The sequence below is a fragment of the Strigops habroptila genome, chromosome 2 (genome assembly GCF_004027225.2).
Source record: "Strigops habroptila isolate Jane chromosome 2, bStrHab1.2.pri, whole genome shotgun sequence".
Lineage (NCBI taxonomy): Eukaryota > Metazoa > Chordata > Aves > Psittaciformes > Psittacidae > Strigops > Strigops habroptila.
In genome coordinates, this window is record NC_044278.2 from 3,334,113 (window position 1) to 3,462,654 (window position 128,542).

The 128,542-nt window shown below is 46.2% G+C and overlaps 2 protein-coding genes across 4 annotated transcripts; both read left to right on the plus strand.

The window, feature by feature from the left end:
* Positions 1-13,103: 13,103 nt before the first annotated feature.
* PTGFRN (prostaglandin F2 receptor inhibitor) lies at positions 13,104-79,193 on the plus strand. 3 transcript variants are annotated; one of them, XM_030471855.1, is made up of 9 exons: positions 13,104-13,324; positions 41,234-41,599; positions 42,439-42,858; positions 45,906-46,289; positions 50,628-51,053; positions 57,162-57,581; positions 67,015-67,122; positions 74,015-74,320; positions 75,577-79,193. In XM_030471855.1, exons 1-9 carry the CDS (start codon positions 13,264-13,266, stop codon positions 75,741-75,743), a joined length of 2,658 nt encoding a protein of 885 aa, XP_030327715.1. In that variant the 5' UTR covers positions 13,104-13,263; the 3' UTR covers positions 75,744-79,193. The 3 variants fall into 3 exon arrangements, with proteins under 3 accessions (XP_030327715.1, XP_032775660.1, XP_030327716.1); XM_032919769.1 differs by having other exon boundaries at positions 45,912-46,289; XM_030471856.1 differs by lacking the exon at positions 13,104-13,324 and adding an exon at positions 13,479-13,865.
* Positions 79,194-90,957: 11,764 nt separating this feature from the next.
* CD101 (CD101 molecule) lies at positions 90,958-106,481 on the plus strand. Its single transcript, XM_030471926.1, has 9 exons — positions 90,958-91,009; positions 92,108-92,488; positions 93,534-93,950; positions 96,673-97,056; positions 97,755-98,138; positions 99,016-99,408; positions 102,886-103,293; positions 104,138-104,533; positions 106,080-106,481. Exons 1-9 carry the CDS (start codon positions 90,958-90,960, stop codon positions 106,274-106,276), a joined length of 3,012 nt encoding a protein of 1,003 aa, XP_030327786.1. The 3' UTR covers positions 106,277-106,481.
* Positions 106,482-128,542: the final 22,061 nt, after the last annotated feature.

Here is a 128,542-nt window from a genome sequence, read left to right on the forward strand (position 1 = left end):
GGATGTTTCTGTTACTGGTATTATTACCATCAACAGCACTACTAACCAAGTGATGACAGAAAAACGTGTCATCCAATGAGCAGTGTCCACCTATTTCTGCACAATATGGCTTTAATTGCACTCAAAGGCTCTAATAACAAATTAGGGCTTAGTCAGTGTCCTTTGAAGTCAACAAAAAGATTCCTGTTGACTTGAGTGGGTGTTTGCTGAGGACCACAAGCTGCAGGAATAAGTCTGAATTGCTGTGGTACCATACAGGACTCTACTAAGGGATGGCTTTGCCTCCATGAGAAGCCGTTGGTGTCAGAACCAGCAGAATTGAGACCCCACATGACTGCCAAAATCAGGAGTGTGGATTTATCAAAACACCCGTGCTCTAGTGTTCCCATTCACTTATGATCTGTAGATGAATTGCATGCCGGTCCATAACTCTCACCACTTACCCACACGTCATTTTGTCCCATTCCTAGGGAGTCACCCTTCTAGGACTACTATTTTCCTAGTTGTAAAATGGGACCAGGTCATCACCTCAGGTACCAGCTCAGAATCTCGCCTCTTTTTGTTCCGCTTCATCCAGAAGAAATGGCAATCCACACTAATTTTTAAAACTGGCAGAGCTACCAAATTAGATTCAATTAGGTTCTTCCCACCCCTTGCACATGCCTGAAATAAAGCTTCTGTTATTGGAGTTTAGCTGACGAAGCTTTTGTGCGAGAAAGGAAAGGCTCCAGCTAGATTTTCTGTAACTGAAGCCATATGGACTTGAAACTTGTTGAATCAATAACGAAACATGTCTGTGTCACAAAGCAGTTCTGATTCCAAGACATACAATGGACTGTTTGCAAAGTCATGTTGCTGGTTAAAACTACTTTAGTTTTTTTTGTTTTAATTTGACAAATAATTTAGGGACTCAGCTGCTTGGGAGGATATGGTCTAGCTGACTGCCTGAGAAAGCATTAAAAAATCCCCAAACCAGCCTGAGGTTCCCTGTTGACTCATTTTCATAATATATTTAACTATACTGTGGCAAATGCTTGCCAGCCATTAGGTTAGTTGCTTAAGACATGCCAAGGTACATGAAGAGTAAAAATGATTTCAACCTCCTAATATCCCATCCATCCTTCCCAACACATGCACGGTAGCTGCACTAAGAAGCAGGTGAGTTGCTAATGCAGATTAAGTTGTCCTTTGAGGAGCTACAGCAATTAATCCACCCAGGAACCCCTGAACGAAGAAATATTTCTGTGACACATCAGTGTTTCCAGATTTGGAAAGGACTTGACAAATGCCTAACTGAACTTGCAAGTGAACTGTGGTGGAGAAGAGAGTGTGCAGCCTCTGGAAGAGAGCATGGAACGGCTGAGGGTGCTACTTGATCAATGGTACCATTTATTTTGTTTATTTAGGTGCTTGAAGTGAAGGAGGAGTTTGGAGGACACCAGAAGCGCTTCAGCAAAGCTTGCCAGTGTCAAGAAGGTTCTTCACTTTCACATAGCATGCTCGTAGCCACCTGAAGTCCATCTACACAATATGAGGTATTCCCCCTCATTTTGGTTCTTGGCCTCAGTGTCACACGGCTTTGTAATATGGATGTAAAGCAGCATTTTGTGGAATTCAAAAAGCTTTGGTAATTCTTTTCAAAAAGCTGAGCTTTTCTGTATTTCCTTTCTCATAGGCCCTGAGAATATTGCGTTTCGTAACCTCTTGGTTCCTACTGGCCTTCAAACAAGCATAAGACCCTCATGCTTTGAGAGCAGGAGGAGCGCTGTGTTGTGTGGTGGTGGAGCCTGGGCTGGCAACTCGGGTTTCCTCCTCAGGGACTGTGGGAGCAGATGCCTTGGAGCTCGGTTTTCCCTGGGTTTTGTTTCTTTCCATTCTGATTCTGTGTTGGGTAATTAAGGACTGAAAGGTTGCCTTAAGTGCAGCCTTGGGAATTGTATTTTACTGCAGACAGTGTTCCCTGTTATCAGTTATTGTATTATAACAAGGCCTAAAAAACCAGTGCATACATGATTCTTTCTCAGAAAGGTTTAGTATTGAAAAACATTAACCATGGAGGCAGATAAGAAGATACCTGCAATTATGGTGCACTGTGGCACTGTAAATGAAGGTAACTGAAGCCAGTGCCTGTTGGAAAGAGGCAGGTGCTGCTGGCAAATTGCTCAAATCCCAGTTGGGTGCCTCCAGCACAAAATTGGAGTCCTGGAGCAAGGGAATGGAAACGCCACAGGGGACAAAATCGTTACTAACCAAAATAGCTGACATCATCTGTGCTTGTATGGGAACCTGCCTGTCAGTAGGGATATATCTCAATTTCCTGGTGTGAATTTTCCATAGTAATTTATCACTCTGGCAAAAATAAAAACCCCAACAAAACCCAAACAAATGAAGTGAAAAAACAAAAGAGTGCGATGTCTCATAATAAGCTCTCTCTGTTGTGGCAGCAGCTGCAGTTTCTCCTCTCAGATTTCGTTTCTGCTATTACTCAGAAAGAATCAGCAGCTGCTTAGGAAATATTCCAGAAAGATTCATTGAGAAGTTCCTGGTTGTTTTTCACATACTAATCTGACAGAAGTAACGTCTTCAAGGAAGGCACTGGTTCTCCTGGTTTTTGTCTGCTCCTCATAAATTAGTGGCTTCTGATAACATGGTTATCTAAAAGGAAACAACAGCAGGAAGAATGCAGGTCCAGGTGATGGGAGACGAGTACCTTTTTTATGTTACAGAGGGGGTGTGGGAATTTCTTAGGTTATTTTAATGATCGAGTTTGCATCTTTTCAAACACTTTTGCTCAACCAAACTGCTTTCCAAGTGGGTGTATCTGGAGGCAACACCCATAAGAGGGATCATTTGGAACAGACGCAACACAGGCTCCTCTAAAAGTAGCATACCTTCAGGACATACTAACTCTGGAGTTATTTTGGTACTGTCATCGTGCTCTGTGCTTTGGGGCTCGAGCGTGATGCCATCAGAGTCTGTCCAGAGAAGCTGTTGGGGTGGAGCTCAGTGGGATGGTCCAGATCAGTGCCTCTGAACAGGCACTCCTATTGATGAGCTTTGCTGTTCTTTCTTGTGCGTCGCCTTTTAGCTGGGATGCCTGCTTGACAAGAGCATTTCGCCCCGTAATGAGGATGCCTCACAAGAGTCAGAGCTGATGCCTGACCCCAGTCAGGGAGCTGGAAACCAGTGGTTGTTAAACAGGTCAGGGAGCAGAGGTGAGCAACAGTGTCAAGGCTCAGAGTTCCCCCAAACTGTGGCTGGAAGCTGTCACCCTGAGCCTTTCCCCTGCCGTTGGCCCCTGGTTGTAAAATGAATCACATTCCTATTTCCAGGTCTCTGGTGCATGAGGGCACAATTCAAATGTCATCTTTTGAATGATGTTTGCCCATCATTCAAAATCAAAGCCTGTTTGCCCTTCCCCTGTCCTTCTGTGTCTCAGGCAGCCCTGCCTCTGTGCGCACTCCAGGCAGAATCCGAAGCTCTCATTGGCATCCAGAAGTGGAGACATGAGTCTTCACAGAGCCAGTATGGAGCCTCCAAAGCTCTCAAGACCATGAATCTTGCTGCGTGGAGAATTAAATGTAAAAGTTGCTGCTTCCTCTTCTGCTGTCGCTAGCAGTTAGAGGAAAAAAATGCAAACAAACAAAAAACCAAAACCCTGGGTAAAAGCAGTTTGGATCTGTGATGTCCAGTGCTGCAAAACACTGTCCACTGAACTATACAAACTCTCAGGAATGTGGAAAACATAACTGGGGCTTAATAGAGCTTTTACTGCTGGCTGCCTGGCCAATTATTTCTATGGAAAAATCCTGTCTCTTTCCCTTTATTGGAGTGAGTTCATGATCATCTGTATAAAAGAAAGCTGCATTCTGAGAACACACACGAATTTGCATACGGATGGTGTTCTCTTGAAAATTATTTGAATAAAAATAAAAGAAGAATGAAAACAGGAGTTTTCACTCAAGGGAAAAGTTAATGAACTCACTTCTCTTTCTTTCACTCCCTGATTAAATATTATGTTACCATTTTATCTTTGTGCATGAAGAGTAAAGCCCTATTCTGTATTTTGCCAGCTTCATTCATGAAGCTTTGTATTATTTTTACTGCAATAAAAAATTAAAAATGACTGTCTCCACATGAGAGCAGAACGGAGAAGAGCAGTAATTCCCTGCAGTATGGAGGAAGGAGAAAGTGAAAGACAAGATAGCCTCTTTTGTTTGTTTGAATAGGCATGAGATGTGCTCTAACATGTGCTGATGGAAGCAGTTGGAGAAGACTGGCTACGGAAGCTCAACAAGAAATGCAAAAGGCATTACCTGCTATGTGAGACCTTTCTTTCTGAAGAGTGTTTTTTTCTTTAATGCTCATTATTTCAGCGAGCCCGTGGGCTCAGTAGCAGGTTGTAGGGATGTTTTAAAGTTGACTGCTTGGTCATTCTAACTCAGATCCTGTGGATTTTCAGTGTTGGTAACTAGTGGATCTTCAGTTGGACCAGCTAAGCGCCACTGGACTGCTGGTTCTGCAGTGGTCAGGTAGCTCAGCTGAGCTGGTATTACTCACATGGGGCACCACCTTCTTTTAGGTGGCAGCAGGAGCACTGGCAACATTCAGATAAGTAAGTCCAGAAGAACTTTGCATGCCCAAAGATTATTGGACATTTTCCAGTGACTTTATATGCAGACACCGCTTTCTCACAGAGAACCAAAATTTGTCCTCTTCTGAAGTCTCGGGGGTCTAAATTAGCGAGACTTTTATATATTGTGATTTGAATCTGAATGTGTTTCCTTGCTTGCAGTCCCCATGGTTGGAGAGTAGGCAAGGAGACTTTGTGCTGTAGTTTACTTTGTGGGTTTTTTTGGCTATCCTGGCGAGCCACATTCCCTGTGTTGCCAATAGAGCAGCACCTTCTAAAAGTGAACATCTTCAAGGATGCAAGATTTGCAAAGGCACAGATGTATGGAGCATTGTCCTCGAAGGTAACAGGAGCCCCCAGCTGATGGCTCATCTGAAGGTCTGGGGTGAGATATAGCTTCTCTGAGAAGTTAGCATCTGAGTTGCTTCACTGACCACTATCCAAGAGTCACAGAAGTGCTTGATGAGCTTATGAGCCTTTTGTACTGCAGATACCCTCAATATGCTGCAGGGTCAACAGCAAAGTGCCAAACCAGAATCAACGAGGCCTTAGTAGACACTCAAGAATAACAAGCCAACCAGTGGATTTGCAGGCAGACTGTAACAGCTTGTTATCTGTTGTCCCCTGGGTACAAACACTGAGACATCTGCAGGTTTTGACCTGTTTTTTTCTCTGCTGGCTCAATAGCTAGTTAGCTGGTCATCCAATGTGAAAACAAAACAGAGGGAATAAGACAGCATATTGCAATAGGCAGGAGATGCTGGACTATTAGGGTGCCAAAAGGACTGGAAATAAAATGCACAGGTTGCTTTGCTCTCCTTTATTATTTGTGTATCAAGATCTCAGAAGTTTGTTTCTGGAACTCTGTTAAAAGCAGAGGTTTCAGTTTGCCAGTTGTCATTGAATTTTTATGTTGGTTTTATTGTGCATGTATTTTGCATCTCTAGTCTCTTTGCTTGGCACAGCAAGTTAGAAATGAACCTGAAAAACACACATTTAGACTTCACTGGCTTTCACTGATTTTTGTCTGGGAACACAAAGCTCTTTTCATATCATCTCCTCCAGTCCCATCAGGAGGAGGAAAGACCTCCCCAGAAGACTGGCTTTTGGATAGTCCTTTGGACTGAGATCTCTGTTCCTTGGGATGCAGTGACTGCACTAGCTTGTATCATGGCTCTTTCCTGTTTCTAGGCTTTCGTCAATAAAGTGCGTGCCCAGATTGTCAGACAGGGTCAGGATCAGCAGCCCCAGCCTAATCTCTTAATTAACCCCTGTTAATGTAGATGAACCCAAAAAGATTCTTTTAGCCTCAGTGTTCAGAAAATTAGAAGTCCTCTCTTGAAAAGACAGCATGTTTCTTCTTTCATGGTTAGGTATAGCAACAACACTGTCTTGCTGTAGAGAAGGATTTGCCACATCCTATGGTGCTCACTTCTCATCCCTGGATTATAGATTATTTTAAATCAACTCAGGATAATAAGTGACAGTTCAGTGTACATTACATGTAGCATTTCAGTTTTGTGTAGGCAGATACCTCCTGGCTTTTTGTTTCTGTAATTTCCATGTCTCAGAATAGCCTGAAGATTGGGTTATTTGCCTTGTGTAGTAGAAGGTAACAGTATGTGAGGTTCTGGGACCTGCCAGAGATATGCACTGTTACTGTTTCTGTTTTAATCTGATTTATCCTCATCACATGTATGTCCTACTCATCGCAATGAAGGTCAGAAAAGGATTTGAGCCTGTTTCTGATGTGGGAAGACAGCAGTCCTACAGGTAAAAAACACAAAGAAGAGCTAAGCTCAGATTGACCTTAGTGAATAAAGCAAACTCCCAAAATGGAGCATAACTGGACTGTATCAAGAGAGTGAATTTGAAGCATGGCAAGAACTGTACCTGCTCATGTTAAAAGCAGACTCTTCTCTCCCTCGTGACTTCAATTTTGCCTAGGAGAATCTGTATAAAAACAAACAAATGCCAACAGAAATGTTTCTATTGTTTTCCTCCTCTGTTTCTAATGAAAACTGTTCCTTTAAAACAGAGCAATATCCTCCCCTAAGATTTTTGCAGTCACAACGCAGAAAGAGAGAAAACCTGAAAGGAAAATTGACTCCTTTTGATTTTTCCTAGTTCAAGAGAGGAAACATGCCAGTGGGAAAGAGAACAAAAATCACGTCGAGTAAATCTGGATTTTAAACTGCCTCTAATGATCAACAGCAATCATACAAATATTTATTTCTGGTTTTACAGTTTATTTATGTTTAAGCTGACAGCTGATCTTTAATTTGATGTTCCATTTCCTTTACATAAAAATATATGTTTTAGATTGGTTCTTTAATTATTCACTTCTGTAGGCATTCAGACAGCAACTTGTTGGGGAATGATTTTGTCATATACTGCCTTAGCATGTACTTTCTGTTCACTAGTTCTTGTGAACTAGTTGATACTCAATTTGGTACTCACGACCAAATACTGTTTGCAGTGAAGTTAACAGGAAAATGTCCAATAGTTTCAACAGGGTGTTGATTTTATCCTTACTGTTCATGCCATAGTGGGAGCTGCCATTAACATCTAAAACAAAATCTTTAATATCTATCTAGTGCTTTGAAGTGCAGCTCCTCACATTGGATAGTAAGCATTCAGAGTTTCAACCAAAAAGCCATGGAGGGACTGCAGCCCTGCTGCTGTAAGTGCAAAACAGAGGCATGAAGTAGGAGGATGCCTCATTTATGGCATAACAGGTTGGATAACTTTTTTGTGTGGTTTGCTCATGTGGCATCAGTAACAGGGATGTGCAACCCACAGCCACAGACAGGTCTCTGCAACCTGTCTCTTCCCTAGTTATTATGGCTCCAACCTGTAGACCATCTAGACCATCTTGCTGCAGGCAAGCAGCTAGAGATACCCTGCTAAATCTGTATGTATGCAAGGAAATATCATGATACATGGGTTTTTCTACTTGTGTGTTTAGTGCTGAAAAATTCCATCAAATTCAACAAGAGCTCAGCATGTAGTATAAAGCAACTGCTTATGAGTCCTGAAGTAGTTAGGAACCAAACTTCAGGCAGCCAGATTTGAAAAATGTATGCAGTCTTTAAAAGATGTGCTCTATTGAAAGGAAGCTAGCCTAAAACTGCCCATGAGGTCTGAGAGTTTATGATGTAAAGAAACCTGTAGCTTGTGGTGTGTGCTTCCTACTTTTCCTGTATTTCTTTATGCCTTCCTGCCTGACAGAACAGCTGTAACATTAAACCCATTGAAATTTGTAAAGTGCTTAGAGACCCACTGAAGGGAGGCAGTAGAGGAGTAAAAGGTACTCAATTTTCATTGCTATTCTATCAGGCAAGATAGTTTCCAGAGTGTCTTCATAATAAGTAAGAATAAATAACTGCAAATGTAGAATCTGTTTTTTGCTCATTAATGGGTATCTTCGGGGCTGTGGTTGAGGAGAATCTCCTTTAAGGAGAAGGTGAGTATAGTTTTGAAGATTTGAATTCATATTTCAATACCTTTCATAGGGCCATGGCTTGAAGTGGTGTGCTTTACTAGTGCATGAACACTATCCAGATCTACCGGCATTTGAATAATAGTGGCAAATTGTTTGACCATTTTATCCTGTCAAATTTCAACTAGGTTTTCCAATAAATCACTGACTAATACTTTTTCTTCATTATTTGGTTAGCTCAATAGCCAGCTGAACAATATTCACCAAACAAATTACTTTTCCTCCATCAATCTGCAAATAATTTATTCACAAATACTTTTTACATGAGGCCGCCAGCTCTAGCCAGGACAAATCAAGGTAATTTCCTACTCTTTTGATCAAATGCCAGTAGGACTTTATCTTGGACAGCTCAATAGAGACAGGTTTTAGTGCATAACACATAATGGGTAAGCTGAGGTTTTCACAGTTCTTTGTGAGCTCTCTGCTATTACCCATATTTCTCTGTAGTTCAACTGAGAGAGGAATGACAGGGGGACATATATTTTCCATTAGGTATGCTCAGAAGCATTTCACAAAGCCAACTCTACAGCTTTGAGGGTGTAGGGCTCACATCAGTCACGACCATGATGGGGCAGCCCCTTGGCTGGAACATGCAAGCTGTTTAACAGAGCAGGAGTTGAGGAGAGGAAATGAAGATGAGTATTGTGCGCGCTCTGGAACACAAAATAAACCTAGAGGCAGAATGAAATCAAGCAATGTGGAATTTGGCCAGCATGCTGGGGATAATGTCTCTAGCTCTTGAGAAAAGAGTCTTTAATGAGTAGCCAAGACACAAGACGGCACATCCCCATGTAGATGTCTCCAGGACAACGCTTGTGCTGTGGTTCCTTTTCCCCAGAGTTCTCATGCAAGCATTTTGGAAGCTGCTGACAGCCCCTTCCTGCCCTTCGTGGCTGTCATATTGCTGACAGAGCTGTTGAGCATGGCCTTATCTGCCTGTATGACTACCCCTCTCTTTTGTTGTGGAGAGCTTATGGCTGCCACACACCAGCAGCAAGGGGCCTCACGTAGACAGGGCAATGGGACCAAAAGATTTCTCCCCTGCTTAAGGTTTGCAGCCAGCAATCTGCACGGCACGTTAGCAGTGCTTTTACAGCCTCTGCCCCTGAACAGCGTGCTGGATCCTCCTCAGGGTGGCTCCTTCTGCTGTTGGTTGGAGATGTGTGGGACTTCTGAATGCTGTTTACCTTTGCACTCCATGCTGCATGTGGGCCTGCTACACAGTCGTCTCACCTTTGTCTTCTGCTGTTCAGGCAACAAAGTGGGGAGAACAAGAGTCGTTTATCCATGTTTGTAAAAGAGTGAAACTTTGCAACAGCAAGCAAATATATATTGGACGAGTGGCAGAAAAAGGGAGTGGTTGCATGTGGGTTTCTGTAAGATCAGTGTGTGTTCATGTTCATGCACATATGTGCATGTATAATAATGGGTTTAATATAACACTTCAGTCTTGATCCTTCCTTGAGATTCTGTTGGTTAATCTAGTTACTCTGAAATGAGAGATGCCTTCGTCCTATGCATTACGCAGAAATCTAGGTATGATGAAATGTAGGCAAACATTTCTGCAGCATCATCAATAAATGGATTATATGTGGTATCTACTCAAAACAACAACATGTTAAACACTGAAAGTCAAATGGGATGCCTTTCTGAGAAACAAACAACTGACCACATATTTACTCTGCATCTCATGAATAAACATGGTGAAAGCACAAAAACAGAGGAAAATATTTATCCTGACTTTATACTTGGAGAAAGCTTTTGACTCAGTCTGGCTCTCATAGCTGAGCTATACAAAATGGAATTGGCAAGGGGAAAAAATGACATAATCACATACATGTAACAATCCACTGAAAGTAGGACACACAAAAAAGAAGAAAACAGGCTTTGAAGGAGAAGGTAGACTAACACAGCGGTCAGCTTCAGGCCTGCTCTTTCTGTCATATATGCTGGTGATTTATCAGCCTCAGAGAAACAGTTCTCAAACTGAATGAGCGATCTCAAGCACCTGCTTAAATTGTCACAATACTACGAAACGTATTTTAACACACCCTGCTGCAAGGCCATGTAGTGAGGAAGGAAGAACATCGGTGATGAATGGCAGGGTAAAGATGCTCTCTTAGAAAACACAGATGCAGAAAGAGAGTTGAGGATTCAACATGGGTAATAGACTCCACAAGCTTTTTGTGCAGTGTAGGCAGTTAATGGTCTAATTCCATTTTTAGCGATGTGAGAGGGGGAAACCAAACAACGACTGAGAGATGATTTTTACTCTGTGCACAGCATGTGCGTATAGAACACAATGACACTGTATCCAGGGTGGGTGCCTGTGAGTCAAAAAGCGCTTAGAAACATTGGAGAGTGAAAAATGCTGCAGTGGCTGAAACTGAATCTTACAGTGCGAGGCTTCAAAGGAAACAATCTATTCAGTTTAACAAGGAGAAGTGGTAGGGGCACCATGTATAGTTACCCACGAAAATGGGGGAGTTACAGTTTTTAGGCAAAGGCATGACAAGTTCTGATGTCTTGAAGCTGGACAAATTCAGCTTTAAAAGAACCATTTTCCTGGCAGCAAGAATAATTACGTTGGAATAAATTAGTAAGTAGAGTAAGGCATTTGCCATTACTTGGAGTCTAAGACAAGATGTATTGTCTTTCAAACTCACTTTGATACAGCTGCTGGGAAAAAAAATCTATGGCTTGTGTGTATGGGTCAGATTAATGGGTTATAGTGGTCCCTTCTGGCGCTTGTTGAGTATACCGCACACCATAGCTCAGAATACCAGGGATTTACCTATTCTTTTCACCAGTGTAACTAACTGCGGAGCAGCGGTGAAGTCGATACTGGTATCTAGCAGTTACAGCAAGAGCAATAGGGTGTTCAAAATGTGACAATTGTGAGAAAAATCTTTCCAAGGACATAACGAAAATCATCAGGTCACTGCTGTAACTTTTCAGCATTATAATTCAGGTTCTGGATCAGCGATCCTCAACTAGCAACAGATCACAGGAAATAAGAAGCACAGAGCAAATGTGGACTAGGGGCCTGTAAAATCAGTGGCCTTGTGCATACAGTAAACTTTGCATCCGTGACTGCATCCATGTGTATGTATCAGGATGACTGCTGCCAGGCTTAAGAGGCACAAGGTGATGTATTTTCAGCACGAGAGTTTGATGATGGTGCAGCAGTTTAACCAGCATGACGGAAGGTGACCAGTAAGCCTGAGAGATGTTCTAACCTGTTTTCTGAATTTGGCGTAAGGGACATGTCTTGGTTTACAGAAGTGATGTTTTTCAGTGAAGGAAAGATGTATTTGAATGCTGGCCAAAGGAGGAGGTAGAGCAGAAAGATTGGAAACAGGCAGCAAGAACAAACAGGCACAGGAGGGTATTGTAAACATAGGTGAAGACAGTCTCGTTTTGTTTGGGCAGCCCCTTCTCAGTCACGCTTGTGGATTCAGCCTCATTTGCAGTTTGGGAGCTCAGAGAACTTCAGTGTGGACAGGACTAAGTGGTCCCCCAGGCACCTTGCAGCTGCAGCTCTGTAAAGAGATCTACTGCGTACAGGAACTTGTGTAATTGTGGTTGGAGGGTGAAAGTTCTCCTCATCAGTTTTAGGAGGGTCTTTTTTAATTCCTACCAGGCAACACCCTCTCTACATTAAAGCATTATAGAATGAGTAACAAAGTCCAACCTAAAATCCAGTCCGATAATCATGCTCAGTTACGAACACAGCACATACTTCCTGCTAGTGGGAGCAAACAACCTCGCCCAAGACAAGGCATGCTCAAGACCAAGGTGCGCTGGAGACACTAGAATAAAGCCTAAACCAGCCATTTTGTGTGGGAGCAACAGCCCAAAATTGCATAGGCTCTGGAGAGTCCCCACTCAGAGAAATGGTGTAACACAGATGCAGCTCCACCACCAACAGAAAACCAGGTAGCCTTAAGGGAGCCTGGGCAGCAAACTGCACAATGCACACGAGGAGAGCACTGATTTACAGTTAAGTGGGCTGAAGCAGCAGATAACTGGCCGAGTTACTAGAGAGCAGGCCAGTGCCTCAGTTCTTTGTTTTTACAAACAGGAAATTAAATCCCCGAGCAAACAAAAATCTCTGTGAGCAGGCCGGGAAGAAAGGCAGTGGAGTGGTGGCAAGAAAACCGTGTGGCAGCAGCCCTTTGCTGAGTTACATGGGGAAGGCAAGCGGGGGAAAAGAAACCTCATCCCCAGACAGGGCAGCGCTGCTTGCAGGGAAGAGCAGCCTTACCCTCTGCCTGGGGCAGAGGACACTCATGCTGCCCCTGTGCTCCCTGTCCTAACCCGGGCTGTGAAGGGCAGGGACACGAGTGGGCCCATCCAGAGGTGGGTTTTGAGTCTATGCGTGCATGGATGAGGACACGAGTGGACGCCGCAGTTATGGCTGCGAGACCAGGTGTAGGGAACCTCCGTGCGGGGAGCAGCAGGCAGCCCCCGGCCAGGGTGTGCGTGGAGACAGAGGTGTGGGTAACCCCTCACGCCTGTGTCGTGCTCCGCCACTGCGCTGCGGATGTGTCCGTAAGGAAAGGGGCCCTCAGCCTGTCCCCACGCCGGGGATACCCGCTTGGGGTGGGGGGCACAGCGGACACGAGGAGACCTCACCCCACAGCGGTGGGGCCGGGGAAAGGGTGTGCGTGGGGAACACCGCAGCCGGGGCAGGAGGGCGCCATGGCGGCCCCGCGCACCCGCAGGGGCCAACGGCCGTTCCCGGGCGCCGGCAGGGGGGGCGCCCAGCGCCGGGACCGCTCCCTTCCCCCGCGCCCGGGCACCGGGGCTGTCCCAGGCCACGTGTCCGCGGTGTCCGCGGGAGGCCGGGAGCGGCGGTCCCGCTCGGTGAGGGGCTCTGCTCCCCTCCCAGCGGGTGTGGGGCGGGCCGGGCCGGACCCCCGCGCCTCCCCCGCTACCTGCGGGCAGGGGCGGGCGCTGGGGAAAGTTTGTCTCTGTGGTTGGCTGCGCCGCGCGGCGCGGCCGGTCGGGGCGGGCGGGCGGCTCCGTGTGCTCGCAGGGCAGCGGGAAGCGAGCGGCTGGCCGGGGAGCGCGCTGCCGGCGATCCCGCTCGCGTAGGGAGAAGCACCCGCGTAGCCCTGCCAGCATGGGGCACCGCGGGCTCGGGGCGCGCTGCCTGCCGCTCGTCTTTCTCCTGCTGCTGCTCGGTGAGCCCGGGGGGCTGCGCGACGGGGGCAGCGGGGAGGGCGGGCGGGGGGGGGCCGGGTTGTGCTCGGGCACCTTGCCCTCAGGTAGCGGAGGAGGGCCGGGCCCGCGGGCACGGGTCCCTCGGCGCGGAGGGGGAGCCGCCCGCCCTGCCGTGCCCGCCGGAGGCGCGGCGGAGCGCAGCCAGGCGCTGCACGCCGAGGGGCGGCGGGGCCGGGCTGAGCCGTGCCGTGCCCCGCTCCGCCGGCCGGGCCGCCGCCTTCGCCCTTCCCCGGCGCGCCCGCGGGCATTAACGGCCGGCACAGCCCTAAGGGCTCCGCATTCCCTCGGCTCCTGGTGCTCCCTCCAAGGGCCGGGGCGCGGATTGCTGCCGCGTATCTCCCCGGAACTTTAAGGGCCCCTCTCAGAGCGGGGATGGGGCGCGGGGTGTGCTGCTTGCCGCGGTTCCCCGGTGAAAGGGGTTTCCACGGGTGACGGTGACGGTGACGGTGCGGCCGTAGCTGCTCTTACGCGACCCGGTGCATGGGCTGTGGTCGCTGCAAGGTAAGGGCAGTGAAATCTCACCTCGCAGGGCGTGAAGTGACTCATTTCAGGGCCGAGTGGGTGATCTTTCTCCTGTCTTCCTCCCGGTCTCGAGGGAAGCTGCAGGATGGGCCCCCACAGCTGGCAGCAGGAGCCCGCGTTCTTGGGGCACCCCGGTGTGAGGGGGGGAAGCGATACTTGTGCACCCTCCCCTCCTGGCTCTTGGGGTTTGCCGTGAAGTTCTGCTAACAGATAACGAGTAATCGTGTAGGTGATGTTTTATGGCGTGTTCCCATAATTGTGTAGCTGTCGTTAGTTTAACATGTGGCATTGTTCCTTACGGGTGTCAATGCCAGGCAGGCAGCGTGCAGAAATAAAGACGCTGTAGCAAGAACTACACAAAAGGGTGAGTGGTGGGTTTTGGTTTTTTGCTCTCCCCTTTACCCCTTCCCCCTGCCCCCCCCTTCTTTTTTCCCAACATTGGACTTGTAGCATTGTTGTTAACAGTGTTACTGAAGTAGCAGTAAGTTTAACTAGAGAACCAGAAGGTTGTTCAGGTAAGATAGTTATGTGTAGTACTTAAGTGGTTCTGTGTGGTCAGGAGTACTTCAGGTGCTGGTGAGCAAGCATGCCCCCCAAATTACTACATGCAGTTCTTGATTCAGAACACTTGCAGGTAGTAAGTGGGAGCCTTTTCCAGATTTAGGGTGGAAGGAGTAACAGTGTCCCAACCCCATGCTGCAATGCTCTTCAAACAAAACTGTATTTGCTGACTTAGTTTCTGCCTGTACTTCTGACATCGCTATGACTAATTTTTGTTGTAAAGTCTGCCAGAGCACTTTCCTAATGGTTTGGCTGTTGAGTCTTTCATAGCCAGGTCTGCAAAGCAGATAGTTACAGTCGAAAAGTCCTAAACCCAGCTCATCCTAGCCTGTTTGCTGAGGCTGCTTGCAGGCACTGAAGCAATTGGGGCAGAGGAGTGTCTGTCTACAAGTCAAGATCCTACCACACAAAGGTGTCCACTGTGCTTTCTTTCTTGCTAACTTGCAGCCGAGGTTAGTAATCTCATTTATCTGTACGATACAGGCGTTCTGCCAGCTGGGGAAACAGTGAAGAACTGGAGAGAGCACCTTTAGTGTTTTTGTTTAGAAACAGAAAGGGAATAAATTTTTTCAAGAGAATGGTTTAGTAGGACAAGCGGAAAATCAGGACTCTCAGGTGCTCAAGGTCATGCAGCAAAAAGTAAAAACCATTAAAGGATGATGTGCAACAGGAAAGTTGTTGCCTTCTTAATTCCAGGTGAAATAATTAGAAGAACTTAAACTTTGTATGCACAGATACCTGGACACTGTTCGTGATACGGTTTGTCTGGACGTTCTGAGTTGCCTTTTGGGGATATATAAAACCTGTGCTGTTGAAATTGAAAGTGCTTTTGTGTGCAGGAGAAAAGAAAAACAGCTTAAACTTTTCAGTCTTACTTGTGGTGTGCATTGTGGTGTGGATATCTTTATGATACCATTACTTGGAAGTTTCTGTGAGGTATTCATGATGTTAAGAGGTTGGGAAGGTAATGTTCCTCTCAGTCTGGATGGGAAAAGTATGCTTCTGTGAACATGTGTTTTCTAGGAGCTCTTTAATAGAGAGACATGTTGGAGCTTTTTCTTAACTAATGTGCTGCAAGTGTTGAATTTTTGTGTAAAGGGAGGTGGAGGGAAGGAGTTGAAGCATAGAAGAGTTAGTCCCTTGTGTATACTTAGACTTGATTGTTTTGTTCAGATCTCTACGAAATAACCCAGCAAAAGGATGCAAATGGCTGAAGTATTTGGCTGTGACAAATAAGAATATTTTCTCATCCTTTTTCCTGGATCCAGTATAGTTATAATCTGCTTGGTAAGGAGATTGTGGATCCTGAGATTAAGTCTTGATCTAGTCTCTCTCTTTTCTTCCCTCCTCTGGTGTGGTTAGATCCTGAGAAGAGAGGGCAGCATGAGGGCATTTTGTACTGCCATTGCCTGGTTTTTATGCGATTTCATCTGCGTTACCCTGTGAAATGCTCTGGAAACCAAAACATCCCTTCTAGGGCAAAACATCCGAAAACCAAAGCAGGTATCTGGTGGTTACCAGGGCTCAGACTCTAAAGTAAGCAGTAAGCCCTAGAGCTCCTGGATTATCCCCTACCTCCCTGCCAGGTTCTTGTTTGAGATTCAAGGTAAGAATTTCAGTGTACCTGAAAAAAGCTTTTTTTATTTAAGTGCTGTGGGGCTTGAGGAGAGCAGGCACTCAGTAGATCCTGGGGGAAAACCATTGAAGATGAGTTTCCCAGAGATGGCCTTTTTCTTACTTCTGTTTAGACCTGTGTGACACTTGCTGTCCGCTGTGATGAAAGTCAGTTCCAGCATGCCAGATCCCCAGGAGTCTTGTGTTTACATGAATAGAGTTGTTTCCTACAGCTTGTATCTGAAATTCTTTACTGTTTTTGTGTTTTCTCTTTTTTTCTTGTCCCCAGAAGCTACAACAATTAGGCCTTTGAATCAAGGTTTAATTCAAGCTCTGCAATAGAAAGCTTTTGGTAATTAGTATAAGTTATTGTGATCAGGAACTTCAAGGAAAAGTGTGCTTTAGTCTTTCCCTGCTTTTGCAGCTGAAGTGAAAGTATTAGAAAATGGGAGAACCTCAAGGTTTAGGGCAAGGAGCTGGTAGCCCAAGGTGTGTTAGAGTGGAATCTGCTTCCTGTTCCCTTGCTGGTGCTTGCTCACTTGCCTGTGAACCCAGGACTGATGCTGGTGGCCTTTGCCTTCTGTTGGAGGAAGGCAGGCTCAGATCCTCACTGGTACTCAGAGGAGAAGCTGACAGCTAGGCCTGCCTATCTGCTGTAGCTTTAAAAGTGGTTAAAAAGGCTCCCAAAGGGGAAATACCAGCAAGCCTGTCCTGGTCTTAGCAGCTGTGGACTGCTAAGGCACTAGAAGCACGTAGCGAGTGTTGGAACTGGGTTGATGAGGCATTGAAGGGCAGGTGGTGGTGCTGAGGAGGAAGCACTTTCCATGTGGTTTTGCTATACTGATGTATTTTCTTAGTGTGTTGTCTGTGGGAAGATGTGGGAGTCAAAGGGAGAGCAATGTCACGACTTTTTCCTTACATCCTGTGTTCCTGGGTTGGCAAATGACAGCTTAGTCACCTTTTCTGGCTCTCTTGCGTGTTTGTAGGTTCCTCTTCAGGGCTCCTTTCTAGGGAGTCTGAGTGCTTTTCCTGAAATCCTTCGACCTTTTCTCCAGGTTTCTCTATTCTTACGTTTCAGCATAGCAACAGCTTGCTCTCTTTAGGTAGCCTCTGTTGTATTTGGCTCTAATCCCTGAACTGTGGTATAAACCTGCCTGAACAAGATTTCAAGTAAGCAGTAGGGGTCATTTAAAAATGCAGCCACATGCTTGATTAGAGGGGAATGTACTTAAGAACTAATATATATCCATCCACCTAGCTATATAAACAAACATTCAGAGACATTTGAGATTTCAGCTTTCACAACTCATGAGTTGATTTGGTTTTGTGTGGTTGTTTTATTTGTTGTTGGGTTGTTTTTTCCAGTCTTCATAATCCTCGTCAAACACTTCCCTGCAAAACAGACCTGCATATTTAATAGGGAAAAGGTTACATATCTCAAGAAGATACTTTTAGAATGTGAACATTTAAATTGTCTGGTTTTAGATGCCTTTCACTGATATATATTTGTGTGTGTGTGCAGATCTGTGTTTTAGAAGTAAGGGAAATGGACACATTATCTACAAATGGGAATTCTTTCTGATTATGTATAGAAATCAGTCATTTGAAAGTTAAGTTGGAAAGAACTTCAGGAAAACATTACTGACACGAGCTGGGTCAGAGCAGGGATTATGCCAGTGTCTATCTAGGTTTCTAGTAGTTTCAAAAGAAAGATACTAGGTGGAGTATAAAGTAAGAATCTATATCATAATGCAAAGAAAAATATATTTTTAATACTTTGCTTTTTACTTTTATTGGAGATGTTAAATTACTTCCCAGGCCCCTGCTCAACATCCTGCTTTCTTAGAAGTTCTGCAGCAGTAAGTAATAAAGTGTTTTTTTAGAGACCCATAAGGTGAAATTTTTCAGGGATACTGAAGTTTCAGTATCTGTCCAAGAATAATAATATGTTTCCTGCATGACCCTAGTTCCTAACCTGAACAAGGTACCCCAAAACTGGGTTGAATAAGACAGAGAGACACTGTCACATAAGCAGGTTTTGTCTGGGTTGTCAGTATCTCCTGTCCTAAAGAAGGAATGAACTCATATCAATGAGATATCGAGTTCTCCAACTGTCCTTTTTTTTGTCAGTTGATTCTTTAGAAAATTTCAAATTGTAGCTTTCTTCCAGGGCTTGAATAACTGCTGAAAAGGGCTTTAAAAATAGTGAGATAAACTTTTAATACACCTTACGCATTAGGTTTTGTAAAGGGCAAAGGTATAAAATCAGTTTCAGGCCAAACTGCTTTTGGGATAGAATGATCTGAAAAATAGCTGCTCAAATGCCATAAGACTTGAATAATGTCTTTCCAGATCATTGGCATTTCTGAAACAAGAAGCAAGACAGAAGGTATGGAACTTTAAAAAGTTTCTTCATATTTTGAGTTTCATATCAGAAACTGGCTTATTCATTTGCATACAAGTTTTCATAATTCTAAAGCATAACTGATTTCTTCTAACTGAAGTCTGAGACAGACAAATGAATGGTCCTTTTTTTTTCCTTTGGAGTTGGAATTTCAAAGCTGGGTTTCCAGTGGAAATCGTTATCAACTTAAACTTAGTCAGAATGTTCAGTTAAAAGTAAGCCGGATAGAAGGTAGAACCAGCATTGCTAAATACCTTTGCTCTGTCTCGTGAAGTTATAAAGGACTATGGTAATGCCAGTAGATTTGAGTCAATATAATTGACATGGGGACTGCTTGAAACTTGTAGAGTGTTGCAGTTGGTGCTCCTTGTCATTGCGCTATATGAGGCAAGTGGCAGGAAAAGTCTTATGCGACATCGCCTGAAGGAGCAGCCTGAAGAGTAGTATATTTTATATGAAGCAATGGCAAAATACTGCTGCAGAAATATGGAGAATAGCTGAAGCAAGCTGAAGAAGTTGACTAGTGATAATCTCTGTGGGCAGCTGGAATTTGCAGGGGTGCTCTAAAGGATCTGAACTGTTAGCTGAGCTATAGGAAGAATAGGTAAGTGAGTAAGACGCTGAGTCCTGGGCAGGATTTCCTTTAAAAAAAGGATCTGAGGATGGTTTTTGGCATTAATTGACTTATGAACTTCAGGAATGAGAACTAATTAAAGATTGGAGCTGCCAGGCAGGCTGTCACAGCTGCTGGTAGGCAGGGCTGCCAGCAATGCCTGGAGTCTATCTGCTTGATACTTTCTGTTACGAGGGACATCTCTTGAATTGTTTGTTATTCAGCAAGACTTTAGGCATTCATGCTGAGATTTTCCAGGCTGCATGTCTACCACAGGTTGACTTATTTTTTTTCTAGGAAATACCCTCTGCCCTGAATAGCTCCTGTATTTCCAACTATTACACTTAGGAAGGGAGCAGGGAGATTTCTTTTTTTTTCTTCTTCTTTTTAATTATCACATGTTCTGGCCAATTCTCCGTCCTCCCTCTTGAACAAATAATCATCTCAGCTGCCAAGCTGCGAAGGTCTAGCACCTCCATGCTTTAGAGCAAGAGCTGGAAATTTGGCTGGAGTTAACTGTGCATCAAGAATGTGGCTTTTGCTGTTCTTATGAAGAATGTCCAAATTTGGCCACATTGCAAGACTTGGAAAAGCATCAGTTTGTAAGTGCTTAGTAGGGAATTAGTCTCGGGTGCCTAGAGGAAGCACTCTGTTGTTGCTTTTAAGGTGTCAAAGGATTACAGCTGCAATGGGGGGCGGAGAAGTGGAAGCCTCCTTTTTAGTCCAGTTTCAGATTTCTGTAAATGTGTTCCCCCCCCCTTCTTTTTTTTTATCCTCTCTCCTCCTTCTACCAAATTGGCCAATAGTGGAGTAACGTGGTGGTCTGTGTAGGCCACTGATCATGTGCTGTGGGAGGCTGCTGCTCGTAGCACACAAAGTATATATATCATCTTTCTTATATGTGGCTTTAAAAAAAAAAAATCAATGTAAGCTTTTTGTGCGGTTTTTAACTTGTTCTCTGGCTTCAGCTCTTCTCTGAGGCTTTTTCCCAGGTGCCCCCCATTGTCCTTTTCTTCATGCTGGCTGTAAAACTACTCCTGTTGCTACAGTTGTTGCTCACTCTCTCTCAAAAAAGAGAACTTATGCCACTCTTTCTGTTTAACAGGCTTGATTAGTCTGTACTTGCCTTTCTGCCGGCTTTCTTAAAGATGTGGTTTAGCTATGCTGCTTAGTGCTGGCTTCATGACTGCAATTTGCATGCTTTCATGCTTTTTGAGTCACCCTTTTCTTGCCATATCAGTAGCCATTATAAAGAGTTTGGTGGAACCATTACTGGGGGTCATGTTGGTCAGCCAGGGTCCAGTTCTGGTAAAAGCTAGCTCTGCTTAGGTTTGCCAGTCTTAAAAAGAATAATTACCAATGTAAAGGACTTTGTTTCCATGCATGTTCCACTGTTAGCTCCAACTGCAGAGATTTAGCATCGTGTTTCAGCCGGTCTTTGATGCAATGTGGCTGTGGGGAATCTTTGAGAAGGCTGTAACGGCATTGTTCTCCTACAGGCATTAAAATGATTGTTGCAAGAGAGGCATCCACGGGGACCTCTGCCAGCTTCTTATTGATGTGTTCAGTTTCATCTATTGACACACTACCCTTCATTATTACACACTGAATCCAGTGGCAGTGGAATTTGCTATTAAATCTGCCGGGCAAAAGAGAATTGGCAGGAGCTGCTTTAAAAGCAGTATGACCCCTGCGTTTGCAAAGAATAGCTTCTAAATATGAAACAGATGCTGAGCTAATAGAGGACGATTCCCAAATTTTCAGGGCACCAAACATAATAATTTTGAGAAAAAAATCATAATTCACTAAATTTGTGGATAATCATTTAAGTTTTAATGCCCTTTTCCCCAGAAACATATGTATGTCTAATCAGTACATGTATCTATTTGTGCTTGAATACACCAAGTAACACTGAGGTGAAGACAGGCAATCATTTGTTAATGGATACTGTTAGAATAAGCAGCAAGGTGTTAGCCTTTCCATCTGTGTTCTAGTCCTCTTCTGAGTGCTAGAGGGTGGGAGAGGTGATGCATCTTCCTTTGCTTTTTGATACTGCCGCAGAATATTTTGTGCTTTCAGAACTCCACCTATGATATTTACCCAGATGTTACAACCTCCACCGTCTCCCAAAAGAAGCGTTATGTTCTTTAGAAGCCCAGTGACATACTGTGCATTGGGAGGTGATGTCAGTGGGTAGAATTTATGTCTGTGCAAAGAGCTTTTATGTTGTATGTAGAGTGTGCTTGTTCATATTCAGTTCATATGGAGATTTAAATTAATGCAGAGTAATAAGTCTATTGCATCAGCCTTGTTCCCTTTGATCTCTGGGTTTGGTTCTAGACAGGGCATGCTGTACCTTTTGGCTTAGAAAGCTTAAGTGCTTGGAGCAGGCTTCATCAGCGAGAAAATAAAAGAGCATGACAGAATCACTCTGTGCTTGTCTGGGGGTGGGAGGTAGGTAGCAAGGTAAGCCTGGGTCTTCCATGTCTATCACAAAGCAGGGTTGAATGGACACTAAAGCTATTGACTAAGCCCTGATTGCTGGCAACTGTATTGATAGGCAGCTGTCAATAGCTGTAAAGCTGCTGACATCCATAGGTTTGTGGCTTTGTTTATTAAAAACAAAAAAAATTGAGAAAATAGCATATATAGCCAGGGCTCAATGAGCACAGAAGTGTGGCTGTTGCTAGAAATTAGAGGTGGGGGAAGGAGGAGGGTGAAGAGAGAGCACTGGAGCAGGACACTCTTCCCAGAGAGAAAGGGAAGTGGGGGAATAGCTTGTTTCAAATGGAAAAATGAGTGCCTGCATGAGATGGTGGTGTTGGGGCAGTTACCACCACAAATCAGCTTTGGTAAAAACCACAAGTTGCTCAAAGCTCTGCAAGCAAATCTTGAAATACCCTGCTTTTCTATGCAGAGTTTTCTGCTAACCACTGGCAGGTAAATGGAATATCTAATTGTAGATTCCTGCAAGAGTTTAAAGCAAGGGCTGAAATGAACATATGTCTGCTGGCCTCAGCAAAACAGCAGCAGGTACTGGCTGGCACCCTAGTCAACAAGGTTGCTGTCTGATCAAGGCTGAGTGACTTTGGTACCCAGTTTCCCATACAAAACAGCCAGATGTGTGTTGGTTGTGGCTGGCACATGCATGTGGAGGCTGTTGAAGGGACAGCCCTGTTTGCTCACCCACTCAAGAACTTTGGCCTTCAAAGTTATTTGAGTACTTCTCAGTACTACTTAACATCACCAGGTCCCCATCGATTGCTGTTTTTACACACGTTATAAATTTGAAAGGCTCGTGAATTGATGATTGCTTTCAATACATACAAGGAGATTTTTAACTTGGAATTAATGCTCTACCTTTAAACCTAGGACTACAGGGCCTTATGCTACCAGATTATGATAGGAAATATCCTGGTGATTGTTCCTGTCTGTTTAGTAAGACTCCTAAATTCCTCAATTTGCAATTGCAAATAGGCAATTGCATGTACCCACTCTCTTGTAATTTGGTCTAAAATTTGCTCCTGATTGTTACATTTACCTTGTTCAAAACAGTTCTCTAGTACTTCCTCAGAGGCAGTAATGTGTATGGCTAAGTCATGCTGGGTTTGAGCACTTACTCTCTAAAGATGTGTGAAATGGAGCAAGTGTGGCTACCTGTGCTCTTGCTCTGCTGTGGCATTCTTGGGGATGGCAGGTTCATACACTGAGTGTAGCTTGGGCAGTTCGTGGGAGCTTGCAGGGATTTGTGGCTCTGCTTCAGCAGCCTCTGCGGCAGGAGCCTGAGACTGTCTCCCAGCTAATCTGCCTGTACTGAGGTGGCTTTCTTAAAGGGCAGTGAATACCTGCTGGGAAATTTGAAAAGCACTCATTGAGACAGAATTCTGCCTATCTGGTGGTATATATTGTTGGCGTTTCTAGGAGAGTGGAATCTCTCTTGCCCTCTTTCAGAACATCTGTTTCTGTGCAGGTAGTTGTCTTTTGCGTGTCTTTTCATCCATTTGAATCCAGTTCTACCTAAACAGTCTTCTCTGCAGCATCAGAAGTATGAATGCTAGCAAGGGTTTTGTCAGGTCATCTTGAGTGTTTTGTTCTGCAGGGAAATCACTATAGGTAGGAGCACGGGAGTGCATACTTCTCATAGAGCAGAACTGTGAGAGGCCGTGGGACTTGAGCTCAGCTGAATGTGAGTTCATTGATGCAGAATGATAGCAAAGGTATAACTGTGCATGTAAAACTTTACAGAGCTTCCTCACTGCATCTATTTCAGAAGAAGAACCCGTATGCCATCTCTTCTGCCTATCAGCTGGTCTAATGAAAGATCTCTTAAGAATATTGCCTTAGATCACTGTGGTTACATAAATACAGCTGTGAGATTATACAGTTAGTCTGTGACTTGAAGTTGTAATTCTTATAATGATTTCTGCCACATGCATGCTGAATTATGCATTGCATGGAAGCTCCTGTCACAAGTCCCAAGTAATAATAAAACTGGAATTTAAAACCAACTGAGTCTAAAAATGAAAGGGTTGGCAGAACATCCTTTGAATTTATGGTGATAGTCAAACAGAAATTCCACTGTCCGTTTCTGGATCCCCTCTCACCATCATCTAACTCTCAGATTGTTATACAAGGTTTTATCTTTTTTATGTTGAGAGAGAAACTAACTGAAATGAGTTAGTATTTTCTTTCTCTGCCCTTTGACGTTTCTGGCATTTAAGGAGGAAATAGAGACAAACATTTAACGGAGTGACATCCAGGCCTAGCAGGAGCTTGTGAAATGAAGCTGAGGAAGTCTGTCGTTTTTAATTCCCTTTTACAGGCAGAAGTTAAGGAGCTTCATTTTGAAATTTTTCTGCAGCATGTTTCTTCTAACTCCAGTGCTGTCTCATGGTCTTAGTCTGGCTTTGAGGACTGCAATTCAACGTTCAACTGTTGTGCATTTCCACAAAAATATATAAATGCTGAAACAGTCCACAATAGTGATGTTAAATACGTTGACATCCAAGGACACAGCTTTTACTTCTGTTGTTTCAGGCTCTCCGCAGATGATTTATAGCTTGGCTTGCAGTATATCTGGGTGGGTTCCACTCCAAGTTTGGGCTAAACAGTGTATATAAATATGTATCCTTCCTGTGGAAAATAGGGTTCTCTCTGGTTATGATCTCAGTTGAGTTCTGCTTAGCAGATGGTCATTTCAGATGAGTGGTTGACTGACCATGCCTGTAACTTTTTCCTAGCAGTCAGCTATGTAACATACCCTCTCTTCAAGTGTTTATCAGCCAGGAATAAGAAGTGCTTTTGATTACAGCATCATGCCCGAGAGCTTTCTTTTTCCAGAGATTTTGTAATCTGAATAATGTGATGTGAGTACAGCTTTATTAGAATTGTAAACTCCCATAATAATTAGAAGGGAAGAATACACCCGCCAGGTGGGTTAATGAAGATGGTTCTTTTCATCAGTAGAGAGATGTTTTTCCATACGATCCCAGAGAATTCTGGGAGATCTCACTGATTGTACTGAGCAACTGTAGGTGATGGACAGATAGGGACTTTCTGACATTGAACTGCTAGTAGATGGAAGTGCAGTAGTGTGAATGGGGCAGGCAAAAATACAAATACCTTAAAACTGCCCAGGGAAGATATTTACTCAAGTGTTAAACTGGTGTTTTTTTTGTTTTGTTTTTTTTTAAACACCAGTTCTTTCTGGCAATGAGGTTCTCCTTTTACAATAAATGCAAAGAGTGCTTCTTTTCAATCTAGGGACAGGCTGGACTTCTGTGCTTTAAGACTTCCTAGCAATCCCTTGTCCAATGCTTGCTTATTCCTTGTGAAGGGGACAAGGATCTTAAAGTAATCTCTGTTTTCCTGGGGAAAGGTAAAATCTGATCTAGTTGTGCGCTTTGTACCTTGCATTTGGAGTCTTAGTAGGTTTAGGCTATAAAACTACAAACAGTGGAGGCACTTGTAGGCTGCTCTTGCATTGCATTACAGTGGGTGCTCTTCTGCTTGAATTGTTTGAAATGTCTTAATTCGATGCTTGGATTTTAACTGGTTTAAGTTCCTGGGAAATGCACCTCACAACATTCATCTCTAAAAAACTGTTCTTATTTCTGAAAAATGAATGGGGAGGCAGGGGGTGAGGTGAGAGAAAAGGTGTGTGGTTATGTAGAGTTCTGTAAATGCTGTTTCTACCACCTTCTCTTTAGGTCTTTGCTAGCAGCAGGAGTGCCTTCTAGGTACTTTGTTTCTTTCTCACAACACTAGTAATACTGATTACACCCTACTAAACTTGTTACAGGATAGTGGTGTTACCATGATTTGACTGCCATGCCAACAAGTTAACTAAGCCCAGGGAATTTAGTGATGTAAAATAAAAAGTGAATAGGGAGTTTAAACAGTACTTTGAAGCTTCAAAGTATGAACTTACAAACAATGAAGAAATTAAAAGAAGAGCGAAGAGTTTTGGTGTATTTATGTATGAAGGGCTTGTCAGTCTTTTTGTTATGGTTCTTAAATTCTAGTGTATTGCTGACACTGGACATGGCTGCATGCAGAGCTGGGAGGAGGATCCTTTATATTTAATCCATCCATTGACAATTCTGATTGTGTGCATACTACGTCTCTTTCTGAGTATTAATGAGGGCATGACTCCTTTTCTTTTGCCCGCTGGAGCTTAGATATAACACTGACTTTTTCAAGCAATTCTGTCCTTTCAGATATTATCATGACACATAAGAGCAAGGGGAATTTCCTGATATTGCACAGCATTCAGTGCCTTTCTTGCTTATCACTTTTTGTGTTAATGTCTGTGAGATCAGGCTTTCAGTTCAGTTTTTTTGCAGCCCGAGATCGAGGCCTAAGTGCCAAATGAGCATCTCTTGGGTATAGGTTGGTGTGGTCCAAGTCTATTTCACATTTCTGTTGTTTTTTCTTGTTTTCTTATGTATGGGTCTGTGTTTCATGTCTGCATTCTGAAGGATATGTCAGTTCGTATCATCTCTGGTGCTAAGGCTGGGTGAACAGGACACAGCTTCCAGGATATTTTCTGGTAAAGGAATTGGGGCTTGCTCTGCACATTTGACAGCAGTGTTTAGGCCCAGAAAGCTGGACCATGAATCAGAAGTACCTCTGGGGAATATTGACTCTCCCTGTGCATTGAGTACGTTGCCTTTGTAACCCAAGGGTTGTTTACCCTCAAGTGAAGGGGGCAGTTCAGAGAGACACCTGTTAGCTGGAAATTCTTAAAGGTGCTTAAAATGTACTAGTAAGAATCTTCTCTCATAGTTTAAAAGTGTGGACTGCTAATTCTAGTGTCTGTGGCCAAGTCCATCTATGGCTTTCCAGGTGAATTTTGACACCCTTGACTTTCTAAATTGGTGGCGTATTTTCCGCTTCTATTCTTATGCTGCTTTATATTGTTATGCTGTTAGCTGCTGTCTTTGCAGCCAGGCATAATTTATTTTCAGTTGATGTGAAAATTGTTTCTTTGTGTTAATGCAGTGACTCGTAGAGACTTCTGAGACTTGGCCTGCAGTGCACTATTGCCATTGCAGTATTTGGAAATTGCAATGTTGTCTTTACTTCTTATGTTATATGCATGTACCAGTTCAGGATCCAGAAAATGGCTCGCATGCTCTCTGTTGGGATGAAGTTCGGCTGTAGAAGTCTTTGTTCTATTGAACAATGTACTATGGGACATAACTGTTCTTCCCAGCATAGCGAATGTGAGGATGCCTAGGGTAAATGCAGTCTGCTGTCTGTCTCAATGGAAGTTGATTATAAGTGATAGTTACTGAATAATTTCAGGATATTTCAAGATTCACCCAAATATTACAGCTACTTATTTTGTACGTAGGTTGTCTTACTAAATAGTGTAACCTAGAACAGCTCTGCAAGGAGACAAGCAGAAAAGAAGCAATTAAGCATTTTCCCTCTGGGTGTCTTTCAAAACCAGTATTCTCCTCCTCCTGCTATTTTAATGTCATGTTGGTTCTCTACCCACCTTTCTCTTGTTTCATGCTCAAAAGGATTCCCTCTCTTCTGATTTTTTAAGAGTTACTTGAAAATTCTGTGTTCTTTTATTCCTTTTTTTGTCTCTGTTCTGACTGCTGGGCACCGCATGGTCACCAGCCCCGGTGCCGCTGAGGAGCAGCTGTAGTAAAAGGGTATTTCTTCCAAGCTCCTACTTCCTAAAGATGTAGAAAGAGAGGGAAGGCTGACACCAAAGATCCATTCAGCCTCACGTTTTGCCTCTGACAGTGGCCCAGAGCAGATGCCTAGGGAAGAGTGAGCACACCCCATTACTATCCCAGTGTTTTGTCTCATGATCATCTGTAGCTTGGAGACTTCCAAAGTTAGTGATAGTATCCTCATGTTTAGCCTTGGATACTTCCTCCAAGAATTAGCTGGCTCATGGGTGTTGCGTTTGGCTACCTCTGAAGCTTCATCTTCTGAAACGTGCAGGGCGATGATGCATATTAGGTGATCTCCATGTGTTAACTTTCCCTTTTTCTTTTATCAGCTGTGGTCTTGACCTTCCTATGCACAGCATGCCAGTGACAGCAGCAAAGTAAATACATGAGAGATATATTTCTCAAGAGTGGGAATAACAGGAAACATTTGAAGATGTGTATGTAGGCGTGCTTATCTGAAAATTAGCAGCTAATGGCTGAATGCCAAGCTCTACTTGACTCCAAGCAGTAATATGATGGGATACAGTCTCTTATTACATGGCTACGAGTGGGTTTTCTCATATCTAATAGCATGAATTTCTCCCTGGAGCTTAAATGTGTGTCACATTCTGTAGCGCCGTGTGTTACTGTGTATACCAGGGGAGGCTATTCAGTATTGGCTGTAGGAGTAGGTACTGCTGCAAGTGTGACTTAATCAAAACAGGTAACAATGAAAACTTGCTGGCATGTAATCTAAAGGGAGAAAAGACTTTCAATTTGTGATGAGAACGTAAGAAAACTAATGGACTTCCACAGTCAGGTACTGAATTGATGAACCTTGCTATTCTGCTACTGGAGATAACAAAATACCTGCATTGAATACAGGGCAAGGTTTTCAGAGGTGATGGAAAGGCTTGGGGCTGTGAGCCTGAAACATTACAAAGAGACTTGCTTCCCCAGAAGGTTAACCCCTGAAGGTTAAACCCCAGGGTTTTTTGAATGTAGAACCTCTTCATTTCTTGATCTAGCCAACTTTGGTTACAAGAGGGGAGTATTTCTTTCTTCTGCTTGCTCTTGCAGGTGTAAGTACAGAGGAGTTAGTTTCTCTTCCAGGACTGGAGTAATTGGGAGTGGAATTGTACCAGGCGTATGTCTTGCATGAGGTAGTTCAGTGCTCTGCTGGTTTATGAATCTCCTGTGTGTTGCCCACATGCACATACCTGCCCTCCTATTCCAGAAAGACTCTTCCTTTTGCCCAGTAAAATTAATCTTCTAGTAAATTAAACAGCAGCCGCATGCAACACCACTTATTTTCATGTGTAAGAACTGCTTTCCAGAGATAGAATTTAGGGGCACGGACAGCTAATTACACAGCTAATTTGCCTTTAAGCTCCTGGAGGCAGGGAATGCCAGCAAATTTTTGTCTCTTGCATGTTTTTACATTTTGGCTCTTAAATTCGTTGATCAGGGATAAGCAACACTGCGAAGTGTGGGTGGATTTCATATACCGGCCATACACTTGTTCACAGCTCAGCTTACGTTTGTGATTTAGAGAAGAGTTCCCATTTCCACACTGAAGTTAAAGTTAAATGAGATCAGCCCTTTAAGTATCCTTTAGGAGCATGCAGGTTGGATTTTCATTACCATTTTAGTTGGGGTGAGGATTGAATTTCTGAGATGAATCTCCTCAGTGTCCCACTTTCTGCACATTGCTGTTTACTGGAGAGCAATCTGAGTGTGTAATTAGGATTTCTTTGGATGTAAATGAACCAGACGTGTCACTCTAGGAGTGTGTCTTCTATACTTCAGGTGCCCTTGGGTCTTTAGCCTGTGGAACCAGACCTAGCCCAATGCAAACCCCCAAACATGTGTAGTGTGATTCTAGAGGCCTCAGCACCAACTGCCCCCTACAGCCTTTTCTCCTTTTGGACTGTGCCAGCTGCTAAAGTAGACAGTTGTGCTAGTCTTAAATTTCTATGTGATGGGGGTTAACCTTTTTTGCTTTTAAAACATTAGTGAAGTAAATAAGCAAGCCTTCCTGAGTTCCATCTACTGAGCTAATACCTTATTCTCATTTTTCAGGAGTCTTAACGCAATCAACCAGATGGATTTGAATGTTGTTTGTGAAGCTTTTTCCTGTGTTTCCAGAACTGTCTATGCTGGTATTTGTCTCTTTTAAATAACGGAGGGGACTGTGGCATGCTTGTTTTTAAATCCAGCTGTTTTGCAGACCCATTTTGGTGTAATTTTATTTAATTGTCTGTGTGTGGGTTACACTCTTTGTACCTTCTAGATGGTATTTAACTTCCATGACCTCTCATCTTTTTCTTACCTGGACCTCTTTCCTCCTCTTGCCCCTCCGAACTGCTGATCCTCCCCTTTGCAAGAGGGAAACAAAAATGTAATGAAAAATGTCCTTTCCTGAAACAGGAGTAATTTCACATGCCTGCTTTTTTTAATGCCAGAGACCAGGCTCGCTGCCTTTTCTAGGGCAAGAGAGCTTCTCATCATTCAGCGCCATAGCAAATAATAAAAGCTCAGCAGCAACAAGTACTGTAAATACCTTGCAGTCCTGTTCTCAATTACAGAATTAGTTATGTAAATCTTGCATTAAATGAGGAAGAGCCCTGATGTCTCCTAGATCATATTCTGTGTGTGCACGCATGCGTACAGTTCCTTCTTGTTTAGGAGGAAAATATCTGTGCTCCTAATGTGCAGGCTACGTAGAGATCAGCATACTAAACAGTATTGCTCTGCATGACCTGAAATTGGCTTTTGAGTGCTAATTGGATCTATGGGCTTTGAGAGCAGGGGTTGGAAAACTTTGGCCTCTGGTTTTCCAGGTTGCAGGTAGCAGTATGAATATAGTGGTGGTGCAGGTGCCCTGGTGAAATCCTTGGGGGGGCTCCTGAGCTACAGGGGTACCAGTTGATAGGGCTCAAGCTGTCTGCTTTGCATTTGCTGATGCCATTTTCCTAGCTGTACGTATCTTTCTGTTTTCGTCTTTATATAAAGAAACAGTGTGATACAGTGAAATGAGCACTAAGCCTGAGAACAGGAATGCCTGTGGTGTGTTCCTAATTGCTCTTGTTCCTACTGCATGAGTTTGGTCTAGTTGGTTAATCTATCCAAGTACGTCTTCTGCAGCAAAAGAGCTGGCAATAGCTGTGCTACTGCATTTAACCTGTGTGTGCTGATGAGGCACAGGCAGTCATTCTCATGCTGTAACACCCATTCTGTGTTCATCTGTTGTTGGCATTTTTAATGTAGCTGCTTGCTTGGAGATTATTTATGGTGAAGATGGGACCGTTAGATAATTAAATTACAGACGAAAAGGATTACTCTATAAACACTGAGATCCATCCCTCCACTGGCTCCTATGGCTGCAAATCAATTGTCAAGCATGGAGCCAAGGTGGGCCAGTGCCATATGCTGCCTTGTTCAGCAGTTCCAGCAGCCTTGCTGCCCAGCCACTTCCTTCCATAATCTCTCACCACAGCAGACGCAGACAGAGTGAAGCTGCCTTTCAGGATCCAAATCAGAAAGTCTGAGAGCCTAATATGTGTGTTGGGTTGTTCAGCATTGTGGCTGCTGACGTTTGTAATCAGGCTTTCCTCTGTTGCTATTTTTGCTGAACCCTACATGATGCCTTCACTCATCCGCTGGAATGATGCTGGGGATCTAGTGTCTGTGTGCTGAAATTTGAAATGATCCCCACAAACAATTTTTGGGGAGGTGAAGGTTAAGGTTTTAATAATATCTGGATTATGAAAGCATATGTCTTTTTTTTTTTTTAATCTCATCTTCTGATCCCCTTTAGATTTAACTTGGCTTTAGACAGGACTTTGTCTGGTACGAATGGTGTGTTAAGTTAAATTGCAGTGGATGAGTGCTAGCAAATTTAAGCAGGTAAAAAAAAAACCCAAAACCAGCAACACCAGGAAAAGAAGCAAACACTCCCGCAACCAAAACTCCCACAAAAAAATAAAATCCCAAAAAACAACCCATCAAAACCCCCTGCACCTCCCAAAAAAACACCCCAACCAAAAAAACCCCCACCAAAACTCAAAGCAAAACGATGACCCCACAAAAACATCACACAAAACCCCCGCTTGGTGTTTTTGGTTGGTTTGCTTTTTGGTTTTAGTATAATTGCCAATAAAAAGTAAGAGACTTCATATTGGATTCAGCACTTCCTACATTTGAAAGCATTTTGAGCAAAGAAAATGGTTGGTCTCTGCCCAGAGGAAATGGCATTTTAGAGTGAATGGATTTGAACAGCTCTGTGCAGTTCCAACTGCTTTGGGAAAGATTTAAGATAACAGATAAGTGCAAGTTAATGATGTTGCAGAACAGCACTTTTAATTCCATATATTCCAGTTTGAGGACTTTTTTTTTAAATGGGTAAATGTATGCAGTCCTCTGAGTTGGAATTAGTATTACAGCTTTTAAACTGTGTCCTTCCTCCCCACTAAAGAGAACGTGAAGATACTTTAGATACAGCATTTCTGCAAATATTTACAGCTTTCAACTGTGCTAGCTCTTCAGCTTTGAGTTGTCGTCCTTACTGCTTTGTCAACTGTTTTCCTGAGAATATAACATATTGAACGTCTCCTCTGGCAACACAAATTACTTCTGAGGCAGAACAACCGAAAATCACCTGTCTTGCATGGCAGTCTAAATACCACTTCTAGAGTCCCTGGACTTTTTGGGTCAGATGTCACCAGGTAACCTAAATAGGCTTCTCTGGCAGAGTAGGGTAAAAATGGAATTTTGTGAGACTATTTGGAGGGAAGTAAATGAAAGTTGTTAGTAGGGACAGGTATTCCAGGTGAGGCCCAGGAAGAAGCAGCATGTTGACTCTTGCATTTCATTGGGTTTTTTTTTAATTCTCCTTCCCTTTTTATTCTCAGCTATTTTTGGGGCTTATCAAAAGTAGTTCTTTTGATCCAGCCTTTTATCTTTAACTGTCAGTCAGTGGTAGGGAAAGGAAATAGAGATCATATGTGATGGAGTTGTTTGACACTCAGAGGAATCTAAAACATGATCTTTAGTGTTATCTCTCTGCCTGTTAGATGTTTGTTCTGTTTGGACCAGTGGTGCCACAGGTCTGTGCCTGCCAAGGGCTGCTCTGTTTGACAAACTAACCTTCTGCTTTGCACAACTGGGAAAGGTTTATATGGCTTGTCCTTTCCCTTCTGCCTGCCTCTATGCCTCACTCTGCCTTCCAGTAGCATACCTGTCCCCATGACTGGGAAGCAGTGGTGCACAGTGGGACCTGTGCTGTCAGCAGCTGGCAGTTGTGTTTTAAATTCTAATTAGTGCTGCATAGGGAACGTGGTTGCTGCCATACAAGCTCCCACTGTAGTTTACTGGTCTCTTCTTGTATTGTAGCAGGAATAACCCCCAGAAGCGCTTACAGTAAATTCCTATGGCTCATTTTGGCAGAGAATTGAAATGGCTTGTGTGCTTTGGTGGAAGAGGTCTTCAAAAGGGTGGAGCTGTACAGTGCTTTATTCCTAATAGCCCAAGAGATGGCAAGAGAGGCAATTCTACCTCTTGCAATTGCCTTAGCAGAGAGACATGGCAAAGGAAGAAGGCTTTCCTTCTTGTGAGGCAGTTCAGTGAAGTTTTTCCAAAACAGGTCTCTGGGCAGTGATCAGATGATCTGCTGAGTATCTGCAGTGATACAGTGTTTTATGTGGTGAAGTACTGTTCTCTTACTGTGCTTGTCTTTTTAGGTAAGGCTTTCTGACTGCTGTTTTCAGATCTGAGCTAGCCAATTACTATGTAGTTATCCAAAGTAACATCGTCCAAACACTTCCGTTGGGCAGAACGGATCAAGTCTGACTCTATAGGTGTTAATCTGGCCGATTTTGCTGGTGTGTTTTGTGTATTTAGGGTAGGAGTGATGGTGGGATTTTTGTTGGTGGGTTGTTTTTGTGGTGCTTTTTTTTAAAGAGTAGGGGAGAAGCATGGAAAATCTATTTAGTTTTAATGCTGAGCTCAGGTGGTTGTCTCCCTAGGTTTCAACTATAATCAGCAGTGGGAGAGAGGTTTTTTCAGAGAGCTTTTGTCCATTGGTGACAGATAGAGCCATATAAAGTAGCAAACATCTAACAGTTGTGTGGAAGAACTCCTGGAAATGGAAAGATGCACCATAGCATAGCTGAACTGCTTGGCTAATCTGGTGGCCTTCTAGGATGAAGTGACTGCATTGGTGAATAGGGAAAGAGCAACTGATGTCGTCTACCTTGACTCCTGTAAGGCTTTTGGCACAGTCCCGCACAACATCCTTGTCACTAAGTTGGAGAGAGAAGGATTTGATGGATGGACTACTTGAAGGATAAGGAATTGGATGCATCTGAAGAGTTGCCCTCAATGGCTCAGTGTCCAAATGGAGATGAGAAAAAGTGATGTCCCTGAGGGGTCTGTATTAAGACTGATACTGTTCAGTGTCATCATTAATGACACAGACAGTGGGGATGAATGCACTGTCAGTAAGTTTGTGGGCAACACCAACCTGAATGGTGCAGTTGATTTGCTAAAGTGAAGGGATGCCATCCAGAGAGACCCATTGAGGAGTGGGCCCATGTGAATCTCATGAGGTTCAACAAGGCCAAGTCCTGCACCTGGATCGGGGCAATCCCCTATACCAGTGCAGTCTGGGGGATGAAGGGATTGAGAGGAGCCCCATGGAGAAGGACTGATGATACTGCTGAATATAAAAATGGACTTGAGCTGGCAGTGTGTGCTCACAACTCAGAAAGCCAGCCGTATGCTGGGCTGCATCAAAAGAAGCGTGACCAGGTCAAGGGAGGTGATTCTGCCCCTCTGCTCTGGTGAGAACCCACCTGCAGTACTGCATCCAGCTCTGGGGCCCCCAGCACAAGAAAGACATGGATCTGTCAGAGAGGGTCCAGAGGAGGGCTGGAACATCTCTCCTATGAGGAACGGCTGAGAGAGTTGGTGGTTTTTCAGCCTGGAGAAGGCTGAGGAGACCATATTGCAGCCTTTTGATACTTAAATGGAGCTTACAAGAAAGACGAAGACTTTTACCAAGGCTGGTAGTGACAAGACAAGAGACAACAGTTTTAAACTGAAAGAGGGTAGGTTTAGACTGAACATAAGGAAGAAACTCTTTACTGTGAGGGTGGTGAGACACTGGCACAGGGTGCCCAGAGAAGCTGTGGCTGCCCCATCCCTGGCAGTGTTCAAGGCCAGGCTGGACAGGGCTTGGAGCAACCTGCTCTAGTGGAAGGTGTCCCTGCCTGTGGCAGGGGCTTGGAACTTGATGAGCTTTAGGGTCCTTTCAAACCCAAACCATTCTGTGGTTCTCTGATAACTAAGAACTGTGTCCTTGTGAAAGGCTTGTGGTTTGCTTAGGGGCATTTGAAATCCCTTTTGTTGGGGATAGTGGGTGAGGGGTGAATGGGGAAGACAGCAGGTTATTACTGTGCTGCAAAATACGTTGTTTTAACCTTTTCATGTGAATCTTTATCCACATGGTATAGATGGAGTCCAACTGGGAAGGTATCTGCTTTTTCACCCAGTGCTGGAGATACGACTTTTCTGAGATACCTCAGATGGTTTGGAGATTAGAGCAATCCAGCAGCCTTGCAGTTTGATAGCATTTCTGAGGCTTCACTTAAGATGCAGGATGCGTTTCTTCATCCTGATAGAGATAATGGGTTTTAAGCAATTACACCCAGGCTAATTCCTTTTGATAAGAGCTCTACATTATCTAAAAAAAGAATCCTAACCGCCTGGGAAAGAACAATGTAAATGTCTCTCTCATGGACTCTTTCATTCGCTCTTCTCTGATACCTTCAGATGATATGCTGCAGATCTTTCAAGCCTTAAAAATCTATCAGTCTTTTCTTAGGCAGGGAGTGTTGCAGTCAGGGAGGTGTAACAGTACTGTTGGCTTGCAAGGTATGGAGGGAGCCCTGCTGCTTCAGGTGATTCTGGGCTACTATGGGGATTACAGCTTCAACATAAGGAATCAAATTTGGTCTCTCTTAAAGGAGCCCTTGCTCCCTCCCTGTGCAGGCTGTCTGGTTGTAGGGTGCAAGTTGATTCTGCTCATTAGGGAGATGTAATTTTGTAATTTGGAAAGAGTAGCAAGAGCCTACCATTTTATTTGGCACGGATCCCACCCCCTACTATGTGTTTGCACTGGAAAGAATATGTTGTTGTTGTTGTTGTTGTGTGTTAACCAGAAATTTTAAGAGTTCTCATTTATTTAGATTTTATTTTTCCTTTTCTTTTTGAGACCAGTAAAGAAATCTCAAGTCAGCTGCATTTCCGGTACTTACATTTCTTTTATTCTGCTTAATCTCTCTGATTTTTCCTCTCCTACATATACAGTGTAGGATAGATTAATTGATTGTATTTAAAAAGAGGAGGAAATCGCAAAGCAACATGCTGTTTGTGTAAATGTGCCACTTCTAGGAAAATCATGGTTTTTATATATATATTAAAAAAAAGTGTTAACAGTGTTGAAAGGCTTTCAGACATTGTAGGCATATTCGTTATAACTTGCTCTTTCTCTCCTAGATAGTCGTAGATGGCACTCTTGATGTGTAGCTGCCTGATGACATTTGGAGCTGGGAGGAGAGGCAAGGGGAAGAGGGGAAGATTGGAGATAAGGGTTATAATCTCCTGTGCTGATATGCTTTGGTTCTCCTTCTCCAGAGAAGGGGCTGTGAATGTGTGGCATGCGTCTGTCCCTTCACCTGCTTGCTCACTAGGGAAAGCCCCTTCCAGGTGGAACCTGATCAGTTCTTTTTCACAAGAGGATTTGTGTGGATGTGCGTCTGGTGGGACAGAAAAAGACGCAAAACCAAAATATATTTCCCCCCCCTCCATTTGCAAAGTGGCTTCACGTGTCTCAAACCATGTAGTTAAGCAGTGCAGGACAGGAGTGAGAGATCTGGGATTTTGCTGGAAATAGGAGGCAGAGTGCACAGCTTTAATGGTGGGGAATCCATTGCTTATTCTCCGGTGTGGCACTAGAAGGGTTGTCCCTTCTCAACCCCCTCATTTACACAGTGCTGCAGCAAAGTGGTGCCTAGATTGAAAATAAATGGAGGGGTTCGGGGGGGGAAAAGTCATTACCACCACTTGCAAAGTTGGCTGTAGTATCTTTTTCCTGTCATAAACTGTTGTGAATTTGAAAGGGCTGCTGTATTTCCTTCCCAGATATGGTGAAGTTTAGTCGGCAAATGAAACAACCTTTTGTTCAGAACGCTCTTTCGAGATGAAAGGCATCAGCAAAGTTGTTGCTGTGTCTCCTGTGACTGCTTTGGTTGAGGAGCTGGACTGTGCATTCTAAGTCTTACTGATGCGGAAGCTCGGGTGCTTAGTCTGAGCCAATTTACTCATTCTTCAGCTCTTACTTTTTTGGCTTTAATTGGCTTCCTACTGCATGTCACATTGCATTCTCCTTTGGCTGGCGGATGGAGAGAGCCAGCCTCCCTCTCTGGGCTGCTAAAAGAACATGTTTGCTTATTAGATAGAGCTGTCTAGTGCAGGCTGGAGGAAGCACCTTGTGTAAGAGAGTGTTGAAGCAGAAGCATGTTCTTTGCAATGATAATATCTTCTCAGCCTTGCGAGTGACTCCACAGATACTTCTCATTTTGTTCTTTCATGAATGATACATAGATGCGTAACCTGTGTGAAGACGAAGCTCCTAAAAGACTTTTCTCATCTATAGCAATGCCCCTAATGCAAGAGCAAATCCTCAGCAGCCCTTTCCTTGAGGAGCTGTGTCGCTTGTTGAGAGTTTAAACAGATCACTTGTTCTGTAGATCCTGCAGAATTTTGCTGGCTTGTTTTCTTGGTTATCCTAAAAATGACAGGTTGCTATTTAATGTACTCGGATTGACTTCACAACCTATCTATTCAGTCATCTGCTTTCCTTGTTCTCCTCTTTGAAAGGATTTCATTTAATGACAGCAATGAGATGGTGCATCTAGGTGATGAGATAAATTAATTTAAGTACTTCATGGACCATTGCTAGGGAACAAACACTAGCTCCAAACTGCCTAGGTTATGTCTTGACTTTCTTGCCACTGTATTATTAATATGGCAGGTCTCAGTTTATTATGTTGAGGCACACTTCGCTTGTGTTCCCGGTGGAGTATTTCATGCATTCCCTTGGGAGAATCCTCTAATTGAGTGCTTGATAAACAGCCATGAAAGCTCTGCAGTTGCTCTACTTTTTGGGTGTTTCTGGCCCAGCCCTTCAAAAGGACCGATGTTGCCTGGTAGTCCTGTCACCTAATGAGCCCAAGGAACAAGTCCTATCCCTTGTGTTTGTGTGCTGGCATCCTTACAGGAGCTCCATTATCTTTTGTTTTGGAAAACAGTTCCTTGCAATTTCATCTGGTGGTCTGGTAAAGTTTTATATTTGGGCTATTAATCTTGTGCTCAGGCAGGTTTGTTGTGCAGTATTGCAGTTTATGATACAGGGCCAGTTAAGGAGTTCCTGCTAAATATACATCTTTGGTGGTCTCAGTGGTATTGAAAAATACTGAATTGTCAAAGTTCTGTTGTTTTCTGTCACTAGTGTATACACTGCTCTGTCCTGCTCCATCTGTTTCTACAGTTAAATGGGATTCAAATGAAATCATTAAGAACATGTCACCTTATATTAACAGTGAAATATATTAGGTGTCATGGAAAATAAATGTTTCCAACAAATTTACAGCGTTTGCAGCCCTCGCATCATGAATGCTGAACTTGGATCGCTCTGGGAGGATGGAGAGAGTGTGTGTGAGTAACACGGAGCACTGCAAGAATAAAATATTTGTAAAAGCTCCTCATTATTTGCCAGAGTAATATGGAGCTCACCTTTTGCCAAGATCAGTGTCTGTAGCTCTGTGCCTTCTGCTGCAGTTACATGAAATGTTAATCCCTAATGCACAGCAAAGAACATAACACCCTGTTCAGCAGCTAGGGATGCTCTTGCTGTTGACTGCTGCAGCACAAAAGGCAGAACCCTGAATTCAGGCTTGCTAGACACTGAGTGTCCTGGGTCACCCAGAAATACAGCTCACCCTTTAGAGTGTCTGCCCTGCACATGTTCCTCCTTACCTGTGGGCACGGCACAGCACGTGCTCTGCGCTAGGTTCTCCTTCTCTTACCTGGTGATGCTGACTCTGTGCTCCTGCCTTAGAAGAATCCTGATTAATCTTAGTAGTAACAAATCTTACTGTTTGCAAAGAAGAAAAGTGTAACTGCTGCAGGCTGTCCCTCTTCTCTTCACCCTGTTCCACTGCCCTCCTTCCAACTTTGTGTTAAACTGGAATTGCTTGTGGGACTGTGCTGTGAGAAGGGGGCTTGTCATTGCTTCACAGCAATAGGCTACGGACTCTGAACAGATCCATAGAGGAATCCCTGCACCCCTATCTTTCCCTTTAGCCTGCCTTCTTTTATGAAGGTGCTAATCACCCCCTACTTCCATTTACTGTCAAAGGGTCTTTAGTGACCTAGGAAGAAGAGAAACCGAGCTGTCAGTGCAAATCTCAAACACAAATGCGCAGCCCTTGCCACATTAGTCATGCCTTTGTCACCTCTAGATTGGATTAGTGCAGTGGTGGTAGGTAGGTGGTAGGCGGTATGTGGGTATACAGCTGAAGATACATGCAGAACAGTGTTGTCTGCTTGTTTTAGTGTCACAGGAGAGTATTTTCTAGGGAGATGTCAGTATTTGAGGAGTGCCCTGAGTCAGGATCCTGAGCTGACTTCTCACAGGGGTCTGCTGGAAGCTGGTTCGGCTGTCAGGCAGTGCTTTAAAGCTTACCTGCTGCTCTAAGAGGATAAGTTGAAAGATTGAATGGGGCTGCAACTTAAGACCTAGTAAGGAAATACAGGAAATAAAGAGCCTTGCAGCTTTATTTTTTGTTGGTTATTTTTGTGTACCAATGATTTTACTATATGGTGCTTGTATTTAGAGATGGCCTTAAAGACATCCGGTTGTGGAACATTACATAGGCAGTGGAGGTTTTCTGCTCTGATCTACATGTGAACGGTGCAGAGAAGCCCAGCTTCCTTATCAGGACTAGTCAATCACTTGATCAGGTACCTAATAACCATCTTCTGGGAAGGATATAAGGGGTAAGAGATTAACCCCAGTCTGCATTACAAGTAACTTTAATGAAGTACTAATGTTGAATACAGAAGGTCATGGCAATGAGGAAATTGGACTGTTATGACTGAGCCTGTACATGTGAACAGCCTGCAAAGCAAAGAGCTAGGAGTTAGGAACCGGGGAGGTAAAGACAGTGGCAGCCCTTGGTTCAACTGTTTGCTGAGCAGTAACAAGGGATAAAAATACACTTTTTTTCCCCTCGTAGTTATGCTATGTAGTTGTGTGTACAGCTGCTTGTGTAGTTTTTTTAATGCCCACAGAAATCTTTATTCTTTAGCACATTGTTCTGCACACTGCTCTGGAGGGGATGAGCTGCACTTTGTAATAGGTTCCCCTGTTGTGAAGTGGTTTCTGTCCATGAGACTTCTTTGCCTACACCTGGATGCCTATTGGCATGATGGTCCTAAGCCTGTGAGTGGGGTCTTAATCTAAGGCAAGAAGACATACAGAGTGATAGGAGGTGAAAGGCTCAGCAAGTATATTGGTGTTCATGTCACTAACTGGTGGCTTTCCCAATGTAGCTGGAGAATTAGAGCAGTTGTGGGTTTCTGGACTTTGTGTGTTGGGTGTTTTGTTTGTTTAAATTTGGCTTTGCCTCTGTGGTATCAGCTCAGCCTTTTGGTCCAACTGCTTTTGATGTTGTTAGGGCCACTGTCTTGCTTTTAGCAAGATCTGTCCTTCAGTGTTCTGGCTTCTCCTGTTCTACCTGGCTGCTGAAATATTTTGCTATGGATATGGAGCTGGTGGGATGCAGTAGGCTGTTCATGTTTGGAGACTGAGTTTAGGTGGTACCCCTCTTGGTCTGAAAAGATTTCTCTGGTTGGAACTATGAGTCAAATTGGTTTGCTCTTTTGGAAAGTAAGAACCTGCTAAAATCCATGTGCACCTGCTGCAGTTATACTTTGGGCTGCAGAGCCAAATCAGCCAGAGAAGTCTCCTGCTGCATCTTTGCCAGGTCCTCTGGCTACTTGGAGTGGTTCACACTTTTGTGTGGAGCGTAACATGCTGTTCTGCCAGCCTTCTGCAGAGAACTGCTCTTGTCCTTCTATCCTTGTAGGAAGACAAGGTCCATCCTGACAAGGTTCAGGCATGGTCTGAACACTGTGTGTTCTTCTGATCTGGAGGGAGCCTGCTCATGCTGCCGTGTTCTGGGACATCCATCAGAGAGGAAATGTGTGCTAGAAACAGATGTGGTTACAGAAATCTGTTCAAGCAAACTGTGTCTGTTGAAATCAGTTCTTACAAATCAATTAGGAAAGTGAGGAAGCTCACCTGTGGCAGAGAAGCCACGACTCTTCAGGGCAGAAATGACTATGCTCATTTTTGGAGGAAGTCGACTTACTGTGTTTATGGCCCTCAAGCTAGGGAAGAGTTAGTTTCCTACTTTGAACCCTCTACTCGTGTCAGGAGAAGTCTTATAAAAATGCCTGGCTAGGTTATGCCCTCACTTTAGTGACGAAAACCACTTATTAGTAGTGTTTAAGCATCTTACATAGCACTTGTAAGGCTTGTAGTAGAGAAACTGGTACACATTGGATCTATGGCTGCTGCTCTCATTTTTTTTTATTTGTTTTTTTCTTCCTTCTCCTTACGGTTTTCTCTCTCTCAGTATTTTGTTACTTAATGTGTTATTAAGTAATGAAACAAAGATTGCAGACACTAAAAAGGGTGTGTTTAGGGGCTCCTGCTCCAGTGAGATTAAAAGTTACTGGGAAATACTGTTTTTACTAATTCTAACTTTCTGCAGTGAGATGCCCAACCTTATTCTATTCTGTCCTGGCAATTCCTTTGTTAACTGTGTGTTCTCTCTATCCTCCTGCCTAGCTGTCTGCAGAGGGCGTGTTGTGAGGGTGCCCAAAGGTCCTCTTATTCGAGTCGTGGGCACGGAGGTGGAGATCCCTTGCAGCGTTAGTGACTACGATGGACCCAGTGAACAGAACTTTGACTGGGAATTCTCCCGGGAGACTGACTTCGTACGGATAGTGAGTACCTGGGATTCTACCTTCACCTCTGAGGAGTACCAAAAACGCGTAGGCTACGGGGATATCAAACTGAGACGGAGCAGCAACGATGCTGTGGAACTTGTGATTAGAAACATCCAGCCAACTGACCAAGGGAGATACAAATGCTCCACGCCCAGCACTGATGCCACCGTTCAGGGAAATTATGATGCAGAGGTCCAAGTGAAAGGTATTTCTGAAGAGTGAGGTGTGCTCTAAATTTGTTTCTGATATTGATTATAGATGTGCTCTTAAGAATGTTGAACTTCTGTTGCTTATGAGCATTGTGATTATTTTTTTTCCCTCCTCCTTCTTATTCCTGTTTAATTCTTCTAAATCCAACATCAAAAATTGGGAAGTGTGATAGCAAAGGCAAGTGAGGTGAAGAAACAGAGGCCGTTTACTATAAATACCACTTTTTTCTGTCTAGTAAATATGTAAATAAAAATGGGAAAACTAAGCAGAGGGATTTCTGAAGGTGCCTGCAAATATTTAATGTCCCTAAGCCTCTGGGTAGAGAGGCTAACTTCAGGTAAAAACCAGCCTGTCTTCTCTCTCGTTTATTGTGTCATTTAGGGATCCTTCTGAATGAAAGAGGTAATCTTCCTTTTCCTCTTTAGCATGATGATGCTGCAGTCATGCTGTAGCTTTGCTCTCTCATTTAGGGTTCTTCAGTAATAACTTGGGAGACTATTTTTTTCAAGTGTCTTATCTTTTACTCCCATAAAATCAAGATGGTTCTGGATGGGAATAGTCAAAAATATGATATTTGGATGAGAAACTAAAGCAAGGGGAAAGATAAATGAATTTGAATGCTTGTCTTGGCTTGTTTAAAATGGAGCACTTCCTTTAATGGATTTTCAGCTGAATTTCCTTGTTGCTTGAATATATTTATGTGTGGAAGAAGGAATGATTGGCCAAGTGTTGCTCTGTGGTAGTTTTACTGCCTTATACCTGGACAGGTCATTGTGAGTGTTCTCTTCTTGATTCTGTTTCATGATGCTTGTGTCTTTGGTCTTTTTTTAATAGTGATTTCCGATGGCTTATCGGTGAGTGGTTCAAAAGCACGTTCCTCAATGTCTCTCAGGCTGTCTGAGGGTGACTCCTTCAAGCTGCGCTGCTCAGCAATTACCACCTCACCAGAGCACACTCACCTGCATATGACTTGGCAGATCAAAAATGGATCGACTTGGCACGACATCCTGTCTTTGACTCATGAGGGCAAATTCCAGCCGGGCCCTGGCTACGAAGAGCGCTACCGTAATGGAGATATTCGCTTGGACACGGGAGCAAATGACACGTATCGCTTATCTGTGTCCCAGGCCTCGGCGGTGGATGAGGGTGCCTACAGGTGTCTTGTGAGTGAGTGGGTAAGAGGGGCAGATAGCTCATGGCAGAAGATTCAGGAGAAGAGCGTGGAGATAGCAAGCGTGGCAATCCAGCGCACTGGTGAGTGTTACTGATGGGCTGGGGTCACACCTTTGTAGCTACAGCAGTGCTGTGTCCAGACTGTGATGCTTTGAGAGCAGAAATTGGGTGAGCCGAACTAAATGAGGATGTGTTCCAGGAGAACCTAGAGTGCTGTTTGGATAGCTGGCCTGCTTACATCTGAGCTGATAGAAAATGCTTGGCGTATTTTTTTTCTAGCTTCTATTTTGGGGAGAAGGGAGATGATGGCATGGAAGCATTGGCTGGAATCTCTTAGACGCCTAGACTGAGATTTTATCTTATGCTTAGTTCACTTCAGATTTTTTCTGTTTTTTTATATTTCTCATTGTATTTAACCCCTGAGCACCCCAAACCTTCCCTCTGCTCTCTCATTGCACAGGGTTGTCCCATGGCACTAAACAGCTGCAGTTCCCCTGTAAAAGTGGCTTGTGATTCAGTGACAGATATGAAGCTTTTCTGTATGTTGTTTATTAAAATAGCATAAAAAGATCAAGAGAAAGGAGATAAGCAGTGATAATTTAGCATGACAAATTATCCACTGATTTTTATCACCAGCACTGGATCACTGGTCTGATTGCTCCATTGTGTTGGCAGGGGTCTAGGACAATAATGGTTCTGTTAAACACATCATTGCATGCTTGACTGAGGAGACAAAAATATATATAGTGCTGTGCGAAGGATATCTAGATATCCCTGCCCATACAGATGTCAGCAGTAGATGCACCTAAGCACTTAATTGTATTAGCACTACCACTGCTAGTTGGAGGAGGGAAAGTGAGGGGTGATGCATCTTGTCACTCGAGAGGTGGAAAAACAGGCAGTGATGGTCCCTCAGAAATGTGAGATTATGACGCTATTTTAGAAGTGTTCAGACAGTAAGGCTATCTTTTCAGTTTTGTAATCCTTTAATCACTATAGGGAGAACTCAGAACTGCTGGGATTTTTTTGGCTAGCTCATCTGGATGTAGTTTTAGTATCCTGGTGGTACTTAGCCTGTGAAATCTGACAGGATCAATCTGCATCCTCTTTTTCGGGGTGCCTGTTACGCAGTAAAGCTTGCAGGTGCTCTCTGCTGAGGCAGGGCTTGCTTAATCAAGAGCTGTAATTCTCCATTTGTCACACTTTTGAAGAGCTTGGTTTAAGTAGATGGGGTTTAATCAATGGCTAAAACCAGGGTGAAGATGGCCAGGACCAGTAGTAGTGCAGTTTTTTTAGTGTGGTTTGGGTGTGTGGTTTTCTTTGTGGTTGTTTTTTGTTTGTTTGTGGGTTTTTTGTTTGCCTTCATTTTTAGTTCAGCCACTGGCAGTGCTGGTACTTTGTTGGGGCATGAAGGCTTTTTTTAAAGTTATGCTAAATGGGATAGGTTATGCTCCAGCAAAATGTTGTGGGAATTTTTACCCACACATCCTGTAGTAGGACTTGAAGTTGTAAATGCAACTTGGAGTTTTAAATGCAACAACCAGCTGTGCTCAGTAGTTTTGCTCCCCTCCATTCTCACGTGCTGTAACCTGTGGGGTTAAACAAAACTAAACCTGTAGGAAACCTATAGAAACAAACCAAAAGTTGAATTAACATATCTAACAAAGTCATGCACAGGTTACTTGTGTAACTGTGTAGTAGGTTGGTTTTTTTCTGTTGCTCTTCTATCTACTTGCTCATAATTTCCATCTCCTAAAATCCTGATGTCTTTGGGCCCAACTTTGTTCTCATATGTCTTTTTTTAATAGTGCCTTGAGCAAGAGGTGTGTAACTGAGGCCTTTAGACATGTCTGTAGCAACAACAAAAAAAGCATTGAGAATATATGTATGGGTAAACTCTCTTTTTAGAGTTCCTTTGTATGCATGCATTGCCAGATTCTGAATGCCTGTCACTGTCTCATGAAGACAGAAGTGTCCCTTGGAGAAATGCTACTCTTAACCTTGCAGATGAGTCTTATTTTGTAGTCTGGCATTTATTTTGTATTCTGCCACATAGGTTTTCCTACCGATTCCCATCCCATGATAAGACAGTGAGGGAAGTCCTAATGAGATACTCATCAGACAGTGGACTTTGCTTTACCACTTGGGTGGGTCTTGCTACCTTCTGCTCAGTTTGGCTGCTCTGTGCTGTCAGGTGGTGAGCGGTGAGATGAGCATTGCTTGGCTTTGTTGGCAATAGTTGTGGCTGCTCAGTTTGGCTGTGGCCTTTATATGTTGTCTCTCCTTCCTGATGATAATCTTAGAAAGCTTTTACAGATGGATACCTATTATATAGTAGAACATGGTTTTATGTAGAAGTCACTAGTCTGCACCAAAGTCATGGCTGCCTGTTTAAGGCAGCAATCTGTAGTCTTGCTTGTGGTCTTCGTCGTAGATCTGCTAGGAAGAGCCACTGCTGTAGCAGCCCTGTCTACTGGCCTCAGTTGAGACTTTAAGAGCAGCTGTATTACAAACTGTAGGAATGGTGCTGTACTGAGATCCAAATCTAATCTTTAGGCAATGTAGAATGAAGGAATGAGCAAGTGAAGACGTGGTGACCAGGTAACTTGGTGAATGATTTGCATCGAGGTTTACAAACAACACGTACAGCACCCCTGGTTCACCTCTAACCAGTAACTAAGGCCAGCTTTTCTACTCCTGGTCTTGAAACTTTCATTCCATGGGTTTCTTTTAACAAAGCTAGCCTGGTAACCTACAGGATGCAGAAGGTTCCATTTGAATGCTGGTTATGACCATATGTGCTGGCCATAAAAATACTGGCCAGTGGAGGAGTTTAAACGTGTTTTAAGTGGCATTGCTTTAAAGTCTACAGTCAGTGTTGGTCAGAACAGTAAGTGGAGGAGTTGGCAGTATAAAGAGTTATTGCTGCCTTCTGTTTGCTTTTGTTTCATGTCTCTGCAACACACCTGAGATCGTGCAGCTCAATATCCAACAGACATTTGAAGGTAGGGCTACTGAGCAGTTTCAGAAGCTTCTGTAATAGAATGTGAAGTCCTGAATAAGTTACAGTGGACTTTAAAACAAAATAATTTTTTTTTTGTTTGAATTTTTATCTCTTTATTTCTAAGCTCTAGATGTGGTCATCTCAACAAGCAATGTGTCTGTGACTGAAAGAGACTCCCTGGATCTTACATGCAACATCACAACAGACCGGAGTGGTATTTTCCAAGCGGAGGTGATGTGGTATTTTTCTGCATCACCTGATGATACCTTGTCAGATGCTCAGGTTTTGCTGAGCATGGACCATGATTCTGTTGTCAGTGATTCAACTCTCATCAGCCTGAGCCATGTCGATAGGAACTCCTATCGCCTCTTGGTGCGTGATGTGGATGTGGGAGACTCTGGCTACTACTTCTGCCAAGCAGCTGTCTGGGTGCCACTGCATAACGGGAGTTGGCATAAGGTAGTGGAGAGAACATCTGCACCAGTCAATGTGGTGGTGACAGCATTAGGTGAGTGATTCTGCTTTCGGAGTTCATGGGTAATGTATTGCTCATTCCTTGGTCCCATCAGAAAAGGGAGAGGACCTTGCAGAAACTCTTTAGTGCAAGTTTCTCTCTTGTTTACATCTATTATCTATATGTAAAGTATCTCTCTCGCGTATAAAAATACTGATGCTGTGGGGTTTTGGGTTTGTACATTATAGGTCTTACGGCATGTTCCACTTACACGCTTTCTGGTGTCAACAGTCTGCAATTGGAAAATAGAACTTAAAAGCCTGCCTTGTTTTCCAGGGCCTGAAGCTGCCCCTGTTGTCGTATTGTCCCCTTCCACTTCCCTCATACCATTAGCAGGGCTCTGATCCAGCAACAGACATTCTTTCTGAGCTCTGAACACAGTGATATCAGATGCTTTCTCTGATTTTTTACAAGCCATATACCATAAAACTATTTGTAATGGAAACTTGATAATGAACTCTAAGAGCTTTCAAAGTTGCCAGGGTTTTGTTTTGTTGTTTTAATTGCTAGAGAGACACCACATCCTATTGATGGATTTAGAATGGAACATGACTTTATGCTGTTTTATTCTCCTCCCTTGATAAACAAGTCAATTTTACGAGACCATGTCCCAAAGCTGCTGAGCAGTGTGGCTGAGTGAGAGAGACCTGGCTGGTGGCTGACTTAATGCTAGTGGTATTGATTAGCATAGTGGCCATTAAAACAGATTTTCCTGTGGTATTTAATGTCCTACTCAGTGTGGTACATTTTTCATCTTTTAGTCCTAGAGGTGAGTGGATTTTTAGCCTTTTGGACAAGAAAAGGATTATCTGTGCACTTGAAGTTATGGGTTCCATACATTACTTCAGCATTTCTGCAGCAAGTTCTTATAATTCACCAGTGGGGTGGGGAAGCTACTTAAACGTAAACTTGATGATCTCTTTTATTTTCTCTTTCCTTTATCTCCCAGTTGTTCTCAGCAGTTTTCATTTCTTACAGCTCTAATACTGTCAATGTCCACATTTTTTTGCAAGGCGCTGGTTAGAAGCAGCCGTGTTTAACAGTCATCCATTTAAGACTTGTTGACTAGATGAGGAACAGAAGCTGTAAGAGAGATTCAACAGGCTTAGCTGATCTACCTGGCCTACAAGAGCAGCCTGACAGTATCTTTTCCTATACCCCTTTCCCAAGACAAATCTGTTTTGGAGCTCCACTGTTTCATATGCATACTGCATATTGTAAAGCAAAAGCTTTGTATTATCCCAGCTGAACTCTCTTTGTGCAAATATCCTTAGAAGGAAAATTACTTGGGAGAAATACTAAAAATTAAACTCCAGCAAAATATCTAAAAAGCCTGTCGTTTTAGGGATAGGTCTAGATGTGTCAGCCTGCCCATTCTGTCTCCTAGTTTAATCTTGGGGAAAGAATAGCTTCAATTTAGAAGCAGTGAAACTCAGGATTACGTTGCAGGAGGCTGCAGGTAAGGTTTCTGCACCTGCTAAAATTGACAAACTATTGGTTGTGTTGGAAACATGACTGAGCCTAGATGGGAGTTGGGGGGAACTGGCAGAGCTGTAGTGCTTGGTGCTTGTTCCCAGCTTTGGCTGGATGCAAGTATCCAGGCCTAAACCCTCTCAATGTACCTGTTCAGAGCTTCTTGTCACCAGAAACTGGTGGTGCTGTCCGGTTACAAAGGCAGAGTTCCTCCAACATAAACGTACTGAATGAGCCCGGTATATAGAGAGTCTGCTCTGAAGCCTGGTTTTCAGAAGTAAATAGCTGTGTCAAAAGGTTAAATCCCAGCGACAACGACTTTGAATTTTGCATTTTACCATTGTACAGAGCAGTTGAGCCTGCTCTGTACTGTTTCAGTGGCTGTTTCCAAGTATACTTGTAATGTGTGCAATGTGTGCTAGAGGTGTGCAAGTGATGAATGTCTTCTCTTCCTGTCCTCCTTTAGCCATTCAAATTGCATATTAAATTTGTGAGTGTTCCCTCCTTCCCCCATTTGCATGCATGCTCATGCATGCACACGTGTTCATGTATGCACAGGTGCACTGCATGCACCTGTAGAGTATGTACACTCTTGTAGTGCCTGTACCTCTAGGACTATTCCTTATACTCTCCATTCCAATTCAGCATTATTTGGAACAGGAGAGAATAAAATCTGCTTGGTTGGTAGGGCAAAGGAAAGTAGAATAAATTTTCAGCATTTGAGGTTTTCAACTGCATACAGAATTCACCAACTCCGCCTTAATGGAAGTTAAGAGCTGCTGGAGTATTAAGTCATTGAACTATCAGTGAGGCTGTTCTTTGACAGCTGACAGAGTGGAGGAATGAGGTTTATCTAGCCAGCCTTTTATTCTTTCTAAATCCTCTGGTTGAGTGTCTGTCAGGGTGAAGTGCCTAGCTGGAGTGGTGCTGTCAAAGCCAAAACTCTCTTCTTAGTGGTCCTTCCCCTGCCTGCAAATAAAACAAACCTGAAGTGATTTTCTGAGAACATGAGTTTCTTGCAGCTTTTTCCTTGTGTTCCTGTCTAGAGAAGAGTTTCTGCTTTCATAGTGTTTGTTGCTCTGAAAATATTAATTGGTCTTGAATGCCCCCTTTTTGGGGGGGAAGGGAAGGTGAGGGGGAGTGATAAGAAAATTGCAGAACATGAGCAATATATCATGAGGCCGTGGAGAAGAGCAGTGTTTTTTGAATGAGACAGGAAGAGTAGTGTAGCTGTAGGATCTACGGGGGCTTAAAAGTGGGTTTTGGTCACCATTAATAATCTGTGCCTTGGTTGCATAGATTTTTATTTTGCCTTCCTTACACTGAAAATGTGCAGAAATCAGCACTATTTTCACTGGTAATACATACTACAGACTTCTATAAACAGTAATTTTATGTTTTTAACACTGCAGAAACTCAGCAACTCTTGTGTCTGGTGTGTATTAATGCCCTTGCTCTTGCTAGATGCAAGGACGCTGCATGCAGAACATTTAATGGTGAGAGATCTTTTCTGCAAGCTGACATAGCAGCTTGCTTGATACACTTGTTTTTATCCTTTGCATCCGAAGTCCAAAAGTGCATGTGCACACACAGTTTGCGCAGCAGTTCTGTTAAGATGCTTTATTATCTTGGCTCATTGGTGGGCTAAGCCTAAGTTTTATCCTTGGATTGCAGTCTCTGTCCCAATTATAGCTTCAGTTAATTGTTTCTAGGAGGGCAAAATGCCAAGTAAAACATAAAGCAAGAAATAAATATAGAGCACTGAACACACAATGTAAAAGCCATGTGATGAGTGTTGGCCGAACAGTTGGAAAGCTAGTCTTTTTTTCTGAATTATAGTAGACAGCAAGGCAGAAAAATATTCTCACACTAGTAAATAAATATGTATTTCCTTTGTGGTGTGAGGTTGTTGCTGTAATCTTTTTCCTTTACTATCTCTGTAGTCTGAGAGAAAATAGTCATGTGGCTGCCTTATCGCTTTGAGGCTTTGGACAGCCAGCTATTTTAGATTTAAATACAACCACCTCGTTCTTAACCCATGAATTTCAGGCACTCCTTTTCAAGCTTGAGGTATTCCAGCCTCACAGCTGCACAGCATGTACTTCTCTTCAGACTGTGAAGCTTTTCTGATTTTTGACTCTGCACCTACTTAGTATTTATTATGCTGCCTGCTGACATGTGCTGTGCACCACTCTTGGTGCTTCGTGTGGCCAGTGCCAATGGTAGTACCCATGTCCCCTGGTTTTGGTGTCTGGGTGGGCAAGGTGTTTGTTTTTTGGGTTGTTTTTTGACATTCTTAGACTGTATCGTAGAGACATAATGGGATGGTTAAGTATGGAAAAGAGGCACTTCAGGATGGGAAATGGCCTCTTATCCTAGAGAGGGATTGGGGAAATTGGATGTCTTTAGTTAATCCAAAGGTAGAGAGTAAGGCCCCTGTTGCTGCAGGCTGCCCTCAGGCATTTGAATAGGTGCAGAGGGTGACTGCCTGAGCTGAAACTGAACCCACATGGTGAGTTCTTGGGGCCAGGCCTAAAGAAGGGGATGATGTTGCTCAACAAGATGTTAGTCCTGATTTTTCTGAAATGGTGTGACTAGACATATGAAATGGAAGCTCTTATTCATAAATGCAGGCCTTGGGGTACTTGTGTCAGACTGGTGCAAGTGTGAGAGCTGGAGTCCAAGTTCCCAGTCCCCAGGTCTTGTAAGAAAAATTCATATTCTGGTATTTGGCTTCTAGCTCAGGTGCTTTCACAGAATGGGTGTTAAAAGTTAGAAGTATCTCTTAATAAGCTCTGGCACTTTTCCCCTTCTGCTTGTAGCTTCTAACCTCTTTTTTCTGGGTTTCCTCTCCTGCAGAGCCAGACTATGAGGTGTTTCTGAATGCCTCTAAAACACCCAAGTTTTCAGATGACCCCACAGAGCTCAACTGCAGGATCACAAATGCACAGGACACTGGAGCAAACATCCGCTTCACGGTGTCCTGGTACTACAGGCAGCGCCTGCGCAGTGATGATGTGGTGACAGTGGAACTGCTGGCCACCATGGATGCAGACTGGACTCTGCAGCTTGGGGACAGGAGCAGAGAGCGGGCTCAGAACGGGGAAATCATCTTCTCTAAAAAGGCTGTTGACACCTTCAGTTTCCGAATCCAGTGGACTTCAGAAAGCGACAGAGGGGATTATTTCTGTGTCATCTCTGCGTGGAGCAGGCACCGAAACAACAGCTGGGTAAAGAGTAAAGATGTGACTTCTGCATCTGTCAGCGTTTTCTGGGCAACACAAGGTAGGAATCTTGCACCTGTTTGCTGAAAGCTTGCTAATGAGCTTTGGAAATGGGTTCTGTGTTATGAAGAGGAAAAAAAGTATCCCGTAGTGTAAAGGCCTCTTTATTTGAGGAGGGAAGTAACTACTTAACAGCACTCCCCAGTTTTATGCAACAGTTTGGAGTGGAAGTGCAAAGGAGAGATATGTCAGTCAAACTGTGCTGAGACTTCCAGGAGCCAGGCTGTCATTGTGGCAGGGGTGGCATCACTGTGCTGGGGTCATCGCACCCTTTCATTACTCAGAGTATTTTGGTCTCTATAGGATGCATCTTTCTGCTAGCAACAGGGGTTGTCTTGAGGTGAAAAGAGGAATGTCACTCACTTTCAGTCTTCTCTGTCTGATGGTTTGAGGTGGTTTTTTTCTCTTTCCTATAAGCCCATGTTTAGAACACACTTCCAAGGAAGTTCATGAGCACAGTAGTACCAGAGAGAGCATCAAAAAGTAACTGGGTGGCAGAGCAAAGTAATTCAGTGATTTGCATGGATCAGAGCCTTTTTTTAGGCTGAAGTGAGTTACCTCTGGTCAGTATTTGAGAAAATAAATATGTGCTTAGCTAAGCTGCATTTATCGTGATAGATTTGTTTAACAGTGTAGCTTAGGCATCCACAGGCAGAGAACTTTATTTCAGAGACAAGTATTTTGAAATCAGTTTGACGTTGTTTAGGGGTAATCCCTAATCAGCAAACTGGAGAGCTGCTGCTGTGATTCTGCTTTAGTGGAAGGAGAAACAGTGAGCTGCTTGCTCAGTACGCCCTTCATCCACAGGCCAAGCATGGTCCACAAAAGTCTTTTCCAACCTAGTTGGTTCTATGTTGGTTTTTTTTTTCCTCTGAAGGTGACTTCTCCAGCAGAAATGAGATCTCTCATGAATGCTGAATGCTGGTCACCATTCAGTTGTTATGCCACAACACGGAGTGTGTGTGTGTGTATGTGCATGCGTGTGTAATGGATCATTGCCTTTGGAACAGCTAGGCAGACCAGCTGGAGTTGAAAAGTCTCAGCCTGTGTTGACATTTCTGAGGGAAAACAAACCGTGACAGGTGTGAACATTCCCTTGTTTCTGGTTTTATTCCAAAAACGCTGCTAATTTCGCAACACAAATGTAAATGTTATAGTCCCCATGCTGAAAAATACATTTTGTTGGCAAAACTCAGAGTTGGGAGATTTATGATGTGAAAGTGAGCTCTCCTACAAGCACTTTCTCCTCCTGAAAAAGCATGTTATATGTATATAAGGAGGGGAGGAAAGTGATATGAGGGTTTGAATCCCCCTGCTGCTTTTCCACTACTCATGCACATCCTCCCTCTCCCCCCAGCTTTCAGCAGTTGCCCTTCTCTGCATGCCCTGTCCCTTACCATATCCTATTCATGTGAGCTCCGGAGTTGGCTGTGAGCCCAGTGCTGTAGCCAGCAAGTATGAAGGAGTTAATCTGCTGCTGCCTCTGCTCTCTGACTGTTGTTTTGACAAGCATCTCTGGTGATTTGAGTCCCTAACTGCTCCCAGCACTTGTAAAAGCGAGCAGTCAGGCTCCCACGAGCTTGCCTAAGGAGACAACAGAAACTTGCCTGTTCCTTGGATAGCTTGTGCCTACGTGGAGGCTTTTCTTCCCAACTATTTTATTACTTGCGTTCTCTGTGTTAACTTCAGAGCAGTGCTCCGAGGACTTTAGAGAAATTTCACTTTGAAAAAGGTTGTTTTTGATAAAGGAGCAATGGTTTTATGTTGTGTTGGTGGGTCAGTCAGCACAGAGGGCATTCAGGATAAGGACGCCTTTGCTTGAAATGTAAACACCATGTGAAGATGTCAGTCCTCAGTCCTTTTTGTGTGTTGTATAAGAAGTTGTGTATTTGCCAGTTTTGAACTTGAAGGATTTTTTTATCTTCTATTTTGTTCCATTGGGACCAATAATGCTCGCGTCTTTTTGCTTACTCAGCTTTACAAATGCAGCCAATTGCTATTGTAGATCAGCATTGATTTTAACATGGTCTGCCTGACTTCTTTCTTCCCTTTCCCCTCTTTCTTTTACTCTCTGCCCTGCCAAGGTGATGAAGAAAGCATCTTTATATCACCTCAAAAATGAAAAGCATCAATTATTGTTGATGTTTTTTGCTTAGAGTACAAATTCCAATCAGTAAAAAGGGGCAAAGGAAGGGAGGAAAACTTTTTTGACTGGCTCTGTAGATGAATTTCAACCCAGAAAAGAGTTCAATAGTTTAAAAGATAATTTTACTTACTGTGAGCATTGCCTGCATTTAAAACACAGTTGCTATTTGCAGTGGAATGCAGAATTGGTGCTTTTTTCCTAAACCAGTGTTTTCAACTTTGGTTCTGCATGGAATTCTTTGCAAAAAAGAACATTATGTTTTAATTGAAATTCCAAATCCCAAAGGTACCATTATTTGGGGTTTTGTTAATACTTCTGTCTTTAATTTACAGAGTAATTGTATTTAACATAATGTTACTTGTGCTAAATGCTTGCCTACGCCTTCCCATCACATTTAATTGGGAGCAAGGGCATCTTGATCGTTCAGAAAGCCCTGCAAATAGAAAACAGGTGATATGCCTGCACCCACTTGGCTTAACCATTGCTGGTGTATAACACACTGCATAGTACAGACAGGAAGCTCCTCCTGAGCAAAAAATTCCCATACCCATGGCATCAAGCTGCCAGGAGTATGTGCCAGTTTGGGTGCAGGAACAAGGAAGTGCATTAAGGTATGTGTCCAAGCCCCAGTCAGGGGTGGCTGGGCTCCTTACGCGCATGGCTGCATGAAGGTGAAGTGTTCATGCTCTTTGCTTGGCAGGGGAGCAGGCCAGTGAGGGTGGTCTAGTTGTGTGTGTAGCAGCTGGGAGAGCCATTGCATTGTATATACACATGTCATCAGGCTGTGGTGCAGGCCTTGGTGTGCCTGCTGTATTTTCAGAGCTCTTGGTATCAGAGCTGCTGGGGCTACAATTGTACCTTAAGGTGTTGTATAGCTGCCTTCTCCTACAAAAGCAAAGCTGTCATTACCTTAATGACTGTTACACTCCCTGTACTTGCAATCTAGTTAGTGCACTGGGGGATGAAGAAGCCTTTATGAATATTGAGATGGTGCTACCAGAGGCTGCTGACAAGACGTTAGGATCTGAGGTTACTGTTAGTCATGGACATCGTGCTGCTTTTCTGACTTGAATCAGTGGAGTGCAGGGAACATGTTTGCTGTTTCCTGAAGTCTTCTTGCCCTCGTAGCTGTTAGGTTTCTCTAGCAATTTGAGTGGGTTAGATTAGGTGAAAACTCTTTTTGGTCACTACCCAGGAAGTGCTCTTGAAGCTGAGCATGCACTTTGTGGTAGAGAGCAACAGGAGAATTATAGGGTGGCTTAACTACTTGGACTGGCCAGTGATGGAAGGCAGAGGCATGCATTGCCAGGCTCCAGAGTACAGCTTATTACTCACATTTTATCTGAGTCATTTGGCTAGGATTTCTTCTGCTGCTAGCCCTCTATTTTGGAGTAGCGCCCAAACTGGTTATAAGCTTTGGGTATGGTTTACTTAGGATTTCTTACCCTACCACTTTCCAACATAAACTCTGCAGATTGCAGCCTCCTCTATATGACCAACTAGGGTGTGTTTGATCATGCTTTTCATTCATGGAGTTTTACAAGAAGGAGATGAGACTCTGTGTGGGATTGCAGTTGTGTGCAGAGGGGGGCAAGTGTGCAGAGCAGCAATGAAGACAGACATTGCTTTCTTGGCAATTCTTAGAGTAGAATTGAGATCTTAAGCTGTAGTTCTTGGAAGAAAATGTTCTTTGATCTCTTTGGCCCCTCTTATGTTATAAAATCTGATGAGTAGTTTCTGTTGATATAGGAAACAGGAAGAAACTTTCCCACTTAACTTTCCTTTCCCACTTAACTTTCCTTGCATATTACTGTTATTTCTGAGCTGAGTGCCAAATCTTTGGTCTCTCCTCTTTGTCATAATGTGCAGAGACAGCTACATGCTTTTCTAGGTGGGGCTGATGGAATGCTAATTATATTTCATCTGCTGCTACTGAAGGAGAACAGTTTTGGCGAGTTGTCTCTTCTGAGCTACATTGGTACTGCTGTGATAATCTGAAAGTATTTGTCTTAAGCACATGTATGAGAGACCAAATGCAAGATTTCTTTTTGGTGTCTAGGACCCAGTGCTCCAACATGAAAATTGACAGCACAAAGAATGTTTACATCAGGAGGAATGTTTGCCCAGAGCCTCCTCATAAGGCCTAAAAAGCAGCAATATGTGGCAGGAAAGTACAGCTAGCTGTTTGTGCTTCTGCTTTTGGAGCAAAATATAATTGTCTATTATATTCCTAAAATACGTGGTAGGCTCATCTGTGCTGGGCTCCTGAATGCTGCAACCTTATGAAGAAGGTGATATCAGAATCTCATGGACACAGAATGAGGAAAAAATGGGTTTGAAATCTAGCATCAGATGCATGATGAGCTCTCTCACAAAGGAGTGGAGGATGACTCTGTGTGTGCAACTTCAATTGTGATTGTACCCTGAGTGCTTAAATGCGCCATTCTTGTATTCCCACTTAGTGGGTAGAAGTGTGATGGGGCTTTGGTGTGGAGTATCAAGTAATTCTGTGCTCAGCTAGACCACTAGAAGCAGCTCAGCCTTCACCACTCCTGCTGTTTCTTTATATAGCTTTGTACTGTGATCTGCTTTATACAGTACTGATTTAAAGTTGTCATACCGGGTTTCTCATCTTGTGGGCTGTGTTTACTCATTGTGAAAACTGCTGCTTGAAGGCAAACACTGCGAAATGTAATCTTGACAACTTATCTTGTTGCTCTTGTGGGGAGGGCATAAATATTACTGCATTTACTTCAGTTTGGGGGAATGTGTTACAATCTCACCATTGCTTATTTCCCTTTTCCTGAGAAGTTCCACCTTGCATAAAAGTGATCTGTGTAGTTTTTTGTTTAACATGTCTACACTTGTTTTTTATAAAGGGGGGAAGGGAGAATATGATGCAGCAAAGTAAGTCCAGAAAGTCAGACTGGCTGTATTTTTGCAATAGTGCTACTTTGGGAAGTGACTGTAAGCTATGCATTATGCCTCAGCCCTCCCTCCCTTGGGAAGAACCTGGGTATGCAGGGTGCCTCTTCATCACAGTGCCAGGAAACTAGCAACTCCCTTTCTTTTATCTGGTTGTGATTTCAGTCACTCCTCATATTCTCAATTTCTCCCTATGAGCTTATATTTTTTGTGTCTTGAGGCTGTGCTCCTAGATGTGTAATTTTCTCAAACCCTGTAATTAAGGGATTCTTGGGGTTGAGGAGCTGGCAGACTTTGGAGAATGCTGAAGAAAGGGAAGGAAATGAAACAGTGTTGCTGGCATTCTTTATGCCAAATGGGCTGTTGGGAAACATCAAGGCTTCTGGTAGGCTTGTACTCAGGTGAATACATGAGAAGCAAGGGAAAAGAACACATGTGGAGGTGGAGGTTTACTGAACCTTTCTCTTTCAACACAGAGGCGTGTGTATGTGGAGGTGCTGGGGATGGAGACTTCTCCTGTTACCACCAACTTCTTTATCATTCAATTTCAACTAATCTTGGGAGTTCAGCTGAATGTGTCTCTGTATTGCTGTTAGGGTGGATTTGCAAGGGAAATAAAAGAAGCTACACCAAGTGTTGCTGTTCAGTTAGTGGCAGCTTTTGTCACTAGTCATGAATACTTCAGCAGTGTCCTCATCCAGTGTAAAACTAGGACTCTGAATCTTATCTGGCTAATATCTTTACTCCTGAATCAAAAAACCCTGGAGGTCCTGTCATGCTGTGACCTGTGTATTGCATTAGTTGGTCAGTATTTGGTGTTTGTTTGTTTGAAATCTTGCATCTTGACCCAGATCGGCGTGTACTGATGTGCATGTGCTGTTGAGCAGCATTCTGAGATGTCCGTATGCGTTAAGATAAATGTGCTGGGATTTGTCTGTACTTTGCTTCTTTGTAATGTTCTGGATTGAAAGGTGCTGCAGAAATATCTGCACCTATTTATTAACCCCTCTCTTGCGGCTTATTTCCTTCCCTCTTCAGATTACACGCTTACAGTGGAGGCGGTGAAATTGAAGCCATTCTTTGTAGCAGGCCACACCTTTGAGATGACGTGCAAAGTGTCTTCAAAGAACATCAAGACACCGCGCTATTCCGTCCTCATTACAGCTGAGAAGCCACTAGCAGATCAGTCAAATCCCAACGGAACTACTCGCATCATCTCCTTGAACCAGGATTCAGTAGTGCGGCTGGAAGACTGGACAGACCAGACGCGTGTGGATGGCGTGGTGCTGGAGAAAGTCCAGGAGAATGAGTTCCGCTACAGGATGTATCAGACCCAGATTTCTGATGCTGGGCTCTATCGCTGTGTGGTGACTGCCTGGTCTCCAGGTGGTGGTGGCATGTGGCGTGAAGCAGTGAATGGCTTATCCAACCCTATCCAGATAGACTTCCAGATGTCAGGTTGGTATAGAATCTGGCAGCGGTGTGTCTGAGCCAGAAAGTCTGTCTCTGGGAAATCCTTACCCTTTGGAACATGGAAGGGTTCTCCAAATGGTATGAAGGCTGAGAGCTATGCCTGTCTCTTTTGGTGGTGCTTGTGTCCTTTGTGCTATTGATTGTTTACAGAAAGATGTTTAATGACTTGGCTGTAATCATAACCCCTGGGTTTTTCTTTACTAATGCAGCATTTATGGGCCCGCAGGTTCGGAGCTGGTTCTCAGTATGGAATAACTGCTGCCACATTTGCCAGCTTTATCGCTAGATTGCTGTTAGGTAGTGGCTGCTTTGGAAGAACACTAATACGAACTGGATTTCCGTTCCAAAACAGACTTGATGAGGATAGCAGTAGATCGCCTAAGCACACCTTCCTGTTGATGTAATTGCAGAAAATGGGCAGGTCAAGACAACAGTAACACTTCAGTAACATCTCGGCAAGTGTATCTTGACACTGGAAGCCTTTAGAGGCCCCTTGTGGCTGGATTACAAAACTCCACAAATTGGGATGAATGTCAGTCCCCAGAGCTGAAACCCTCACCTTCAGCTGTAACAAAGCCTACCTGTTGAGATTTTTCTAGGCAAGTGTGCCAGTCCTGGTGTATTTTTGCGGGGAGGTAGAGAGGGACAGCATTGGTTTAGATCATTGGAGATGCATGTTAACACTGACTTCATATCATGTGGGAGGGAGTGCCTTGGGAGTTGTTTTTATAATGGTGGTGCACTTATGAGTGAAGAGATCATCTAAGCTGCTGACTTCTTGAGCCCTTTTGAAGAGCTCTCAGCGTAGCCCAAAGGTGCATCCTACGTTGGAGCTCTCTAGTTAGCTGCTTTGTCTCAAACCTTCTGCACTCACCCATTGCTATTCACAAACACAGCTTGGGAGAAGGTCTCTCCTCGCAACCCTTGTTCTTCATGTGAGTTATTCCACTTCTTATAACAGCACTGAAGAGTTTTTAGAAGACGTGTCTATGACTAGGCAAGAACAGCCTGACTTACGGTTGCATCCATAACTAAGGCAATTGTTCTCTATGAGGTGACTTCTTTATACTAGGCACAGTGGGAAAAGGACAAGAGGTGAGTGTAGGGCGACAGCCTTGCAGTGAGGACATCACTGTGTAGTTTTAGCCTTTAGCCTAACCTGAGTCAGACACAGTGGGAGAGCAGCATTTGCAAAGGGGTGATGCAAGAAACCAGCAAGAATGAAATCTGTCTCAATACCCTCCCAACTCTTACATGGAGGCTTTCCTGCACAAAAATGGTGTCTCTCCCAACATTGCTTGTGTTATGTCGCTTTGAACTCCCATCCAAAAAGTTTGGTGGGATGCTATTAATACCCGTGGTTCAGAGAGAAACCTGGGAGCTATGCAAGGAAGGGGAATGTGCATGTTGCAGTCTTGACTTCTTTTTGCTGTCACGATCTACTCTCAGCCTCTTTGCCCAGATAGGATTTCTGGAGCGTGGATTGAAGAAAGGGAGGCAGCCCGTAGAACTGCCCTGGGAATGTGTGAATTCCAGTAGTAGGGCTGGAGCAGGGGGAGGGATGGTCCTGAAGCCCTTGAAGCCTTTCATTCTTTACAAAAGAACGAAGGGAGAAATGAGATCCCAAGCACAATTTACTGGAGAGCTATTTCCCAAAATAATCTGGGCATGTAGCAAAATGTGGCTTGGAATACCTTCCTTTCTTCAATTGATGGATGAACTTCGTGTCCTTCAGTTGTTACTCAGATATCCCTGCTGGGCATTCATCTGTGGGCATGATGAGGTCACGTGCTGAGCACAGAATGGAATCACTGTGGAATTATTATTTGGAAAATTGTTTGGAATCAGGTATACAAGACAGAAGATGTTTTGTGGGTGTGTTACTTTGGTTTTGTTTGCTGAGGTGTACTGTCTCTGATGCAAAATGAGACTGAGTCAGGGAGCTGGAGGTAAATGGCAAAGTAGTGGAGCAGCTATAAAAGCCCAGCTCAGATATCACGCCCTTGTCTTGCATCCTGTGGTACAGGCAGCTGTCAGACTTGTTCTTCCGAAAAAGAAGCTGGTGCCAGATTTTTCCGAATGGGAATGGAGAAAGGCGGAACTGCTGAGGTAGCTGGTGGTTTCTGGGGAGAACGAGAGGGTGCCCAAAATTGGAGGGAAAATACTAACAGGAAAAGGTCAAAAAAAGCAGTGGCATGCAGCTCTCCATGCAACTAAAAGCTGGGGAGCACTGCTCTGCTAAATCCTGAGTTAAAGGGAGGGTAATGAGTAGCTTAAGAGTGTGTTTATCCTTAATAGGGAAACTATGAAGTCAATTGCACTGACTTTTGGGGTTCTCTAAGTGTAACAGAAAGATATTTTAACTGTGGCTGCCGGAGGGGATGTAACAAGGCAGTATAATTTCAAAAAACAGAAGATATTCCAGTCCCCTCCATACGTTGAAGGCCTGGACTGAGATAGCATTTTCAGCTTGTGCCATGGGAGGTAAAGTGGGGAGGTGATCAGTGCAGAAGCAACATTTTCAGCAGAAGGAAGCCCTTAAAAGGTTTTACATAAAGCTTTTAGTGGTAGGAGGAATTTCTTTCTCAGTTGTGTTTATTGCTTCCCCTTTGACAGGGGATGGGGAGACTTGTTAGGGTTGGAAATCCTTCCCTCCAGCTTGACTGCCTCCCAGATCTCAGAGTGATGTTTCAAGGAGTGGTTTTCAGTGTGGATATGCATTGTGCAATGTGATCTATCTGAATGGCAGGAGGCCTGTAAGCTTTTTATATACGAGCTGGGGACTGCACACATGAAACTTCAGTGTTTCCTGCCACAATAGGCTTGAAATGTGGCAGTGCTCTGAAATGTTTTTCCATGAACATCTGTGGAAAATGTCTTGCTCAGATTCTTTCCATTCAAGGCAGAACTTGCTGGCTGCAAGCAGAGACCTCCTCTCTTCTTTCTCCACTTGCTGTTGCAGAGGGACATATTTATTCCTTTGGTTAACGATCTGAAATGTTAATGTAAAGGCATTTGTTTGAAACTTCCTGAACTAAAAAATGAGATGTGGATTTTGTCCACTGAATTATATAAACTGGAAGTCGGGGATGGTAGTAGGCCATTACTTTTTCAAATATCGAATCAATGGCAAATTGTTCTCTGCTGGATGTATTTTAAGACCAGAGAGGATCTTGTGAATCCTCAAGTCTGGCCTTATGAACAACATGGATCACTAGTCTAATTTTGTAAAATGAATGCCTGCTCTATGTCCAGTAGCTGTAAGCAAACTTAAGCTTATTTGGGGAGCAGGGAGAAGCTGTCTCATATGAAGACTTTAATATTCTTCAGGCCTTTTTGGTTTTCCCAATCTAGAGCAGAGGTTCTGCCATCTGTTTTTCAAAGGTTGCCCAGCAATGTGAGGGACAAGAGCAGCTGCCAGGGCTTGTCTTGAAATTTGCTCCTAATTCCGTTGCATCATTTCTGCTGAAACTCAAATGCATCCTCTCTCCTTCTCCTGAGCTATCGGATGATGTGTGTACGTAGCCTGCCTTTCAGATGGAACACACCTGCCTTCTGTTCCTTGCTGTTCTTCTGAAACCAGTGTATCAAGACAGCTTCTTGTAAGCCTTCTAATCCTACTCACCCACACTGCAATCCCTCACTTGTCTCCTCATCACCTGGAGGTGTTGCTCCAGGGGCAATACCTGTGCAGCCGCAAGGGCTGAGCAGTCAGTGAGAGGTGCTGTGCTCTTTGCCTCCCCTTTGCTCTTAGCCTTAGCTGAGCTGGCCAGCAAAGGTGGGAGTCAAGTAGCTGGGAACTTGCTTGAGATCAGAGTGCTTATCTGATGCAGGTCTGTGCACAGGTATCTGCTTCAAATGGCTCCAGCGGCCTGCAGCTGTTTAGTTTCTGTTTGTTTTGTGGGGGGGGGTTGTGTGGTTTTGCTTGTTTGTTTGTGTTTTATTTTCCTGGCATCAAAAATTTTTCTTTGGCATTTTTCCTTTTAATTTTCTAACCCCTTTACCCTGAACCCAGAAACCCAGGTTAGTGTTTAGAGTGGCTTCACCCGCTATACGCTCACAGGGATTTCCACAGAAGTGATAGAAGTTTCCCTTGAGGAAGACAGAGAGAAGGAAGCTTTTAATCTGGTATTGAGAAGTATGTTGTAAGAGAGAACAATTTGGAACTTGGCTGTGCTCTGAGCTGGCTTCGCTCTGTGCCATTCAGCAGAGGGTAGAAAGCTCTGGAGAGGCAAAAATAAAACTTTTAAGAGAAGTGTCTCGATGAGATCTTCAACTCTGGATTACATCTGCATGTGAGCTCATTGCACAGCAATGTGTTATCATTCACTTTGGATGAAGCTGAGATAAACTGAGAGCTGCTGAAATACGAGCTGAGTATTGATGTGGAACTTGCAATTAAGATGAAATGATGCCCTGCAATGACCTCACGACATACTCAGTTTCAGGAAAGGAGAATAGAAGGATTCCTGAAGGAAAGAAACCTTAATCATGGAAATGAATAAAGAGCCAAACAGCACAAAGTCTGGCAAGAAAGGCTGGTATTTTCCTGCCACTGTTGATAGGCAGGAACATGCTTTGTCATTGTGGTCCTATGTTCATTAATTTGTAGCTGGAATGGAAACCACAGACTAAACTACTGGGGGCTTCTTCCAGTAACAGCTATTATGAGGCTTGGGGTAAAACTTGTTGGGGAACAGCTCCATGAAGAAGCAGGGAGAGAGCAGAGGCCTGGAATAGTGTGGGTGAAGGAGCTCATTATCTGGAGAAAAGCAGGTCATGGGATTCTCAGTTCAAGAGTGAATGATTTGGTGCCAGGGCAGATATGAGTAATACTTTGGAAGACAGAGAACTTGTGGGTTGCATCAGGTTTTTTTTCCACTGTTGTGGTCAGCAGTGTTGGCTGACTCCAAGTAGAGAAGCTGCATGCAGGGACTGCAGTCTCCGGGCTGGGTAGTGGACTGGGTGCAGGCATCTTGGGTGGAACAGCCTGTTCTGGATCTCTGTCAGTCAGGTTACTTGACTTTTTTCTGTTCTACTTTACTCATCTGGAAAATAAAGGCAGCTCATGTCTGTGAGGAGAATATACCTTATTTTTTGCTGAAAAGAGCTTGCTAAAATGATAGAGAAAAGGCCAAAACGTCACCTAGGACCTAAGTAATTGGGATCTCTTCTATTGTTTCTCTTTAAACATGTCTAGATTTGTATTAGTAAACTTCTAACCCCAGTTTCTTCACTTTGTTTAAAATATACAGTGTTTTTCAATCATTCAGAAGACAAGAAATGCTCTGAAAACTTTTTACTTTTATCATGACTGAAGATGCCTTTTAATATAGAATCATTAATACTTTAATAAAGAATAAAACTTCTTTTAGGAGCTGTATCTAAGCTTACGTATTGGCTTAGCTCAAATCAAAGGTCTCAGCAGAAGATTGCAATCTAGGGGAAGGTTGATGCTTAGCTCTTACAATTGAGAATGCTGGTTTGTTTTGTAAATCTGTGCCCTTTAGTTTCTGAATTAGCTGAGGGCTTATCTTCAAACCTGAAGTTGTTAAAATCCAGTTATTTCTCAGCTTTCAAAATCCTGAGCAGCTTTCCTATGCTTAGCTTTGTTCTTGATGAGCTTTACAGTCATGCTTGATCTGTCATCCTGGCAATTGAAACTAAATTCTGGTTTGTTTATTCTCCTGAGTGACCAGTAGGTGCCAATAACAGTATTTCAAACTGTTAAATACAAGTGGTGAGGTGAGCAAAGCCACATCATCCGTTAGCTCTAGAGTTCTATTTTTCTCATTGTTAATGTAGCATGAACTCGGATCTCATCGAAGGAGAGTTCATGTTACAGCCCCAAACCTTCTTTGGGTGCTGCAAGTGCTTGAGTGACGTGATGCTGAGACCAGTCTCTGCTGGGAGCTGCCTTTTACCACATGCCTGCATCTGTAAGCTTGGGGTTGAGGTTTTTCTGGTTTTGTTTTTGTCTTGGAGGGTGAAAACTTAAGAAAAGCACTTGTCCTTTGTGTGTCAAGCCCTGCTTGGTAGAGCCTAGATTCAAATCTTGAATACTATGGTGTGATGGCAATGTGGGGGGAAAACACCACAGGATCCACACCTTGCAGAAGACTTTTGTGGCACATTTGTGACCTCTTGGGAGGTCTTCAGGAGCCTTGAAAATGTGTCTGGAAGCATCCTGTGTTTGCTGTCATGCTGGTTTTTTGCCCACCTGCTTTTCTTGAGCTTGCAGTAAAGCAGATGCCCAGTTAGACAAGGTAATGGTTTTGCTAGTAACTCACTAACAAATACGGGTTTGCTGCTGCTTTTGTTGGAGATGGGCATACAGCTGATTCCTGCTTCTCTCATCTCGTTGCCAGACAGGTTCAGCTGAAGCCAGAGTAAATTGTTTAAGCTGGGACATAAATCAGACAAGTTATAATCAGGTTAAAAGCACTGGTCAGTTGGGTGTTTTCAAAATAAGAACAAACAAACCCAGAACCCTTCTACAGAGAAGGGTGACATGCAAATGACTCTCAATGAGGGATTATAGCTGTGTTATAGTTCAGGTTTAAAAATAGTTTTCCCTTTTCAGCTGGAGAGAGAAAAACACAACCCTTGACACGTTTCTCAACACTGTTGAAACCCAGTTCTAACACAGGGCAGGGATTTCTCCCTGTAGGTACAGATGGTAATTTGCAGGAGATGTACCCTACTAGGGAAATAACCAAAGGGAAATAACTGTGGCTTACCAAGGGGAAGTACATTTATGAAATGACAGCGCAGCTGCTGCCTAGCAGCCTTCTTACAGCCCAGGAAGCTTTGACTCTTCATGTGGGAGGCAGAGTAGAGATGCGCTTGGTGACCCAGAACTGAAGAGTTATGTAGGGAGTGCTGCATTTCCATGATACATAGCTTTTCCTGGCTGAGGGACCAAACAAGCTTAGCTTTTACCCTCGTGACGTTCAATGTCCAGGAATGCTCAGACTCCCCTCTGCATTAGTGGTTGGTTAGCATGCGGTTGTTGAAGCCAGTGTCTGTTGGATGCAGTGGATGCCTGGATTTTTAAACTAGAAATAAGGCCTGAGAAGTCCTGTCTGTATGTCTGTCCTTGTTCACCCTGCCAGGGCAGGGGTGAGGCAGCCCATCCTTAGCTTCATGAAGTTGGGATTGTGCAGTTCATTTTGGCACCTAAACAGAACACAGCCTGTTTCCTGGAGTAGAGTATGTCCCATATTCCTGACATGATGTCACCTCAGTTGCTGCTGGGACTTAGGATAGACCCTGAGCTCTAGACAGTACCAGGATTATTATGATGCTGTTTTGCCTTTGATCAGTGCAATACAAGGTATGTGCTGTGAATTCAGGGATGTTCCTGGCAGAGTTTGATAGTCTGTTTCTGTGACAGTTCACACAGCTTGAGGCTTTTCTGGTTGCAGTTGGCTGGAGTGCCTTGGTCCATGCTGCCTTTAGTCCCCTAGGACCTTGAATTTCTGTCTGCACAACTCTGAAGAAGATGATGGGAAAAGATGGGAAAAAAAAAAAATATATATATTTAAATCTGAAGACAAATAATCAAATGAGCTGCAGCAGAAATATGGTTGGGTGTGTGTGTGTGAATGTCAGGAAACAAATTGAATTCACATAGGAAGAGTTTGGATAGAGAATGAGGAAGCAATCGGATTAATCTCCCTCCATTTCCCCAGAAAAGGATCCCATCATGCTGAGCTGCAGCCTGCTTGTGAAGTCACTACCTGAAGAGCTGAACTTCAAAGCATTCTGGGTCTCTTAAATATGTTCTAGCATAAGCATGTAGGAGTCTTGTCTGGTAGCCTATATGTAGCCTCTACTGCGTTTCTATCACCCTTTTATCATTGCTTGGTAGGGTAATTTGCAATCTTAATTTATAATAGAGAGGACTTCTAATGTCAAAATGGTACAAACCTCCAGGATTGTATGTTTACATACTTCCCTTGTACACAAAGTACAACTGCTTCTGGGGCTGTCAGAAATCTGTAGTATAACAAAGAGCAGCACATTGTGCCCCGTGGAAATTGTGGGGGGAATTTTGGAAGCCACAGGAGTAATTATTGCATTGGAATTGGAATTCATTTCTTAGTGTGCTGTGTAATCTCTGCTGACCAAAACAAGCCAGGCCCCTGTCGTCTAGAATAGTTTCACCAATAATGACAACTCTAGCTTCACAGCACATCCAAGTTTCTTTCCAGAACCTTAGTCTGGAAGTGATGTGATAAGTGTGTTCAGTGTGGTGGGTTATCAGCACAGCTTTCCACAGAAACCTGTGGGGAGGGCAAGGGTCAAGTGGGTTGTCTTGGATGATTTCCTTAAATGTTCTCCATCAAAAGCATTGCTGGCCACTGATCTTCAGTTGATTTGAAATTTACTGTTCCTGTACTAAAACAGTAACATGTAAGAGCAGAGGAGGGCAAATCTTCCAGCAGCTTTTCTTTCCTCCCTTTCTATGCTGCTTGTTCCAGAGGTAGCTGAGCCAGGTAATGGATTCTAGAAAGGGAAATCTGACTCCCAAGTTCCTTCTTGGGTTCCCTGGCCCCTTCCCCCAAAGCCACCATTAGCATCAGCTTTCCTCCTTCCTACTCACCTCCTTTGCCTTGTGTAGTAGAGAAATCACTAAGGGTATTTTGACACATGCTTCAGTTTCTGCCCTGTGAAATAGGCAGTACTATCAATGTTGGCATATCTGAGCAGTTGTGGCTTTGTTAATTTTGCACCAGAGGTGTAGTGGTTGTCAAAATTTGGGGAAGTTTGGGTTTTTAACTTCAGCACCTCAGGAGTCAAATGCCACACGTTGTCACGGTGTTTGAGCATTTCATAGCAGCCTAATGATACTAATCAGTATCATCACCACATTGCAGCTGATGGAGTTACTGTATGTTTGGGCTTTGAGAAGCTTCTACAGAAGAAGCCATCTGTGGCAGAGCCTGAAGGAAAACCCCACAGAAGTGTTATCAGATGCACTTCTAGTATTGTCTGTGTTTCAGTTCCATAGCAGAACCATCCGTATTGTTAAAATACTGGTTTGCTCTAATGTGAATTCCTATCGACAGCCTCAGCCAAAAAGATCCATGCTGGATTAACCTGAAGACCTGAACTCTTGTGCTCTTATAGGAGTCATCAGTGGAAGAATGGCTTTTTTTGTGCAAGACAGTAGAAGCCAGGTTTGGGCAACAGGTTCTGTGTTGGGTGACAGGTCTGGTAGTTTGAGTACTTTGTCTTAGTGCAGGAACTAATGGCTAAAAATGGATAACTATTTTGCAAAAGCTTACACAGTTGCTTTTCCCTGCTTCAAAGCTCTGTCTCCACAAACTAGCACAGAATACTTCAAAACATGCAAGAAAGGTTTTGGACACTGAATAAAAGCCTGTCTTTGATAATTGTTACTCTTTTCTAGGTCCTGTGTTTAATGTCTCGGTGCATTCGGACAACCCGACGATTTACCAGGGTGAACTGGCAGATTTGCTGTGTATCATCACAACAGAAGGAATGGCACTTGAACCAGGTATTTTGGCAAAATTATCTTACTTGTAACTCATTTACCTTCACCAAGCAGAATAATACCAGCAGTAACAACCCTATGTGCTTCAAGTGAGGCTGGAGAATAGACAGCCAGCATTGAAAATCCTATAGAACTTAATAAATACAGGAGAGCACGTTTGCTTTACACAACCTAATTTAAAACAAGGGGGTTTGTTTCACTTTCTGAGGGGAGAGGCAGAAAGTGTTCTTACAGCTAAACCCCCCCTGTGCTATCTGTACCAACTGACCTCACTGCTGGCAGTCTCAGCCTACAACCACTAGATGGGCTGTGAAAACTATTCCTGTTTCCTTTAATGGGAAAGGGGGTCCATTGTTAAATCCTGTTAGGAGAAAATGGTCATCTGTAAACAAATGTTAGTCACCTGGCCAGGCAGCTTTATAATTCAGAGTTAATTTAAGGCTTAATGTAAATCTAAAAATCACAATAATTGCTGCAGCCTAAATGCTAAAAATGAACGTTTATTGCTGATGCCTTCAGAGGTGAGCATCCTTTTTCGTGTGGAAGAAGAAACAAAGTACATAATTGCTGTGAAAAGGATAGCAGACACTTTAAAGGCAAATTTTTTGAAGAGCTGAAAAGTTCAGAGAATTGCTCAAAACCTAGCTGCTTGCCAAGCATAGCCTTGAGCTGCTTTTCATCACAATGCTGTGACAGTAACTCCAGTTATTATGCCCCAAATTTGGAGTGAGATTAGGGGTTTTTTTAAGTCATTCTCTTTCTATATATATGAATATAAAAATCTATTTAAAATAAATCTATAAATATGTATGTAAATATAAATGTAGATACCTAAATAAAAATGTCATGATTTATGTGAAACTTAGAAATCTACACATAAGCCACTACAAAAGAGGTGCTGTGCAGAAAATATTACTTACAATGTAGTAGCTGATGAGATGAAGTACCAAGCTTAGTAAAGAACCATCACTTTGAAATTCCTAGATGTCTGGTTTGCATTAAATCTGAGTGTAGCGGGAAAGCAATTTGCCAGATTACAGTTGTGTGCTGCCTGTGAAAAAAATAATAGAAGTCTGTAGATTATATTATTGAAATGCTTCGTAGGGAGGAAAAAGCTGAGTAAACTTTATTGCTGTCAAAAGATTCATAGCCTGGGATATTGGACACAGTAAGCAGCAGCGTATGCCTGTACCTATACCTCAGTCTGTCCTGGAGCTTCTGCTCAGCAGGAAGCCTCTTCTAAGTTGAGGTGTGCCCAAGCTCTTACAGGTATTGTTGTGAAGCAGAACCCAAAACAGCTGGCTTCCTTTGCGAAGCAATAATTGCTGGCAGGGAGCAGCTGCTGCTTCTGCTGGTGCTTGACAGCTAAAATAAGCTTGGGGTTGCCTTGTGAAAGAGGCCTCAGCACCCCGGACTCACTTAAAACTTGAAAAGAGGCCACTTAGTAAGAGTGGGGCTCTCAGTGCTCTGCTGCAGTTGGGTTTGTAATGGTTTTTGTGTGTGTTTGGTAGCTTGAGATGGGGAAGAAGTACTGACAAGGTAAGACTAATCAAAGAGATCGAAGTAAAAAGATGTCTTCTTGGAGGAGTTGCTCATCAGCATAATTACCTTTTAACTGGGCAGCTTCACAAGGGTTCCTGGTTGTCTGTTGAATTGATGGATGATGCCTAGACTTGGAAATGATGCTCTTTCCAACGGTTGTAAGCAGCCAGTGCGGAGTTTTAAATGTCAGCACTGCAATCTGTTCCATAAATGGATAATGTTGTCTTGAACGTGGCAAATCTCTGCCTCTGTGGTTTTGAGGGTTTTTTTTGGGGGGGGGTTGGGGGAGTTGGTTCTTTTTGTTTGTTTTGAGTTGGTTTTTTTGGGGTTTAGGGTGGTTTTTTGGGGGGGTGTTTGGGGTTGGTTTTTGTCTGTAATGGAGCAGATGAGGCACAGGCAACAGATACGCCTGGAATGAAGCGTGGCATTGTGGCAGATCTGGAAGGAACCTTTCAGTCCATGCTCTGAGCCTCCAGTTGCTGAATGCGCAGGATTTGGGGCCTAACCAGCCATTCTGTATAGAGAAACCCCATCTGTGTCTTTCCCATGAGCCTGAGAAGCCAGCCTCTCTCCAGTTCTTGCTGCTCCTCTGGATGAGACTGGCAGAAGAGCTGCAGGAAACATCTGGAATCTGTGCAACAGCTGTAGCATGTGCAGACTTCCCTTGACTTCTTGTCCTTGAGAGATGAAGGGTACTAGAGCAGTGGGATAATGCAGCAGGTTAGCCGAAGAGCCTTAAGGGCTCATATGATAACAAACAGATGTAGTTCCTCAGTAGTTCCTTATTCCCCTGGATCCCATCTTTGATCTGTCTCTGTGCTGAGTCAGTATCACAATTTAATTCACAACTAGAATGGAGAACTGGCTTTTTAAATTAGTGTGAAAATAACAGGGCTATCTCATCCCACTAGGGAAATGAGGCACATTGTTAGGGAAAGCCTATACCAGGTATTCACATAAACAGAGCAAGAGTTGCCAGCATCTCCTAGAAAACAGATGACAGCACTACAGACATGGTCTTTCCATTTGGGAATGTGGTGAGAAAGGAGAGTAGAGCAATTGCATTTGACTTTGAGGGGGCACGATGCCTTTCAAAGGCCATCTACTCTTCTGGTGTCAGACCTGCTGCAGGGCTGTGTTTTGGGCCCCTCTTTTGAGCAAAGAAGGATCAAGGAATTTCATAGGATATCTTGTTAAATGTGCATCCAAAACACTTTGAACACACTTGGTATGCCAGCCAGCTCTGCTCTTGTAGACATAGGCACTCAACTTTGCAAGTGTGTATGTGGATCCGTATATATGCTTCCTGTAATAAGCTGAGGTGTCAGGTACTATCTCTTCTCCCTTTTGTATACACAGTCAGAAAAATAAAGTACTTCCAAGGAGCCGAGGAGAAGTTAAATCACCGATTATCGTTGTCAGTGCCCTTCTTTATTACAGTTAGATTGATCCATTTGTTTCTAGAAGTGTTACTTATGGGCTGGACTTTTGTCTGGTAGAGGTAATTCACAATACTCTGTGTGTGTTTGTGTGTACCCACCCTGTAGGAAACTTTCGAAAGGGTGGAAAAGGTTTTGGCATGACTGCTGCGTGCTTTAATTTCCTCTGCTTCTTTGAGACCCTGCTGAAATGGAGTGTGTATTACTAAGCTCAGTACATGACAGCAACCTCTCCATCTAAAGAAGCGCTTCTTTGGCTTGGCAGCTGTGGTTGGTGTTTTGAATTGATAGGAGGGGAGTATGTGTGTGTCAAGGGGGAATAGTAGTTCTTCTGTGTCTTGAAGATATAAAAGCTGCTTCTGATATTTCTGTTGAATACACATTTTCACAAATGATCTCTCTAGACTTCCCAGATCACCCCTTCCTGGGCTATGTGCTTAGGGATTTAAAAGTATTACTTACTGTGCCTGAAAGGAGATGGTTGTTTTTATCTGCTCCAGACAGACGCAGTGGGCACTCTAGAGAATTTAACAAAACCAGCTTGTTTACCTCTTGTATGGCTTGAAGTGGTTTCCTCAGCTCTCTAGGAAGCCCTATTCAACCTCATTTAAATGTAGTAAACAAAAAGGATCTCAAAATTGTGATTCAGTACTGAAACTAGACGCTGAGAGCGCTCCATTCTAAGCAGTGGAAGTGTATGGTTCCTAAAAGCTGGTCTAGAAATAGGATTCCCTGTTTTGAGGAGTGATTGGCCAGGGAAGCAGCTAAGACCCAGACAGCTTAGTCCTGTGTGTCAAATTGAAATGTGCATAAAGATGTGCTTTACATGTTGATGATCCTCACTAACTGAGGAGGGGAGGAAGCATAGCATCACTATTACTCTGCTTGCAGAGCTCTGAAGGGTCCAGATCCTGGTGCTTTGTTCTTCATGAAAGCAGTTAAGTTGCATGACCCAGGGACACTGAGGTCCTTGATGGCCGTCTGAGCTTGACACTGGGATGTTAGGCTTTCCTCTAATATGGGGCGCTTTGTCCAGGTATCCCATGCTACTTATAACATTGTGGAGCGTAGAAGGAACCACTGAAAGAAACCTTTGTGGTGTTAAGTGTGAGTGTGGTTCTTGTGGTTGGGTTTGGTTTTGTAAATTGGGGACAAAAATTGTGAGAGTGACTTGCCAACACTGATGCAAGGTGTGTGTAGGATGGTACAGATGCTTTTGGGAAACCTAGTGTGTGACCTGTTTTAGGTTAGTAAAACTATGTATTTATTATCACTTGGGAGCTGCTAGGCATGTTCATCACTGATCTTTAGAGAGCACCTGATTTATGTCATAGGATTGCTAAATTTTCTGTGGTTTTATTGCATGAAAACCAGAGATATATTGAAACGAATCAGATGACTTTGCTGTATTAAGCTATTTCAAGGAGGATAGTGACTCGGAGCCAAATCCTCCCTCTGACTGTCTGTAGTGAGTCACTAATTGCACACTATGTATACTGACTAATAAAATATGTTGGCATAATACTGTTGTCCCATGTTGTAATTACAGAAGATAGACTCAGCTATTTCAAAATGACAGCAAGTGCCTGCACTTGTCTCTGTATGTGGAGGGAAAGGAACCTCAAATTAACTGAAACTGAAAAGAAGGAATTCTTTAGAGGTAGCAAGTTGCCTGGGAATCTGAAGGCTAGATTATTTCTTTTTATACCTAGATTTATTGTTTAAACCTTTTTTAGCCTGGGCAATGGTGTGTTCAGTGTAGTCAGACTTGGTCTGGAAGGTGTCCATAGGCTCCTACGGTACCTGGAAACACAAGAGCTCATGGCAGTCTTGATGATCTCTGGGAGGACTGGGTTGTTCCCAATGTGCCTGCCTGTGGACCGGTGCTATTACCGTATTTGGCAGAAGCAGGCAGCATAATGAAGAAGAGTTTATAGAAACAGAGCTCTCTCCAGTAGAGGCCCCGTTTCCCACAGGCAGTTGGATGTGTACACAAAGCAGAAGTCAAGGTTGGGTCCTGTTAACTGAACGTGTGTTTATGGTAGTTTTTATTAACATCACTTTGAAGAGAAGGCCTGTGCCAAGTAACCAATAGTAGTATCTGTAGTATGACAGGCAAGAGTGATTGCTGTGAGGTCTGCTGGTCCACGTGGCTTACACTGACCCCCGTGTAGGACTGGGAGACCTACTCCTGCTGTAGGGCTGCAAAACAGGCCAGGTGCTCTCCTGAGGCTCTCTGCTGTCACCTGGCTGAGGCAGGAAACTGGCTGATGCTCCAGATAAGAGCTTGGTCAGCCAGCATCGCTGGTAGTAGCATCTGCTGTCTCACCTTTTTGTTTCGTTTTGAAGAAGTGTGTAAAACCAGCGCACCTACGAGAGAGTTGATTATACCCGAAACAGTGGGTAGTTTTGTGTCTGCAGTAAGGGGGTATGTTCTACCTGGCCAGCTGATGCTGTGCTTCAAGTAACAGAGCTGAGGATGTCCCTTTACATCACTTTACTTTTAAAGTATCATTTTAAGGTTAAGGATGTCCCTTTACTTAACTTTTAAGGTTCCCTTCTTTGCTGAAGTGTTAACTTGCCTGATAGAGGCTTAAAAATCATCTGCTTTTATACCTGTAAAGAATTTGAGTACAGCAGCAGGTTTAGGGCTTTAATTTTTCCATTAGCCTAGAGATCAAATGTGAAAGTTTAGAGAAGAGCAAACTCAATTAGACAAAATATATGTTTTAAATTTCAGGTTGCTAATACTGTATTTTTCAGAGATCTCAATACCATCAAATGGAGGTTTTATGCATCACCAAAATCACTGGGACTGTCTTTAGTTGTGAAAAGGTCAAGCCCTGTGCATGCATTCTACCAGTACCCAAACCTCAGGATAGAAATAGTAACCTCTGTTTGCCGTTTGGGCCCTTCAGTTTGCTAATGTGTCAGGAAGGAAGACCTGTTGAAGAAACAAATGAGCAGGCTCTCCTGTCTATGCCCTAGGTCATGCTAGGTTTCAGACTCTGACATGTGTTGCTGAGCTCACGTTAGCAAAGAATAGCACTGACTTTTAAAGAAGGTACTCTGCTACATCAGCCTAATAGGGTTAAGGCTGAGGTCTGCTAAAGGGATCAATAGGCTCTTGCATGGACATTGGAGGAGCTAGATGTGCTGATGAACTCTGACTACCTGTCAGCTTTGTTAAACGTGGAAGGTGTTGCAAATGCATTTTGTAGATTGTCTCCTTGGGTGGTAAAACTTGTACAAGGCATGATGCTTGATGATGTGTGACAGTAACCCACAACTCCGGAAAAAAAAACCTTTATAAAAGCATTGTGGTCAGGCTTTGCTCCTGAATGCTTTGTGCTTTTGTAAGTAATTTTTTGTGCTCTGTGTAGAATCTGTATTCATTTAGGCAGACTAAATGTAAGGAAGGGCCTTCAGCAAAGAGCCTTCTGACTTCATGGTTGTGTAGGCCCTGCGTGAAGATAGGGATTGCAAATGACTTTCCGATAGCAAATACCTAGGACTTCCACTCCCTTTTCACTGTAGGTTCAGCATAGTTCTGGAACTGCTTATGACACTAGGCCTGCTTGGTGGAAACTTAGATCAGAGATTAAACATCAATTTTAAGGATAGCAAGCAGGAAAGGAAGGAATCTCCTCTTTGTTGTCCCTGTATTAAGTCACCCTTTCTGTGAAGCTGCATTCTTCCTGCCAGTGCATTTCATTGCAATTCACTACTTGAATCCTGATAGAAAGGACATGTTCAGAGCACTTTCTTTTTTTCTTTCTTTTCTTTTTTTTCTTCCACTGTCAGGCCAGTGTTGGCTGTCCTGCTTGCAGATTAATCCTTCTGCTGAGATGGCACTATGAATACTTTTCAGAGCTCACCATCATGTCTAAATTCTTCTTTGTCCTCAAACACAGATGATATGTCCTTTGATGTCTCCTGGTTTGCTGTGCGCTCCTTTGCGTTGGACAGAGAGCCCATCTTGCTGGCCTCACTGGACCGGAGAGGGATTGTGACACAGAGCAGGAGAAATGGGAGCAGTGATCTCAGCCTGGAGAGAATCAGCCCATTGGAATTCCGTCTCCGCGTGCATGGCTGTGAGGACCATGACTTTGGGAACCACTACTGCGTAGTGACGCCATGGGTGCGATCTGCCACTGGTGTATGGCAGCGGGAGCCTGACATCAAAGCCAAACCCATCTTTCTATCTGTGAAAATGGATGGTAAGAGATTGCAGCGTGTCTTACACAATTTATTTCTTTTTTAACACCTTGTTATGCCTTTCTCTGAAAAATATTTCCCATGACTGTTTTTAAAGGTGCCTGTGATAATCTCAGATCTTGTTACCCTACTCTATTGTTTGCAACTTCTGATTCCAGATTCTGTAGACTAGGTAGGCCTGAACAGATCACAGTCATAAGACTAAAGTGTTTTCTTCCCTGATCATCTCCTGGTGATGTTTTGCATAGCTGGGGCATCTTTTAATCAAGGCATAGTATCCTCCTCAAGCGTTAACCCTTCTGCTGCCTGCAGGAGGAAGCCTAGGTTTGCAGATGGGGCGTGCTGAAGTAGTTGTGTTGTGGTTAATGTCAGAGCTGAGAACAGAAAGTCAGAGCTCTGACTCCTTCCTCCCTCTCCTAACCACAGGACGTGCTGCTCCCTGCACTTAATGCCTTGTGTGCTTTCCAGCTTGAGTTGCAAGAGTTGCTAGACTTCATAAGACGCAAGTTGCGTGCTAGATGCTGCATTCAGCATGTAGCTAAGGAGGAAGATTAATGCAGGAGGGGGTTTGAACTAGTTGCTTTCTTCTCAATATTTCTGTGAAATGTCATATTGGGAAGTTCCATGAACTTGAAAGCAATCAGAAGTTTTGTTCTCCCTATTGTGTACATAACTATGATAGCTGTACTTTTCAAACTCCTTACAGTTCTTGACCCTGCCTTTTGACTGAGCAGTAAGTGCTTACAAATCAAATTTTGTGTTTAGGTACCAACTTTGGAGGTTGATTTAGACAGGGTTGTGAGTGGCAGTGGATATACTGTACAAGCAGTTCTAATCAAGCAAAGCATAAAGGAGTCTGCTCCTTGCCATTTGGAAACATATTACAAATCGTGCAGTCACAGTCTGCTTCTGATGGGGGAATTACAAGGCTTTTGTTTGGAGGAAGAGGTGATGGGATACCCCTGGGAACTAGCTCTGCTTTGCTATCTCACCCCAAGGCTCCTCTTGTGCTTCCAACCTCCCCGAGGCTTTGAAATGGTAGAGGAAGAACTAGGGTGAGGAAGTAAGGGATTCCAGTAAGAAACTAATATTCAAACCTTGAAAGAAAATTGGTGTAATTTCCTTCTGAAATAATTAATGTGCCCATAAGTGAATACTGTGGGGGTTTTGTGGGGGGGGGGTTTGTTTGTTTTTAAGGAAAGAACAAAAATCTCTGAATTTCTCAGTGATATCTAATGATGTTGCCTTCCTCTTTCAGTTTTGAATGCTTTCAAGTATCCCCTGTTGATTGGCATCGGCCTGGCCACTGTCATTGGACTCTTATCCTGCCTCATTGGCTACTGCAGCTCCCGTTGGTGCTGCAAGAAGGAAGTACAGGAAACAAGACGAGAGCGTCGCCGGCTAATGTCGATGGAGATGGACTGAGCATGGAGCCAGACACACTTGCATTTTGGGAGAGACTCAAAGGGCTCTTGGACTGTGCTGAGATGCTTGCTCACAGGCCCAGACAAGGCAGTGCATTTCCTCTCTGATTTCAGCCTGGACCTCAAGCTTCTCCTTGTTACACATCATGTCCTGAGAGCCTTCAGGCCATATTTAGCAACTCGGAGTTCTCCTTTTCCAGCAGCACTTTCTGCATAGGGATCATGTCCTTCTAATGTGCAAACTGTTGAGCCTTCTTCCAGCAGGGCCCTGTGACAAAATTCACTAAGGTGTTTTTGTTTGTTTGATTGGTGGGTTTTTCCCCCTCCTCTTGTTTTTGAATAGACGTCCCTGTATGAAAGCATGATGGTCAGGGTGGTGAGTGGGAAAGGGGCTGCTAAAGTGTCAGACTTTCATTGTATTAACCAATCTACTTTTCCCTTCCACCCACATCACGCCATCCTGTTCCCTTCCTCTGTCCACCTTGGTATCTCACAGACTTCTCTGTGCTGGGTTGAAGGCTGGAGAAGGTTCCTCTGCTAGTTCCTCATGAGGCTGTTCCAGCAAAGCATTGGTTTTATGGTTGCCCGCATGCCTTCTCTACCCTGGCTTTAAAGGGTGTGCAACATAACTTGCCTGGAGATCTTTGAGAATCTTCTTTTTAAACTTATCTTTTGTTTTATTTTCAGTGCTTAAAGCTCTTGGCAGTGGTGAATAGGGGCTAACTTGGCAACCCTGAAAAGTCAATCTTCAGACAAGGATTTGTTGGATGTCTGCTTATGGCCACCTTCTCCCACACCCTTTCACCTTTTTTTCCTCCCCAGTACAGCTGCTCATGTTGTGCCTGAGACCCTGTTCTGCTTGTGCAGAGGGGCATGTGTGTCTAGAGACAAGGCCCAGCCTTCTGTTGGCCTTGATGGAGAGCTGGAAGACCTTGCCCCTGGTGATGGTGTGACTTATGGGTGAGGAGGGAAGAGGTGGATCTTTGTCTGCGGTTGGTCCACTGATAGTGATTAGAGAAGACCTGTAAACTATTACCAAATGCACAGGCCAGACTCCAGTGCTGCTTCTGCCAGTCACTCAGTGATAACCCTTGAACCTGTGGGCAGAGTCTGAGACCTGCATAGCTGAAGTGCAGCTCAGGGTAGGAATAGGAGCAAGCCCAAGAGGGCAGCAAGAATCCCTCAGCTTCCAATGGTCCTCATCTTCTGCACAGGCCTGCAGCAGGGCTTTCCCCATGGGTTTGAGACATATATTCCTAGGTGCTATAGAAGTCCTTTGGTCTTCCACACATACTGACCTGGCTCCTGACTAGGAGCAGCTCCTTTTCCGGGCAGTTCTGTCTTCCCAGCATAGCTGGTGTTATAAGCAATAAAAGTCAGAATAATGATACTGTGTGCAAACAGACAAGGAAGTAGGACTGTACCGCAGCCTGATGTCCCAGCCGGGGCTTGGCTTGCATCAAGAAGGGTCAGAAAGGTAGAGCTGAGGCCAGGGCTCAATCCTTCCAAGATTATTTTGGTTTTATTTAAGATAAAAGATGCTGAAGGAGAGCATCCATGGGAAGTAGTGGCTGTGGTATGCTGTTGCCAGTCTAGACATCAGTTATGTATTAGACAATCTGCTTCACTAATAGCTTATGTCGCTGCATAGTCCAGGGGAGCTGGAGAGTTAATATTTGTGCTATGAAGGCTTCATTTCGCATTAGTGTTTGTGGGACCTTGCACTCAACACAATAGCTATTCCAAAATGGGAGTTTTTTGCAGTAAGCTTTCTTTGTGTGTGTTTTTTGGTTGGTGGGGTTTTTTCCTGTCTTGCGTTGTGACCTTTGTTCTGACACTGACACGAGGTTTTGTCTAGAAGGCTGTTCTGCCTCCTGCATGCGAACATGCATGCTGTCACATATGTATACGTATGTATGCATAGAGGTGTCCAGTGATGTCTAGAAGCTGAACACGAGGCATCTTCAAAATAGACTTGATTTGCAGAGTTGGGGCTTGCAGCTTGTTGTTTGACTCTTTAAAGACATTTCATGTAGTATTCCAAAACTGGGACACCCAAAATCTGTCAATCTCTGAAAGACTTTGGCCTGAACATTCATAGCAACTTTTCTGACCTGATGTTTTCCTTTCTGGAAGAGCTCTGAAAAGGCCTATGCTGGAGGCAGATGTAGCTGCCTTTGCTGAGGAGCAGGGCAGAACCAGTCTCTAGCTTTTGCTGTGAAGGCCCAGAAATCTGTAGTGATGCTTTCCAAAGGAAGGGAGCTGAGGAATGGATTCACTTGAATATTGCTGAGACAGAAAGAATGTTTCTTCCTCTCGTGTCTGTCTGCTGTAGTGAAATCTTGCTTTTTCCTTGGATGTTAGGAAATACCATTATGATGTTTGGGATGCTGGCTGTCCTTCCCATACTGATCCAACAGCTGCTTTCCTGCATTAAAATCCACTTTCTTCCCAGAAGGCCTGTGACATTGGGGCATCTTGGGAGGGATGTCGCAGTGGTGAAGTTCGAAGCACAGCCATCTGTCACTTTCTGACTCCTTGTTTATGTGCTCTTGGTGAAGTTTTAGGGAGCGAGGATCATGACCGTAATGCAATAATTAGGGAATGAATGAGCAGGGAACTGCCAGCTCTTCCCAAGCACACAACATAGCACACTTTCTCCCTGCTGGAAAAAACTCAGGGTTATTTTGGTCAGGGCTCCCTGCTCCTCTAGTGAAAGGTCCCCATGTCCTTAGCTAATGCTGACCTTCCTTCCTGGCCTGTAACAAACCATCATTGTCATTCCAAGTGAAGCAAGTTTGTCGCTAGCTCCTACTGCTGCCAGCCTCTTGGAAGGCAATGCTGCATCCCCTTTCACCCTGCGTTTGCTGTGGTCGGAAGGCTAGAAGCTGAGGGGCTAGACTTACCCACCAGGTTTCCTTCTACTTGTGCCAATTTTGTATTATCCCCCTTTTTTAAAAGAGAGTGGAAATCTTATCTCTAACGAAAAGAAAATCTAGGTCACTTTTCATGTTTTTATTATTATTATTTCCTGTGTGACCAGGGTTTGTGTGAGTGGAGGTGTGTGTGCATCTGGTGGTGTATTAAACCTGCAGAGTATCAGAAGAGTAAGCTGCCTGAGATGCAGTGCAAGCATCCATATTCTCCCTGCTGCAACCTGTGGTATTGTCAAAGTATCCTAAGGGCTCACGTTGATCTTCCTCTGTTCACATTGCCACATCTTCTGGTTAAGCTGGTAAATTCCTCCAGGCACTTGGAATTTTGATCCAGGACAAGCTTGAACATCATATAGCAGAAGGGCAAGATATTTTCTTTCTTTCATTTTAATTTCAAAGTTATAAAATAAAGTGTTTGGCACAAATCTGGAATGCAGGTACCGAATAGTTCTAACAATGCTGTGTAAAATGTTTCTTTTTATGTTTAAAATAAAGAGCGAGCCTTTTTGATTACATCTGTCCTGTGGGCCAAGATGTTTGAGCTTTGGGCAGTTCTTTCCTTGGACCTTGCGTGTATGCAGACACTATTGTTGAGGCAAGGGTATCAAACGTAAACCTTACACTCCTGTTTCCAGCACTGTTTACCCTGTAAAATAAGCATGAGTCCTATTTTACAGTAAGTTTTAAATATTTCTCTACAGTTGAGAGATGAATTGGGGAATGTAATTGTTTTGAGTCTCTCCTGTTTCTACCCCACTATAAATCAACCTTTTTGCTGGGGGAGTTTCCTTTTGATTACCTAGGGCCAGGAGTCACTTCCCCCAGCTTTATATACTGACCATGACTCCATATGGTCTGGGATATCCCTCTGGTCAGTTGGGGTCAGCTGTCCTGGCCATGTCCCCTCCCAGTTTCTTGTGCACCCCCGACCTACTTGCAGTTGGATGGTATGAGAAGAAGAGACCTTGACTCTGTGTAAGCACTGCTCAGCAGTAACTAAAACATCTCTGCATTATCAACATTGTTTCTAGCACAAACCCAAAGCATAGTCCCCATACCAGCTACTGTGAAGAAAATTAACTCTATCCCAGCCAAAACCAGCACCCTTGCGTTCCAACAAAAAGTTGCTTGAGGCAGAAGTCATTTGGGGATGGCAAGACAGGCTTTGGCAAAGCTGGGTTTGTGTTCACACTAGTGCATGCTTTGCCCGAGATGGCTGCAGTGCAGGCCAGTTGATATCAAAGTGTGTGGCTTATTTCCAGTGGTGGTGGTGTGGCAGGCATGGGAAGATGTCCTCTCTAGACTGTGCTTACAGGAAGCTGGGAGGTGGCACTAAGCTGTAAGTTCTTATGGGGTGACAGAGACCGTTAGCTGAGAAGGTGTCATAAATGGTCTCTGATCCCTCAGCAGAGCCTCTGGCAGCTGTAGATGTTTAACACATACATGAGCAATGAGTGGCATGCTTGTGGGACAACAGTCGCTGGCCTCTAGCTGTGCAACTTACAGCTTACTGGTAAATTTGGATTAGCTTTATGAAATTCTCTTGCCTCCCCCACCCCTCTGGGATGACCTGGATCTTAATACTGTTCTTGTCAGTGTGCTAGGATTTTATCAGAACAAAAGGAAAAAAGGACAAAACTTGAAGTCTGGAGATGAAGGGGGATACTTGCAAGTAGCTGCCTGAGCGTTGAAGTGAATGATGGCAGCTACCAAGTCTCCAGCATTGCCTTGTATCTGCTCTGGGTTCAGCTCAGCTACCTGCCTATAAAGGAGGTATCTAGCTGCCTACTGTCATAGAGACAGTCTGAAAAGCACTTTTGTGCCAGAGACTGAGAGTTTAGTTGCTTCTATATCATCATTCTCAGGCAATGTGCTTGGCTGTGCTTGTTCTACGACAGAGCCTGCTTGTGCTGCAGTGGCTCTGGCTGACTGCCCTGCTTGGGTCAGGGCCAGTTCTAAAACCTCTGCTGGGCTGAAGCTGACTGCTGTCAAGTAGGATGCATGAGAAGACCTGCCTCCTCTGTCATGTGAAGGTAAGGCTTGGTCATACAAATCTTCCAAGGAAATCCATGGCTTTTACCTTTTCAGTGTAATTTTCTACATTTCTATGATTGCAGGGAGCTGAAATCTGCACATCGGGAAGATGGTGTTTCAAGAAACAGCCTTTAGCAACTGACTGAAGCTGTGCGACGTGCTACCTGAATAACAAGCCACTGCTCATTCTTGAGCAAGGTAAATACACCTTGAATACAGCACGTAGTCTTCTGTTGGACAGCCCTTTGCCAGGGATCTCCTTCTATTACTGAGGAATCATAGAATCACCTAGGTTGGAAAAGACCTTTAAGATCAACAAGTCCAACCATTGCCCCAGGACTGCCAAGAGCACCACTAACCCATATCAACTGAGGGAAAACAGCATTAGGCTGTAGCCAGCCCACAATTGATACCGAAAGCTTCAGGGGAATGCCTGGGTTATTGAAGAAGCCAGGTTCTGCGGATTTCCAGGTCACTGAGAAGAGCTGCCATAAAGACAAGCTGTTCTCCTCTCCCTGGCAGTCGAGCTACATTCCACAAAGTGCCAGAAGAGTAAGTGCATGTTTGCTTCCACCTCTGGGATAGAAAAGCAGGACTTTCCAAAGCAGACTTTGTGAAAGCGAGTTAGTATTATATCATACTTTGTTCATGTAGGATTTTTATAAACTCCAGCACATACTGGGCCTTAGACTAGACCACAGACTTAGTCTGAGTACACCCCTGCTGGCTTCAGAAGTGAATAATGAAACTGCATATAGATGAAGTTCTGTTTCTTGTTGGCAACTTAAGCTGGCTTATACCCTCTGGTTCCTAGTTTGTACAATCCTGCCAATGATTTGGCATGTTCATCAGACAGTAAGAAGTCTCAAAGATACGAAGTTCCCAAAAGTTTCTTAAAGGGGGAGGCTAGTGAGAATGCTTCCAGAGCTCTTCCAGCAGAACTAGCAATAGGAGCGTACCAGTTACTGGTCATCCAAGAACCCACAGAGATCTCAGAGGACAGGACTGGTGGTGTCTTTGTTGCTTTTGTTGCCTCTGTGCTGGCTTCAGCTCTACAAAAGCTCTGGGCATAGGCTGGGATGCTAGGGCTATGGTAAACTGGGAAAATATCCATGCTGCTTAGCATCTGTGTGGATATAGGAAAGCTGTGTGCAGTACAGCCAAATGCAGGTTTCGAATGCAAGTACGGTAGTACTAACCTCCCCCTTGGTGTTTAGGTGCATCCTCTTTTTTCCATCCCCAACCTTGGTTGCTCATTTCCTCCATGTTTTGTTCCCTTTGCCTCCCCTCTTTCACTTCCCTTCAGGAGTTTTTTCTAGCCTTTGTCTCTCTGAATCTGTAAAGGATCATGCTCTTTCGTGCTCATCTCTCTGCGCAGGGGTATGTTGTTGTGGTGTATCCTTGAATCAACTGAGACCTCAAGCTGCAGAGCTTGCTGCAGATCATCTGCAAAACGTGCACACAAACGTTTTGTAGTCTCTTTCCTCATGAGGACTCCCGAAAATATGCAAGGAAGCTAAGTGCTTCTGGTGGGGAAACGACTCCCAATAGACATTCAGGTTCCCTTTGCCAAACCAGGGACAGATTTTCTTTCTAAATAAGATGGGTTTGGCCTTCTTTTTCCAGAGTGGCTGTTTGCTATTGTAACACAAATACTGCTCAGTGTCTGTGAGCTCCAGACAAGCAGCTGCTGTGCTAAATATCGTACTTGGTATGAAGCAAAGTAATTTATCAAGATAACAGTGATGGGATTCATCTTGAACACCCGGGTTAGACAGCCTGGCTTGAGAAACAGATACCTGAAGAATGCAATTTATCTAACCTACTTGAGACGTTCATTTTAGAATAAGAATCTGAAGGTACCTGTTTCTTACCAAGGAAAACTCAGCTTGCCTAAGACGTGAGAATTAGGCAAGATACATGTAGGGAAGTATTGGCCAGGCAGGTAAGGGCTGAAAGAAATGAGGTAGTGGCAGCTCCCTCTAGTGATGGGCTAGGGAAGGAGGGAGGAAGCCGCAGCAGGTAGCTGTGCTCATTGTTCAACCCAGAGGTGGTAACGGGTCTTCAAGAGCTCTGTAACAACCATTCTCATACAGATTCATAAAAACATTGGAAAATACCTTTTAAGAATAATTTATGTTTTCGTGAAAACAGTTCCAAGATGGATTTTAATCTCGATTTTTTTTTTTTTTTACTTGTATAATATCTCTGCCTTTGTATAAGAATAGTCCTTGGATGGCAGTTATCAGGATGGATCCAATCCACTCTAATTGTGGTTTTTATCCTTCGTGCAGGCTCCTAGTCTTCAGCCAAGCAGCTTTTCTGCCTTATGACTACTGGAGTCAACCAAGTCTCACACTGAGGTCCCTTGTGTGTTATCCACAGTGTCCAGTCCCTCTGAAGGTGTCTCTTCTAGTAGCTGTACCAATAGTGAGTGACCAGGCTTCTTGCAGTATTTAGAGAAAAAACATTGCCATGAGGTGAGTCTTCCAGCAATGAAAAGGATACTGTCTCTTTCTACTCTATGGTGTGTTTGGCCTTCTTCCACCTTACCAGCTGTTTTCTGTCACTGCACACTCTCTTCCCCACATCACAGTGGGCTGATAAGCATAGCCTCTTCCTCTAGCTCAGAAATGTCCATCTCTGATGTTTCAGCTCTGAATACGTAGCCTGGCAGAAGTACACATTTCTTTAGAAGTAAGATGTTAAGGCCCTTTTGAAACTGATGGTTTTTCCTGTAGCCTTTCAGGTACGTGCTGAGGTGTCCTTGCCTGGTGCCATTATCTTTTCTTTTCTCCCTTCCATCTTCCACAGTCCCCTGCATTCATCCAGAAAGGTCTGGTTTAAGTCACTATTCACTAAATTCCCCTTCCTCAATCTGACTGTATACAGTGTTAACAAGATAGCTCTCAGGAATCTTAGGCATGGCATTGCTGTGTTTAAGACACCCCCCACTCACCCCTTAACCTGTGTCAGTGGTGGCAGCAGTGTGTCATCCAAGTGCCAACTCTTCCCAACTTGACTGCAACCCATGTTTCAGTGGTGGAGATATTCTCCAAGTCTCTGGGAGTAGCAGGAGAGGTGCTGCAGGCTCTCTCAGGTTGAAACTGACAGGTAAAAGTGAGATAACTGCTGCTATGTTGCAGTTCTGGGCGCATACTCTGTCAGGCTCTTCAGCGGCAGCACTGAAGGAGGAGTTGCTTTCATACTGAGACTGACAATCTGAGCACAAAGGAGTGAGATCTAGTGTGTACATTTGCAGCTCTTCCTGACATCTCTGTTTAATCAAAGCTGTGTACCCCGCAGGCTTTCCCCGGAGTTCACTGCAGCTCCTGCCTTTTGTTTGGAGGAAATTTGTTTGGCTTAGCGTAAATATAATTGAGTCTTTCTGTGACTACAGCCAAAACATCCCCCTTTCATGCAAAATGAGGATACCAGCAGCAACAGCATCAGCATAGCCTATACTGTGTTCTGGTCTTGAGATGCTTGCGTGGCAATGAGGGCAACATGGTGTGGTGTTGTCCAGAGTGCTCTACTCAAACCTGGGAGGGTGAAAAGGTGGCATACAGGAACAGAGCATCTACTGCATGGTCAAGTACAGCTATCTGGTAGCTAAACACATCCAGACCTCTAAACAGCATGTTAATACCACATTTTGAGTCAAGGTCCACCTGACAACCCCTCAGGCCCCAAGCTGAGCTTCTTTGGACACCTGCGTATGTGTACTTGGAGAGAAGTTTCACGTTCACAGATGAAGGATGCTTTAGGAGCTTCAAGAGCAACTGAAGCTGGCAGTTCTGGGATTTTAAGAAGGTATGTTCTGACTCTGTTATTGGACCTTGTGAAATTGCTGCTTTTCCCATGATCTCAGAGGAGCGGGGAAAGAGGAAGTTGTTTCAAAAGCTTGATGCTGTAAGCTGTAAGCATGGTTCTGCCATTGCTGTCTTGCTTTACCAGTTCAGCAGCACAGCTGTGTATCGCCCCTATGATGTTCATAGTGCTGGACTGGCCACACTCCCCTGGTGCAGACAGCACTTTATAGTGTCCTGGCTGGTAAGGATGGGACTTTCTGTCTATGTAGGTAGCAGGGTTTCCTCAGGTAGCCCTTGTGCTGCTCTGTGGGACCTGCCACCTCTCCTCCTCCAGCTCCAGCCCTGCAACTGCCTGCCTATAGTTCCTTTATGCTCTGCTCATGGCAGTGGGTTCAGGGCAGGGAAAAATCCATGTGCTTTCACATTCATGCACTGCCTTTAGAGGAGGCACATGCTTCCTCAAGGGCCTTGGAGATCCTCTGCCTACTTCTGAGACTGGGAAACACACCTTTTGTGCATCTTCCACACAGGCCTGTTAGGAGAGCACTTCCCTACTGCAGCCACTGGTTTTGGCAGCTGGAGTTGTCATTTTTCCCAGCTTAGATGTATTTAACAATTGGCTGCAGCAATGCCTTTTTAATTCCCTTGCTAACATTTCCAGGGCAGCTATTTAATTTTTTTTTTTAAACCCTCTTGCTTCTGGAAATCCTGTAATCAAATCCAAGCTCTGTCAATCTAATTAGTTTTGAAGTGCAGCATCTCCATAACTTAGAGACCTAAATAAGCAGCTTAATATTAAAACCTAGCTTCTCTCCCAACACATAATACTGTTCTGTATTCCCCAACAGAAGTTCCTACTGAACAACAACCCACTGCAATTGCTCTCCCTTTTTCCCTCTCTTAATCTCCCTCCTCTCTTCTCCAGCCTCTGCCCTCTCTGTATCCATCGGAAACCAAAAATGACGAGGCGCAACCCTCTGCTGCTCTGCTCCAGACAGTCTCTTATGATGCTGCTTGCTTAGAAGATGCTGATGCTGCTTTGAATCCCAGCACGGAGGGGTCAGGGAGCAACATGTAGCAGCTTCTGGTGGCAGGCAGGGGGGCCACACTTGCAGACTGCATGGTGATGTGATGGGGCCCTGTGTGTGCCAGCGGGATGGATGGAGGGCACGCTGTGCTGCCTCTGAGCCAAGCCCTGCAGCCAGAGGAGCGTGGCCTGATGCAGCACAGGAAAGGGCATCTGCTGAGCAATGCCTCTCTGCTGAGGTGCTGTGCTGCTGGCTCCTTCTTGGGCTGCTGAGAGGAGAATAATTGGCTCCCTTGGTGCAGCATCCCTCCTGGTCCCTAGCTGCATGTTGTCCCCCTGAGCTTTCTGCTGCCTGCAGCAAAGGTGAGATGTCCAGTAGATTTATGTCAGAAAAACACTGGTGGAGCGATGACTATAGAGGAATGAGGCTTTTCAGCCCTTTTGTGGAGGTAGAAGATTAAAAAAAAATAAGGAAGGGACTAAAGAGCACTTTTCATTACGATAATATGAGGCATGTGCTTTAGGCTCTGCCCGCTGCTGTGACAGTGAAGCAGGAATAACCCATCCCACTTTCCTGAAGGGCTTTGGTGTCTCTGCAGTGCCCTGGACGATTTTGTTCTTGTTTGACTTTTTGCAGTAGAAACAATGGTGCAAACCCAAGCAAACGTGAGTTCATCAAAAATGAGCTGTGGGTATTCTCCCCCTAGGCCAGCCCTGGCTGCTCACTACTGAGAGAGGCCAGAGTCCTAGAAAGCTGCAGTTGCACAGGATGGGTGTTTCTCTGCTTTCCAGCCTGTTCTGCTCTTGGATTTCAATTGCCTTTTTTTAATGATTTGTTGTAGTTGCTGTACCAATAATACTGTGTTTTTCAGTACAAAACAATCACAGCAGCCTTTCTGTGCTGCTGTGGGTTTTGCTCATGAAGACCCTGTCCTTGCCAGGCATCAGAGCCATGTCCCACGAGGGCCAGGACATGCAGAAGTTGAGCAGCAAAAGCAGTTCTTCCCACTCCCATGAGCAAAGGTCACTGTTTTCTTCACCTTCTTTAGGCTTCCCCCTGTTCTCATGGCTGTCTGGTCTCCCTGGGACTGGCACAAGGTTTAGTTGGGCAGCACATCAGGGGGGAGATCTTTATCCACCGAGATCTCGCTTGGCTCCAAACAGCCCAAGGTGAAAGCCCATGAGCTCCCCGCAAAGCGAGCCCGGCTCCAGCAGGAGCATTTGTGCTCTGTCAGGAGGTTCCTGCCCACAGGAGCGTGCCCAGGGGACGGCAGCTGAGCCGGCCGGCCTTGGGGAAGCCGGGAAGCTGGCCGGCTCCCGCTCGTAATTGGGGGAAGCAACCAGCTGCCTTTGATGTCTGAGCCGGGCTGAGCAAACCTGACAGCAGACTTCAAAGTCTGTTGCGCCAGCTCCCCTGATTATCTGTAGGCTTCTGGCACGTCCCCCAAGACTGCCAGATTATCCCTACTAATGCTGTGCTCTTCCCTACACCCCCTTACCCTGCCTGGCGCCAGCCCCTTTGCTTTCAAGGCTGCAGCCTCCATCCCTCCCTGTCCTTCTCCCCCTCCCCAGTCACGGTGGATATGTGGCAATGGCATTTCTGAGCTGGGGACATGGCTCCTGAGATCTGTGAAGCAAAGGCAGAGGAGGCATTTTTGGAGAGCTCGCCTATAGCCTGCACCTCTGGACTGTATCCCCTCCTCTCCATTTGGTCACAAGAACAGCCTGAAATTCAGGGGGCTCTCTACGGCACCAAGGTGCTAACAGCTAAGCAGGCACAGTGTGCTTTCCCCCTCCAAAAAGCCTTTGGGCAGCAAGGCTCCTATCCAGGGCAGGTTGTGCAAGCCAAAGGGTGAGGAGGGACTGGGAAGAGAGGGCTGTTTTCTCCTTGCCCCCTTCAGCCTCTGTGCTGGGACCTTGCTGCCTCAAATTAGTCTCCAGCTCTTTTGCCACCTGTGCTCCACTATTTAGGGAGCCCCAGGGTGCTTGTCTGTGTGAGTGGAGATGCAGATGGTGTGTCTTTGGCTTGGATGGGGTGAGGAGATGCCATGGCTCTGAGCAGAGGCTACAGAGCTCATCCTCCCCTCAGAGCAATTGGCTTTGGCTTGGGATGTTGCATTGCAGTGCCAAAACCTCATGGGGGGGAACCCTTTCTTTTGCAAGCTGGGTTTTTTTCTCCCAGAGCAAGCAACTTTGGCAGTGGCTGAAAACCCTTCCTGTGCAAAGCCGGATTTGCCCATGACATGGTTTGAGGTCTGGTTCCCTTTGGAAGGTGGGGGTTGTTGGTACTTTGCAGTGGGTGGGTTAGGCTGTGGCCTCTGCTGTGCTGGGTGGAAGCCAGCAGTAAATGTGAAGGCAACAGGCAGAGGAAGACACAGCTGCCCTGGTCTCAGGCACCCAAATGGGGTGGGAGAGCTTATGGGGGCAATATGGAGAGACAGGGCATCTGGCTGCAGCCTCTCCCCGGTGCTTGCCTAATTGCTTTTTGTTCTCAGCAGCCTGTTCCCTCTAAAAACCAATACTGACCATGGGGTTGCCTCCTTCATCCTCAACAGCTTTTTCTGTAGCATTTCTACCCTCCTATGGAGTGATCCTGCCTTATCCCCATCCCTCCTCAGGCTTCTTGCAGTGTGCCAGGGGGGCATCTGGTCAGCACTTGTCTGTGCAGGAGGTTTCCAGGTCACTGTGGATGTTGCTGATTGCTGCTGTGCTCTTTTGGGTAGAGTCTAACTCCACCCCGGCTGCCCTGGGTCTGGTGAAACCTTCCATGCTGTATTTTTGGGGGTGTTTTTCTGGAAAGCTTTAGCTCGAAGTGGCTGAGCAGCATCCAAAAAGAATGCCTGCAAAAGGGATCCAGGAGGAACAAGAATAGGTAGGGGGGCATGCAATTAAAGATGATCATCACCCACAAGAAAGCCAAAGCCAGTGCTATGGGCCGTCTGACCTCCAGCCTTGTGCTGTGGAGTGGGAGATAGTGGCACCCTGCTGGAGAGGTGGCCCTGCTGCTTAGGTGCTGGCAGTAGCCAAGCTGTGCTAGGGCCTGGAGATCAATAGTGGTCAATGACCATGGCCCTGGTGCAGCACTTCAGCTCACCAAGCCTGGTTCAGAGGAAGCAAGTCCTCTTCTCCTTGTAGGTACAGAGAGGAACCCTCTGTACTAGCCAAGAAGCCTGTTTCCCCCCTCACTTCCCGTTTGGTGTCAGCCCCAGGAAAACAGGGTAAAGGGATCGCTCTCTCCATGGATTTGGCTTCCCTGATGTTTCTAATGGTAATGCTGTCTTTGTAAGGGATTCTCTGATTCTCTTCCTTCATCCTGCTTTGCGTGTTTAATAGCCCTGCCGTATGTCTGGTTGCACTGATTTCCCAGGGAGGAAGAGAGTAAGTTTTAGACTGCACAGTCCAAGGAAGCAGGAGCTCTTGGTTTTGTCCACTGAGCATCATCAGTGCCAGTGATAGGGCTGGGCCAGGCAATCCTATTCTCCCTGGTTTCTCTATTGCAAATGTAAACAGCGACTCATGCATCATTAGAGTTGCAAGCTTGGAATTAAACTGTCCCCTTGTGTGTGTTTATCTGCACACTGACTGTCAGAAGCTCACTGAGGTTGAACTCCAAGTTTCCTTTCCATTTACTCTGTCGCTGTAGCAGAGATGCTATTCCCTCTTCCAGAGTGGTAAGCAGGTTGGCTTTCTGTCAGCAGGATCATCCCCCAGGGCACTGCTGGCAGTTGGGTTGCTCTTGAAAAGCAAACCCCTTCATCCCTTTTCTTCTGAAACAGGAGGGTTTCATCCTGCGCAGGGAACAGAAGCCTACCATGGGGTTGTAACTGTGTCCTGCTTCCACAGGATGTGGGCCCCCATCAGAGGTGCTGGGCACTCTGCTGCTTCCCAGCCTGTGCTGTATCTGCTCATCTCCTCTGAGAAGCCAGCGCATGCGTTTCAGTCCTGTGTTGCACCCTCTTCCCCCAAAACAAATGCTGATCCTCTGCTCCACTTCGTTGCAGTGAGGGTGGGTGGCAGGGGACAGGTGAGATCCTGCAGGGACCTCTCTGCCTCCTGCAGCAGCCCATTCCCTCCAGACTGGATTTGGCTCTGGAGAGCTGTGTGGTGCTGGTGAGGAGCCGGCTAATGGAGGCACCAGCCTTGCAGTGAGGAGCCTCTATCTTCTGGCCCCTCAGGCTGTCATATGAATCAGTTTATTAAACAGGGAAAGGAGGGACCTTGTGTTTGTTTTCGTTACATGAATCTCATTCCCTCTAGGAGTCCCGTGGGATCAAGCAAAAGGACTTGTTTTACGGTTGGTTTTTGCTTGTGAATCCCTGAGCTAATTTAGTCATTCAGTGGATGCCCCAGCAGCACAGCGGGAGCAGCAGTAAATGCCGTCCTTTCTGGGGAAGAAAAGGAAAACTAAAAAACCTACCCCACAACCAAAACAACAGCTCCAAACAAATCCGCTCAGAGAGTGGTCCTGGTTTGAGCCCCTTGCCTCAGAGCCTGCCCAGGATGTGCCCCATCAGCCTCCCACCATGTCCTTGGCCCCAGGCCATGCGGTGCCGATGGCACGATGCCATGCAGCATCCGATACAACCACAGCGCTTGCCCCCGGGGCTATGCCAGCAGCCTCCTGGCCTCAGTCCTCCCAGTGCAGGTCCCCGTGATCTTGCCACCCCTGCAAGCAGTGCAGCTCCGGGATCCCCTGCATCTGGGTGCCTACCCACGGGACGTGCTTACAGGAGAGCATTCCCAGCTGATTTCTGGTGCCTGGTGATCCTTCAAGACCTGGTAGGCCTCCTGGGCTGGGCTGGCTGTTACAACAGGGGGTCTCCTGCCTGTGTAGCCGATGGGTTGGTGGGGGTACTGTGGAAGAGGCACTCCACTTGGGGCACCCACTGCACCCTGAGGCAGAGCTTGGTCAGCCATCCTTGGGGAGCACTGTGCCACCCCAACTTGTACCTGTGGCATCATGCTGCTGTCTGCAGCTATGGAAAAATAATTAGCTGGGAGGAGCTTCATCCCTAGAAATCTGCCCCCATCCCATGCTGGGGCCTGGCCCCTCACCCTCTCCGTTAGCCAGGAGCGAGCTATTTCATGCAACAAAGTGGAAGTCATGAGGCAGAGGTTAGCCCGTGAGCTGCTGTCCCAACGGCAAAGCCACTGGGCACCAGGCAACAGCAGCCTCGGACGTCACCCTTGCAGCAGGGGGCTGGGGTGGTAGCTGTGACCTCCTACAGGCAGGTTAACGTTGCACATAGCCCCCCAACCTTTCCCCAGCATTTCTGAGCAGAGGAAACCACCACCACAAGGCAGCTTCCTCCCCGATACTTTCAAAATAGAAGGGCAGCTGTCACCATCGCCCGTGAGAGCCTTCCACCGCCTCTCTGGGAGCAGACCCAAGCAGAGCTGTTTCCCATGGGGCTGGGGCAGTGCCTGGCAGCTGCCTTTCTCCTTCTCCTCGGTGAGTGTCCTGCCTGGTGGTGGTGGTGGTGGCTTTCCTGGGGTGGGGGGGATATATAGCACCCCATCGGTGCAGATGGGACCTTTGCAGGTAGGTGGCTCAGCCAGCGCTGCTCTGGCTCGATCGCCATGGGAAGAGCTGCGGTGGCATGGTCTCCTTTCGGCAGAGCGGTTTCACTGCAAAGCAATAGCCTGGACCCTCGTGGGGTTTCGGTGAGGGGACATGAGCGCCCCTGTTGTGTGGCTGCTGTGAGCATGGAGGGGGTTACCTCATCTCCCCTTCCCTTGGGAGGGGGTTTCTGAGGGTTCCTTAGGCTGTGCTGCCACCGGCTCTCTTCCCTGAGCTGGTCTCTGTGGCTGGTTTTTGACTCGGTGCCCACATCCAGCAGGCATTTTGCTTGGTGTGCCTGTTGGGCACCAGAACAGAGCGAGTGTTGCCACTGGGAGCTCTGCAGGAGGGGAGGGCACATGGGTGGCCATCACCTCCCCAAACCCTCTTCAGGCAGAAGCAGAGGGGAGCCCTTGGTGCCTCCTGGTGACCCCTGCCTTCAGAGGAGCTCTTGCTGGCCCCATCTCCCATATCCTCCCTGGTTTCTGTCCATGGAGCACCTTTGCAGCGCCCAGCCTGCTAGTTCCCTCTGCTACCCACATCCCTTGGCTTTTGCGTTGCATCTCCTTCCCTGGCAGTGGTCAGCTCTGGCAACTGCTCCCTTATCCCCCCAGCTTGTGCAGGACCCTAGTGCTTGGCTCTCTGAATTGTAACACACCACAAGCTTCCTCTAGTGATCTCAGCCTGGTTGCTGGCTAAGAGATGTTGTCCTGCTGCGAGCAGGCTTGACAGCCTTCTAGCCATGATGCTCTGGTCTCTGTCGTTTGACTCCTAGCGTGCTAGAGACAGGAAAGTTTAGAGGTCCGTGGTAACAGGACTCGTTCTTACAATTGCAAGAGGTGTGATGTCCCTTGGACTTCATGCTTCAAAGAATGAGATTGCACAGCAATTCTTTTTAGTTGGGGTCTCATGCACACCCAGACCCACTGCCATTTTGGGTGTGCAGCCCTCAGGCAGCGTATACCCCTGCAAACACATGTGCTGACTGTTTGCCAGCAGGCTGGAGCGCTGGTCAGCGGGTGGTGACTGTTCAGAAGGGGCCCCTCTACCGTGTGAGGGGGTCCCACGTCACGCTGTGGTGCAAGGTGAGCGGCTACCAGGGCCCGTCGGAGCAGAACTTCCAGTGGTCCATCTACCTGCCCTCGGCCCCTGAGCGGGAGGTGCAGATCGTCAGCACCGTCGACCCGTCCTTCCCCTACGCCATCTACACCCAGCGCGTGCGCAGCCGTGGGATCTACGTGGAGCGGGTGCAGGGGGACGCCGTCCTGCTGCACATCACCGACCTGCAGGACCGGGACGCCGGCGAGTACGAGTGCCACACGCCCAGCACCGACGAGAGGTACTTCGGGAGCTACAGCGCCAAGATGAACCTCGTGGGTAGGTCCTGAAAGAGAACCCTGCACAAGAAGTGCTCGTCTCTGGGTCTCTGGCAGAGGGGCAGCTGGGAAAAGGGGTGGTTAATGGGACTGGTGGACACAAATTTAATCACTCTTCCCTCTGTGGGATTGCTGCTACCCATGGGCATACTGCTGAGCATGTCCCCTTGCAGGTTGCTCTGGCCTTTGCCTCCCAGCCAGGGCAGGGGAAGAGAGAGGAAGCGTGTCCCATGCTGTCCCGTGGCCCGATTTTAATTTCAGTTCCTGATGCAGCCACAGCATTTCACAGCTAAGCACTTAAGAGGGCAGGAGTTTTCAGGCTCAGTGCATTAACTGTTGGTGTCCTCTCAGGTCAGGGTGTAGGACTGGACCCAAGCGGGATACCCACATATGGAGGGAAGTAGCAGGGAAGGGGGAAGGTAATGGGGTGGAGAGGCAAATGGAAAGGCTCTGCTGTGAGCCCACAGAGTTACGTGGTGGTATGGTCACAATGAAAACAATCAGCCATTGGAATAATCTCCCCATGGAAGTGGTGGACTCCACAGTGTTGAATGTTTCTAATATTCAGCTGGACAGGGTGCTGGGACCTCTCATCTAGGTCATACTTTGCCCAGAAAGGTTGGACCAGATGATCCTTGAGGTCCCTTCCAACGCGGTATTCAATGATGCTATGATAGTAATTCCCCTTGATATTCACCCCTGTATTCTCTTTATGCTGATGTGGTACCAGTCTGCACATGGGATTGTGAGAGGCTGGATGTTAATCTCTTTGGGGTTGCCTAACTAATGCTGCTTATAGTTTGACTGAAGAGGGTACTGCAGAGAGATTCATTGTGCTTTCTTGCCTGCTGAGATTTTTAGCACTTCACACACCTTGGCATCGGCTGATGGAAGCCTGGTCAATCAGCTACAACAGATATTTCTCCTATGATGTCAGATCCATTAGGGCCTGGCCACAGTTTCATAGTGTCCATCATGTTGCCCATTGAGGCCAAGAGACAATTTTCCCTCTGACCATCTGCTCTCTCTTTCTTCCCCATGCTCAGTGATCGCAGACACCCTCTCTGCTTCCATGGCACCGCAGGTCCTCACCCGCACCGACGGGGATGCAGTGGAGCTCACATGTGAGGTGTCCAAGTTCACTGCCCAGCACACGCATCTCTCAGTTGGCTGGTACCATCTTCATGGAGCAGGAGATCACCGCGCTGAGGAGGTCCTCACCCTCTCCAAAGACTTTGTCTTGAAGCCAGGGCCCTCTTACTCGCAGAGGTTTCTGGCGGGAAACGTGCGGCTGAACAAGGTTGGGAACACCACCTACAAGCTCTCCATCGAAGGAGCGGAGCCGTCTGACCAGGGGCAGCTGTACTGCGAGGCAGCTGAGTGGATTGAGGATCCCGATGGGATGTGGAAGGACATCTCCCGCAAGCAAACGGAGAGGACATCGCTGGTGATCATGAGCCTGGGTAAGGCCCTTGCAAACTCACATGTTGGCTTCAACTCTTTTGTGCGTTTAAGGCTGCATAGCAGTAGCCTTGTCTGTTCATGCTGTCACCAGTTTGCTGGTTTCCAGAGCAGCTGGTGTTGCTGCTTATTAGACCATCCATGTGTCCCCTCCTAGTAGTTCATATATGGCAGTCAGACTGTGCTTTGAAGAGAAGGTGCACCAAACTCCTGGCTTACGATTTAGGAAAATGCGGTATTACTGTATTTAGAAGGAGGAGACTTAGACTCGCTACCATGTGTAAGATGGATTAAAATAGGAAAGCTTAAAAACCAGCCTCTTGCAAGTGCTGCCCGTCCTCCCAAACACCACTCTGCCAGGCACCTCCTGTTCCCTCTGCCCAGCAGCTTTCCATGGCTCTGGTCCCATGGTTCTGGGTAACCTCATCTTGTTGAAGATGTCCCTGCTCATTGCAGGGGGGTTGGACTAGATGAGCTTTGAAGATCCCTTCCAACCCATACTATTCTATGATTCTATGGCTCCTGGCATCTCCAAGCTCTGTGCCACATCTTCCAGGGCCAATAAGAAAACTCCTCTCTCCCCACTGCCCTGGGATGGTTACAGCGCTGTGTGTTTGCTGCCACTCATCTGAACACAAGCCCTTTGCTGGCTGTGGTCATTTCCCTGCTCTTTGCTCAGCTGTGTGTGGGTAGCTGTGCACAGATGAAGGGAAAGCCTCTCTTTCCCACAAGTAAGTTTTACCTTAAAGCAGCCAAGACAAGTCTGCATCTAATTGACACCCTTTAACGTATGCAGTAAAATGGGAGCAAGGCTTTCACTGAAAACCCGCCTGGGGATGTGGCGTACCCTGTCCCTATGCCTCAGGGTGGATGGAGGAGGCTGCAGAGCTGGGGCAGGGAGGAAAACCCATGTCTCGCGGTAGGGTGATGAGGCAGAGCAGGAAACCAAAGAAAGGTAAGCACCAAGCATCCTGTCTGTGGCTCAGGGAGGCAAGGTACTGGGGGAGGGAAGCAAAGTGCAATCTCACACTGTCAGAGTCTGATTTCTAAAACCTGGCGCAGCTTTATTCCCCTTATTACACACTGTTTGCAACAATGGCTTTCCATGTCTGCTGCTGCCTGGCAAGCAATAGCAATCGGTGCACTTTCCTGCATCCACTTGTTTAAGAGGGTTCATCATGACCAGTGTGGCTTTGGGTACCAGTGCCACAGGATTGTTTAGAAGTAGAGAAACCAGTGTTTAGTATTTGCCCTGTGGTAGCTGTTAAGGGTATAAGGGAGGCAATAGTGGTAAGAGGACAACACGGTGGTTGTATTAGAGCTGCTGGTATTGCTGAGGGGGAAATAGCAGTGGGCGTACGAGCCTTCCATCCTGCCAGCCAGGTCCTATGGGAAAGCCCAGGCTGCAGGGCTGAGCACCCCATCACAGCAGCAGCCGGTGACCACTGTGACCGTGGCTAACCACTCCATTGGTTTCTATAAACTTTCCAACAAATATTTTGGAATGCAAAACATATCTGCAGTGGCTGGGATTCCTGTTTGCAAACTGTTTATGAACTAGTGTTTAAATTCACAGGGTGCTCTGCTTTCAATAAATTAATCAAGAGCTCCAGTGGCACTCTGGGAGCTGCTCTGTTTTACCTCCAAGCTGCAGCACATAGCCTTGCCCTTGTTGTTAGACACAGGGGCCACTACAGTGACCCAAGGAGATGGAGTGGTGTGAGCCAGGCTGCCTGCCTGTGGAGTTGGGGCTCAGCCCTACCTCCTGCTTTTTGGCTGTGCTGCTGCTGTGTCGGGCCACAGCACAGGGTTTTGGGGCACCCTGTGGGTCTCTGCCTGCAGCCATTCAGCCAGAGCAGTGCCAGGAACCAGAGGGCATTAGTGGCAGAGGCTTTTGAGGCCCTGTGAGGAAGGCGAGTCGTATCATAGAACCCAGAGGCTGGGTCCTTACTTCAGGTGGAGCTGACTGCCCATGAGGGTCTGCCAAGGAGAAGATGGCTTTGTGCTCCCCATGGTGCTACCCTCTTTGCTCAGTGCCTGCTGCTTGTTGGTATGAGGGACAGGGCAGGGACTAGGAGATGATCTCCACCTCCTCTTGCTTCCCTCCATCTTCCATGTGCTGTTACAAGTCTTGATATTTCTGCTTCCTGTGGTAAATAACCCGAAACCTCTCCGGCTTGGGGAGCATCTGTTGCCCACATTCTGCAGCAGCCAGTGAGGGCTGCAGCATGTGGGACCGGCAGCATCAGATTCAGACAAGCAACTTGGGTGCCAGATCTCCACTCACCTTTTCCACAGACAGCAGAGTTAAAAACACCACTGAGTGATAAAGCCCCTCTGTGCCCCTTTCTGGCTTAAGGGATATTTGTCACATGAAGCAGAACAGCTCCAGGAAGCGAGACGGAGCAGCCCCCCAGAAAAGCCGATGACTCTGGGTTAGGATGGCTGAGCTGAGCCAGGGGTGGCTGTGGCCCAAGGCTGTCTTGGTGGATGCTCTGCTCTAAAGAGGGGGCTCTGGTGCCTCCTCTACCTGCGACTGCTGGTTAGTGCCTGGCCACCGTCCCTCCATGGGCAAAGTTTTCCATCCTGATGACTTTTCTTATGAAAACTGTTTCAAGAGAGAATTCCCTCTCATTTCCCTCTGCACAGCCATCAGTGCTGCCAGGCAGGAGGAAAGCGTGAGCAGGGCCTCCTAGCACAATCTTTGCTTTTGACTGCCCACAGGTAGAAACATCTCCGTGGACATTGCTGCTGCTGAAAGCTCCCTTTCTGAAGGTGATGCCTTGCAGCTAAATTGCATGGTGGGAGCCAAGAAGAGCGGCAGCAGGCATTTTCAAGTGCGTTGGCTCCTCAACGGCGTGGAAGTGGCCAGGGTTGACCCCCATGGGGTATTGATTTTGGAGGGAGAATATGAGGAGAGAGCGAAGCTGGGGCAGCTCCAAGCATTCAAGCAAAGCAACACGGTTTATGTCCTCACCATCTATGAGGTGGGGCTGAAAGATGATGGCACATACTGCTGCTCTGTTTCGGAGGTGAGGACTCCTGGAGACTTTCATAGCATCCACACCATTCTGTCACCAGGCATCCAAGTCAACGTGAAGCAGAGAGGTTAGTAAATCCTAATGGCTGCTCTTGTGCGTAAAAGCTGCAGTGATCCCTGACTAGTGAATGCTTCAAGTCTGGCCTCATCTTGGTGGGGATAACACACATGCTGTTTGCAGCAAGAGCACAAATGTGCCATAGGTTTTGGTAGATAATAGCGGAAAAGCACTTGCTTCTGGCAAACATTATCATGACAAATGCTGCAGCTCTCAACAAAGTATAAACCTTTAGCTTAGGCTCTTTGCAATGTTTTGGGGCAAATAGGTACCAAGTTTTGGGGAGGTTGGGTCTTCCTGTGTCCTTGGTAGAGAAAACTGTGAGCAATGCCAGTTGCTGTTCCTGACAATCACAGGATGGACCCAGCAGAACAGGTACTTCTGGATGGGAGGAATCATTGCCATTTCCATCAGGGTGATTTCAGAGTTTTGGAGGGATTACTTGTGAGAAACCACTCTGAGAGCTGTGCAGGAGACTCTTGGTTTTCTTGTCATAGCTGCATGATGACAATTCTGATGTAGCAGAAGCTGCCTGTTGAGACTCTGTTTCATAAGTATTTCTTTATGTATCCATGTCCCAAGAAAGACATTCCTTTCCATCTCTAATATCCAGATTTATCTAGTCTCTCAATTTAATGCTGCAGTATCTCTGGCTTTCTCTGAGGAACGCAACAACATCCCCTCCCAGTCGGTAACTGTTGTTTGCAGAGAGCCGCATGCGCCTGTCCGTGTCCACCAGCACGCCGCGGGTCGTGGCAGGAGATGCCCTGATCCTGCTTTGTGAGGTGCAAGGAGCCACCAGCCCTGTGTCGGTGCAGTGGTGGCACCTGCCACCACAGCACCCGGGTCCTTGGGTGCTGGTGGCCTCCATGGAGCAAGATGGCACCCTGAGCCTGGGCAGCACCTACCGGGACAGCGGGATTTGGGGGAGCCTCCGGCTGGAGAAAGCAAGCTCTGGTGCTTTCACCCTGGTGATCCCCAACACGTTGGACGAGGACGACGGCGGGCGGTATGGCTGTGAAGTGACAGAGTGGTCCCGAGGCCAGAGCTGGACAGAGAAGGGGGAGACAGCAGTGACAGTCAGCTCAATGGGTGAGTTGGGCCACCCCTATTTCTGGGCTTTCAAGCTGGATGTGCTGGAGGCAAAGTTGGAGAAGTGGGTGGATAGAAGTCTGCTGTGCCCTGAGCTCTGCTGCTGCAGGGTGACCTGGGGCGATCACTTGGCCCTGAAACGCTTCAGTTATCCCATTTCTAGCAGGGTGCTTGAGTCCTCCATGATATGTTTTCGGAGAGACAGTTGGGACAGAACAGCTAAAATGCGGAGACCTCAAAGGCTGTGTGTCTCTTAGCTTGAAATCAAAATATCTGTTCTAGCAGCATAGTTACTTCCAGTAATTAAGCTCAACAAAGGCACTTGCTGTGTTGGATGGTGGCCTTTGTCAGAGAGACACCCCTGGTGCTGGCATTGCATCACTTTTGCTCTCCTGTCTGTGCACAGAGCTGCTAACCTCCCCGGCATTCAATGCCCACACCGTTTCTTCTTCTGATTGCTGGAATGGGTGCGTTTATGGAGAGGCAGCTTTTGGCTGTGATTTATGGTGGTTTTCTTTTCTTATTGCTGGGCTGCACGCCCAAGAGCACTGGTTGGTCCAAACAGGGCAGCAGCATCAGCAGAGGATCCGCGGCTCCCTGTTGCAGGGTGGGACTGGGGAGCCTGGAAGAGAAGGTACTCGCTGTTACCTTGGTTGTGGGAGAGCAGGGGGTGCGGTAGGAGAGAGGCAGGGTCAGTGTGGGGCTAGAAGAGCACAGGGCAACCCGTGGGACAGTGGCCCTGGCAGAGGAGCAGCAGGATTGCTGGCTGCCATGGGGCTGAGGTGGCTGGGGCAGTGGGGATGGTCCCGCATGGGAAAGGGGGTGGCATGAGGCAGGATTTCTGTCACGGTGCCAAAGGCTCTCTCCTCCCGAGCAGGTCTTGGTCTGCACGCCACGCTGAGAAGCCGAACTGCCACTGTCAGATACGGGCAGAGTTTTGAACTCATCTGCCAAGTGAGCGCTAACTATACCCTCAAGGAGGTGCCAGTGTCTGTGAGGTGGTTCTTCCAGCCCAGCTTGTCCAGTGGCCACTACCACCAGCTGGACCACAGCACCGTGGCCTGTGGGACTGCGCAGCCACACGTCCAGGGGAAAGCCCCATTGATGAAGGCTGACACCTCCTTCAGGCTGCACATCCACAACGCAGGGCCTGCCGACAACGGGATGTACCAGTGTGAGGTGGAGGTCTGGAGGAGGAGCACCCCACTGCTGGGGCCGCCAGCAGCCACCACCAGGTCCAATCCTGTGGGGATAAAGGTGGTGTTGCCAGGTAAGCAGCGCCTCGGGTGCTTCTTCAGCAGAGGTCTCCTCTTCTGCAACTTTAAATCCATCAAACGTGACCGGGGCAACCAGGACCAATGATGTCTGGGGTGTCCCTAGCAGGGTCACCTCCCAGGGCTGCACAAGACGGTGCTGCCTGTCCTGGTTCTTCCTCAGCACCCACAGCTCCTGACAACACTCTCTGAGGCAAATTTCATGTTGGGGAGTGACAATGCCTATTTGTTTGCAGATTATGCCAAGCATAAAGGGCCCTCCAGCCCACCCTCCCTGCGCCTGCTCCCTGCTGCACGGTGTCAGCTTGCCCTGCTCACGGATGGGGCTGCTGGAGGAACTGAAGGAGGTGTCCTGGCCAAAGCCTCTGAGCCTGTGGAGGCGGGTGTGAGGATATGTGTTAGGGTTTTATTCCCATCATGCCTGTTCTGCCAGCAAAGGAGACTTCTTGCTCTTTTTTCATGCGTTAAGTGCTCCTTCCTCTAATCCTTGGATTTTCAGAATCGCAACTCAGTGAACTGAAATTATGCATTTTCCATGTTTTTTAACTGATGGGTTTGCTGTAGCATAAGCTGATCACATTTCCTTCCCTTTTGAGGCTCGTTTCCATGGTGCTCTCCCTCCTGCTCTGCTGCTGCTCATTCCTCGCCCCTGCAGAGCTGGGTGCTGGGGCGCTCTGTGTTACACCTGAGCTACAGCCAGCCAGGGGCAGGGGGTCTGTGGGGTGTACTGAGGATAGGGGTGACAACAGATAGTGTCTGTGAGCATATGTTAGTGGTAAAATGGCATTAAGATAAGCAGGCGTAATTGTAGAGCATCTGCACAGAGGAGACAGTAGCAGCAGAGATACTACGTTTGCCTCCAAAGGTATTGCAGCTGCAATGCTGTAAAGATGTTGGTAACTGAGAGGGCACAATGCACAGTGGGAGGTGGCTGCTGGCTCTAGTGATGTCTCTCTCAGGCAGCATGAGCCAGCAAAGGATACTTGGGAAGGGAGAGAAGTAATTCTGGGAAGGAAGGAATTCTCTAGGAGCAATGGGATGAGGCGCAGCCATGTCCGCAGTTGCTTCGCCAAGCTCCGGCAGCAAGAGACTCTCGGTTAATTAAATTGAAACTGAAACGGAAAGCATGTCTTTCTGTCCCAAAGGAAGATGGAGGCAGCTGCTTTGCCCTTTTTGGTAATTGATCTTTAGTGGTAGCGAGAGGAGAGCTGGAGGTGAAACAAAGCTGGCTTCGTGGCAAGTGCTCTGCTTCCTCTTGAGGTGATCTCTGAGAACATAACAGCAATTTTCCTCATCGAAGTCAAGTGCTTACCGCAGCAGTTCCTGTGGCTTCTCTCTGAGCTCTAGTAGCTTTTGCTTCTCAACTATTTTCTGCCCCTGTGGGTGTCAGGACGGACCATACTCACGCAATAGTATCGGCCCTCCCTTCTGTGTCCCTGAGTAAAGCTCCTGGACATCAGCAGGCTGCTGAGTTATATTCCTCTGTACTCAGCAGCGAAGTTAAGAGCCAAGTGTTCACCTGCCACAAAAACAAGGTGGCCAAGGTTGGCAGGGACCTCTGGAGGCCATCTGCTCCAAGGTCCCTGCTCAAGCAAGGCCACCTAGAGCAGGCTGCCCAGGACCATGCCCAGTGTCCCTCTCTGATGGTTTGTGCTTCCTTGGAGCTGGCTCTGGGCTGGGTATGCTTTTAAGTCCTGAAGTCAGAAGATATCAACTTGCATCTGGTTCGTAAGTGCACTCAAGCCTGCTTGATGTCTGTGTGCGTGGATCTGATTGAATTTGCATAGTTTGCTAATTATGGTGATTGCTTTCCCATCTCTTCTGCTTTTTGCCCTTACCTGTTTCTTCAGAGCAGCAAATACGCACTGTGAAATTCAGGGCAGCACTTCGCTGATCCCTTGGGAGTGGTGATCTGGGCTTCCCACTGGATGTTGCTGCTGAGGCGAGGCAGTAGGCAGATACTGGGACTTGTGCAAGTCCCATTGTGGAGGAAACTGTTGACCTTTTGGTGAAAAAGTGTCTATGCAGTGTGGAGAGAAGAGGGAGGAAGAGCAATAGGGTGCAAAGAGAAAAGAGCAGTGTAAGTGGATGTGAGCAGGGAGGGTTTGTTGGCAAATTTGAGGTGGAGGAGTGTCAGGAGTCATCAGTTGGGATATTTTGCATTGACGAGTCTCAAGAGAGAGAGAGTGATGGTCTCTGAAGTGGAATACTTGAGTTTTGAGACGAAATGCTTGAAGAAAGGGGACATGAGTGGACTTTATCCTGTGGTGTCCCCCTTCCCAACCAGTCCCTGTAGGAGAAGCCACAGCTCCCTACTGGTCCACAGTCCCTCTCCATAAGCTGCTGCCATCACATCCCTTGGGGAAGTGCTGCAGAGAAGAGCACCCTGCTGAGCCTGTGGCTGAGGGCGGGGGCTGAGGTGCTCTGCAGGGACATCTCAGTGCGCGTCCTCAAACTGGCACCCAGGGGATGAGCTCAAGAGAGCTTGACTGCCCCTGTCCTCCATGACATAGGGCATCCTGCTGCTCAGCTGCTATGCAAGGAAAATATAAGAATGGAAACTCAGCCTACATTCGCTTAAAACCCTGATGGTGTCTCATGCTGAGTCACTTCTGTTTACCCATGGGTAGATACCTGTGTGTACTCCTTCTCCTGACTGCTGGCCCCATCTGGCAGAGGTGGTATCTCAGCTGAAGGGAAACACAGGTAGTTGGAGGCCCTTCGAAGAGACCGGTTCACAGCCTTTCTGTTGCTCGAGGAGTAGGAAAGGTGCCAGCAAGAGGTGATGTGCAGCTGGAAAGGGGTCTCAAACCAGGAGCAGCACGGGCACATCGGGAGCAGCTGTGTACCCTGCCAGGGGGGCAGAGCTGCAGGCAGCACCACAGCTCTCCTCTCCTGATATGTTTACTGCTAAATTGAACAATTGCTGGGTGTAATCACAGCGGATGTTCAGGATTGTGTTATGTGGGTTTGGGTAGTAACCACAGCAAACACTGAAGATAGCAACTGTTAGTGAAACCCACTCAGGCTCCGTAGTCTCTCTGAGACAAGACACTTATTCACAGCCTCCAAAGTAACGTGCTGGTTTTGTCTCTTAGGCGTGAGCCTGCTAATAGAAGCAGTGGTAGATGGACACCTTTGCTTCAGACAGAGACTTTGCATCTCAGCTCCAACATGGTGTCTGCCTCCATCCCCACGTTCCTGTCCCATGGTCCCCCAGGCACCTCCTCTGCTGCTTCCCTGCCCAGCAGCACCCAAGTGATTCCCTGCCACAGTTCAAATGAGGGAGTGTGGATTTGCTCTTTCCCTCCTTCTCCCACACGCCCAGTTCCAGCATCCCTTACTGGGTCTTTGTCCTCTTAGCACCCTCTTTCTCGCTCCTATTTCAGCAGGTCTCTCTGGCCAGCCTTCCTCTCCAGCATCCTCATATTGGCAGCTGCAGCCAGCATGATGGTTTTGTTTCTCCATTTTAGAAAGCGAGCTTCGGGTGGCTGCAGAAGATCACTCTGTGGAGATTGCTGGTGGTGCTGACACAGCCATTAAGTGCAGAATCACTTTTGCCCAGAATACTTCTCAGTTTGCTGTTGCTTGGTACTTCCTACCTCCTCCTCCAGCAGATGCATCTCCCGTGCAAATCATAAGGGCTGACTACAGCGGTACACTGGAATATGGGGCTGAGTTCAGCTCTCCTCTACAGAAGTCCCGGTTCCTCAGCCAGAGGGTGTCCAACAATGTTTTCTGGCTGCATATACTCTCTGCAAACCCCAGGGACCAGGGCAGGTACTACTGTGTGGTTGAGGAATGGCGCTGGCTTGCAGGCGGCTGGTACAAACTGGGAGAGGAAGCATCAGGAAGGACCACGCTGGAGTTCAAGCTCCCAGGTGAGCAGAGGGTTATCCCTTGTATAAGTGCTGCTGGAGAAGGCTGGATAAGTTTATTATGGGGCCCCCATCAGGCCTCCCGAAAGCTGGCAGGGCTTAGGAGAAGCAGTGGCTCCTGCGTTGGATCTGAAACTTAGGGATGCAGGAGGTGTCAGTGCCTCTTGAAGGGAAATAGGGAATTAGGAGGATTTACCACATCCTCCCAAACCAGACAAGCTGATATTTTTGCCACTGACAGGTGCTGTCTAGTGCTTCATAACAAAGTGAATCGTGGCATTTTCTTTTCCCTCCAGCACGTGGTGTGCTTTGTTGGTCGTCAGTGTTGTGAATACAGAAGCAGCCCTTTTCTGGTACTCCTGACCATCCTGAAGCAAGACACTCAGTTTTCCTTACCCTGCAGCACATTGCTGTGGGGAACAAGGCTGAGGGCTCAGCTGCTCTCTCCTTGAGCACTGCCCTGCTGGGGTGCACACTGGGTGTCCATGGCTCATTTTTTCCCTCTCCCATCCTCACTTGGGAGGTGTATGGGTTGCAATCCTAAATAAAGTGGATCAGAGAATTCTAGCTTCCTAAATAGCATTTTGTCTAAAGGATGCCCTATCACATATTTGGAGTGGGTGGGAAGTATTACAGCAGAGCGTTGTGAACAGGGGGCAGAGATGATGGGGTGGGGGGGAGAACACCCCATGGAGCAAGGGGTCTGTGGGTGTCCTGCAGAGGCTCTTGCAAGAGGCCATCCCAATCCCCCACACTTTGCTCCAGAAGATTTCCATCAGCCTGCAGGCACGGACGGATGCATTTGTATGGCAACGTAGCATCTCTTTCTGCTCGCATCCTACTCTAGGGCACGAACTGCAGCTGGAGAAAACCAACCGGAGCATCTCGGCGAGGGAGGGAGAGGAGGTGACGCTGCGCTGCCTGCTGCAGGGTGCCCGCCTGCCCGACACCCGCCTCTCGGCCACATGGTTTAGGGGCAACGAGAGCAGCCACATCAGGCCCCTGCTCACCCTCCACCACGATGGCTCCATTGAGTACCCCCAGGAGAGCCTGGCAGGGAGGCTGCACCTCCGCCGCCCTGCCGCCAATGACTTCAGCTTGACGCTGCACAGCGTGGAGGAGGGTGATGCTGGGCTGTACCACTGCTGGGTGCAGGAGTGGCAGCATCAGGGCGAGGGGCAGGACTGGGCTCTGCAAGCCTCGGCGCGCTCGGAGTACATCCAGCTCGTGACCATCCCAATGGGTAATGCTGCTGGGTGCAAGGGGCTGCTCATCCCACACTGGTTCCCCCTTAGCAATGCTGGCGGTGTGGATAACAACAGCTCTCTGCTGGTGGTGCTGGCTGCAATGGCAAGGATGCAGTGGGGCCAGGAGAGCTTGCTAAGGGATTGCAGAGGGAGTCAGTGCTGGGGAGATCAGCAGAGTTGTATTGGAAGCCAGGAAGGGGAGCCCTTTGAGGGACATGTGCTATATGGGCCTGGTGGGCGAGGCAGTGAGTCCCAGTGTTGTTGATCTGCCAGGGCTGAAACCCAGGTGCTTGGCATTGTAAACGTTGGAGGTTGTGGTCATATGAGATACCAAGAGCTCGGACTGTGAGATGTGGTCCAGAGGGTACCGTTCAGTGCGCTTGTGTCTGCAGTGCTCTGTGGCTTGTGGGCTCGGTGGGACCACGGACACAAACCACGTGCCGTTGGGACCAGAGCTCTTAACTGTTTTGGGGAATAAATTCTTTTTTCTGGCAAGTCCATCTCCAGTGAGGTCTCTAAAAACAGCCTTTGTCCTCTTAGGGTGAGTTGGGTGCATGACGGCTGCAAATATAGAGCTGGGTGCCTACGTGTGTTTATAGCTTCTGCAGGAATTACCTACACTGACCAATGTGGAAGAGCTCAGGGACCCTGTAGGGCCCTCCTTTGTTCCTGCTACTGGCACAGGCAGGCACAGAGCCTATTCACATGTGTCTGCAACTACAGCAGAGCTAATCTGGATTTAATTGCGCAGGGAGGGACTGACTGCTTCATCCCCCTGCTGTTATGTTCCTGCTGTTGTCCATCACAGCTCCCTCTAGCACTCAGATTTTTCTCCTTCATCAGCTCCCTCGGTCTCTTGTGAGCCATTACTGGTGGAGTAACCATTGCTAAAATTGCTTCGTAACTGCTGAAAAATTCTCCTCCAATTTTTGTGTGGTTTTGATAAGTGGTTTTCAAGGTTTTCACAAAATCCAGGAGAAGCTGTGGCTGCCCCATCCCTGGCAGTGTTCAAGGCCAGGTTGGACACAGGGGCTTGGAGCAACCTGCTCTAGTGGAAGGTGTCCCTGCCTGTGGGAGTGTGTGTGGAACTGGATGAGCTTTAAAGGCCTTTCCAACCCGAACCAGTGCGTGAGTTTGTGAAGATCAGCCGGTGTTTGTTCTTTCTCTCTCTTTTTCTTTTGTGTGCATGTGTGTTTCTCCAGTGATGCAGGTATTTCAAAATGCCCCTCTGGCTCGCAAATTCAAATGCTTAAGTTTTCCAAGAGGCAATGACACAGCCATGTGCAAGTATATCTGTAACCAGAAGTAACTTCAGCTGAACAAGCCAGGGCCCTATCTGAGCTTCCAAAACAAGAAATTGAAGCAAATTGCATGGTTTCTCTCCCCCTTCTCCTCAGGTAGCCTGTATGAATTCTTAAAAATTGATAGTTGTTGAAGATTGAGGGAGAAGTGGTAAAACAATAACGTATAGAAAAACAGTAGGAGAGAGAAACTCACACTAGCTTGGGGCCTCACTACTGTTTTCTTTCTTTTTTCCTCCAGAGTCAACTGTTTTGTCTAGAACCTGTTTATCTCCACTAGTGCTGAACTTCATTCTATACTTACCGCTGGTGCTGATCCCTCTCCTGGCCCTTGCTGTCTTCTGTTGGCACTTCAAGTTCAGAAGAAGCAAGAAGGGTGACATTACAGGAGACCAGCTGATGGAACTGCAAGGGGTTGGAGGGGTTGAGAAAACTTAGCTGGTCTGCAGTGGCGGATATAAGGAGCGGAGCTGGACAGCTGAGGGGGACTGAGTTCTTGCAGAGGGATTTGTTATCATTTTGTAGTAGTTTTTGCAATGAATCCTTGAAATTGTGTGTTTACTTTCAGTGGAATGAAGCAGCTTTGGATTACTGAGCATATAGGGTTTTCATAACAAGTGTTCCTCCCTCCTAGGTTAGGTACCCACCCTTTTCACACTGTTCATTGTGGGATATTTGAGGTCTTTGCAGTATATGTCTCCCACTGTGGATGGAAGTGGTGTTATTCCTCTACAAGTATAAGGGATAAAACAGCTCTTTTTGCACTGTGACACAAAAGTATTAAATTGCTACTCATTTTAGGTGACTTGACAAAAATCTGTGTGGCTAGAAACTAGTGGTAGAACTAGGAATGGAGTATTGGTGTCCCAGTTTAAGGCATTACACTTGCTTTTGCCCACCTTTTGCTGAGGAAGCTCTCGGACACTTCTGTACCCTCTTTCTGAGAGTGCCTGTGCCCAAAGAGCATCTTCTCTGAAAAGAAATGGTCTTCATCACAAAACCTGTCACAGGAACCTGAGGACTGAGCAAGGCTGGCTGGGCCTGAAGAAAGTCCATAGCAGGGGTACCACAGCCACCCACAAAAAATGAATCCTGTAGACCCAATACAGGACTCACATGGAATCTTGGATCCCAGAAGGAAGAAGTGGACACCAAGACATCTTGGCGATGAGTGTAAAAAGACTTTCCAGCTCCTTCCTTTGTAGGTCTGCTGTAGGAGAAGTCCAGCCTCTCGTGCTTGGACTATCTGTGGGTCAGGAAGCTGCGACCTGGTATTAGATGCCTCCATGTGGTACCATGTGATAAATGTCATGTGTTTGTGGGACAGCTCCTCTACGCTCCAGCATCCAGCTCAGGCTCACCTTTTCAAGGCTGAGGCGCTCTGCTATCTGAAGGCTGGCTGATGCATTAGAGGAAAGAAGATTTCAATTCAGTCCCTCTAAGTCAAGGGATGGTCAACCCCTAGTTGTGCAAAGTGGGAAGTTCAGGTTAGATGCAAAGAAGTTCTTTACTGTGGGGGTGCTGAGGCGCTGGCACAGGTTGCCGAAAGAGATGGTGAATGCTGCATCTGTGGCAGTGTTCGAGGCCAGGCTGGACAGAGCCTTGGGTGACGTGGTCTAGTGTGAGGTGTCCCTGCCCATGGAAGGGTTTGGAACTGGATGATCTTAAGGTCCTTTCCAAGCTACACCATTCTGTGATTCTATGATTCTATGTGGTCCCAGCAAGTTGTAAGGTCAGGTGTCGGGGCGACACTCCATGCACTGTCCTCAGACAAAAGTAGCCGTATGGAAATCTTGGCAGATATTTATGTATCTGCTTCCTCTGACCAGGAGGAGGGTTGTTAAGAGACACCACCCCTCTCTAGATGATTTGTTCATGTCCTTCACTTTCCTTACACTTAGAAAAGCTGCCTGCCCTGTATCACAGGGAACTGGGAGGTGCTTCAGTCTCCATCTCTTTGAAAAAGCACTTTTGGCCGAAGTTTGAAGACTGCTGCTCTTGTTCCCCTGTTCAGCCACCTCTGTCTGTACTGGCTGGCTCCAGCTTGCTCAGCCTTTCCCTGCGGGTTATGTTTTCTGGTGCAGCTTGTGGTTTTCTGGTTTTCTTGTGCAGCTTTTCCCTTTGCTGCCCTGACCCCGGCTGTCTCTCCTGCGGTGTGAGTTCTCAGAGCCATGCATGAGGCTCTCTGCAGAGGTTCCCCCCTGCCTCGTGGGTTACATCCCATTTACACATCCCAGTGGGATGTTTGGCTTTCTGTGTGCATGTGACAGCGTGGCACTGTTGGCGCTTGGCTCGCAGTCAGCAGGCTCCTCTCCTGCAGACTTGCTGTCTAGCAAGTTGTTTCTCCACTGTGTGTTCAGGCTGTTGACTCTTCCTATCTAGCGGAAGCACCATTTGCATGGGTCTGTCGAACAGCTTTCCGCACCAGTTTGCAAAAGATCCTGCTGTCTGTTTGTCTTAGTCCTGTCTCAGTAAAGCTTTAACTCATGGACCAGTTTCAGTCTGTTTTGACAGATAAACACATGCTCCCAGGACATTAAACTCTTCCAAGTTTCATGAAAGGTGGTAGCTGGATGGTGAGGGAGCAGGCAAGTTGTCCCACCAAGGGAAGGTTGCAGTGTGAGTTAAGCCAGTTAAGGCATGCGAAAAGAAAGGAAGAACCATTTTTGACCATATACTATAGACAATCTGTGCACATATTTAATCTACCAATTTTGTGCTGTCGCTCTGTGTTTTCATTTGAATTGTTTTCTTATCTTGCCCGTAAGAGTACCTTGAGAGAATACTTCATAAACCTTGGTAATGTCAAGAATGTATGATGCCTACAGCTTACCCCTTCCCACAAGGCTTGCAGCTTTCTTGCAGGGGAGAGTAGGTAGGTCTGACATGCTTTGTTGTTGTTTGAGACAAACCAAATAAAGTTTATTTGCTTTTTTTTCTTGCATTCTTCTACGTGCTTGTAAGTACTTTGTCCCTGCATCTGTGTGAGGATTGCAGTTAAGAATCAGAATCACAGAATGGTTTGGGTTGGAAGGGACCTTAAAGCTCCTCCAGTCCCAACCCCCTGCCACGGGCAGGGACACCTTCCACTAGAGCAGGTTGCTCCAAGCCCCTGTGTCCAACCTGGCCTTGAACACTGCCAGGGATGGGGCAGCCGCAGCTTCTCTGGGCACCCTGTGCCAGCGCCTCACCACCCTCACAGGGAAGAGCTTCTGCCTCAGAGCTCATCTCAATCTCCCCTCTGGCAGGTTAAAGCCATTCCCCTTGTCCTGTCACTACCTGCCCTTGTAAAAAGTCCCTCTCCAGATTTTTTGTAGGCCCCCTTTAGGCACTGGGAGGCTGCTCTAAGGTCTCCCCAGAGCCTTCTCTTGTCCAGGCTGAACAAGCAAGTGTTTAGTTTCTCCTTCTTTAAAAAAATAATTTTGCCCTTTTCTTGTCCTTGGTGTCCAACACCTCCTCAAGTATTAAGCCACTAACAGACAGCTTGACAGCCCATTCTTTACATGTCTCAGAATGAACCTCATCGAGACCAGCCTGCTGCTCAAAAATCTGACTTATTTAGGTTGCTACTTATTACCAGAGTTCCAGGGAGGTGGCATGGGACAGACCCTACCCAGTCTCCATAAGCTGTGTGAGCCCTGTGAGTGGCCTGGCTGGGTTTGGTGTGTTCCCCAAGCCCACACTGACCCCTTACTCAGCCACCTCAGCACTCTGCTGCAGGTCTGTGGAGGTGTCTTTGCTGCCATCTGATCTTCACATAAAGAACTGTAGACTCTAGTGCAGCACAAGGTTTTTGTGTCTGGTGGACTTGGGGAAGAAGGTGGGCAGAGAGAGGAAGGGTTCTACATCTGTGGGGCACGTTCTTGTGTCCCGTTTTCACCCAGTTAACCAGCAGCTTTCTAGTCACGTAGGTTTAGAGGTTTTAACAAGGGTATTTCCCTAGCATCTCCCTGTTTAGAAATGCAAACCGGAAAGGGAGGTCCAGTCACTACTTGCTTCTGCAATCTGGTCAGGAAACAGGAATTCCACAAGCAACAACTTCGATCATGTGCTCATCCAGGCTTTCACTTTCATTCATTACATTCTTTTTCCCTGCGTTTCTAAGGGGAGTTACGTGTTTGTAAGTGGCACTGGCAGGGAGCTGAGCCCTCCTTTGCAGCCAGTACCAGTGAACTCTCCAGGGACAAGCGGGTACAAGCTCGCTACTGCCATTGCAAAGCACTCACCTCCAGCAGCAGCTTTATTTTAAAAAAGTAATCCAAGCAGGGGGTAATTTGTCTTTTAATTGACTCTCTGCTCATTCCCCCTGCAGACAGTGTGCCTGGGCTGCTGGGCAAAGCGAGGGGAGAGGGAAGGGAGCTGCTGCTCTGGCATCCTTGGACCCTGCCCTCATGATGGGTGCTGTCTCCAGACCCCTCCTTGGGGACCATCATGAAGGCAAAGCATGGGGGGCTCAGGGGAGAAGCAGGAGGTGACCTGGTCTCTGGCCTTGTGCGCATTGTTACCTCTCCTTGTAGGGGTGGGAGGAACATTCGTTTCTGGGACTGTCGACTTACGTGTGAAAATTCCCCAGAGGGGGTGAAAACATTGGTTTTATCATTATTTTAAGCGTGAGAGAATGACTAGGTGGATGCTGGGAGCAGTATGGCAAAACACAAGGAGCTGTGACTCCTCTCAGCCCCCTCATGGGATGCTAATAGGGAGGAGAGCCCCACTGCCCCATTTGAAAGAGAAGGGCCATGACCAATCGCTGTTAAATGTGGCAGTAATGCCTCATGCCGTGGCCGCCGGATAAAAGGCAGAGGCAGCCTGAACTGTAAAGACATTTCATTTCCCTGGTAATGAGGGAGACACACTGTGGCAATGAAACCAAGGAGAGAGAGGCTGCGAGATGCTAATTTCTGTTCCTGCTGCCACTGCTGCTTTGATCTGAAGCAAATGCCCGTTTTAAATTGCAAACGGATGCAAGTCAGATATCATCCAGCCAGTGGCTTACAGGCTTAATGAAGTGGGATGTAGCTTCTGCCTGGTAGTGTTAGGAGAGGCAGGCAATTCAGGCAGGAATTACTGAAGGTGTAAAGAGACAGGGAAGAACGATGGGGAGGTTGTAGGGTAACTCTCACCACCATCAGTGTGGCACAAAGTCCCCTGTTTTCTGTCCTTGGGAAGCCGTGCCTAGGCTGAGCCCCTGGAAAAAGCTATGAACATACTGCCCTGCTATTACACATCTATGTTTTAAGGCATGCTTCCTATGCAGGCAATGCAAGGTCATCCTGCTCTTCGGACTCGGAGTGTGAACATCAATTTGGTGCGTTCGCCAGGTGAGGCAAAGGTACGGGAGGCTAAGTAGCTCATTTTGTGCTGTCATTTGGGCATTTAATTGGCCTTGAGCAAGGCAAAATTTGTGACTCGACTGACAAGGCTGTTCTGGGGCAGACCCAGAGGTTCCTGGGAATGGGGCCATTGAGTCAGTGATCTGGGAGCCTGATAGCTCACGATGGACAGCCACATCTTCTCGAGACTCAAGATCTGACCTGTTTTGAAGAATGAACGTCTAACGGGATATTTATTGCATTCCTCACTAACACAAGGCTCTTGGGTCCTAGGATCAGGCCAGAGTTTGTTGTGTATCTTGCGTGGGTATTCAGAGGCTTGGATGGCTCTGCAAGCTGTTGCGCTAGACCAGCCAGACGTGGGACATGTAGGCAGCTGGGAAGATTGGCCTCTGCACCAAGCAAGGCAGAAATGGTCTGGCTGTTGAAAAGGGCAGATGTGGCTCATAAACCTATTAGATTCTTTGAAGGAGTCAGTGTGCGTCTGGGTGAGAAAAATCACATGGATGTAGTCTGTGCAGAGCCAAAAGAGTCTCCACAATGTCCATCATCAAAGGATCTTATTGAAACCAAATAACAATGGGATAAAACCGGCAGGACTTTGCATGGATAAACTATTTGTTAAAAATACTTTACAAAGAAAGTAAATAGTTCTGACAGAAAAGGGAAGTCACCAGTGATGAGACTTGTGCTGCTCAATGAACACACAAATGATCTGGAAAAGAAGATGACTACTGAGCAAAGAAAGATAAGATTAAGTTAGTTGAGGCATTAGGAACAAGGGCTGGATCTGACAAAATATGCAGGGGTGTTATGAGACCGACTGACTGATTGGGTAACGAAACAGCAAATGACATTCTGTCAACTGTAGGTGACTGTAAAATGAGACATGATGTTAAAAACCTCAGTCTCAGCTTCACGTATAAAATGATGGGCTCTGAGCTGACCATTATTGTTCAGAAGGAAGATCTTGATGTGAGAATAGGTGTAAGTGACATCTGCATGATGTTCAAAGCAGCCAAGATAGCAAAGAAGCAGCTGTGGGTTATGAGGAAATACAGATCAAAATAGATTGCATCATTTTGCTGTGGGACACTGAAGCTCGCTGGTAGCAGCCTCAAAACAAAATGAATGAAAAGGAGCAGGGTTTTCACATGGCATAAAGTTGAGCTGGAAAGCAACTTGGTATGGGATATTGCTCTATAATTTTGTATTTTCCAGGAGGAAACAATAAAGGAGGGAACCTACTGGGCATTGCTAACCATGAAGTAGGCATCCTGCTAGTCCTTGAGCTGTTAATTGGTGGGAGTTTGGGGAAGCAGAAGCTCTGCTTCTGTCGTCTTCTTTAAGCCTGTGCTTTTGGCCATTGCTTAGGCAAGGTAAGGAGATATATAGTCTGGCCTTGTAGACTACTTCTTTTATTCATGTTGACTTTGTAAATTTTCTCTCCCTTTTATACCCCCTAACAGGGTGCTTTCTCCACACACACAGCTCCCCACAAAATGCTTCTAAAAGAGTTAGAATCCTCTTTCAGTGGAGTAAATCATGTTAATCTATAAGTCACTAAGAAAGAAGAAGTTTTTAGATTATCCTTTCCTTTTCTACAGCATCTTCTATTCAAGGACATCACACCATCACAATAGTGTAGTTCAGAATTTTCTCTGCTTACGAAATAATGGAACTTAGACACAGCAATCTGTGGTGAAACAGGCAAAGAAAGCAGAAATCTGCTTTTTCAGAAGCTCTCTAGAGAAGGAGACAGGAGGAAAGACTGGCTCTAAAAATGAGAATCAAAGGGAAAAATCTCTCTGCTGGACCCAAAATAAGTTTCCATAGAAACAGATTTTTCTGAAAATGAATTGCTGCGGTACGAAATGAAGATTGTGGATCTAATTCTGCAAAATATTTAAGCATGTTCTTTGCTTATCCCTATTCAGCTCAGGATGCAAGCATGTGATTTCCATGGAGGCTTATGTGCTTATTTGATGGAGGTAGAAATAAGGATAAGCTGTGTTGAACTGGGATCTGGGCTTTCCTGTGCTTCCTCGCCGCTGACAAACTTGCAGCTTATTTTTTTTATAACAGCACGTGTTGTTTTGCTGCTAGAAGTACAGACCCCAGCGCTTCCATCTGGGATTTCAGCACCAAGTTCCAGCAGACTCTATCAGCTAACGGGGAGTGGAGTCAGCAGTGTTTACATTGCTGGGTGCTTTAGTGTTTCCTTAATTAACTCTTTTTCTATTTACATGCAGATTTAAATTTACATGGGGTATTTATTCTGTAAATGAATGCCATGGTGATTATCAGATAATTAACTCGAGAATTGATGGCATAAGAGGTTGAGATTTCTTCCTAATCTGTGTTTTGTGCACCTCTGTTTGTGGCCCATAGACATTTTAAAGGTGGGATAGTTTCTTAATATCTTGCATGCTAATTGCTTTTACTGTTGACTGTGTGCTGGTAAATGATTGGTTTTAGTTTAAGCTATTTAAGGCTGGTTTGTGTATCTTTTTCTTCCCTCTGTTTATGACTTTATGCTCAGCCAAATGAATAGGACAAATAAGGTCTGACTCAGAGTTTCATTCCCATTTGCTGTACTTGGAATAGATGAAGCTTTTGTGCAGCCAAGCTGGAGCTACTCTTCTTCACACAGACTTTCCATGTTCTTATTCCCTCTTTATTTCACGTTGGCTTTCAACTTTTTATTTGGGGAGGTGTTTATTTGTAGGCCCCCTCAAGCATTTCCCAGAAGCACTATAGAGCCCCAAATAATGAATTTAAGCCTACTCATGATAGCGCTTTGGGACTCTCTTCAGATGCTGAAGAACAAATAATCCTCGTGGAAATTGTATTTAGTTTCCTTGTTCCCTCCCTGGAGCCCCTGTGCCTGTCCCAGCCAAAATAAACTCTTAAGGCATTTAAACAATTCATCTTGATGTAATGTTCAACATGGAAGCTATTGACTTGCTGTTGGGTCCATATGAGCAATCTCCCCATCTTGCACGCACCGGGATGGTGACAGTCACTGATGTGAAGCTGGTGCTGGATCCCAGCAGAAGGGCTGTGGGAGCCAAAACTGTCCCCTAGCACTGCTGGGCTTTGGTTGTCTCTTGCAGCTGGAAACTATTCTTTACCATAGTTTTCTCTGACAGGCAGATGGAAGACCCATCTCCCCGAGATTCAGTGTTTCTGAGTGCTTGCCTTGCTTTGCAGGCATCCTCCCCTCCTCCCTGCTTTGGGACAGACTTGTTGCTTTGTCAGTGTCTGCCATGCTGTTGCTATCAAAAGTACGTGCTAACAATTGCAGCAATTATTTCTCTCCTTTGGTGGTGTTTTTCCACTCCAAGCTTTTCAAGGTGTGAGGAAAGGATGCTGTCAAAGGATATCACATGCCTCCAGTAAGACTGTAAGGGGAGTTGCAGGTAGGTGCCAGATGAACAGTCTTTCTCCTCGGATGCTTTCAAACCCCACAGGAGGCCCATGACCTCCTCAGTGTATGAAGTGTTGAACAGATTTGAATGGGAAGAGCAACATTTGTCACCCTTTTGCTGCCTCCTCTGATCCCACAGGCCCAGCAGCAATGGCCACCCAGCACAGGAGATAACCCTGCCCATTCCCCAGCTGGTCTTTGCCCAGGTCCCCCCGGGGAGGCATTCCAGGTCATGGAACAAGCCATGGTGCTGTACACACCTTCCTGCATGCTGCAGGCGAGAGCCGGGTGGGTACATCCCCACACAGGCCATCTCTGCCAGCCCCGGAGCCAAGCACATTTCCCTTCCAAGCTTGCAAAGCCTGCTGTTTGCATGCCAAACTGAAGTCATGAGAATGAATAAAACAAATCTATTTTTAATTGTGTGAGATCTCTTACTCTTGGCTATTTTTTTCATAATTGGTTCTGTTTTCTGCTAATGATCTGAAATATAGCATCTATTCCTGCCTCAGAGTGTTACTTTGATAACGGGTGTTAAGGAAGATTAAGACTGCTGTTAGCAGTGGAAGCTGCAGGACATATGTGCGCTACAGACCTGTTAGTGATAGACAGGAAGTTGTTTTAAGGCACTGGGACAGATTGTCTGGGAATCCTGGCTTAGTAGCAATGAAAGGCTGATGAGGTAAGTAGTGCTGGGAAAATCCTGTTAGGGAAGGAAAAGAGCAGACTGGAACTGAATGATCACAGGATGCCTGGTGTTGAATATGCAGTTTCTCTACAAAATTGAATTTACTTTTGGCAAAGAAATGGGATTCGTATTTCTCTGCCTATTGCACTTGCTTCATTAGCAGGCTTGTAAGGCACTCTGAACTTTCCAGCATTTAGTAATGGATTTAGGACTGAAAACTTGTTCTAAACCTTCAAGGCAGTTGATTCAGGGTTTGGATCAGACAATTCCACCTCCATCTCATTTGCAGATGCCATGGAATGGGGTGAAGGATCTAGAACAGCATCCCCAGCTCTGGTCCCTGTTGATGTGATGGAGATTAGAAGCTCTAGTGCAGAAACATTCTTTGCTGAGCTATAGGGGAGCTGCTTACGAATTCGGGCAGGGCAGCATGGGCAATAGAGATGTGTACACACATGTACGGTGAAACCTTTGGGTAAATACCAGCATCATCTCTCCAGTGCTGGGAGCTGCCCTGTAGCTGGGATCTATGTTTCCATGTTGGCTCTGTTTTGCAGCACTCTTTCTAAAGCACTTCCGCAGCACTTTGTGGTCAGTGGGTAGTATGTTGCCTGTTCCTCTACAATAGGTAGATTAGCCATGATTTATTTGGGACAGGGTTAAGACTGGTGATCTGTGTACTGCTGTGGGTGTAAGAGTTGTGTGATCTCATGGTGGAGGGTGATTGCTACACAGCAATGAGACGTATTAGGATAAATGGCACAGAGGAGTCTGGATCCGCCAACTGAATGGGTTTGTGGGAGGGATATCCAAAAGCCTTCAGATACATTACTAAATACAGCCTCTCCCACTCGCTTCACCCTTCTGATTAGGGGTGACAAAGTGGCAGGCTTGTCTCCCTTTTTATTCTCTGCTTTTTCAGGAGGAAATGGGAAGACCAGCAAAGGAATAAATCCTTCTGCAGAAGAAAAGAAGCAACAATGGGTCTGCAAGCAGAGACAATGCTTTGCTGTCAGGGGCAGCACATGTTGTCTGGAAATGGCACAGTCATGGATCCTCCTCATAAGAAGCAAGGGAGGGAGCCCTGGGAGGGATGGCTGGAGGCAGTGTCCCTGGGTAGCAGGGAAATGCCCTGAGGGGGGCTGCAACGAGGCCAGGAGGTGCAAAGACTTGGAGGGAGGCTGGGATCAGGAGATGGGACAGGTCTCATAGAAGCTCAGAACAGCCCAGGCTGAAAGGAACCTCAAAAGATCATCTGGTCCAAGCTTCTTGGGGAAAAACCCTAGATGAGATTGTCTGGCACCCTGCCCCATCACATCTTGAAAACCTCCAGCGATGGGGACTGCACTGCGTCCCTGGGGAGGTTGTGCCAGTGACTGGTTGTTCTCACTGTAAAAAAATAATTATTTCTTACAGCAAGGTAAAATCTCTCCTGGTGCAACTTGTACCCATTGCCCCTTGTCCTCTCCATGTGGCTCCTTGTGGAGAGAGAGCCTGTGTCTAACCTGTAGCCACCCTTTAGGTATCGGAAAACTGCGATGAGGTTTCCCTCTGAACCTTCCACGGGGAGAAAAGACCTAACTCCTTCAGTCTTTCCTGGCAGGACAGGTTCTTCAGCCCTTTGATCATCTTTGTGGCCCTCCTTTGGACCCGCTCCAGTCTGTTCATGTCTTTTTTGAATTGTGGGGCCCAGTATGTTAGATATGACCTGACAAGCACTCAGAGTGGGATGATGTCTATCTCTGCTTGTAGTGTCCCTGTGGACGCAGCCCAGGATCCGATTTGCTGTGGTGGTCCACCGCTGACTTGTGTTCAGCTTGTCCACCAGGACCCCCTGGCCCTTGGGTCCCTTCTTGCAGCCAAAGCCAGGAGAGCCCTGTGGGACAGATGGTGTGTCTTCAGGGTCTGTGTTTCTGAAGGGGATGCTGCTCAATTTGGCTGGCTGTCATGCTGCAGAGCCTTGCCATCCTCCCAGGGAGAGGGAAGGCAGCCACCAGGCATGGGTGGCAGGGGATATTTGCATGCTGAGGGTGGACAAAGTAATGGCAACATTGGTCAGGAAGTCTCTGATGCAACAGGAACCTCAAGGTGCTGTGACACGGGGCTCCCCCACTGCTGCAGAGAAGCAGCTTCTCCATTCCCGTGGGAACTGCTTAGGCCTGGAGCTGGGGCAGACCAACAGCATCTGTGCTGCGGTTTCTGCCATGCAGATCTACTGCTCACTATGGGAGGCTCTGGGTGCACACATCTTCCAGGCAAGGCTCCATCCAGCTGGCACAGGCATTTGGAAAGTATTTTCCTGATGCTTATGTGGAGACTGCTGATGTCTGTTTCTGTAAAATGTAATTTTTCTTTTCAAAATCCCCATCTTCTACATCTCTGAGTTGCAGACTTGACCCTCAGCATCCTGAGTCTCCATATGGAACCATCACTCCCCTGCCTGCCTGGCTATTTCTTAGCTTTTCATGCATCACGGGAGCTAGCTATACAAGAGCCTTCCTGTTTCACTTCCTGCAACTCAGCACTCTGTCAGCCACAGCAAAACTTCAAGTGCCTTGTCAACTTCCTGCTACTCTTGGTAAAAACTCTGAAGCTCTATGAAAATCTAGCAGCTGCATGAGCTACAGACTCAGCAAGGTGAGCAACATCTGGCAGTAGATTAATCTGGTCAGCAAGACAACCTGGAACATGAGAAGGGCCATACAGAGCTATGGTGACATGGGCATGTCCCATAGCATCCATCAGGGTGTGGTCGAATGGGAAGCCATCCTTTTCTTCTGCACACAGAAGGGGAGACCATTGTGGGCACATATCATATGATAGAATGCTTGGAGTTTCCAGCTAGATTTTGTGCAGTTCAACCTGCCCCATCCTCCCCACAAAGAGGTACTATAATGGGCAAGGAGGAGTGCCAGACTTTCACCTGAAGCCCATGAACTGTTATCAGCTCTGTTGGCTGTTGAATCCTGCCTTTTCCTTTGAAATCCGACTCTGGGTTAGGGAGAGCCTCTGTTTTTGAATCCTGTTCAGGAGGAATTGAGGAAGGGTGGCTTGCAGACCTGTAGCACTGGCCCCGGAGCCATGACCCACAGAGCAGTAAGGAGTGATCCAAGTAACTGACGGTAGCAAAGTACAGCTAACTACTTCCATGCAGAGCTGATGGCTGCCACCACCACTGGCTCGGTTGCTGGTGGCGTGACTCAGCCACCGCTGACAGAGAGCTCAGATTTGTGGTTGTTTTCCCACCCCAGTTACCAGGCCACATGTCACATGTCTCTTCATCACCTCTTTACAGAGAGCTGGTGGCTTGCAGGTCTTCATTAGCCCTCCCTGCACATCATAGAATGGTTTGGGTTGGAAAGGACCTTCAAGATCATCCAGTTCCACCCCCCCTGCCATGGGCAGGGACACCTCACACTAGACCATGTCACCCAAGGCTCTGTCCAACCTGGCCTTGAACACTGCCAGGGATGGAGCATTTGCCACTTCCTTGGGCAACCTGTGCCAGCGCCTCAGCACCCTCACAGTAAAGAACTTCTTCCTTATATCTAACCTGAACTTCCACTGTTTTAAGTTAAACCCATCACCCCTTGTCCTATCACTACAGTCCCTGATGAAGAGTTCCTCCCCAGCATCCTTGTAGACTCCCTTCAGAAGCTGCTCTGAGGTCTCCAGGCAGCTTATCTTCCCCAGGCTGAACAGCCCCAACTTCCTCAGCCTGTCTTCATACGGGAGGTGCTCCAGGCCCTGATCATCCTTGTGGCCTCCTCTGGACTTGCTTGAGCAGGTCCATGTCCTAATCTGGCCCCTGATGATGGGGACCCATGAGGGACCTTTTGTGCTGGGATGGCGGCAGGGAACACCTTGCTCACCCCTCTTCAGCTCCTTTTAGGGTGGTGTAGCAGAGCGAGAGGCCCTGGTTAGGTGCTGTGTGGCCATTAATCACATTGCATGGCTGCTCCCAGTGTCTTGGAGGGAATGGGGGCCAGGCGCGGCAATGTGGCGGGATGGGATGTGTGTGACTCCTTGTGTGTCTTGGAGGCAGGAAGGATGCCACAGTGTTTTGGCTGACCTCAGTCAGGACAGAGATTTTCACCTGAATATCTCACGTTAGGTCTAAATAGCGCTGCTATGATGAAGACGTCAAGATGGAGAGACTCCAACCCTCCGCTTAGAGTGAACTACAGTGGATAATTATCTTCCCAGCTAAGAGCACATGGCTTTTTGTTCATGATGGGGCTTGTCTAGCTCTAATTTTCAGTCAGTGGCTCATCTTTTACCTCTCTCCACTGAATTATTAAAGACTCTTGTGAAGGTACTTGCTTAAAGCATCTCATAAATGTTTTTGGACAACCCAGACTAAGCTCATCATGCCCTTCACTGGACAGCATTTTTTCCAGTCTTAGAAGATCAAAATGGATCTAAGCATGCAGAAGCCTAGAGGTGTAAAAAGCATTGATTTCCCAAGTTACCCACACTGGGAGGTCTGCTTAAATATTTGAGTATTGAATCACCTGTACTTAAAAGAGAGCAATTAAGGAAACTAAAGGTGTTCTTAAAGGACTAAATAATTCCTTCACATCAGTTTCCTACTACAAAGGTGGCTCTGGAAGTGCTTACGCAGACTTTGCTCTTTTCTGGACCAAGATGAGATAGCATCAGAGACTGAGAGAGGAGGAGCTGGGACAACCAGGCTGTATAAGTATCAGTAAGCTGCCAGGTCACAGTGGTGTTCAGCCAAGAGGTCTGGGGGAACATGAGGATTAAAGGGCTGCATCTCAAAAATAAATAATTCTTGTCTTGTTGAAGAAACTCTCTCCCCCCACCAAAAAAAGACCCAAAACCAAAAAAACCAAACCAAAAAAACCCACTAACAAAACCCACCAACCCCCCCCCCCCAAAAAAAAAACCCAACAAAAAACCAAACCCAAAAAAACCAAAAAAACCAAAAAAACCTAACCAACCAGCCAAAAAAACCCCCACCCAAAGCAGGAGAAAAGCAGTGTTTGGTAAGGATGGAGAATGTTGTAGTCTCATTTTGAATGGCTCTTGGGATGACGTGAAGAATTACAGGCCTGTTTGACATGCATGCAAATGAATGCAATACCTAGTAAATTAGGAGAATTGGCTGTGAAGATTACATGATAAGATTGCTGGGAGGTGCAACCTGCAGAGATTCAGTGAAAGGAAACCGCGTTGCCTGAGCTCTTGCAAGTCTTTGAACAAACCAGTGAGTTAGCTGAGAAAGAGCTGTCTGACATCATTTATTTGGCTTTTTCAGCAGGCTTTTCGCAGGGGCGTGTTCAAGATGTGGCTGCAGACATCCAGTAGAGGAAGTGGCTTATCGCCATGCTCAGCGGTGCTGTGGGGGGTCAGGTATGCATGCAGCACCTTGATCGACCACAGCAGGGTAACGTCTGGGGACAGGGGGAAACGTGCCAAAGCTGCAGTGGAGTTTAGGTCACTCAGGAAGAAGGAGGAGACGAGGGTGGAAGACCTGAAGGGGAAAGCAGGTTAGAAGGAAAAGGAGTTGACAGGAAGGGGTACCAGTGCCAAGAATAGTGCCAGGAAGAGGTACTGAGGAGTGAAAGTCGTCGCCTCCTCAGCATTGTATGTTTATGTCCCTGATACTGAAGACCTGGGTGTGTAGGACACCAGCAGGCTGGCAGCAGGGACAAAGCTGCTCTGCTGGGCAGTTTCTGGGATATGTTAGACCAGTCCCAGGGAAAAATGGAAAGAAATCCACAATAGGTGATGATCTGAAAAGGGAGTACGTAGGGAGAGGACCCCTTCTTGGTAACATCCAAGTCAATAACCTCCAGGCAGGAGGACTGGGCTCTTGCTGAGCTACTGAAGCACATCTGATCAATAACTCAAATTCCCGACTTGCACATTAGCAGAGTCAATTATCAGCTCTGCTCTCTGCTTCCTTGATTATTATTTCAGCATGTAGCAGCTGCTTCGCAAGCGTTATGGCCCATCACACTCTGAAGGGACTGAGTTAAATGCAGATTATTGACCGATGAGGCTATAAGAATGTACTGTGAAATATATAGTCATGTTCGCCCATAAATCCCTGGTGAGAGTGCTTTTTAAAGAAATTCCTCTTGTGGTGGGAGCGCTTTGGGTCACTGTCAAGGACCTGAACAATGTTTTTTCCGCCTGATTCCTGCAATGTCCTTTGGCATTGTCATCTCTCTTGGCATTGCGTCTTCACATGAATAAGTGGTTCTCCCTCCCTCAGGCTGCTCATCAGGACCCTTGGGCTTCATCAGCGATCCCTGGGTTGATTCTGCACATGGGCAAGGCAAACTGTATTTAATGCTTCTGCTCTGGCTCTGGGTTTTCTGCTGCTCCTGAGTTCTTCATGTTACTCAGTTTTGGCTGAGGTTGTGGGCTTACAGTTTGAAGCTGCCTAAATTCTGTCAAGCTCGAGCAGGCTGAGCTGTTTGAACACCAGGTAATGACAGCTTTCCTCCTCTGCCAGTCTGATATACTGCTGGCTGTCAGCCACGTGGTTCATGGAAGCAGGCTGAAGTGCCTGGGTCGTTTTTCTTCGCAAATCTCCTCAGCTTCGGGATTCAAACCTATTTCAAGGGAAGGGGTGCGTGTCGTTATTGTTATGAATTGTGAATGCTGTGCACCTGCACTGAAAATCCCTCTCTATTTAAGATGCTGGTAGCTAGGCCAACAGTGATGAGGTGCTCATCAGCTCGTTAGCTCAGTGGTGCCCTTTGTCTGAAACCTTGGAGGAGCCTGGGCTCATCCCAGGCAGGTTATTGGTCATTGCAAGCATAGCACACACTGACAGCTTGTGTATAAATACATGTGTCCCTCTCCTGCTCTGGCAGCTAGGCGTCAGAGGAGATCACTGGTTTTGATCACTGCCCCCAAGCTGGGAGACCTGGTGTTTTAGCCCAAGCAGTGAAGATTCGTGCCCTTGAAGCTGGGTCCCTGCTGCTGGCAGCCCACTGATGCTTCCCGAGCGCTTCTGAGGATTTCTTGATCTGCTTCTCCCTGGGGTGCTCCCCTTCCAAGGGCAGGAGAGGATTTCACATACTTGAGCTGGAGCCCTAAGAAATAGCTAATCTAGAGCTTGAGGCATTGCAGAACTTTTTGATTTTAATATAGTTTTGGTGTGACTCTAGAATGGTTTTTTTCCTAAGCTTTCCCAAGTGTAGCAACCTGGCCATGGTTCTGTTTTCAGTGTTGTAGCAACTGAGATGCTTGGGGACAGGCCTTCACGAGTTCCCAGGGAGGCCTGAATGCACTGGTCTGGTGCCAGCAGGTGGAAGGCGGTCCTGCTGGTCACAACCTCTGGGACATGATGCTGAGTCCCAGCTACTGCAGCATCTTCACGTCATGCAGATAAAAGCATTACAAGAAGCAAGGGGACAGAGACTTCTCCCCTCTGTGGCAGAGGTACTATGGCAACTTTGCAGACATTTCTTGGGGGTGAAGAATAAGCTTTCTGTTGCCTTCTACCCTGGTGTTTACTGCTGTAAAGGACTGTGATGGCTCACTGATGTGTGCTGGGGAGCAGAGTGGGACAGAGGAGTAACCAAGTTGGTTCATGTCATGGGTGGTGGAAGAAGAAGGGATGTGCTGTCCTGCGGGGTAACAGTTCCATGAGAGTCAAGGCATGATGGCTAGGGACCAGGAACGTGGGAACCCAGTGCCCAGCCTTGCTTCTCACCTTGGGGAGGGTGTTCTGTTCTCAGCAATGCCCATGTCCAGATCTGGTCTTTTTATTGTCACGGGGGAAGGAGGTGATGTCGTGCAGGCAGCCAACAAGGGTACCAAGGAGGCTAAGTATGAGATCACCCTGGGAACAGCAGCACGATGGGAGGAAGCATGGCTCTAGACATCTAGAGGTTGTGACTTTTCCAAGGATATCTCATTTTGGGGGTAATGGCAGGTGGTCTTTCCCTGCTGTGGGCAAGGGCACCCAGCACAGGCACACAGATACTCCAGAGTGCATTCGTGCTGTTAGTCTGATGCAGCTTGCCTTTTCTATTGTGGGGAAAATTCTTACCTCAAACATACACAAAGATTGATGGGCTAGACCTATAGCGATCACCTGGTAAAAGCTGATGGGTACATGTCGGTTCTATGCCAGTTTATACAGTGGTCTTCAGGTTGAGTCCTCCCTCAGCTTCCCAGATGAATCTCACCAGTCCTCTTGGACATGTCCTTGGCTTCAGCCTGGGGCAATTACCTGAATACCAAGGCAGGTATGGAATTACATGTTGTTTTATTGGCTCTTCCAGGGATGCAGGTTAGGCTCCCATAGCCCTTACTGTATCCTTTGGTGTCTGAGTGATGCGAAAAAGCTTCAGTTTTTTGAGAAGAGGAGGCTGGTAGGGAATAAAAAATGAGGTTTGCTAGACCACAGAGGAAGTGAACAGGAAGTTGTTGTTCACCCAGCTCTGCAGCACAGCCACTGTGCAACACCCACTGAAACTCCTACACCCTTTTGGAAAAGGCTACAAGAGGAAGCACGTCTCCATGCAGCAGGTCCTGGACACTTGGCCCTCGCTGTCCCAGGGGGGCAGGCAGCACTGGCAGGATCGGGCAGGGTAAGGGGCATTCAAGGGCAGTAGGCTCAGGACTAGGGTATGCTAAGGGCATGTGAAGTGTGCTCTCACACCCTTGGCTCCACAATGATGGGTGCTGTGGGAGGATGGTGGGACGCACCTCAGTAGTTTTTGAGCCTGTGTGTTCTCTCCCATGGTCATAGCAGGAGTCCAGGCTAGACAACCCATTAGCGTGTCCTGGACAGGCGTTTCCTAGGTGTCTAATCCCAAGAATTAAAGCCTTGAGAGAAATCTCCCTCTCTCCAAGCAAAACTGAGGATTTGGAGTCTGAGAGGTAATACTGACAGAGGGAATTGTCAGGAGGCTAAATAGGTGAAATCACACCGCTGTCCTTGATTTTTCTGCTCCGGAGTGCTCCGCTGTGGCAATGCTCAAACTTGAGCATGTCATGCTGGGGGATGTCTCATCTTTCCTTGTTGCAGCAACAGAGATTGTGGTTTGTGGCTGAGGGCCCCACTGGTGGCAGTGACCCAGCAACAACCAAACAAGCTGAAGCCTCTGATTAAACTGCTCCTGTGGGGACAACACACTTAATCATGCCCCAGAGAGCCATAACTACCTGGTGGCATCCAAGCAAAGGCCAGTGTGCCAACAGGGTCTCAATCCTTTATCTGCTCACCTACATTTGTGGAAATGCAGAATATAAGTCAAGGAGACTTTAATATAGCTGAGATTGCTATGCTCTCAATCAAATTTCATCGCAACTCGAAGAGAGGGCAGTAATTATATACACATGAGGATGGGAAAAATGATCTTTTAAGCCTCTTTAAATGAAGAAACCCACCTGTAAATTGGCTGGAGTGAGGCTTGATACTGGTGTGCTTTTGAGGCTGGCAGATGCAGTATGGCTGCTGACACCTCGCAGCACTGCTGGGGTGGCACAACCAGATCCCTGCCAGACAGACTAGTGATTGCACTGACACACACATGTAGGCTGCATGAAAGGATGCTTCAGCTGCCAAGCACTTGATTAGATGTGTCAGCCGGGAGGTGCTGGAAGTGAAGGAGAAACCCCCACTATGGGGCAGAGAGCAGCCGGAGGCACCATTGGCCCGACCTCAGCAGAGAGACATGGATGTTTATAAAGCAAGGCTGCAATCCTCACATACGCAGGAAAGATTTATACAGGCTTATGCCTGTAGGTTGCAAGGCAGAGGTAAGGTGTCCACATCCTGAGGACATGGCTGGGGGGGGCTGGGGACACAGAGTTGGGCTGCCTGCTGGAGGAGGAGGTTGGAATGGTGCTGCTTGGGGAATGTGTAAAGGGAGGAGAGACAGGCACAGCTCATATATGTATAAGATTTGGGTCTATGTGCTCTCTGGCATTCAGGTAGCAACAGCAGCTTGGGGGTCAGACTGGGGAAGATCTCCAGCAAGCAAAGCCATGGGAAAAGCCCTCAGAGTAGACAGAAGGGTTTGGCGATGCAATGCCCTGTATGAGTACCTGCACTGGAGGGAAGGTGAGGGCACTTGCTGGGGGAAAGCAAAGCTGAGTGGGAAGCTCTCTGCAAGGCAACTCCCACATTCAGGCTGAGCACCAAGTTCCCTCCTGGGATGCTGGGCTGTTATTCCCAGCCCTGCTTTCCAGAGGGGCTCTGCTCGCTCAGCTCTCCCATGCTCCATGTTGCAGTGGCATGCCTGAAACAATGGTGTCATGGTTTTAAATAACATGTGGGTGAGCTCAGCGGTTGGGCGTAGATGAGAAATGGGTGGGCTCTGCTCTGTAATTTGAAAGATGACTTGTTGAGCTCTGACTGCATCAACACCAGCTGGGAGAACCAAAGCCCATGTGGTCAGCAGTTTTCTGTCCTTGCTGTGTGGCTCCTTGGGGACCCCTGCTCTGCTTTTTGAGGCCTGAGGAATGCGAGTCTGCTGGCAGTCCTGCTGACACAAGGGCATGTGTCCTCCACTGGAAAGCACTCTGGGATGTGTGCATTTCTGCATTTCCACACTTTCCAGTGTGGAAAACACGCTGGAAAGCACAAGTGGCTGAAAACCTTTGGCTTAGTGGGGAAATACCCAGTGCTTGCTGTGTAGCATGGACCCACGCTCAGCGCAGGACAGACCCCATGTTCTTGGTGACATTGATGTATTTTTGATTAGAAGGCCCATCCCGGTCAAGCAGACTCTTTTCTTTTGCCCTGTGCACTGCTTTTCCCCAGGGCACTGCTGTCCTTTGAGCATTTCCCCAGCCCACGAGCCCCGTGAGGAAGAGGAGGATGGCAATGGTTGTGCTGCCTGCTCCTCTGCCTGCCTGCCCATCTCTGTACCTTGTCCTGCTGTTTTTCCAGGCCAGCCCAGCAGTGCTGGCTATTGAGTTACCCCCTTGGATTGCTGCTGAAACACCTCGGTGTGGCTTCCCAGGCAGCTAGTCCTTGAGATGACACAGCCTCCTGCATCTTCACCAGCCTTTGGCACACTTCTGCTTGGAGAGAGGTTTGGGAGGGGATTGTGCATCCATGGAGAGCCCAGGGAGCCCTGTGGTCAGCAGGAAGGGCCCCTTCTCCGCATGCCTAAGTGCAGGGTAAAGTCTCCTAACTGGCTGAACCGCAATCAGCAACTTCTCTCTCCCGCTCCGGTGCTCCTCTGCTGGCATTCGACATGGAAATGGTCCTGATTTATTCTGGAATAATAGGATGAAATGGTGCAAAGGAAAATTTTACACTGAGGATCGAGATAAATTGCCCAGAGCAAAGTCAGCCAAGAGAAGGGAGGGGAGGGGAACTCCACTGCTCTGGTCACTGTGAGGACCAAACATTGCTCTGGAAAACACAACGCTGGAAACAACGCGGTGCTGGCCAAGGAGCACTGGCTGAGCTAAAAGGCATGGGACCTGACCCTCTCACAGCCTCTAGGGTTTTGCTAGCGGTTGATGGATGAAGTGCCTCCCAAACTCCGCATCCTTACGTGCCCCCCATGCACCCTGCTGCCAGTCGGGAGCGGGGATGCAGGCGGCAGCTTCCGGGGCCACAGCGGAGCGGGAGCCGGGGCCGGGCTCCCGGAGGGTTTCTGACAGTCTGGCACCATCTGCTGGGGTTTCCTGGGAAAGAAAGGGGGGCTTGGGGAGGCGGCTGTGCCCCGGGACAGCGGCCCGAGGGCTGGGAACAGCGAGCAGCAGCGGTTCCCGAGGGCTGGTCTCCATGCTGGCTCTGCCGGGGAGGCAGAGATCACCCTCTCCTCCTCCCGGTCACTGCTTTGCTGACAATGTGTCCTTGGTAGCACAGCGCAGTGGCAAAGGTGACTGATGGCCCATCTTTATAGACCCAGGGCCAGCTTCCAGCTCTGGTCAACCTGGTGGTGACCCATCACTGGTTAGCCTGGTTTGGCCCAGGGCTACCATGGGCCAGCCACACGCAGCCCCATTGCTTTGGAGAAGGGTATCTGCCTTTTCTTGGGCATGGCAGGGTTTCAGGTCGGCTGCTCCTTTCTGATTTTGTCCACAGCTCCTGGACGAAGCTCTGCCTTGTGCTGGCCCCTGCTTAATGCAAGGAATAGACAGGAGACATCCCAGATTCAAGTGTGCTTGTCCTTGTTAGGGGCTCCAGCAGAGGAGGAAGGGAGGGAGATAGAGAAAGGCAGAAATCTGCCTCCAGCAAGACGGTCTGCACAAATGGACTGGCTTATAAATGAATTTATAAGTAGAAATTGGCCTATAATGAGGAAGTTACTGAGAAAAAAGGACTGTGCACTCTAAACCACTTAGGAATCTGAGATCTCAGTGCATTAACGCAAAGCCAGAGGGGAAATTCTGTGAGCAAAGGCATCACAGTTTGCTGTGCACAGTGATGGGCAAGCTAAGGCCAGTGGTGTTGCCTACCCCGCAGTCCTCCACTGGCCCTGGGTGCTTTCCCCTCCTCTGATAAAATTGCAAGAGCATTGAGCTCTAGAAATTGCCACTAAATGCCATCATTAAAAACAGTTTTATTTCAAGGCAGCTTTTACTAGTAATGGTTCTAGAGTTAGTTCTTTGGAGAAATATGGTAGTTTCGAGGTTTTGATTTCTAAAAACAAAGCAGCCTCCCAAGCTCACTGCTGTGGCTGGGCTTTGTGCTTACAGGCTTCTGTCAACAGCTTGCTTAATGAATGAAGATGTGAGGGTAGAAAAGCTTTTCAATGAGGAGGCTGTGTGCTTCCCTGGGCTGGAACGGTAAACAAGACGTAAGCAGTGATTGAAAATATGATATCCTTCCCTTGGTACTCCCTTACACATGCAGACTCTATTTCCCTTTTGAATTCCTTGAAACCACTGGAGAAGTTGGTGTACTTCCATTCATGTAACCTGTGGGTTATCTGTTTGGGAAGCATGTAAAGATTCAGGCTTGTCTAAGTTATGTACAGCTGGTAGGTGTGGAGAAAGTTCAGCCTATGATCTTCCTTCTCCTAACAGTAATCTAACCCCCAAAGCTGTTGTCTCTGATTTCATCTTCCCCCAGTAGTGAACCTGCACCCTAGTGCTACCTTTCTGAGGTGCAGGGAACAAGCATTTCTCTCCTTTGAGTCTGAAATGTTGCCAGGTACCACTCCAGCGAGGTGTTCACACTGCCCTGTCACCAGTTGTGCCTCACTCCTATGCCTACAGCCAGGGGTACAAGTGATGGAGACCAAGCAACTCACCAGGAGGGTCTGTGGTTCTCCCGTGTCTCCCCACTGCCTCGT

What these genes read in the sequence shown, in the direction of transcription:
- PTGFRN (XM_030471855.1), top strand. Translation starts at nt 13,264, where the DNA reads ATGGGGCACCGCGGGCTCGGGGCGCGCTGCCTGCCGCTCGTCTTTCTC. An exon ending in CGTGGCAATCCAGCGCACTG is followed by an intron (nt 42,859 to 45,905) that starts GTGAGTGTTACT and finishes TTTATTTCTAAG; the next exon opens with CTCTAGATGTGGTCATCTCA. An exon ending in AGGAATGGCACTTGAACCAG is followed by an intron (nt 67,123 to 74,014) that starts GTATTTTGGCAA and finishes CCTCAAACACAG; the next exon opens with ATGATATGTCCTTTGATGTC.
- CD101 (XM_030471926.1), top strand. Translation starts at nt 90,958, where the DNA reads ATGGGGCTGGGGCAGTGCCTGGCAGCTGCCTTTCTCCTTCTCCTCGGT. An exon ending in GCTGGTGATCATGAGCCTGG is followed by an intron (nt 93,951 to 96,672) that starts GTAAGGCCCTTG and finishes GACTGCCCACAG; the next exon opens with GTAGAAACATCTCCGTGGAC. An exon ending in AGTCAACGTGAAGCAGAGAG is followed by an intron (nt 97,057 to 97,754) that starts GTTAGTAAATCC and finishes TGTTGTTTGCAG; the next exon opens with AGAGCCGCATGCGCCTGTCC.